A 135988-nucleotide genomic window follows, 5' to 3' on the forward strand; every position below is an offset into this window, starting at 1 on the left:
CAAAGAGCTTCCAAGCACATACAGATTTATCTAAACTCCAAAGTTCTTTGGGCTTTTCCACTGCTTTCATCTTCTCTCAGCTGTTAAATCAGTAAGAGTCCCAATGTTTTAAAAATACCTTCACAATTTTGACATTTAGGAAGGCTCAATGCCTTAGCTGGCTCTCAGATTTGCCCAGCTTGATATGATCTCATTTTTTTTCAGAGGAAGCAGCCTCTGTTCAGCTTTTAGTCACAGCTGGCCTTCTGGAACATCCTTTCTAGCATCTGAACACTTCCAAGTGGTGGGAGGGGATGTTTTCGAGACTGGAACATGTTGAGTAATCTAGCTCACGCAGACACTCTTCTTCAAGAAGGACTGAGCTACCTAACTTTTTACCAGAAACAGATGATTGTGCGTCAGAATTACTTTTTTAAAAAGCTGATCTACCACGTATCAAAAGAAATATTAGTGCATAGGAAAACCGCTGTGGACCGAGAACCAGGAGACCTAGGAGCTCTGAGAACGTTACTTCACCTCTTCAATCTCGTTTTTTCACTTAAAACACGAGTGGCTGGATTAAAGGTCTTCAGCTCATTCCTGCTATAAAATTCTAAACGTTAGATATGAAACAAACATGCAGCTCTCATCACACCGGCATCCTCCCAATTCACCCTAAAACTACAGATTAAATTCGGACCTTCGCAGAGTTACCCAGCTACCACTCATCTCAGATATTCCTTAGCAACGCGGAGACGTAGCCCCCGGGAGGGGCCGGGATTACAGGGCACAGCCATGACCAGGCTGCAGGGATTTAGAGCCAGCAGCCACAATTCTGTCATGAGGCCTCCCCAGTTAACCAAAACAGATTCTTCTGACTTGGCCCTCACGCTCTCCCAGTGTCTTATGGAGCCCTGCCCCATGACGTACAAAGGTCCTTGCTTTCCTATAGTTATTAGTTTTAGGATCTTTTGAAAACTATGAACCCGTTCTTCTCCCCCAAGTGTATTTGCATATATGTGTATACATTTTTTCCCACATACAATTTTGTGGAGTTCACGAACCCTTTCAAAGCCCAAGTGTAGATACTGTCACCTACCCCCAGGTCAAGGACCCTGGATGTCTGCTGGACTATTAGGGAGCAAAGAGGATGGTGTGTTCAGTGACCAACTTCATTCTCCTCTTATAAAAACAGAGCTCAGCTCAAAACAGATAGCAAACTATTCTAACTATTAGAAGCGTGGCTATTTCTTTGTCAAGCAATTTATGAAATTTTAAAAAATATTTTGGTTTTCAAACTATTGTACTTGTGTTTTATTTTTATTTATTTATTTATTTGGCCAAGTGGCCTGCAGGATCTTAGTTCCGCGACCAGGGATCAAACCCAGGCCTCGGCAGTGAAAGCACCGAATCCTAACCACTGGACTGCCCAGGAACTCCTTGTACTTGTGTTTTAAAAGGTGTTTTACAAATGAAACTTCACTTAACAAGAATACTGATTGTGGCTATTTAGCTCAGGGTATGAATAATTCCTGCAGCTCTTGGTAGATTATGGTTAGAAATCTTGTACCTACCCCTGCACTGCAATAAATATTTTTGCTTTCTTCAACAGTAGGTGTCAAAGCAGCTAATTTTGTTGCTCTATCATTGTGTAAGTTCATACTTATGAGGAGGAAATCACTGAAAAAGGCTTGAAACTAACGATCATTTTGCATGAATCATGCATAGTTTATTGAATAAATGAAATTAAAAAAAGGGTGTTTTATACTTTTGAATAATGTCTATAGAACAATGAATGTGTGAATACATGTGTAAAAACAATGAATGCTTTAATGAAAAACATTTACATTTAAAAATATACTTTGCATCATGTTTTGTTTAATTACTATCTTAAAGTAAATGTGACCTATGTCACCTCCTCCTATTTCCCCAGGTAATCAGAAATTGATGGTGCCTTCTCACTATACTACACAGGTTTCAAGGGAATAATTAAATTATTTAAGTGAGCTGACAACTTCCAAGCATCTTTTTTCATACTGATTTATCTACAAATAGTCACTACTTTAGTAAAGAACATTCCTATTACAAAATGACCCTCAAGGGTTTTTATTAATTAATACTAACCCAGGTCTATTTACAGTACTTGAAAGTGATAAAACTACACACTTTAAAAAAAAAGAAAAAAACTCACAACTTTCAGTGAAAGACCTGCCATAATACTCTCCTCATACACTAATTAGTTTGACTTCATGTGTGAAATTAAAGTGTAGCAACCAGGAAAATAAAGCAATGTAAGTGAGAAATCGGAATAATAATCTAGAATATTCAATAAATTGGATTATTTTTAATATCATGCTAGTATTGTTTAGGGGAGTGTGAAATAATAGAAAATAAATGTATCGGTCTCTGCCCCCTATTCCTGGCACAGAGCTCCTAAAACCCTTGTAATTTCTTAATGAAAGCACTAGGAGCGTAGGAGCATCTTTTGTTCTGATGTTTGGTGCTGGACCCTGGTTCCTGACACAGGGTTCCTAAATCCCTTGGAATTTCCTGAGTGATAGGAGCGTCTTTTTTTCTAATAGGATGACTCTTGGTGGGTTCCTGAAGGAGAGGCTTGTTACCAGAAAGACCAAGACATGATGAGAAGCCTAGAATTTTCAGCCCCACCCTCATTCTCCAGAGAGGGGAGATGGGCTGGAAGTGGAGTTAATGACCCATCATGCCTACATGAGGGTGCCTCGCTAAAAATCCCAAATGTTTGGGGTTCACAGAGCTTCTGGGTTAATGCACAAGTCCATGTGCCAGGAGGGTGGTGCACCCCCAACTCAAAGGGAACAGAAACTCCTGAGCTCAGGACCCCTCCAGACCTCAACTTACGTATCTTCTCATCTGGCTGTATTCTTTATTATATAATAAACTGGTAAACGTGTTTGCCTGTGTTCTGTGAGCTGTTCTAGCAGAGTCGAATCCAAGGAGGGATGCTCATGGGAACCTTCAGTTTGTAGCCAAGTCAGACAGGAGTTACAGGTAAACTGGGGAACTATCACTTGAGCCTGGCATCTAAAGTTGGGGGGGCCAGTCTTGTGGGACTGAGCCTGTCACCTGCAGGGTCTGTGCTAACTCTAGCATCAGAACTGAATTGAATGGTAGGACACCCAGCTGGTGTCACAGAGAATTGCTCGGTGTGGGAAACCCCACACATCTGGTGTCATAAGTGCTGCAATTGTGGTTGTAGCATGAGAGTAAAAGAGAGACCCAACAGGAAGAGTGAGTTTTACACAGGCGGTGAGCCTGGGACTGAGATTATAGAAGAAATAGATGACATAAGATATGAGGAAGTTATACCCTAGGTCTTCAGCAGGCGGAGAGGGATTCAAAAGTTTAGTGAAAAAAAAAAAAAAAAGTTTAGTGAAAATATTATTTCTCAACTACCCTAATGAAATCATTATCATTTTAAAACAAATTCCATGCTAACCAGATAGGTCCTCTGATAATTGACCTGATTTCTTTGAAAACAAAAGCCCTATGTCCAGACTGGGGCTTCCTATCTTTAGAGAGATGCAGCCCTTTTATTTTCCCTATAGCCGTGTAAGCTCGGTGGCACGTTGTTGGTCAAGATCAAGAGAATAGAGATAAGGGTTTAATGATTTAAATGTATAAAACGTTTTCACTCCTATAATGTGCCAATTTGTTACACTCCCTGCTGTTCAGATAATCCTGGCAAACTATACAGAAAAAGGCAGTTCAGCAGTTGTGAGCCTGGAAATAGACAAAGTAAAGCCTTCAGATGACCATAAAGGGTCCTACTGATGAGAATATGTGTACAGTGTATCTTTCTTTTTATATATGACTGACTTATTTCACTTAGCATGCCTTCAATGTCCATCTATGTTGCCGAAAATGGCAGGATTTCATTCTTTTTTTACAGCTGGTAGTATTCCATTGTGTATGTATCACATCTTCTTTATCCATTCCCCCATATCTTGGCTATTGTAAATACTGCTGCAATGAACACAGAGGTGCAGATAGCATTTTGAATTAGTGTTTTTGTGTTCTTCAGATAAATACCCAGAAGTGGAGATAGAAGGGTCACATGGTACTTCTATTCCTAATTTTTTGAGGAATCTCCATACCATTGAATAAAAGTGGCCAAAGTGGCCTTGTCTTATTCCTGATCTTAGAAAACAAGCTTTCAGGGACTTCCCTGGTGGCACAGTGGTTAAGACTCTGTGCTCCCAAAGCAGGGGGCCTGAGTTCGATCCCTGGTCAGGGAACTAGATCCCACTGCCACAATTAAGAGTTTGCATGCCAAAACTAAGGAGCCCGTGAGCTGCAACTAAGACCTGGCACAACCAAATAAATAAATTAAATTAATATATTTTTAAAAATAATAAAAACCATTCACTTTAAAAAAAGAAAAAGAAAACAAGCTTTCAGCTTTTCACCTTTGAGTATGATTTTAGCTGTGGGTTTTTCATATATACAGGCTTTCTTATGTTGAGGTATGTTCCCTCAATACTCACTCTGTTAGTTTTATGATAAATGGGTGTTGAACTTTGTCAAATGCTTTCTATGCATCTATTGAGATGATGATATGATTTTTATCCTTCATTTTGTTAAAGTGATGTATCTTGTTGATTGATTTCCGGATGTTGAACCGTCTTTGCATCCCTGGAATAAATCCCTCTTGATCATGGTCTATGATCCTTTTAATGTATTGCTGGCTTCAGTTTACTAATATTTTGTTGAGGATTTTAGAATCTATGTTCATCAAGGATATTGGCCTGTAGTTTTCTTTTTTTGTGGTGTCCTTGGCTGGTTTTGGTATCAGGGTAATGCTGATAAAATGTGCTGATGAAATGTAAAATGTGTTGGGAAGGTTTCCCTTCGACTAGATATTCTACTTCTTCTTCTGGCAGCTGGAATTCATTGCTGAATAAAAACTCACTGATCCAGAAATTTCTCTTGCCTCTTTCTGATTTTTGCCTCCTTCCCTTTTCCAAATCCTAAGACCAAAGTGGTAAACAGCAAAGGCAATGTCATTCCCAGAACAGACAAGTAGGAAAATCACACCTAAATAGTTTAAGGTACATCTGTTGTTTGCGGGGGGCGGGGGGAAACTTTGTCTGTTATTGCCATCTGAAACTCACTCATTTGGAAGAGGCACTCCAAATAAATTAAATGAAATTATTCATTGTCTAAATGAATGGCTTTATGGATAATCACTATGGCTGAGAGGTAACATTGCTGTGGTAACTACCACTGCAGCCCTGTCTTTTCCACTTTAGTGGCCTGAAAGAGTAAAGTCATTTCTCCATATGCTTACCACACCTCCCCCCATTCCTCATTTCTTTTAAAGTCTTTTTCTGCCCCTGTCACACTAGTGAAATTATTCTAAGCTCTCTAGGCTCTGATAACTATTATAAAATGTTTATTATGTGTGCCAAGTGCTTTACAATCATTATCTTATGTTCCCTCCTCATAACAGATTCACTAGGAAGGCATTCGTATTTTCATCCTGATTTTTCAGCTGATGAAACTAGTTAAGCAACTAGATAAGGCAAATTGATCACAGTCATAAGTCTATAGAGAAATGAGGCTCAATTTGACTTTTCCGCTGTCCAGTGGTTCTCAAACTCCAGCGTGCATCAGAACCACCTACAGCATTTGTAAAAATACCGACTGCTGGGCTCCATCCCCAGATATCCTAATTCCGCAGGTGTGGAGCCGGGCTCGATAATTCACATTTCTAAACAATTCTCAGGTGATGCCCATGCTGCTAATCTGGGGGACCGAATTTAAGAACCACTGTTTCGGGACTTCTCTGGTGGCACAGAGGTTAAGAATGTGCCTGCCAATTCAGGGGACATGGGTTCGATCCCTGGTCGGGGAGAATCCCACGTGCCAAGGAGCAACTAAGCCCGTGAGCCACAATTACTGAGCCTGCGCTCTAAAGCCCGTGAGCCACAACTACTGAGCTCCCGCGCCACAACTACTGAAGCCCATGCACCTAGAGCCCCGTGTTCTGCAACGAGAAGCCACCGCAATGAGAAGCCCACGCACCGCAAGGAAGAGTAGCCCCCGCTCGCAGCAACTAGAGAAAGCCCGCGCGCAGCAACGAAGACCCAATGCAGCCAAAAAAAACCAAAAAAACAAAAAAACCCACTGTTTCACACCCTTGCTCCTCAAAGTGTGTTGGAGAATCCACAGCAACGTCCTCCGGGAGCTTATTAGAAACCCAACATCTTGGGCCTTACCCTAAACCTCCTGAATCTGACTCTGCACTTTTAACAAGATCCCAGGTGATTCATGGGCACGTTGTGTGCACTCATCACATACTTTCGAGCCAAGACAGCCTCTAAAGAAGGCAACAGGTAAATTTTAATTTACAGTGGGCCTCGCTGGGGCATGGGTTAGAAAGTAGGACTTCATTCAGCCCAGGGCACAAGGGAGAGTTATGAGGTTCGAGGCTCCCAGGCCTCGGCACCGCCGCCTCCACCTCTCAGTCGCGCCGCGCCCCGCCCCTCCCGCGCCCCGCCCCTCCCGCGCCCCGCCCCTCCCGCGCCCCGCCCCTCCCGCGCCCCGCCCCTCCCGCGCCCCGCCCCTCCCGCGCCCCGCCCCTCCCGCGCCCCGCCCCTCCCGCGCCCCGCCCCTCCCGCGCCCCGCCCCTCCCGCGCCCCGCCCCTCCCGCGCCCCGCCCCAGGCTTCTCTCGGCTCCGCCTCCCTACGGAGGGCGACTACTGCGCAGAGGCAGACGCCGCGCTCTTCCCCCTCGGGGCTCCCCGGATCCTCCGGATCACCGAGCACTTCTCCTAGAGCAGCCCCTGAGGAGGTGCCTGTACCCACTTCTCCCATCTTCGGGTGCCGACCGAACCGCCACCCGGAAGTGCAAACGTCTCCGAGGTTCTTAGCGTCTTTTTTAGAACGCCTGCCGTTACTCTTTCATTCACCCCACGAACGATTCTTGGGTGTCTGCCCTTTGGCAGAGAGATGAACAAGACACGGCCCCTGTCCACATAAAGGATTGTAGGACTAGGTGATAAATGCTGTACCTCCTAGGGGCTGGAGGCGCGGGGGCCGGATAGAAGAAAGATGTCCCGGAGGGTAACGGCCCTGAGCCCGGCTGCTGGTTGCGGGCCACGTAGGGGCTCAGGTGTTTGGTGGATGGAGATCTCCGGTTGGAGAACATTCCGGGTGGAAGAAAGGTGGCCGTCCCACGAAAACTCTCCGTGTGCAGGGTGCGTGGGTGCCTGGAGATGAAGCTGGAGAGGTAAGCAGAGGCGATCCTGAAGGGCTTCGTATGCATAAGAAATTTAAACAATGTCCTGAGTAGTCTAGACGGTATTTTAATCAGGAGACGATAAGTCTGATTTGCACTTTAAAATGCAGCTGGCAGCCAGGCTGGGTTGGAGGAGGAAAACACGTTTAGGCTGTTAGAGAATGGCGACAGAACGGAGGCAGAGATCACCTCTGCCTATGTATTTATTCGTTAGCTGTCTTTTCTCTTCCACTAAGATGTAACTTACATGGGGGAAGGACTATGTCTGTTTAGTTCATTTCTCTTACCCGGCACTTAGAAGGGTGCCTGGTACACAGTAGACCCTTAACAAATGTTGGTTGGATGGATGAATAAATCAATTTGCGGTTGATAGGACTTCCTAACTAATTAAATAGTAGATGAAAGTGGGAAGTAGAAGAGACAGATCACTGAAGATTGGAAGAACACAAGTAGTGGAACCCTGTTTAGTGGGTGTTTGCTGAGAACTTCTCCTGGGCTGACCACTGACAAGATGCTGTAAGGCCAGCATCTTGTCCAGAACAAGCTCCAATTTCTGGTGTAGTCAAGGGAGGGAATCTGCCACCAAGTACCACTTCTAGGTTTTAGTTCCACCAACAAAAAATGTCCGTTTCTTTTCTGCCCACTCACAGGACTGAATTTGAGAAGTACATACTTTGTTTTGTATTGAGTATTATCGGCCACAGACCTAGAATCCAGATGACTATGACTTGAAGGCTGTTTATTATTATATTGATGTAACGTGATATTGGTGCGCCATCATTTAATAAAACCATTCCTTGGTGCTTTTTTTGTTTGTTTACCTTCGCAGATATGCAGGAATGAATATCTTTTTTTTCAATAAATTTTCTTTATTCAGCATTACATTTTTTTAGATTTACCATGTTGATAAATGTGTCTGTACTTCATTCATTTTCAATGTTCTATATTCATTTCTATGTGTATATACCATAAAGTATTCATTCTTAAATTCATATAAAAGGTATTTGGGTTGTTTCCAGTTTGAGGGTTTTTTACCCCTGTGCAAGTTTCTCACTAATGAATAGCTGGCAGTGGAATTCCTAGATCAGAGGTATTCATATCTTTTTTTTTTTTGAATTTTACTTTTTTATACAGCAGGCTTTTTTTTTTTTTTTTTTTGCAGTACTCGGGCCTCTCACTGCTGTGGCCTCTCCCATTGCGGAGCACAGGCTCCGGACGCGCAGGCTCAGCGGCCATGGCTCACGGGCCCAGCCGCTCCACGGCATGTGGGATCTTCCCGGACCGGGGCACGAACCCGTGTCCCCTGCATCGGCAGGCGGATTCTCAACCACTGCGCCACCAGGGAAGCCCAGCAGGTTCTTATTAGTTACCTATTTTACACATATTAGTGTATACATGTCAATCCCAATCTCCCAATTCATCACACCACCACCCCCATGCCCCCGCCGCTTTCCCCCCTTGGTGTCCATACATTTGTTCTCTACATCTGTGTCTCTATTTCTGCCTTGCAAACCAGTTCATCTGTACCATTTTTCTAGATTCCACAGATATGCGTTAATATACGATATTTTTCTCTTTCTGACTTTTTGTACCATTTTTCTAGATTCCACAGATATGCGTTAATATACGATATTTTTCTCTTTCTGACTTACTTCACTCTATATGACAGTCTCCAGGTCCATCCACGTCACTACAAATGACCCAATTTCGTTCCTTTTTATGGCTGAGTAATATTCCATTGTATATATGTACCACATCTTCTTTAAGGAATGAATATCTTCATGTCTTTTCTTTCTTTCTTCTTTTTTTTTGGCTTTTGTTGAATATTTTTTCCTCACAGGAGTAGATTACTAGTTAAATAATATTTTATCTTATAGCTCTTACTATATATTGCCTGATTCTCTTCCAAAAAGTTAATCATGGCAACAACAATATCCATTTATGCAACAGTTACAAATTGAGTATCTACTGGCGCTAGGCATTGAGCTCCAGGAGCATAAGATGAGCAAGATAGACAGACCCTGCCCTCCTGTCGCTTCCAGTCTAGTACAGAAGGGTGGCATTTATCAGCTCATCACACAATAATTAGAAACTAACACATAGTGTGAACTAAAAATACAGGCCGCTTGCCAAGAGGCAGAAACCAGTTTTACAACAATCTCAGCAGCACTGGTGGTGGTTTGGGGGGTTTTGTTGTCAATTTTACTACCGTATTTTACTAAAAAAATGGTTTGTCAGGATTGTTTTGCCTGTTTTGAATTAATCTGAATTTTTCCTTCCTCATTCATCTACTGCTTAAGGGAAGTCCTCTACCATGCAAAACCAAAAAATTACAAATTTACACCTACATTTTTTAAAGATGAAAAACTAGAGAGTACTTACAAACTTGTCATATCCTTTCTTTCTATTTATTCTTTAACTGACTCTTCATCACTGAAGCTGAAGCAGGACTCGGGTTTGAATCCCAGCTCCTCCACTTCTAGCTCTGTGACCTTGGGCAGATGACTTAAGCTTTTTGAGCCTCTGTTTCCTTATGGATCAAATGGAGCTCATACCTTCCTGGTATGGTTTTGGACCACAGGTCATGTGTGAGCATTCCTTTATGGGGGAAAAGAAGAGACAAGAGCAGAATAAAGTCTCTGGCTCCTGGCAGATGTTATTACCATACCCAAACCAATACTTGTGTGGCTCACAAAAACACAGGGCAAACTAAGAAAGGAATGAGCGGGTTATCGTTTTATATTCTGAAAATGTAGGACTGGTAATGCTCTGCCTCTCTACAGGAGACCTCACCTAGTCTGGATGCCAGGGAAGGCCTTCCCTAAGGAAGAGCCTTAGCGCTTAGAACTGAGGGTCAGTAGGAGCTCACCAGGTCACTCAGGGCACAAACCTATCTGTCACCCTACCTCCCTCTCACACATCCGATCCATCAGCAGAGCCTGCTGACTCTCCCTTCTGACCATATACCCTGAACCCCTTCTCCCCCACTGCTGCGGCGGTAGACCAAGTCACCACTGCCTCTTGCCTGGGCCACCACAGCAGCCACCAGAGGGATTCCTTTATGACGGATCATTTCACTGTGTTGCCCAAAACCCTCCAGTGTTTTCCCATCACTCATCAAATTAAATCCAGATTCCTTCCCAGAGTCTACAAGGCCTTACATGATCTGCCCCTGGCTACCTCTCTGCCCTCATTTTCTCAACAACTCGTGTGCGTTCCTTCCTTAAGGCTTTTGCACTTGCCCATTCGTCTGCTTGGAATGCTCTTCCGCCATTTACCTGCATGGCTCATTCACTCCCTTCAGTTCTCTGCCCAGGTGTCACCTCTCCAGGGTGGGCTTCTTTGAGCTCTCCTCCAATAGTATCCTCTTCTTTCACAATCCCTTTCCTCTGCTTTATTTGTTTTCAGAGCATTTTCAACTCCTGCCATTATTATGTTTTTAGTTATTTACTTGTTCAAGTATTTTTTCTGTTTTCCCCACTAAAATGCAAGTTCCATGAGAACAAGAACTTTATTCAGCACTGATCCCTAGCACTTAAACAGTGCCCGGCACATAGCAGGTGCTCAATGAGTATTTGTTGAATTAATTAAATCTTGAATGAATGGATGAATGAATGAGCCATATAAACAAAGGGAGAGGGGAAAGATATTCCAGATAGAGGGGACTGCATGTGCAGAGGGCCTGTGGCCACTGGGGGTTTCAGAACTGAAAGAAGGCCTAACAGGGAGAGGCAGTGATGGAGAGATGAGGCAGAGAGGTAAGCACAGAGCAGACTTGAGAGGACCTTCGAGGCTTCGCTACAAGATTTTGGCCTTTATTCTAAGAACAATGAGAAGGCATTAAAGGGTTCCAGATAAATTGAGAATTGTGTTTTTATAAGGTCCCTCTGACTGCTGGGTGGTAAACTGACAGTAACGGGGCAAGAATGAATGCAGGGGACCAGTGAGCTGACTGTCAGTGTCTCCCAAGGCAGAGATGACAATGGTTTGCATTTGGATGCTGCTTGAAGAAGATGGAGAAACATAATTTGGATGTAAAATTAACAGGCACTACTTCTTATCCCTGTGATCCAGGGTGGATGGCTATGCTAACTAGACCAGAGAAACACAAACTCAGACTTAGGATCTCTTCGCTGGCACAGAATTGAGCCATGTGAGTAAGGCATTCCTTTTCCCCCACAAATATACATTTAACAAACCCTGATGGAGCTCTTGCCACGTGCCAGGCCTGTGCCAAGAACTGCAACAGATACAAACACGGATAAGGGGCAGCAGGCCACCCGAAGGAAGTAACATCCTGATAGAAATAATGCCCTTTTGGCTTTCTTATATTCCCTGCCTTGCTAGTAGCTGCCCTTTGTGCTCAGTCCTCTTTTCACCCATCTGCTTCGTATTCTGTACATCTTTTTACCCTCTCTGCTTACCTCAAAGCCCAGCCAAAAGTAGCAGCTCAATACATCTTGGAATGAATGTGAGTTCTTCTCTTTGACTCTTATGGAGTCAGTTCCCTAAACTGAGGTTTCTCTCAAAGTTTACTGAGCTCATATCACAATAATTTCAACTGTCCAAGCCAAATAGAGAAGAATAACTTGCCAACTTAACTCACAAGGCTATTATGAGGAAAGAAAGAAAAAAAAATCAAGGGGCCTTGCAAATGTGAAAGGTATTTGGATGACAATCCCCTGCACTTGCCCTGCCGTCATTACTATTGTCGGCTTTATCTCCTGTTTATTCAACGAATATTTCTGGAACATTTACCTTGTGCTCGGAGCTGGAGATGCACAGATAAACAAGATACAGTCTCTGCTCTCATGGAACTTACATTCACATGTGTACTGGAGCACTGTGGGTCAAGGTAAAAAGAAATTTGAAAATCACTACCTACCCAGTCCCATCACTGTACAGAACACAGATGCCAGAGTGGCGTGCAGCATTTCCCCTTTCCATGCTTTGTTGCTTCTCACTGCCAAGCTCCTTACCGTCCATGACCCCACATGGCAGGCCTTTCCCCCTTGGGTACACCCAGAGGATGCTATATTAAATAATATTTAGAAGACTGGACCCTCTCTGCAAGCAGTGGCAACTGCTTTTCTTTAAATTCCCATTGATAGCACCCCCCATTATTATGTATTCCAGTCCTGGGTGTATAGTTAACATATCAGTTTTCTTTCCTCTTGCATTATAAGAGTCAGCCGGGGCCCTGAAAACCCTGGTACTAGTTATGATTTTCTTGCAGGCACTGAAAAATCACGTAGCCTCTAGGGTCCTAGATATCTGGGAGGGGAGAACTGGGGCGGGGGGGGGGAGCGAGGGAGGGTTATACTGGTCCCTAAAATTATGTGATTCATGGCCAGTTCCCCACCTTCTCTTTTCGCTGTTTTCAGTCTGGGGGCTAACCACCAAGACATAGTCTCAGAGTTTAGTGAGGCAGCCTCCGTACACGGAGGCACACGCAGGGTACCCGGGAAGACGGGCTTGAAGACAGGTCCGGCACCGCGTGCGGCCTGCGAACCGCGGGCGAACGAAAAGGACCTGTTGGAGCATGCGCATCAGTGATCCCCGCTGCTCCGCGGCGGCGGCGCGGGGGACGGGGTAGGGGCGGGCTCGCGGCGGCTACGTGAAGCGATTGGCTCTGCGCAGCGGAGGGCGATCCCGCTTCCGCCGGGCGCCGGAAGTGACTCTCCGCCCCGGTCAGTGGGCCATGGAGAAGGTGGCACAGTAGCGTCTGAGTTGTGAGCATTGCGGGGCCGGCGGCCATGGAGGCCGTGCTGAACGAGTTGGTGTCTGTGGAGGACCTACTGGTGAGGCCCGGCCCTGAGGGAGGGAAAAGGAAGATTCGGAAGGGCGGGCCCTGAGGAGAGCCCGGGTAGGGGCCAAACCCTCTTCCCAGCATCAGCTTTGCCTAGGGAAGTCGAACTACGGCTCCCGGCAGCCCCTGCAGCGTCCGGCTCCTGCCCAGAGGTTCCACTTTGCCCCAAAGGCTAATGGGAGATGTAGTTTCCTGCGCCACCACGCCTCAGCCTGGGGGCCTGGAGTTTGACGGGTGCTGAGTGCATGCAGGAGCTAGGAGGTCGGGGTGCGGGCACCCGATTTTGAGTGCTCCTAAAGTGGCAGGGGGAACACAGTGACCACCTTAAACTTTCATATATTAGTCACAGTCCGGCACGGTGCTAATGACCTTTCAGGGGAGATCTCAATCTTTGTAGCTCTAGTAGGAGGTAGGCACTATTTTTATTCCCGTTTTTCAGATAAGAAAGGGTCCAGACCGGCAGGGTGGGGATGGGAGAAGCAGTCTCCGACGAGGGACCGCGTGGGCTGTTGTTGAGCAGTTCTGACAGCGTGTTTACTGTTCAGCCTTTCGGGGTCAGCTGCTCCGGGAGCGGTGCCTGGAGCCGCCAGCAGGTGGCATCTCCAGTCGGTACCACTAGGGGGAGGGAAGCAGAAGGGGGCCAAGACAGCCCGCCACTAAGAAGCAGAATGCCTGGGTCCCAGCGATGGAGATGGCAGAACCTGGGGTACCAGACCCCAAGACCCGCAAGGGAAATGTGGCAGAGGGGAAGATGCAGAGTAACGGGGAAAGGGACACCCAGGTCCTGCTACAGTGTGGCTTGCTCCCTTCACCTCTAAATGACTCCTCTCCTCTCCTATGGCAGAAGTTTGAAAAGAAATTTCAGTCTGAGAAGGCAGCAGGCTCAGTGTCCAAGAGCACGCAGTTTGAATATGCCTGGTGCCTGGTGCGAAGCAAATACAACGATGACATCCGTAAAGGCCTTGCTCTGCTGGAGGGTGAGGTGCTAGGCTGGCTCCCCAGCTCTCCCCTTCCCAACTGCCATCGTCCTCAACCACTGTTGGCCTGGCTCACTCCCTCCATCTCAAGTTCGGGGATCCTTTTTCAGCATGGGACCTCACAGTGCAGTCACCTCACAGTTATTTACCAGTAAACGCACTGTAAAATAAGGGCTATACTTAGCCTGACTTCCACTGTACTTTTGGCTTGCCAGCTCATCGATGATGGTTTTGCCAGACAGAGTCATAGCATGTCAGTCCCCACTGGACTTTGGTGATCTGGTAGTCTAGACGTAAGGAAAGTGACTTGTCTCGGGTCACACAGCTGGTTGATTTATGGCTGAATTGGGACTAGAAGCTCCTGCTTGTGTGTCCCAGTCCCATGCTCTTTGCCCCCCACCCCCACCGTGTTGCTTATTTAGCAGCTTTTGTTGAAAACCTTTTGTGGGGGGGGTGGGTGTGGAAGAAGTACAGAAGACGGTTCCCAAAACCTGTGAGCACATGGTGCTTTTATGATCAGAATCCTATTTGCTGCTGGTTTTGGATGGGTCACCATTTTTCAGAGGCCACAATACTTGACCTTTAAATTTCTCTGTACCCCCTTTCTCTTGGTCAAGTAATGGTGTATAAGCAAGCACTGTACTAGCCAAGGATGCCTGTTGCAAATCCATAAAAGTAAGACTCTTCCTTAATGCAAATCATCTCCGCCTCCATTTGTCTATTTCTCAGGTTTCCTCTAGAGCAGGGCACAGCTGTAGAATTGGTCTCTAAACATTGCCAGTCTAGTTGAGGAGACAGTACAGACACTTGGGAAGATGTGTAAACACCTGCAAAACCACTTAGCAGCAAATTCTAATGCAGAGTACAACTGAACACATGAGCCTCTGGGAAGTCACTGAACTAAGAGTCAGGTGGGGTCTTTCAGGGAGGGGTGACTGAAGGTGAGTTTGGAGCTGTTTTTTTAAAGGGGGAAGGAGCGCAAACTGACTTTGAACACAATTCTGGTCAGCAAGCTGCTGCAGTTAAAATACACAGCAGATGCCACAGCTGAGTAGAGATGCCTTTTGGCTTCTCTGGTGCCTTGATTTCCTTTCAGTTCACTTGGATGAACCAAAGTTGACTGTAGTGTTGATACCGGGGTGTGGATACTGGGGCATTGGGGCAGCTGGGGTTCATGCTGCCCCAGAGCTCTGGCTGGGAAGCCCGGAGTGACCGGAGCCGAAATGGAGGCTCAGGACAGTGACTTTCTCCCAGGATCTTATAGGTATTCAGGGAGTGGAGGGGGTCTCTGGGACACAGGCACTAGGAAGGGAGAGAAGGGGTTTTTACCCTCTTCCCTCCCCCCCTCCCTAGAGCTGCTGCCCAAAGGGAGCAAAGAGGAGCAGCGGGATTATGTCTTCTACCTGGCTGTGGGCAACTACCGGCTCAAGGTAAGGCGGAGAGCTCCTTCAGCCCCTCCACCCCGCCTGGGTGGCCGAGCTCCCTCTCGTCTCTCTCTCCCACGTCACAGAGGTGCAGGGTGATAGCAGGATGCTGAGGGAAGGTGAGAGACAGAGGATCCGGTGCCGAGGGTGTGGGGAGCAGTGTGACGTCAGCAGTGGGGTGCAGCCCCAAGCCTTGGGCTGTTATCTCCCTTGGCTTATCAACCCCACACAGTTGGGGTGGTTTGTGGACTCTACTCCACTGGGTGGGGCTGGAGGGAGGGAGGGGGTGGAGGTAGAGGGAAGAGCCCTGGGGCCAGCGGAGGGAAGGCCCTTCTGATGGGTAGGAGGAGGGATAGAATTCTGAGGGGGGTGTGTCATTCTCCCTGAGTGTAGGAATATGAAAAAGCCCTAAAGTATGTGCGAGGGCTGCTGCAGACAGAGCCGCAGAACAACCAGGCCAAGGAACTGGAACAGCTCATCGACAAGGCCATGAAGAAAGGTGAAGGCCGTCCTCTCTGCCCTTCTCCCTCCATCTCTGTCCACTCCCCACCCTCGTGTCTCCCTGGCCCCCAGCATCCCCAGGTGCCTCTCAACTGTTAAGTCCTCCTCCTTCCCTCGTGCCTGGGCCCTCTGGTCTCTATTCAGATGGTGCTTTCCAAGCAGTTCCTCTCCAAACCCCCTTCTTTCTCCATCCCTCAGGGGTCCCTCACCCCATGACTCCAGATACAGAGGCACATCCTCTGTTGAGGAGCGGCGGGCAGCAAGATGGTGGCCGAGGTCCCTGCGGGGACTAGGTTTTTGGACTCGTGACGGTCTCCCTTTTCCTCTCCCCAGATGGTCTAGTGGGCATGGCCATTGTTGGAGGCATGGCTCTGGGCGTGGCGGGACTGGCTGGACTCATCGGACTTGCTGTATCCAAGTCCAAATCCTGAACGAGACGGCGTCTCTGCCTCTGCCTGGGGACAGACACGTGGAGCCCATGGAGGACACTGGAAGAGAGGCCCACCCATCCTCACCGTCCCTTTCTTCTTCTGCACCTGTCACTGTCCTCTGTGACCTTCAACCTCCTCTCCCCTGGGACCTGTCCCCTAGCCCCAAATCATGTGTTTTGGGATGAGTGTAAATAAAATTGGGCTTTGGCTTGGGAACCTCTGTGTCTGTGTTGAGGAAGGGGCAGGTTCTGTTGGGCCCAGGGGTGGGGGTCATGCATGGGCCTTCCCTGCTCTGTGCCCTCCTACTCCTGCCCCCCAGGCTGGTGTGGGGTTCTCCTTTGTCCACTGAGCTGCCCAGACCCTACACGCTTCCTCTCCGCCCCCCCCACCCCGCCCAGCCCAGCCCAGCCACGTCCTTGAGCAGTGGCAGGCAGCATAGGGGCGTGCCCTGTGCCCGGATGTAGAATCCTGAGAAAAAGCAGTGACCAGAGGCGGAAAGGGCAGAGCTGAAGGGACACCATCTCCTCTGACCCACTCAGCTGCCTCTCAGCGTGTGGAGTTTTCCACACCAGGGGGGCCCCCACTCAGTTTCCTCCAAAACCTCCACCCTTCCCTCCCTTTGTCTTCCTGCGCCCTCCCCTTCCTCCCCCCCATCCCACTCCTTAGAGGAGAGGGGCCACTGGTTGGGGGAAGGAAATGGGCATTTGGCGTGGAGTCGGCAGAGGTCTTGGGAGAGGACAGGAACCCAGGACATCCCAGTTGCAGAAGGAAGGTCGGGACCCAGTCCCCACACAGCCTGCTTTGCCCAACACCTGGCCAGTGCCAGGCTCAGCACGGGCCTGCCTTGCTTCACTGCATTGCTTCACTGCATACTTCTCGTTCCTCAGCCCAGCTTGGGGGGGATTGGGGCGGAGGCGCCCGGGGGAGCACAGAGGAGCCTGACACGGGGAGGAGGGGATGGGGGACTACACCTCAGCGCAGTGATGCCCATGTGACCGCCTGGGTGTAGGACGGGCCCCAGCCTCACCTGCCAGAAGAGAACCAGAGCTGCCCCAGCCGTGGCCTTGGGGCGGGAACTGAGACCGTCTGTGCCGGGACAGGTGCTCAGCCTCGGTTTGGGGTGGGGACCCAGAGGTTTCTAATCTCTCATAATTAATAGAGCTGGTGACAGTTCTGATAACTCTTTGCTTTCTAGTTTATCAGAGGATCACGTCCTGGGCTTGTGATTTATCCCCCTTGAGGCCCCTTAGCAGCAAGATCAAGCTTCTTGCCGAGAGTCAAAGATCATCCCGACAAGGGGGGACCTTCAAGTTCAGGAAGTTGAAGTTTGGGGGAAAGCAACCTCCTTTGGCCTCACCCTGGCCCTTGGGCACCCAGACCCAGGGCATTCACCAAGTGTCGAGTATCGAGCGATTCATACTTGCGGGGAGCTTTGATCTGTAGTCACGATTCTTATGAAGTGAGAAGTAGTAGTTCTAGTTCACAGAATCGGAAACAAGCTCAAGGGGCTCAAACTTCATGCCCACATTCCTTTGGTAAATGATGGGACCTGGTTTGAATCCAGGTTGGTTGGATTCCAGAGCCATGGGTTTCTCCCAGATTCCCCATTCCCTTTTTCAACCTTCATCTTCCTTGGAGACTCAACGCCTCAAGCCCTAGCTCTTTGAGTTTCCTGAATTGTTCTCACCAACATTCAGAGAAGGTGGCTCCGCTCCCTTGGCCCTTCCCCACTGAAAGGTGCAGGGGACCTGCCTGTGGTCAGTCTCCGTCTCTGTCTCTTGTCCCTCTTACTCCATTCTCTGGCCCCCGATTAAAGCTGAGTCAGAGGCGGATGCTTCCCCTCAGCTCCCAGTGCCTCCCGTGGGAACCCTGCCTTGGCGGCATCCGTTAGTCCCTCCCCGGTAAGTCCTCTCCCCACACCCTCGTGGGGCGGGGAGCCCAGGGCAGCCCAGAGACGGGGGGGAGGGGTGGACTTTTGGCCCGTTTCGTTTATTCCGTCCATCTCCTCTTCAACAGCTGCCGTGCACTCTTGTCTCACTCCTCTGACCGACCTGCAGGGAAGCGGAGAGACCCAGAGAGAGGGAAGAGACCAACCAGAGACAGACCTGGGCCAAGGAAGAGGCAGAGGCTGCAGGCTGCCTCCCTCTCTCTCCCCAGCCTGCCTTAACCGCCGTCCTTAGCCAAAGCCCCTTCAAGTTCCCCTGGGGCTCAGCCCCTCCCCTTCTCTGGGGCCCCAGGCTCCCCCCGGGGCCTGTGTCCCACCATGTCGGTGGCTGTGGAGATCTTCGGCTTCTTCATCGCAGCCCTGGGGCTGCTGATGCTAGGGGTGACCCTGACACACAGCAGCTGGCGAGTGTCCACCGTGCACGGGAACGTCATCACCACCAGCACCATCTTCGAGAACCTCTGGTACAGCTGTGCCACCGACTCCCTTGGAGTCTACAACTGCTGGGAGTTTCCGTCCATGCTGGCCCTCTCTGGTACGGGGTGGGGAGAGCTGAGGGGAGCAGAGGGAGGCGGGAGGTTGGAGAGACCCCGGCAAGGGTGGGTGCTGCCTGCAGTCTGACCTTGGGCGCCATACAGATACGGGAGGCCCAATCCAGCTGGGAGACCTGGGTTCCTGAAGCCGGGAGTGCCGGGGGCAGCCCTCTGGAACTGCGGTGGAGGCCTCACCACACGTGGCCCCCTGCTCTGACTTGACCCTCTGTCTTTGTGGCTACAAGTGCAGGCACTGGGGCCAGAGTGCCGGCTTCAGCACCTGCCTTTGACTAGCTCTGTGCCCCGGGCAGGTGACAAAATGAGCTGCATTTGACCCATCTGTAAGATTACGGTCATAATGGCACTGGTTCACCGGGTGGTCGTGAGGATTATATGCGATAAAATGCGCAAAATGTTAATGTGATGTGAGCATCTATATTCGCTCAATCAAATTCAGCATTTCAGTTTCAGGGTGGGAGTGCTGGGGCTCGTGGGGTGAAGAGGAAACCTCATCTTGGATTCTTGGGGGGTGAGATACTTAAAAGTCTCAGTAGCTTCGCCAGGCTTCCACTGGAGCATTGGTCTCACCTCCATGGTGAGTTCTAAAGGACTGTTTTAAAGGGAGTCCTCTTGCACATCTCAGTGTCCACTGTAAGCAGGGGTGTGTGTGTGTATGTGCTTGGGGTTCTTGGGTCAACGTACTTTTTTGAGCTTCTTGGCGGGCTGGAGCCTACAGCTCTTTTGGCCCAGAAAGTTCCTCCGTGGTGGCTGAAGCATCGTCCTGCTCCCTGCTCACCTATGAGTAGCACCCGCATTGTCCCCCAGGAGTCCTTCAGTCGGCCCCTCGCCAGGCCAAGAGGGGATGACAAGAAGCCCTGTGCAGTGCAGCTCCCGTGCCCTCACTGGGTGCTCACAAGGCGTCATGCTTTTCCAGGCCCCCTGCTGCAGGGGCCAGGTGGTAGGGGAAAGAGCCGAGGTCAGCATGCCACGAAATCGCCCCCGTGTATGTCAAAGGTGCTCTGAGCCGTTAGGGAGTCCAGGTGGGTCTCTCGTGCCCCCACTATTACCAGAATCTCCTGAGGCAGCTACAGGGGCTTCATGCTCTCATCCCAACCAGGATGCCCGCCCCCCCCCCAAAAAAAAGCCCTCTGTAAAAGTTGAGTACAGTCTGGGCCAGACACCCAGAACGCTGGGTGGCCAGAACAGACATTGGCGGCAGCCACTCAGCAGCCCTGGCCACCCCCTGACTTACCCCTCAACCACACCATGGTGTAAGGAGGGGCCCCAACTTGGGCTGCTGCTTGAAACCTCTCGTGAGTGTGCACGAAAGACAATGAAAGACAGGGGTGCGAGGGTGTGCTGAGCGGGAGGGCAGAGAGCGCAGCTGCCCAGGCTGAGGTTCCAGGCATTGTGCCGCACGCTTCACATGCGCCATTTCAGTGCTGATAACAGCCCCGCTGTTGGCAGTGTTAGTAACCTCATCTTCCAGAAGCTGGAAGACTGCAAGGTGTCCTGCCCAGAGCCACACAGGTGGTAGGGGGGCTGGAATCCAGACTCGTGTGTATCACGAGCCCGCTGATACTTCCTTCCCAGGCTGGTTCTGGTCCTGGGAAGGATCCTATCAATTATTCACCTCGCAGCCACCCAGCCCATGCTCTTATGGGCCCTTCAATAATCTCTCTTTGTCTACGAGAGCTACCTGAGGATCCGGAGCTGGTCTGCCCCAGGTGGGGATGGCTGGCTGGATGGATGGGGAGAAGGTGGGAACTCCGGAAGGAGCGGCTGGGAATAAGAAAATGCTCCCAGAGAACTCTGTCGCTCTTCCCTGCTCCCCAACTCTGGGCCGCTTCACATCCTCCTGGCAGGGACCCAGCCTTTCCCCTTCAACACAGGTGGCACTGCCCCACCCGGTAAAGGGGTGCAAGGTCCTTGGGAGTGCTTGGCAACTATCAAAGACAGAGAAGGAGGAAGGGGGGGCCAGAAAGGGAGCAGCCTTTTTCTTGGAGTTTGAGAAAGGGGAAACAGGCACTGAAAGCATGTGCGCTAGACTGACCTGGATTGGTCCTAGGCCCAGGTATCCCACGTTCCAGATAAGAAACTGCCCTTTACCCAGTGACCCATAGGTCACTGCTGCCCCCTATCGGTCACTCCAGGAAGAGGCTCAGTTCAGGATGTCGGGCACTGCGCTGGGCACTAAATGGGACCTAGTAGATGTGGGGAGAGGGAGGGGGTGCTTGGGTGCAGTGTCTGTAATACCCAGCAGAGCACGGCGGTTCTCAACCAGGGGTGATTTTTTGACGATGTCTAAACATTTTGATTGTCCTGTTTGGGGGGATTGCTACTGGTGCCTAGTGGGCAGAGGCCAAGGATGCTGCTAAACGTCCTACAATGCAGAGAATGCCCCCAGAACAAAGCATTATCCGGCCAAAGTGTCAGTGGCGCCAAGGAGAAGCCCTGTAATGGAGGTAGAGGCGAAGTGCGCCTGCGCAGGCGGGAGGGTAAGGCGGCGCTGAGCCTCGTTGGCACTGAGGTGAGCTCCTGGGATGGAGGGGCGTGTGACCCCTCGGCCTGACCCCTTAGTCTGGATGGGGCCTGAAGGACAGGGAGAGGACTTGAGGGCTTTTAGGGACTGAGGCCTGAGCAGATTGTATAAGGGGCTGCCTGTCGTAGCCGGGAGAGCAGATGGAGGGGAAGGGGCCGGCTCCGGGACCCATGGCTGTGTCCCACCTCCCTAGGGTACATCCAGGCCTGCCGCGCGCTCATGATCACCGCCATCTTCCTGGGCTTCCTGGGCCTCTTCCTAGGCATGGTGGGGCTGCGCTGCACGAACATTGGGGATCTGGAGCCCTCCAGGAAAACCAAGCTGGCAGCCACCGCAGGGGCCCTAAACATACTGGCTGGTAATTGGGGGCAAGTGATGGGGGGACACTGTGCCGTGGTGGGGGTGGGGTGGCCCGTGGCCCAGACTGCAGGGTTGCCTCACCTTCCCCTTTGCATTGACACCTGCCCTCTCTCCCAGCTCACCCCACTCTCACCCATACTCACCAGATCCCTTGGTTACAAATCAGTCCATCAGCAATGTTTCTTGAGCCCGCACTAGGAGCCAGGCAGTGGGAGGGACTCCAAAGGTGAGAGTTTCTGCCCTCCAGAGCTTACAGCCTGGATGGGAAGACCAGAGTTAGGACATGCGTGCGCGCGCGCACGCGCGCACACACACACACACACACACACACACACGCTGTACACAATAACAGTACCATGTGAGTCACCATCCCTTTTCAATTTGCAAAACATTTCTGCACACATCAGCTCACAACAAGCCTGTGAGGCAGGGCAGGTCTTGTCCTGTGCTCCAGATGTGGAAACAGGCTCAGAAAGGCCAGGTGGCTTGCTGGAAGACAAGCCCCAGGGGGCGGCCAGGCTGGACCTATTGTCCGGGGGCCCGGCTGGCTTCAGGCCTTCATGCACCGAGCGGTGAAGACCTGGCACAGCGCTGAGGGCTCTAGGAAGCCAAGGAAAGGGGGGTCAGGGCAGGCAGGGCTGATGGGGAAGACTGCTTGGGCTTTTGAGGATGGGGAGGACTTGGATGAGCAGATTCCCAGCGAGGAAACTGTGGTCCAGGCGCTAGAGGTAGGAATGCCAGGGCAGATCGGGGATAAACAGGGGGAAGAGGGGCTGAGGAGCAGAGTGGAGACCACAGGAGAGGTGGGCTGCGGTAGGGTCCTGGGGGCTGGATCGAGCAGCCTGCAGTTGACGTAGGAAACATAGGAAACGGAAGAGTCATGAGCTGGAGAGGGGAAACGAAAGGGATCCAGTGAAACTTGCTCTTGGACTTGAGGCCCACGTCCTGCTCTCCGGGCCGCCCTTCCTCCACAGGGCCTAGTGCGGTTCTCCTCTCTCTCCCCCAGGTGTCTGTGGGATTGTGACCATCTCCTGGTACGCCTTCCACATCACCCGGGACTTTTTCGACCCCTTGTACCCCGGAACCAAGTGAGTGTGGGAGCCCCACCCACGGGGGTAGTGGGTGGGCCTCTGCCCCACCCTGAGCTAGCACCACCTGCTCATCGTCCTTGTCCCCAGGTACGAGCTGGGCCCCGCCCTCTACCTGGGCTGGAGCGCCTCCCTGCTCGCCATCCTGGGTGGCATCTGCCTCTTCTCCAACTGCTGCGGCTCTCGGAACCAGGACCAAGGCGCCAGGTAAGGGAGGGCGTGCCGCGAGGGGCGGGGCGCGGGGCGAGGGCTGCATCTCCCTCTGACCCGGGTTCTCTCCCCTGCCAGCATCCGGCTTCCGTACAAGGCCCCGGCAATGCCCGCCAAAAGCCTCGCTGCCCGCCTGCCCACCTCGGCCTCGGATGAAGAAGGCGACAGCAGCTTTGGCAAGTACGGGAAAAACGCTTACGTGTAGGTGGCCTGGCCTGTGGACCCCATTCCCTTCCCACTGCCCCCAGTGGAGAGGGGTCCCCGTAAACCCGGGGCTGCAGGCGCAGGACCCTGCTCGCGGTAACAAGCTCAGGGCCAAGCCACGCTTCAGGCCCCGCCCCGTGCCCGGAAGCCGCGCCCAGCTCTGACCTCAGGCTCCGCCTTCCCTGTTGGAGCTCCGCCCTGGTCACGCCTCTTTCGTCTGGCCCCCTGGATCCTCTCAGGCCAAGAACAAGCTTCCTGAGAACTCACCTCTGGCCCCTGAGGCTGGACCCCTCTTAACCTTCTGAGTCTGGGTTCTGGGCCGTTAAGGGGGCGGAGGCGTCCCCGAGTGTTTGTGGTCTGTATAAATACTTGCATAAATAAATTTGTATTGCGAACTGTTCAGGGGTTGAAGGTGTCATGAGGCAGCTGGCCCAGCAAGGGACCCTGGGTGCCGCCTCAGTTCCTGGACCCCAGGCTGTCACCTGTTCTCCTCTCCATCGCCTTTGGACTGTCCCATCCAGCAGAAGAGGCGAGGAGTGGCAGGTGATTTCTAGACTGTGGCACTGTCACAACTACCGATAAGGGCCATCAAGGAGCAGATAAGGAATATCCAGCTCTAGGAACCGGAATAGCAGAGATACCCTCTGGCCAGACCTTTCTCACAGCTGTACAAGGAGACAGTTGGTCTAGAGCAGAGTTTCTTTACCTGGGCCTGAGAGTGGATATCAGAAACTGACAAGCCCTTTGAAACTGTGTCAAATCAACCAGGCCTGGTGCAAGTACAGTTTTCTGAGGACGGTTCAATAACTTCCAGAGGGACTTCCCTGGTGACGCAGTTAAGAATCCGCCTGCTAATGCAGGGGACACGGGTTCAAGCCACGGTCCGGGAAGATCCCACATGCCGCGGAGCAGCTAAGCCTGTGCGCCACAACTACTAAGCCTGCGCTCTACAGCCCACGAGCCACAACTACTGAAGCCCGCGTGCCTAGAGCCCGTGCTCCACAACAAGAGAAGCCACCGCAATGAGAAGCCTGCGCACCACAATGAAGAGTAGCCCCCACTCGCCGCAACTAGAGAAAGCCCGTGCGCAGCAACAAAGACCCAACTCAGCCAAAAATAAATAAATAAATAAATTTATTTTAAAAAATAATAACTTCCAGGGCTTCCCTGGTGGAGCAGTGGTTGAGAGTCTGCCTGCCGATGCAGGGGACATGGGTTCGTGCCCTGGTCCGGGAAGATCCCACATGCCGCGGAGCGGCTGGGCCCGTGAGCCATGGCCACTGAGCCTGCATGTCCGGAGCCTGTGCTCCGCAGCGGGAGAGGCCCCAGCAGTGAGAGGCCCGCGTACCGAAAAAAACCACAAAAAACAAACAAAAAAAAACAATAAAATAAGGCACAAATGAACTATCTACAAAACAGAAACAGACTCATAGACACATGTACCGTTTTCAACACTATTTTCTTCTTTGCTAGAAGCTACAGCAGCAAGACCGGGGCCCTGCCCTCAGAGAACTCACAGGCTGGGAGCAAACAGAAATGCAGACAGCTAGTTACCATGTAATAGGCAAGGTGCTAAGGCTACTCCAGGAATCTTCCAGTTTTTGAGGAACTAGCTATGAGAAACTCAGCAACAAACTGCTTTAGGTCTTGGGCAATGATGTCAACAGCTGAGTACTTACCAGACGCCAGGCACTGGGCTTGGTACAGTCTCATTTAATCCTCACAATTTCTGGGAGGTGGCTGTAACAGAGTCAAAGAGGCAAAGTGACCTGTCCAAGCTAGTAATAATTGGTAGTACAGTAATTAGTAAGTAGTGGGCCCAAGGGCTGAGACTGAAGACCCAAATGCCTGTTTCCCAGAATCCCTGGCTCTCCAAACTAATCCATGTCAATTATTATTATTATTAATATTTTAGTTAGTTAGTTAGTTGTGCCAGGTCTTAGTTGCGGCAAGTGGGCTCCTTAGTTGCAGCTCATGGGCTCCTTAGTTGCAGCACATGGGCTCCTTAGTTGTGGCATGCAAACTCCTAGTTGTGGCATGCATGTGGGATCTAGTTCCCTAACCAGGGACTGAACCCAGGCCCCCTGCGTTGGGAGTGCAGAGTCTTAACCACCGCACCACCAGGGAAGTCCCTAATCCTTGTCAATTAAATTTAAAGCTCATTGAGGTCTTTAGGTGGGAGCGCCCCAGTCTTCAGCCTTCCAGATCCTAGCATTAACCTCTTCTGCCCCTGCGGGCCCAGGAAGGGTCTGTGCTGCCCTACCACATGACACTGGATCTAGAAGCTTCTAGCCTCTAGAAGCTTTGGCATAGTGTAGATTCCCCAAAGACCAAGGTGTTTCCCAAGGTGGGGACCAAGTCTCCACTAGTACACAGGAGGTGGCAAAAATTGCTCAAGGTTTCCCTTGAGGAGTTAAGGTTTCAAATGGGGTTCTGGAGATCTTTCCTAGAGAAGTTCAATGAATGACTTGGGGACCCAATCAGCATCAGAGCATCAGGAGCCCCTGGGGTCTGGCTCTGTCCTATCAAGGTCAGTGGGGGAAGACTGAGTGTGTCACTGAGTAGACAAATCTTACAGCAAGCAGAACCTCTGTGATTCTTTTTATAGCAACAAAATAGGAAACAAAGTCAGTAAATTTAGGAAATAAACCAAAGAGATTGTGCTGACTCAGTGGAAATCTGACAGGAATTCCGACGCAGGTGATCACAGTGCAGCACAGAAGGTGTTTCTCAGCCCAGAAATGGCCTTTTTTTTTTTTGGCCATGCCTGTGGCTTGTGGGATCTTAGTTCCCCAACCAGGGATCGAACCCAGGGCCCCGGCAGCAAAAGCACCGAGTCCTAACCATGGGACCACCAGGGAATTCTATTTACTTTCTTGACGATACTTCTCGGTGGAGAGAAAAATAGAAAGGTTAGGATCTAGGAAAGTTTCCCTTCCTGAGAGCAAGATAATTAATCTAGGCCAAGAGTTCGCAGCCAGCAGACTGAATTCCTGATGTCCCAGTTACTATTGCTGTATAACCAACCATCCCAAGGCTCAAAGGCATAAACCATTTTATTATACACAGAGATTCTGCAAGTCAGGAATTTAGACAGGACACAGCAGAGACAGCCAGTGTCTGCTCCACGATGTTGAGGACATGGCTAGGAAGACTCAAATGGTTGAGGGTAACTTGATGTCTGGGGGTTGGAATCATCAGGAAGCATCTTCACTCCTATGATGGAAGCCTGGGCTGGGATGGCTTGAAGGCTTGGCTCAGCCGGACCCGTCAATGGGAGGACCTGCACGTGGCCTCTGGGTGTAGCCTGGGCTTCCTCACAGCATGGCAGCTTCAGGATGGTTGTATTTCTTACATGGTAGCCGCAGGCTCCCAAAGCAAGTGTCCTGGGGACAAGGCAGAAGCTGCACTGCCTTCTACCACCTTGCCTTGAGTGTCATGTGATCGCTCTTCTACCATTTTCTACTGGTCCAAGCACTCATAAGCCTGCCCAGATCCCAGGGGAAGGGGACCAAGCACCACCTTTTGATGAAAGGATAGTAAAAAATTTTACAGCCATTTTTCAAAACCACCACACTGAGGACTGTCTCTAAACCCTGTCCTCACCACCACTGAACACGAAGATGTCACCAACACCACTTGCCCAACCAAGTCTCCAGAGGAAGGGCAGGAAGCTCCTCAGGAAGACACTGGGAATATTTGGGCCAACCCCAAGGAAGTCCCCAGTAGTGGGGAGAAGAGCCTAAGACGTTCCTTAACGCCAACTTGGCTGGATCTCATTAATATCTTACTGAAGTAATTTGTGCAACAAATATTTCCTAAGCACCTGGTTGGCTATGTTGCAACAGGGTACGGGGCCTTAAGACAGCAACTCCAAGGCACTTAAGAGCTCACAGCTTGCAATCCACTTAGAGAAGGTGTGGGTGTAAGAAGCTCTAATAGCACAGAAGTTACAGCACCTAGGGCCACCGAGAACAGGGGCCTCTATACCATGAACTTCCTGACACTTCCCAGAAACTTCTGGGTTCTCTCTGCTGCTAATAATTTCACACACCACAGCCCCTGGTAAGAGGGGCTTCCTAAGGACAAGTGCTGCCTCAGACAGGCAGCACCAAGAATGAGGTCCCAGTCTCTCCCATCTGGTTAAGAACCAGAGGACAAAGACAGTGCTGGTGCCTTCTGTGGCGCCTTCTATACCCCCATCCCCACCCCTCCCCTCACTCCACTTCCCCATAACCAGTCCTGGGAGCCAGCAGTACTCAAAAGATACCCGGAGGAACTATAGAAACAAAATTTAAAAAAAAAACAAAAACAACTAAATCAATAACCCAAATAGTGACATAAAGCAGCCAAGGGGCTTCCCTGGTGGCGCAGTGGTTGAGAGTCCGCCTGCCAATGCAGGGGACACAGGTTCAATCCCTGGTCCGGGAAGATCCCACATGCTGCAGAGCAACTAAGCCCGTGCGCCACAACTACTGAGCCTGCGCTCTAGAGCCCGTGCTCTGCAATAAGAGAAGCCACCGCAACGAAGAATAACCCCTGCTCACTGCAACTAGAGAAAGCCGGTGCACAGCAATGAAGACCCAACGCGGCCATAAATAAATAAATAAATAAATTTATACATATAAAGAAAAGAAAGAAGCAGCCAAGAAATGCAAAGACCTGGGGGTGGCAGGAGAATGGGACAAAATCTTTCACGGTCAGGGACCATGAGGGGCAGACAGCGGGAGTAGGAAAAGACACAGAGCAGTGAGTTCGAGAGACAGGAGACCCATCAGCCTCACCCCCAAAACCCCACAGGACCACACAGGCAGGCTGCTCCTCGCACAAGACCTTTTATTACAACAGCGCTCTGAGGGCTCGGCCCACTGCCCTGCCACAGTCCCTGGGAGCAAGACTGGTCTTCCCTAGAGGACAGGACACGAGCTTCGTTGGGCTCCTCTCTTGGTCCAGGGGGAGCGCCTTTCCTTTCGGTGATGCCCTCTCCGAGGCCAGGTGATGCAAGGCCTTCCTCTCTGTGGACGCCTAGGGTCATACAGTCCACTTCAGGCACCTGCAAGGCAGAGGAGGCCCAGGATGAGCAGAGGGTCCAGGAGGCTGTGGGGGGAGGAGGGGGAGGGTGTGGACCCGGGGGAGGCCCCTCTCACCTGGTCTCCTGGTGGGTGCCCAGGCAGCGCACAGTACAGTACCGGGCGCCGCAGCTGACACAGGTGTAGGGGGAGGGGAAGCCACAGACAGCACAGAAGGGGCGCTGGGGCCGGGATGGGGGTCCTGCACAGGCCGTCAGGTAGTTGGGGCCCTCAGCCACACTCAGGTTCTGCAGAGACAAGGGGGCTGGCCCTGTGACCCCTCTGTCCCCTTGCAGGAACACCTGCTGGGGCCAAGATGTCTGCAGGTGCATCCCTGCCCTGTGGGGTCCTCCCCAGCCAGCTCCTCTCACCTGCTCCTCCAGCAAGGCCTGAAAGTTTTTTCGGAAGCGAAGTTTAAAATGATCACCTCGAGTTTTCTTCTTTTTCTTTCCTAGAGGTCAAGAGCAATGAGTTACTTGGCACGTGCCAAGGAAGACACTGGTTCTTTGCTTCACCGTTCCGATCCCCCATGTCCATTCATTGCCCAGGTGCCCACCTGGGTTCTAAGCCGGCCTCTCTCTACCACCCTTCCCTGCCCCCCACTTCTCCAAGCCAAGCCTTCCTCCATCTCCACCCTCCCTATATCTAGAGCTCATTTGTGTCCGAGCTCAAGGGATCTCAGAGCTCATCGGCTCCCGCTTCTTCATTCTATTGATACATACAGGAAAGGAAACTGAAGCACAGAAAGGGAGAGCAGCTGGCTCAAAGGAGCCAGAGGAGCTCCTGGATCACCCATCCCCCAGCCTGATGTCCTTACAAACCCTGACCGGGGCAGGCTCTTCCCTCCTCCTGCAGCCTTGTCTCCTGGCACCTGGCCCCTGCTTCCTCCTCCACCCGACTCACCAGTGTCTGCATCATCATCAAACTGAGGCAGCCGCTTGCCGAGCTGGGGGAGCCCTGCGTGGGGGTCGTCCTGGAAGTTGTCATTCTCCAAGGCCTCGAGCTGCCTGTTGATGCGGCGTTGCCGGGCCGCCCGGTCCAGCACCCGCCGCTGTCCAGGGTCCTGGGAGCGAACTAGATGGGATGGGGCCAGAAGAGTTATGGGGTCAGAGAAGAGAGAAGCTGGGGCGGCCTTGGCTCTGGGCCCTGTGTGGAAGACTTCCAGGGGTTGGGGAGGCACAGCTCTCTGATCTCATCCTAGTCCCCCAGCCCTTGGCCCCTGTATCTTCTCCCAATATATCACCCACTCTGGCTGCTTCCTTCCCAGCTACCTAAGGCTGCCGTTTCAGTCACTCATGCCTGTTTTCTTTTTAAAAAAATATTTATTTATTTACTTATTTATTTATTCGCCTGCGCTGGGTCTTAGTTGCGGCACGCAGGATCTTCATTGTTGCATGTGGGACCTTTAGTTGTGGCATGCGGGATTCTTAGTTGCGGCATGTGAACTCTTAGTTAAGGCATGCAGCATCCAGTTCCTTGACCAGGGAACGAACCTGGGCGCCCTGAACTGGGAGCATGGACTCTTAGCCACTGGACCACCAGGTAAGTCCCCATTCATGCCTGTTTTCTATCCTTTTGGCCCCAGCCTTTCCTCCCAATCCCAGACCCAGCCAATGAAATGCCTCCTGGAGACCTCTCACTGCTGGCCGAAATCACACAACCATGGTGACGGAGACCACAGTACACTCGGGGCTTCCAGGCTCCACTGGGACCTTGATGCACTCAGACTTCACACTCAGCAATCTCATTTCCCACCTAAAAGGAACTGAGCCACCATGGAGAGATGCTCAACCATCAGCCTACCCTCAATCATAACTGCATGGGTACCCCCGTCCCTCCATTCCAAGTGGATGCACCCCCAAGTCCCACTGCTGAACCCAAACCCTCTACCTCTAGCTCGAGTCCTCCCTGACTCTCGCATCTTCAACCCCTCCCACTCAACTGGTACTTTCCCCTCCATAGAAAAACCTGATCAACTCTCACGTGTCTATCCAACTTCATACCTACTCTGCTTTGAGAGCACAGTCCATGGTAAGTCTTATTTCCTTACCTCCCATCCACTCCTAACCAACCCCTGGCAAACCAACTTCCATTCAATGGGAACCACTCACACTCAGGACACCAGTGACCATCTAGGGCCAAATCCAGTGTGTTTGCTTGAGCTCTCCATAGCCTGAGACTGTGTCTATATGTCACATTTTAGTAATTCTTGCAATATTTCACACGTTTTCATTATTATTATCTTCGTTATGGTGATCCGTGACCAGTGATCTTTGATGTTACTATTGTAATTGTTTTCGGGCATCACAAATTGCGCCCATACAAGACGGCAAACTTGACTGATAAATGTGTGTGTGTTCTGACTGCTCTGGCAGTCGGCTGACCCAAGTCTCTCTCCCTGTCCTCGGGCTTCCCGATTCCCTGAGACCCAACAATATTGAAATCAGGCCAATTAATAACCTTACAGTGGCCTCTAAGTGTTCAAGTGAAAGGAAGAGCTACATGTCTCTCACTTTAAATCAAAAGCTAGAAATGATTATGCTTAGTGAGGAAGGCATGTCAGAAGCTGAGACAGGCCAAAAGCTAGGCCTCTTGCACCAAACAGCTAAGTTGTGAATGCAAAGGAAAAGTTCTTGAAGAAAATTAAAAGTGCTAGTTCAGTCAACACCTGAATGACAAGGAAGCAAAACAGCCTTACTGCTCATATGGAGAAAGATTTAGTGGTCTGGATAGAAGATCAAACCAGCCACAACATTCCCTTAATCCAAAGCCTAATACAGAGCAAGGCCCTAACTCTCTTCAATTCTACAAGGGCTGAGAGAGGTGAGAAAGCAGCAGAAACAAAGTGTGAAGCGAGCAGAGGTTGGTTCATGAGGTTTGAGGAAAGAAGCCAGGGACTTCCCGGGTGGCGGAGTGGTTAAGAATCCACCTGCCAATGCAGGGGACATGGGTTCGATCCCTGGTCCGGGAAGATCCCACATGCCGCGGAGCAACTAAGCTCGTGCGCCGCAACTACTGAGCTTGCGCTCTAGAGCCCACGAGCCACAACTACTGAGCCTGCGCGCTACAACTACTGAAGCCCGTGTGCCTAGAGCCCGTGCTCCGCAATAAGAGAAGCCACCTCAATGAGAAGCCCACGCACCGCGATGAAGAGTAGCCCCCACTCGCTGTAACCAGAGAAAGCCCGTGCGCAGCAACAAAGACCCAACGCAGCTAAAAATAAATAAATAAATAAGTAAATTTATTTAAAAAAAAAAATTTTTTTTTAAATAGGAAAGAAGCCGTCTCCATAACATAAAAGTGCAAGTTGAAGCAGCAAGTGCTGAGGTAGAGGGACTTCCCTGGCGTCCTGTGGCTAAGACTCCACACTCCCAATGCAGGGAGCCTGGGTTCGATCCCTGGGCAGGGAACTAGATCCCACATGCTGCAACTAAGAGTTCGCATGCCGCAATTAAAGACCCAGCACAGCCAAATAAATAAATAAATATATTTTTTGAAAGTGCTGTTGTAGAAGCTACAGTAAGTTATTCAGAAGCTCTAACTAAGGGAATTCCCTGGTGGTCCAGTGGTTAGGACTGTGCGCTTTCACTGCTGTGGGCCCGGGTTCGATCCCTGACTGAGGAACTAAGATCCCGCAAGCTGCGCAGCACAGCCAAAAAAAAAAAAAAAAAAATCAGAAGATCTACCTAAGATAATTAATGAAGGTGGCAACACTAAACAACAGACTTCCAATGTAGACAAAACTGCCTTCTATTAGAAGAAGCCATCCAGGACTTTCATAGCTAGAGAGGAGAAGTCAATGCCTGGCTTCAAAGCTTCAAAGGATAGGATGACTCTCTTGTTAGGGGCTAAAGCAGCTAGCTGGTAACTTTAAGTTGAAGCCAATGCTCACTTACCCTTCTGAACATCCTAGGGCCCTTAAGAATTAGGCTAGATCTATTCTGCCTGTGCTCTATAAATGGAAAAACAAAGCCTGGATGGCAGCACATTTGTTTACAACATAGTTTACCGAATATTTGAAGTCCATTGTTGATACCTACTTCTCAGAAAAAAAAGATACTTTTCAAAATATTACTGCTCATTGACAATGCACTTGCTCACCCAAGAGCTCTAATGGAGATGTACAACAAGATCAATGTTGTTTTCACGCCTGCTAACACAATATCCATTCTGCAGCCCATGGGTTAAGGAGTAATTTCGACTTTCAAGTCTTATTATCTAAGAAATATAGTTCATAAGGCTATAGCTGTCATAGATAATGATTCCTCTGATGGAGCTGGGCAGAGTCAATTGAAAACCTTCTGGAAAGGATTCACCATTCCAGATGACATGAAGAACATTTGTGATTCATGGGAAGAGGTCAAAATGTCAACATTAACAGGAGTTTGGAAGAAGTTGATTCCGACCCTCATGGATGACTTTGAGGGATTCAAGACTTCAGTGGAAGTAACTGCAGATGTGGTGGAAACAGCAAGAGAACTATAATTAGAACGGGAGCCTGAAGATGTGACTGAATTGCTGAAATCTCATGATAAAACTCATGGATGAGGAGTTGCTTCTTCTGGATGAGCCAAGAAAGTGGTTTCTTTTCTTTTTTTTTTTTTGCGGTACGCGGGCCTCTCACCGCTGCGGCCTCTCCCACTGCAGAGCACAGGCTCCAGACGCGCAGGCTCAACGGCCATGACTCACGGGCCTAGCCGCTCCGCGGACTAGGGGCACGAACCCATGTCCCCTGCATCGGCAGGCGGACTCTCAACCACTGCACCACCAGGGAAGCCCAAGAAAGATAAGATTAGATTTTATCTTGAGATAAAATCTACTCGTGGTGAAGATGTGTGAGGATTGTTGAAACAACAACAAATGATTCACAGTATCACATAACAGGGAATTCCCTGGCAGTCCAGGGGTTAGGACTATGAGCTCCCATTGCAGTGGGCCAGGGTTCAATCCCTAGCTGAGGAACTAAGATTCTGCAAGCTGTGTGGGGACAGACGGAAGGAAGGGAGGGAGGGAGGGAGGAGAAAGAAAGGGAAAGGAAAGGAAAGGAAAAAACAAAGACTTTTAAAAAATAGAATATTATATAACTTAGTTGATAAAGCAGTGACAGGCTGAGAGGATTGATTCCAATTTTGAAAGAAGTTCTACTCTGGGTAAAACGCTATCAAACAGCATTGCAGGCTACAGAGAAAACCTTCACGACAGGAAGAGTCAATCAATGTGGCAAACGTCACTGCTGTCTTACTTTAAGCGACTGCCACAGCCACCCCAGCCTTCAGTAACCATCACCCTGATCAGTCAGCAGCCATCCACACTGAGGCAAGACCCTCCACCAGCAAAAGAAGTTACAACGCGCTGAAGTCTCACACAATGGCTAGCATTTCTTAGCAATAAAGTACTTTTAAATTAAGGCATGTACATTTTTAAAAGACATAATGTTATTGCACACTTAACTGACTATAACGTAAAAATAAAAAAGATTTCTTTTGGCCGCGCCGAGCAGCATGTGGAATCTTAGTTCCCCGACCAGGGATTGAACCCATGCCCCCTGCAGTGGAAGCGTGGAGTCTTAACCGCCGGATAGCCAGGGAAGTCCCTAAACATAATTTTTATATGCACTGGGAAATAAAAAAATTTGTGACTCACTTTATTGCGATATTTGCTTTATTGCAGTGGTTTAGAACCAAACCTGCATATCTCTGAGATCTGCCTGTACTAAGCTCTTTGCATAAATGGAATTCTTTAATCTTTACGTCAACCTTATGAAATAGGTATCATTATCATCCCCAGTTTACTGGAGTTCAGAGGTTAAGAAACCTGTCCAAAGTTTACACAGCTATTAATAAGCACCTGGGTCAGAATTCAAACCCAGAACTGCCCAGCATCAAAAAAGATCCTCTTCAGCGCTGTACTATACTGCCTCCCTTCCAAGTACCAGGCGGTTCTGGGAATACAACCAGAGCTTACAGTCAGGTGGGGAATATAAATGATCAAATAAACAAGCACAGTACAGGATAGTACATGCTAGGACAGGGAAGTACAAAGTACTACAAAGCACATGACAGAAACACATAACCGGGGCTTGGGGTAGTCAGTCAGGAAGATTTTCCAGAGGAAAGAATAGAAGTTAGCCTGATTGGGATGGGGGTGGGGTGTCTTAGGCCTTGGTACCAGCATGAGGGAAGGCCTGGATGAAAGACTGCAGTGCCTTCAATAAATTTTTTAAAGTTCTGTATGGCTGGTACATAAAGTATGTGTGTGTGGGGGGGGATGGGGATATGAAGTTAGGCAGACCATTAAGAATCTTACCTTTAAGTATCTAAAGGAATTTGGCTTTGGGACTTCCCTGGTGGTCCACTGGATAAGACTCCGAGCTCCCAATGCAGGGAGCCCGCGTTCGATCCCTGGTCAGGGAACTAGATCCCACATGCATGCTGCAACTAAGAGTTCACATGCCACAACTAAGGGGCCCGCCTGCTGCAACTAAGACCCAGCGCAACCAAATAAATTAAAACATTAAAAAAATAATAAAATAAAGGAATTTGGATTTGGGGATTTTATGGTGAGGGTGATGGAGATCCAGTGAGGGGTTTAAAGATGACATGACTGTATTTATTACAAGTCAATCTGGCAGAGTGTTCTGACCCTCATCTCTTTTTATCTGGATTCCTCAACAGCTTCCTAACTGGCCTTCCAATCTCTGAACCTGCACTACACAATAGAGCAGCCACTAGTCACATGAGGCTACTGAAATTTACATGTAGATTAATTAAGATGTAATTAATTGGGCTTCCCTGGTGGCGCAGCGGTTGAGAGTCCGCCTGCCAATGCAGGGGATACGGGTTCGTGCCCGGACCCGTGAGCCATGGTAGCTGGGCCTGCGCGTCCGGAGCCTGTGCTCCACAATGGGAGAGGCCACAGCAGTACCACCAAAAAAAAAAAAAAAAAAGATGTAATTAATTAAGATACATAAAATTTTAAATTCAGTTTCTCAATCTTGCCACATTTCAAGCGCTCAATAGCCACATGTGGCTACTGGCTGCCATACTGAATAGTGCTGATTAAGAACATTCCCATCATCCCAGAAATTTCTATTGGACGGCGCAGCTCTAGTCGCTCCAATCCATCCTCCGCATTGAAGCTGAACTCCCTTTCTAAGAGATAAATTTGTCTGGGTCACTCCCCTGCCTTAAAAGACCTTGATGGCTCTCCACCGCCCTCTCCAGAGAGTTCAAACTCTTCAGCAGTGTATACAGTGCCTTTCAAGGGTACCTTTTCCTAGCCTTCCAGCCTCTCTCCTCTGCAAGCCCCAGAACTGTGAACTTGGCTTCCTAAGCGATTTGCTTTTTCTTGCTCTCCTACCTTGGCAGGTGCGGTTCCCGCTGCAGGGAAGGAGTCCCCACGCACCTGCACTGAGCGAAACTGTGACTTTCAGGACTCAATCCAAGCGTTTTCCTTCCCTCCAGTCCCCTCCTTCCCAGAAGCTGGGTTGGATGCCACTCCTCCCCAAGCCCAGGCACGCTGCATCCCTCTACCATAGCACGTATCACTCTGAAATGCCGTGGTAAGTCTGCGCGTCTGCCCAGCTCCCGGAAAGCCAGTTCTTGGATGCTAAGGATATTTTTTTCTTTCTCCATCCCCAGGGCCCGGCTTGCAGCAGGCATGAATAAAACGTGAACGGATGGTTTGGGGGTCTGCCCCGACGTCAGGACCCGAGGTCCTGGGTAGGAATTTAAGACTAATAACTGGTTGAGGGAATCCTAGGCCAGATTCGATTTTAGAGGAGGATAGGGGGCCAAGAGCCAGGGGCTCACATACCCGAAGTTTTCTTCTCCACCATTTTCACAACACAGCCGCCAGCTGAGCCTACTGCGCACGCGTTCTAAATCACGCGCTGTGGTTGGGTCATCACGACTTCCTGTGGCGCGTGCCCCTACGCGTGCGCAGTGTAATCCACCGCTTTGACTACGTAATGTTTCCTTAGAGACCAGAAAGCTTTCCGCCATATTTTATACGGGCAAAACTACTGCCGACCTCGGTGTAGTTGTGTATTTTGCGGGACCCTCGAAATGGGTCATTTTAAAGAGATGTTGCCAGTGATCTTTCAAGAAACGTCATTTTCCTTGGGTCTGTCTGAAGATACAGTCATCACAAAGGCATCCCATGGAGCTTCTCCCCTGGGCAGTGAAGATGATGGGCCGGAGTACCAAAGAACTTGGCTTCAGTGGGCAATCCCAGAGGTCCCCGGTGACCCTCTGCCTAAACCTCAACCCCCAGATCCCTTGGGGCCGCAGACTCCTCGGCCTTCTCCCTCCCTGCCGTCAAACCCGCTCCGCGCGTCCCCACCGCTTCTTTCTGGGTCTTCCGCCCGGCTGCTCGAGGCAGGGTTGTGGCAAAGACCCGCCTCCGCATCCCGCCGGACCCGCAAGGGGTCACTTCCCCTCTCCGCGTTTCACTTTCCTGAAGTGTTAGGCGCTGTGGGCCGGGCTGGCTCTAAAAGACCTCGGCTCGGGATCGCCAGCCCTAGTCCCCGCCCCTACCCCGCCTCCGGGCTGGGCGCCTCCTCCCGCTCGTTCAGTTCTGCCCACCGCCCGGGACAATCCTCGCCTTGTCTAAGGCCCGGCATCTCGAGTTTTCTGTAACCTCCGGGTACGCTTTTTTTTCCCCCAGGGCGGAGCCCCAAGCCGGCTCCTCCTAGCTACGGGCCGCACAGCAGCCCCCATCCTTTTTCCCAGAGCCTCTCTCCGGAGTTCGGGTCCAGGCGCACAGCCAGAGCCCGGTGCGGGCCTGTGTGCCCCTCGGCCAGCTCCCCGTCATGGCCTCGGGCCCGGGACTCCGGCTCCTGCTGCTACTGCTGCTACTGCTGTCGCCGCCTCCTGAGGCCTCGGCTTCAAATCGTCCCCGGGGCAGCGACCCTGTCAACCCAGGTGAGAACCCGGGGAGGGGCGAGTGACGCCAGGCTGACCCTGGGGAGAGGGTCGAGGCGGGCCTCTCCCACGCCCAGCGGGCTCTCTAGGGCCGAATCACACGGCCCCTCGCCCACTCCTCGCTCTGAACTGTTTCCACCCTCCCCATGGGAACTGATCCTGAGTTTCTGGGTGTTACTCCCATCCCGCTTTCACTGGGGTCAAGTTTCCCTGGGTGGGAAGAGTTTAAGAGGGAATGTGGAAAAGAGGGGAGGAACCGGAGCAGAGTCAGAGGGAGGGGAAGGGGGCCTGCGGTGAGTGGAGCGCGCCGGGCAGCGAGCTGGGCGAGTGGGTCCTGAGTGTCAATTCCTGGCTGGTGACAGAGAAGCTGCTGGTGATCACCGTGGCCACAGGCGAGACAGAAGGATACCGGCGTTTCCTGCGGTCAGCGGAGTTTTTCAACTACACTGTGCGGGTGAGGAGAGGAACACCCTCATGGCCTCTAGAAGGGGTGCGGGTGGGGTCTAGCCTAGGAGTGGGCTGAGGGCTGGATGCCTGGGACCCCACGGTGAGCCTGGTCAGGGCGGTGGGACCGCCTGGCCGCCTGAGCCCCTCCCTGGCATTCTGGGTCTCCTCCACAGACCCTGGGCCTGGGACAGGAATGGCGAGGGGGCGATGTAGCCCGAACGGTTGGTGGAGGACAGAAGGTCAGGTGGCTGAAGAAGGAAATGGAGAAATACGCAGACAGGGGGGATATGGTCATCATGTTTGTGGACAGGTAAAGGGGCTGGGGCTGGGGAGAAAGAAGAGGGGTGGACAGAAAGAGGGGGTGAGGAGACTGAGGTTCCTAGTGGCTGTCCTGCTCATCCTCCCCTTCCTCCCCCAGCTACGATGTCATTCTGGCTGGCAGCCCCTCGGAGCTGCTGAAGAAGTTTGTCCAGAGTGGCAGCCGCCTGCTCTTCTCTGCAGAGGCCTTCTGCTGGCCCGAGTGGGGGCTGGCGGAGCAGTACCCTGAGGTGGGCACGGGGAAGCGCTTCCTCAACTCTGGTGGTGAGTGGCAGAGTGTCCAAAAGTGGTGGGGCATGGAGTGTTCCAGGTGCCTGAGGGCTGGAGAGGGAGTGGGGACAGGTCCTGGGACCCTGGGAATCTTGGAGTCAGCACCTCCCCTCCCCCCACCCAGGATTCATTGGCTTCGCCCCCGCTATCCACCAAATCGTCCGCCAGTGGAAGTACAAAGATGACGATGACGATCAGCTGTTCTACACTCGGCTCTACCTGGACCCAGGACTGAGGGTAGGGAGGGGCAGAAGAGGGGGCCCGACTTGAAGCTCTGGAGGTGGCAGGCCTCTCAGGCTGAATGGGAGGGAAGGGGTAAAGAGGCTTCCTGAAAGACGTAAAGAGAAAAGAGTGGGAAATGGTGTCCCACCGCCTCTTTAATTACCTGCCCCATCTCATCCCATCCAGGAGAAACTCAGCCTTAATCTGGATCATAAATCGCAGATCTTTCAGAACCTCAACGGGGCTTTAGGTGAGGAAGAGGCAATCCGAAGGGGTGATGGGAGGCTGCTGGGGGTCCTGAATGTGGGAGAGGCTCCTGGTAGAACTGGGGTGATCTTCAACTCACCTCGATGTTAACTTCATCAAACGTCCGAATGGCTGATAGAGTTAGTTGCGCTGTGCTAATAGTAACAGAAGCAGCAGTGGTCGTACCTAATGTCTGTTTGACATACTACGTGGCAGGGCTCTGGGCCAGGGCTTTACTTCTGTAATTTCATTTAACACAACAATTCTACAAAGGGCAGGTCTGTGGTTATCCACCTGTTACAGATGGGGAAACTGCCTCTTTGAGGGGCCAGTGACTTGCCCAGGTCACACAGGTAGTAAGTGGTGGGGTGCCCCAGGGTGACAGCAGCCTGGTCAGTGCCCTCAGAGAGAAGGTGTCCCATCCCCGCCCCACGGGTCACAGTCCTTCATCCTCTAGAGAAGCTGGGCAGCCCCTGCCCCCCATATTTAGAAGCACATGCTGTTTGGCAGCTTTGGGGGAAAGGGAGTCTGAAGCCTGGCCTTTCTTCCCCAGATGAGGTGGTCTTAAAGTTTGGTCGGAATCGCGTGCGTATCCGGAACGTGGCCTATGACACACTTCCTGTTGTGGTCCATGGGAACGGCCCCACTAAGGTGCCCAGGTTGCTTATACCCTCAGCCCCAGCCCCAGTCAGTCCTGCCCGCACAGCCCCTGCCCCAGACCTCGCCCCCGCCCCCAGGTTCCTCCAGCCCTTCCAAGTAGTGAGTCCTCCCCAGCCCCAGAAGCACAGGTGCTGGGAGGGTTTCTCAGCGGCCACCGCTCCCCATCCTGCCCTGTCCCCTCCCTGTCTGCCCACCTCCCTCACCTCTGGCCCCGGACTCGTCAGCCTCAGCCTCTCACCGTCTCTCCCAACAGCTGCAGCTGAATTACCTGGGAAACTACGTCCCCAATGGCTGGACTCCTGAGGGAGGCTGTGGGTTCTGTGACCAGGACCGGAGGCCACTCCCGGGGGGGCAGGTGAGGAGGGGGTGCCAGCGTGGGTGGGAGAGCGCTTGGAAGCAGGAGGTGCAGGGAGGGCATTCCAGGCAGCAGTGGGTGGGGGCAAAGCCCCTGGAGACCCGCAAACCTGCCAGGGTTGTGGAGGACAGGCTGGCGGGCTTTCCTCTGAGCCCCATCACGTTGTATCTTCCAGACTCCCCCCCGGGTGCTTCTGGCAGTGTTTGTGGAACAACCTACCCCATTCCTGCCCCGCTTCCTCCAGCGGCTGCTGCTCCTGGACTATCCATCCGACAGGGTCACCCTCTTCCTGCACAACAACGTGAGACACCCCAACTGACAGCCTCTCCCTCCCAAGGGACCCCGCCCCTGCCCTCATCAGAACTCGCACTCCTTATATCCCAGACTCCTTCCTGCACCCTTTCTGCTCACCTCCTTCCCCGCTCCTGTCCCTCAGGCACCATCGTTTCTGCCCTCTCAGTCTCCGCATCTCCCCCTTCTCCCCCCGCCATCTCCAGGAGGTGTACCACGAGCCCCACATTGCTGACTCCTGGCCCCAGCTGCAGGACCACTTCTCAGCTGTGAAGCTGGTGGGGCCCGAGGAGGGCCTGACGCCAGGCGAGGCCAGGGACATGGCCATGTGAGTGAGCCGCGGGGCGGGTGTGGGGGGGGCGGTGGTGAAAGCAGGGGGGGAGGGGCTGCCACCCGCTGCAAGCCCCCTTCCCTCTCCGTTCCCCATCCAGCCTCTCCTCGGCCTCCACAGTGGCGCACTTCCAGCCACTATGTGTGCTGTCCCTCCCTTGCCCCGCACAGATGGAAGAATCTGGAGGTCCTGGGGGAGGAGGCACAGAGGCCTCGGCCCCCCCTTTCCCGCCCTCCCCCTCCCCCCCAGTCTTTCTCTCCCTCCTGTCCTCTTGCTGATGCTTCTACCCACTTTCCTCCTCTTCTCCTCAGCGGGTAGGGGGAGTTCCACCCTCTCTACAGTTCCCTCTCCCCCCGCACCTGCTCCCGTTTCAGCTCATCTGTCTGTTGGTCTGTCACCTCCAGGGACATTTGTCGGCAGGACCCCAAGTGTGAATTCTACTTCAGCCTGGACGCAGACGCGGTCATCAGCAACCCGCAGACCCTGCGCATCCTCATTGAAGAGAACAGGTCACTCACCTGGTTCAGCCAGAGGGCCCCCAGATAGTCCCCAGGGAACCCCCCACTCCTCCCCTGGGCGTGGGGCACAACTCCGCCCGGCCCTCACCTCTGCTCGTCCACAGGAAGGTGATAGCGCCCATGCTGTCCCGCCACGGGAAGCTGTGGTCCAATTTCTGGGGAGCCCTGAGCCCCGATGAGTACTACGCGCGCTCCGAGGATTACGTAGAGCTGGTGCAGCGGAAGCGAGTGTGAGTCCTGAAGCCCCTCCCCTGCCCTGGCCTGGGCCCTCGGAGACCCCTGCATCCTGCCGCACAGCCCCAGTCTCGGGGGTCCGGGGGGGCTGTGGGCAGGGACTGACCGTGCAGGGGGCATGAGAGACTTGACAGGGGAAGCCAGCGGGACCTAGCAGCTCACAGCCCTCGAGGGAAGGGGCCCCTGGGAGGAACAGGGCAGGACTGTGGGGCTCGCCCACCTAGCTGACCGGTGTGGGTGCCTCCAGGGGCGTGTGGAACGTGCCCTACATATCCCAGGCCTATGTGATCCGCGGGGAGACCCTGAGGACGGAGCTGCCCCAGAGGGAGGTGTTCTCGGGCAGCGACACGGACCCAGACATGGCCTTCTGCAAGAGCCTGCGGGATAAGGTGAGTGGGCCTGGGGCTCGAGGCGGGGCAAGGCCCTTGCTCCCTGTCACCCTTCTCACACCCTCCCCCCACGCCAGGGCATCTTTCTCCACCTCAGCAATCAGCACGAGTTTGGGCGCCTCCTGGCCACTTCCCGGTATGACACGGACCACCTGCACCCTGACCTCTGGCAGATCTTCGACAACCCCCTGGTGAGTAGGCAGCCCCGCGCTCAGGAGGCAGTTTCCCTTCCTTCACTAAAGGAGGATGCCCCAGGCCTACCGCACGCCCATGCGCGCTGTGCAGGCTCTCCTGTTGCCTGGGGAGGGGGCTTCCTGGGCGGGAGCAGATGGAATGAAGAGGGCCCGGGTCAAGGTGCACCTCCCCCCATCCCCCAGGACTGGAAGGAGCAGTACATTCACGAGAACTACAGCCGGGCCCTGGAAGGGGAGGGACTCGTGGAACAGGTGAGCCCCACTCAGGACCCCGAGCCATCGCATGGCCACCACCCCCTGGGTCCACCCCCTGGTCCACCGCCTGGATTAGTGGTGCCTCAGGGTTTTCTGCTCAGGCATTGAGGGCAAAGGCGGAGCAGATAGGCCTGCAGCCCCCATCCTGGCATTAATCAGGTGGTCCTCTCTTGTCTGTTGGGTATATTGGTGTATGGGTGAAATGATACTTTTTAAGATGAATTTGAAAACCACTATCTTAGAACCCGGGGCTCCAGGACCCCCGTGACATTTGCGCCATGTTTTCAGCACTGCTCCCACCTTCTCTGGCCCAGCGCCTCCTGGCCCATCCCCACACTCAGATCCCCATTCCTGCAGATTCTCTCATCTCCTGGCTTCCCTTTCTGCTCCCTGCTTTCTCTCCCTTCCTTTGGCTGCCTGTCCGCTCCCCGAGCATGACGCAGCCCTGCTGTTCTCGCCCTGTCCTGCCCGTCCGCAGCCCTGCCCGGACGTGTACTGGTTCCCTCTGCTGTCTGAGCAAATGTGCGATGAGCTGGTGGAAGAAACGGAGCATTACGGCCAGTGGTCAGGAGGCCGGCATGAGGTGAGGGGCTGGGGCAGGGGGGAGGGGGGCCCCAGGAGGAGGGAGGTGAAACTTCCCTGATTGAGGGAAAATGGAATCCAGAGAGTGGGAGCAAAGAGGGGTCCCCAAGGGGGAGGGGCCCACAGGAGGCACAGCTGTATTCATTCACTCATCCATTCGTTCAAGTAATATTTACGGGGTGGGTCCTAGACGCCAGCCCCTGACCTGGGTGGTGCAGGTCGAGCTCTGCCCTCCTGGGTCTCACCTGCTGTCAGCAGCAGCAGCAACCCAGCTTCTAAAGGCTGTGATGGGCAGCCCGGGTGCTGCAGGGGTCTCAGGAGGGACCCTTGACCCAGACGTGGGGGGACCAAGGGGCTTCACAGAAGAGGTGACATCTTAGCTGACACTTAGAGGACAGGAGGAGTGAGTCAAGCTAAGAAGTGGTCGAGACTTCCAGACGGAGGGAATACAGGCTGTAAGGCCTGGGAGCAGGAGGAGGGGGGGCTGGCACTGCCCTGCCGGCTCAGTGCCCGCTGCCCACAGGACTCAAGGCTGGCTGGAGGCTACGAGAACGTGCCCACCGTGGACATCCACATGAAGCAGGTGGGCTATGAGGACCAGTGGCTGCAGCTGCTGAGGACGTACGTGGGGCCCATGACCGAGAGCCTGTTCCCCGGCTACCACACCAAGGTGGGCCGCTGCACTCGCCACCCCTGCACCTCCACCTTCCCACACCCCGTCCCGGTTGGACGTCTCCACATGATGCCTTTTTGGCCCCCGTGGTGTTTGGGGCCCCATAAAACGAGATCCTACAGGAGGGCAGCCCTGGGGGAGGCAGCCCGCAGGTACCAGTGAGAACGCCTCCCCTCCCCCGGACCTGATGGCCATCCCTCCAGCCTCTCCCCCGTGTCCCTGTCACAGACCCGGGCGGTGATGAACTTCGTGGTCCGCTACCGGCCAGATGAGCAGCCGTCTCTGCGGCCACATCACGACTCATCCACCTTCACCCTCAACGTCGCCCTCAACCACAAGGGCCTGGATTACGAGGTAAGTCCCTACCGCCCTCCACTTCGGGGCGCCCCCAGGGCCCCTCCCCACACGCAGGACCCTGTGTCCCGCCCCCTCACCATCCCTGCACACACCCCTCGGTCACCTCCCGCCCCCTTGTCTGCCTTCTCTATATTTCTCAGTGACTTCGTGGGTATCCTCTGGACCCTTCCGGGCTGGCAGCCTCACCCTTTCTCCTGGGTCTCCCATCTGCTGATGCCCAAACCTCCTGTGTCCTCCCTCCCTGATTCCCCCGGTCGGGCTCTCCCCGCTCTGTCAGCCCGCCGCCCAGTCCCCACTTCGCTCACTCTGCACTCCTGCCCCTTCTCGTCTTCCCAGGGAGGTGGCTGCCGCTTCCTGCGCTACGACTGCGTGGTGTCGTCCCCCCGGAAGGGCTGGGGGCTCCTGCACCCTGGCCGCCTCACCCACTACCACGAGGGGCTGCCCACCACTCGGGGCACTCGCTACATCATGGTGTCCTTTGTGGACCCCTGACGCTCCACCACTCTGCCCAAGCTTCCCTGCCATTGTGCCTTCCTGTGCCCCCCTCCTCCTCGGAGGGGGTCTGTCTGGCTTCTCGCCTCCTGGGTGTATGTTCCGTGTGCCTGGGACTGAATGTGTCACCTCGCTCCCCACCACGCGGCCCTCAGGAAGCTCAGGGAGCCCCCTTGCTCCACCCCTCAGCCCCCAAGAGTTCCCAGGGAGAGGGCTTCTGGGTGTTCACCACGTGATAAATTATTGTTTTTCAGTCTTCCTCTCAATAAAAGAGGATTTGTAATTCTTGTCCATTTATTCTTTCACCTACCTGTGGACCCCGTATCCCTCCCGCCACCCAGTGTAGAGGGGAGACCCGGGGTCTTCCAGAGGAAATGAACAGAGAAGAAGAAAAGGCAGAAACATGATTTTAGAGCAGAGCGGGAGCCTGGAAGCTTCCCTGGCTCCCATGTCTAACTCCCTGTCATTGCCAGAGCTGGGGGAGGACGTGAGGAGGGCCAGACCGAAAGAAGGACTTCCCTTGTTGGGCGGAGGTGAGAACCCCCCATCCCCACCCCTGCAAAGCCCCCAAGCTCTCCTCCCTGATTCTCTCCTCACCTGATGGCATCTTCTCCAGTGCATGACGTGTGGGGTGGCACAGCCCTAAGCTAAGCTCCAGGGACATTGCTGGGGAAGTAAGTCCCCCTGGGGGCGTGTGTTCTTTGAGGGAAGACAGGCTGGAACCTTACTGTGGCTTCTTGCATCTAAGCTGTTAGGTGGAATCAGGAGAGGGGAATCCTAAGGGTCAGCCCAGGAAAGCTTCCTGGAAGAGGGGGGATGGGATGCAGCCTTGCAAAAGACAAGACTGGGACTTTTTTTTTTTTTTACAGGAACTTCTAGTGGTCCAGTGGTTAGGACTCCTGGCTTGCACTGCAGGGACCATGGGTTCCATCCCTGGTGAGGGAACTAAGATCCCACAAGGCAAGGTGCAGCCAAAAAAACCCCAAAACAAGTGACGTTCCCTGACCTGGAAAAAGTGCTGGCTCTGCAGGCCTCTGGTCAATGTTAAACAGGGCCACGGTCACAGTGATGACTGGCCCCAGCCCACTGGAGGGTGTGCCCACAGACCAGTGGGCTCTCTTTTGGAGGGGTTCCCCAATCCGTAGCCTCTCCCATAAAACCCTTCCCTCTGGAGGTCTCCCCACAGAGGCCTAAGCTACTCCTTAGGGAATGTATCCTCCTGCAGGTCACCTACCGTTTAGGCGCCAGGTCCGGGTGACAAATGGGGAGCTCTGCTCTTCAGGGTACACACACATGGCAACCCCTGCTGGCCCAGACCTCTCCCAACCTTGCTCCTCACAGGGAGCCGGTCCTGACTTCCACACAGTTAAACACCTTCCTCACCCCCAGGCTCCAAGCCACAGCCCTGGTCTTTCCTTTTGGTCCTACTGGTCACAGCCCTGTGAGCCCAAATAGTGGTTAACCCTTCCATGCCGGGGTTCACAGTGCTCCAATGTGCAGGTCAGCAGCGGGGGCGGAAGCGAGGGCAGAATCCAGGCCAGGGGTCAGGACCAGTGGGTTGGGTCAAAGAAGGTACGCTTCACGGCCGTGGTGGCTCCTGGGTGACTCCCCTCTGCATCCTCCTCCAGCCACCTCTTCTGGGGCCTCCAAGTGTTTGCCGTCCTGCAATGGGTCTTCCCCTTTTAGGGGGCTCACTGAGTCCCTGAAGACCTGAGGAACCCTGCGCCTGGCACTCTGCTTCCCCATTCCAGTACGGGAGGGAGGGAGGCAGGGCAGGGGTCTGTGGGGTGGAGAGAGGGAGAAAGACGTAGATTGGACAGATGCACCTGAAACCATGGAACAGGGAAGGGGGAAAACGGGGGACCTGGGACTCGAACCTCTGGATCCTGAGTCCCCACAACCCCCCACGCACCGCCACCACCTCCCGCCCAGGTGTGCCTGGGACTCGAACCTCTGGATCCTGAGTCCCCACAACCCCCCACGCACCGCCACCACCTCCCGCCCAGGTGTGCCTGGGACTCGAACCTCTGGATCCTGAGTCCCCACAACCCCCCACGCACCGCCACCACCTCCCGCCCAGGTGTGCCTGGCTGCCTTGCTCCTGTATTCCTGGGCCGGGCCTGGATCCTAGCGGTCCTCGACCTGGTCTGACTCCATGGAGATAGAAACACACCTGGGGCAGGGGGCCGCTGCTCTGCCTGGGTCCACAACTGGGCCATCCGGAGACATATCCGTGACCACCTCCCCATCTCGGCAAGGCGCTCGGGAACGGTGCGCTGGCTGGGAGCAGGGCTTCAGAATGGACTCTCGGGACCTTCACCCCCGAAGTCCAGTGTCAGCTCCCCAGTGGGGTGTCCCCCAGCTGGTTAAAACCGCAGATCCAGGTCCCTCCTGGAACTACCTCTTTGGCTTCCACCCTCACGGGGTCCTGGTCAGCGGGGCCTGCAGCAACTTCTGCACAGAGGCCACTGGCTTCTCCCACCTCTTCCCTCACCTCCAGCCCCACCTGCTCACGCTGCCCTGTTGGTTCCAGCTCCCTGTCTTCCGGGACTACGTCATGTGTGCTGGTGAGGAGAGCGCTGCGTTTCAGGAGCCCCAGTCCCTGCTGTCACCTCCTAACTGCCCTCCTCCTCCCGCATGCGGGCACTTGGTCCCACCTCTACTTACCTTCCCAGAGCCCTGCGCCCTCTTTTCTGGAAGAATCAGGCGTCAGGTCCCCCAGCCTCCGCCCTCTCTCGCAGGATCAGTGCCCTCGGACAAGGCCAGCGCCTCCTATCTCTTGTCCCTGCCCGGGGGCCTCCTGGCCGTGGGAGGGCCCCTGGGGGCGTGGGAGGCAAAGCCCGGAGCGCTGAGCTTGCGAATCCGGAATCAGAAGAGAGTTGTCAAGTTGGCACTGGAAGAGGACAGCGCTGCCCGGGAGGGAGCGCAGCGCGCGCCGGGCGGGGTCCGGAGTCAGTTGCTCCCCCAGGGCCTCCCTGGTGCCAGTCTTCTCTTTCGGAGAGAACTAGCTCATCCAGCAGTTTCCGAACCCGCCGGGCTCATGGGTGCGAAGGACACAGGAAGCGCTGCAGCCACTGCTGAGAGTGGCCCTGCCGCTGTTCCACGGCCCCCGGGCCCTCCTCCTGCCCTTCCGTACGCCCATCCACACCGTCGGCGAGCCCCGGCCTCTACCCGCTCCGCTATCCGGCCCGCCCACCTGCTTCTCCCGGGCTGAAGGCCCCTGCACCCTCCCCGCGCCGGAGGTGAAGGTCCCCCCGGTTGGGGCGTGAAATCCTGGATTCCGGCCACGCCTCCAGGCTGCCTTTGGCAACCGCGCCAGCCCTGAACTCTGTCCCAGTTAATCGCGGCGAGCGAGAAGGTGACCCGCGGGCGGCTGCTAGCGACCATCCCTCTGGCCTCCTGTTCCGCCCACAGTGGGGGCCCCGATCCCGGCGCAGTGAACCCCGCGGCCCAGCCGGGCGCAGGTAGACGCGCAGCACGAGGTCTACTTGGAGCGGCTCAAGCAGCTGTTGAAAGAGCACATGGCGCGCTCTGGCGTCCCCGCCGACAGGCACCTCCCCCCATCTAGACGCGCCGCCGGCCCCCACCGGTGCCCTCGGTGACTGCGGGTGAGGACTGAAATTAAAGGCGGGTACAGACCTGCGGTGTGTGTGTGTGTGTTTGTACTTGGCGGGGCAAGTTCGCGCGCCTGGCCGGGCCTCGGAGGGGACCAGACACTCCCGGAGACCCGCAAACACACCCGGGGCGCACGTCCAGGATCTGCCGGCCGCACTCGAGATCAAAGAGTCTCGGCTGGGACCCAGTCGGTGGGCTCTCCGGCTTCTTCTGCGACCGCTCCCCACAACGATTCCTAATGCACGCGGGGGTGGACCTCCAGCGCACGGCCCCTACCCCGGCTCCCAGCCCCGCCCAGCGGCCAGCCCAGACCTACCGTATGGAGTTCAAAGGTCAGTGTGTGAAGACCTGTGGCGCTCCGGATCCCAAGGTCTCCCCATCCACACAGCCCTCTACAAGCAACTCCGGGAGGCCCCAGGGGCGTGGCCACTCGGACGAGAAAGGCTTCCCCGGCTCGTACCGAAATCTTCATCGTTTGTCCTCCGGGTCCTGGAGCCCTGCTGGCAGAAGGGGAGCGAATGGGAGTCTCCACAGCCCCGCCGCCCTCCCGCAGTATGAAAACCCTGAAGAAGCGGCGGCTAGAAGTACTGAGCTCCTGCTATACTGAGGGCCTGCTATACTGAGCGCCTGCTATACTGAGCGCCTGCTATACTGCGCGCCTACTATACTGAGCGCCTACTGCCACGTGCGCACTTGCCTCTTCACGGGTGAGTGGTGCCCGGGGTCCACTGGGGAAGGAGGCAAGTGGGAGGGTGGGGGGAGAAAGGCTGGAGCCCCACCTGCCAGGATGTCCGAGGGTCAAGGGAAGGGGGAGGGGCCAGAGGTCCAGCTGGGAGATGGCCAGTGATCTCATTGGTGAGGGTGGAGGGGAGGAGCCACTGGAGTTTCAAAAGCTATAGTTCATTTTTCTTTCCCATGTTTCCCCCAGGCTCCTTCTGTTCCCTTCTTCTCTTCCTCCTCTTCACGTCGCTCTGGTATTTCTCTGTTCTCTGCTTGGTGTGGTTCTTCCTGGACCGGGACACACACCCCGGCCCCCAGGTGAGCACTAAACAAGGAGCCAAGTAGTGAGAGGTGATAAATGGTGACTCCAGGAACTCTCCCACCCTCATCTGTCTGCCCAAGGAGGAAGGCGTTCTGAGTGGATGAGGAACTGGACTGTTTGGAAGCACCTAAGGGATTATTTTCCCATTAAGGCAACAGGCCACCCTCCAAGGAGATGCTCTGGTTCCTCCCTTTCCCCTATGTACCCCCCCTACTCACCCCTCCCTATGCTGGAGTCTGAGCCCCCCAGCTGCCTAAGTTCAGGCAATGGGGGAGGGGTGGGATGGTGTACCAGAGGGGGCCCCTTGTGCCCTTGACCCCATCGGAGGACCTTGAACTCTAACCCTAAGTTAAGTCTGTTAGTGTGGAGGGAATTCTGTTCAGCAGGTAGCCTGCTGTCTATGCTTTCTTCCCCTCCTCCTGCCCACTGCCCCCAAAACTGGTGAAAACGGTAGAGCTGCCCCCTGACCGGAACTACCTGCTGGTCGCTCACCCACATGGGATCATGGCCATGGGAATCCTCTGTAACTTCTCCACTGAGAGCTCCAGCTTCTCCCAGCAGTTCCCCAGGCTTCTGCCCTTGACGGCCATGCTGAATGGCCTCCTCTATTTCCCAGTCTACCGAGGCTACCTTCTAGCCTTTGCTGAGTCTTGAGCTAAGGGGAGGAGGCAGCCACCCCCCCCACAGTGACCCCCACCCACCATTCCGCCCAGGGACCTGGCTTGAACATTGGCCAGGCTCACAGTGGGCGTCGGTGAATGGCTTTGGAGCAAGCGTCCTGCATCCTTGCTGGGAGAGGTGCTGCAGGGCACACTGACATGGGCACAGGGGTAGGGGAGCTTGGAAGGAAAGGGATGGGGGGCTCACCCTTCCTAGGCTAAGGGGTGGAGCCAAGGACGGGGTGGTGACTGTTCCCACACCTCCTCGTACCTGCGGGAGGATGTTCCGTGAACAGCCAGAGCCTGGATTTTATTCTGTCGCAGCTTCACGTCGGGCAGGCTGTGGTCGTCCTGGTTAGGGGGCCCACGAGTCCCTGTATGCCATCCCAGGGGAGCACTGCCTCCTGTCCAGAATCGGAAAGGCTTTGTCCACCTGGCACTGAGGCACGGGTGAGTGGGTGCCCAGGGGTGCTGCCCTGAATGCTCAGAAGCCACAGTGCGTCTGGGGATCCACACTGTCTGTCCCTACACACCCGCACCCCTGTAGGTGGGCCTGTGTGTCCCCAGAGCTTACACTGTGACCACACCTAGAGGGCGCTCTTGCCCCTTGAGTGTTTCCTCTGTGCCAAGCACCGGTGCCAGTTCCCCAGGCTTCCTCCCAGGCGGAGAGAGACAGGATCACAGTGCAAGTCACAGGACCCCGGGGCTCAGACGCCCTTGGTTCAGATTCTTTTATGACACCCTCTCAAAGGCAAATGCTTGCACGCTTCCTTACTTGTGAAATAGGGTTAATACCTACCTGGCCACCATGTTGCACAGTCTTTCCTCAAGAAATGTAAATCCCTCTTTCAGATCTCTTTTGTAGCCACTGTCATTTGCTTCAAATGGCCTTGGGAAGTGGAATCATGCGAGGGAGGTTATGGGGCACTCCTTGAGACACTGATCTGACCACCCGTCTTCTCTCTTGCCGCCCCTTTCCAGCACTTCTCTGGTGCCCGTGTACTCCTTTGGGGAGAATGATATCTTCAGAGTTAAGGCTTTTGCCCCAGACTTGTGGCAGCATCTGTGCTAGAAGATGCTGGGCTTCAAGAAGCTCCTGGGCTTTTCTCCTTGCGTCTTCTGGGGCTGTGGTCTCTTCTCAGCCAACTCCTGGGGCCTGGTGCCCTTCTCCAGGCCCATGACCACTGTGGGTGAGTGTGCCCGTCTCCAGGGGAGAAGGCTGCCATCAGCTTCATAAGCAGCACGTCACCTGTGTCTCCCCTCTCCCCTCAGTGGGCTGCCCCATCCCGGTGCCCCAGTGTCTCGGGCCCACCGAGGAACAGGTTGACCACTCTCACATGCTCTACGTGAAGGCTCTGGAGCAGCTGTTTGATGAGCACAAGGAAAGCTGCGGTGTCCCAGCTTCCACTCGCCCCACCTTCATCTGGCCCCGGCCTTACCCCTCCCCCCACACTCACCAGCCCCACCAGCCCCCGATCCCAGTGCCCTGAGACCCCCCCACCTACTGCCATACTACTGTACCGATAAAAGGTAGTTCTCTCACACCACTACTTCATAGAATCGGATGCCCACCATCGGATTCTCGGCTCCACCAGCAACTGACCGTAGCCTTATCCAAGTCACGTAAGCTTTTCAAACCTCAGTTTCCTCCTTATAACACGGGGCTACCTACTTCAGAGTTGCAGGGTTTCTAATTTTTATTGAAATACAACACAGAGAAGTGCACAGATCACAAGGGCACGGCTTGATTTTTCATCCACTGAACATACACGGGGTTGTCCTGGGAAGTGAATGAGATGTACTCAGGCTCATGGGACGGCTGCACTGGTATCCTTGTGTATGGATTGAGAAGAACTGTCAGCCATCGTCCTCCCACCCATCTCTACCCTTGGATTTCTCTGCTGGGTGGGTGCCCACTCACCCAGGATGGGGCCAGGAGGAAACATCTGGAAGCATTTTCAGAGAAAGAAGAGAGCGGTCAGCACTTGGATGGGCTGGGCTGGGGATGAGCCTTTTGAATGGGTAGAGGAGTCGACCCAGCAGGCTGGAGGAGGTTAGGGTCCATTAGAGCATCATTACAGCTGTTTCGGAAGCTCCAGCCCCAGACAGTGAGAATCCCACTGGGTCAGACTTCAGCCCTGCGCCCGGGGCTATCCCCACTCACCTGCCACCCATGCAGACCCTAATGTGGGCTCTTCTACAGACCTATTTCTGGTCATTCTTCCAGAGCTCCAGCCCCAGTGGGTCCTCCCCTACTGCTAGTCCTTGCAGCCCTGAAAAGCCAACCCATCTGTAGACAAAACATAGCATCTGCGTATCCGAGGAGCTTAATATCCTGCACTGCCCGCTGCCACCAGACGTTATCATTCCCCGGTAACATGCTAGGGATGCCAGAATCACCCTCACCGCCTTCCTCTCTCCCCACTTTCCAGAACCCCAGTCACACTTCCTGGCCTCCTGTCTTCTTCTTCCTGTCTTCTTAGCTTCTTCTCTTACTCCAGGCCCCCATCCCTCCCGTGGACTTCCTCTGGGACCGTTCCTCAGAGAGGAGGGGTCTTGCCTCTCATCTCCCATCTAACACCTTCTCACGCTGGCAAGATGCTCTCCCTAAAACACTGTTTTCATCATGCCATTCCTCCTGTTCACTGGGACCGGATCCTCATTGTCAGAAGGTGTGAACTCCTCAGCACAGCATTGGAGGCACCCCGCAAACAGAGCCCTACCCTGTAGACACACAGGGTACCAGACACAGAAAAGTGCTGTCTGCTTTTGCCTGGGTGCTGTATCCACCGAGACGTGGTCTTTGTGCAAATTAGACAAAGAATGTTCCAGGTTGGGCGGTGACAAACATGTGCTCTGGGATCTTCTCTTTGGGGGCCGGTGCCACGTGCACAGAGAGAAGATGGGTCACTAAACTGCCTAAAGGATCTATTGTAGTTTCAAGAGCTCTGGACTCCACAGTACAGAGCCGTCAAGGTTACCTGTCCCATTTCTCCTGCCGTGTATCTGGATAATAACCCCCAACACTGTGTGGTTTCTCCTCCTATCTGGAAGAGTCTAACTTACAAATATATGAATATATGCCTTAGGGGCACAGCTCACTGCCTCCTGGCAGGCCTTCTTCCTTCCCTGCCATTGTTCATGTGGCCACCAGAGGGCAACCTCTACTCACAAGGCCAATCTGTCACTCTCCTGTTTAAAGCCCTCCCCTGGCTGGCCAGCCCCTACCTACAGGATGGGTGCAACCCAGAATTGCTTGTTCTTGCCAAGCAGGCTGTTTCTCAGCTTTGGGCTTTGCTCAGGCTTCCCCTTGCGCAGGAGGGACCCTGCCCTTCTTTGTCATCTGGAGGGGATTTTTTTTTTCTTGCCTCACCCCGTGGCATGTGGGATCTTAATTCCCAGACCAGGGATCGAAGCAGCTGCCCGGCCCCGGCATTGGAAACGCGGAGTTTTAACCACTGGAGCGCCAGGAAAGTCCCCAGAGGGGAATTTCTAAGACGCACTTCCCTTGACCAGACAACGTGTCAGGCTGGTCCAGGGCATCCTCTGCTCCGCATCCGCGTAGTGCTTCCTGAAGATCTAGCGCGATCCTCTGTGTCGCTTTAAAACATCAATTTATCAAAAAAGTTGGCTAGCTTCAACATTCATAAGGGCCATAACAGCATTGGATTGCAGCACATTAAGCCTGTTTAAAATCAATGGGTTCATGACGGTCTGAAAGTAATAATTGATCACCACTGAAAGATGCTGAGGAAACACGACATTATTTGAACAGTTAACAAATAAAGGGGAAAATGTAAGCATTTATCCGGTCTTTCCTTCAACAAACTACCTCTAAGGGTAATCATAGTAGAAGAGAACAAGTTTCCTTTTATAGGCATATTCCAGCTAGGGGGGGGAAAACCCCAGAATGACAGATTAAGAATATCGCCGTTTTGTAACCTCTAATAAATGATTGGATTTAGGTCAAACATCAATATTCGATAAAATGTCAGTAAGACAACCATATTTGAGCCTTTGGGGGAAGAATGCAACACCACCTATAGCTTGGACATGAAAAAACTGGAACTTTGGGAAACTTTCAATTCTGATTGGTTGAGGAAACTAGAGGTGGGTGAATGTTGGACCAATCCAAGCGTTTCTGGTGGCAGAGGGGAGTCTTCTGGTGAAAGAGAAGGAATTAGGGTGTGATCGCATCTCCTTTCGGCCACTAGTGACTTTTTCCTCCAGCACCTTTAACTTTCGGAGGTCCTTTCCCATAGGAATGTATTCCACCTTGACTGCAGCTTTGTGAGATGCACAGTGTGTTAGCAGTTTCAAAAAATCAGAAACGGGGGGAAGTCTTATTTTTAAAAAAAGGTTGAGTGACTTATTTATTGGCCTATTGGCCTTGAAGTCAAGAGATGACTGATCCCTTTAACTCTCAGGGTGGCTTTGTGTGTGGAAGTCCAGGAACACGATCCTCCATCTTTTCACATTAGCACAGCCAGTGGGATTACCAGGTTATGGAGTGATTACCTTGGAAAGTGTAAAACTGGGATGAGGTAGGTTAGAGGTCAACTTCTGTGGGAAGCGGGGTGTATGGGAGCTGGGCAGGAAGGAGAGTGGAGACAAGGGGGTGGTGTCCCATCCTCCGCAGCACTTTACAGGTTTTAAAGGACGTTCACATCCATCCCTTTCCTGGTTCCTTGCAGGTAGAACTGCAGGTGTTTTTGTCTCACTTTATGGGGTGGGGAGCTCCCAGAAGTTAAGAGCCTGGGTCACCAGCTTGTCCAGAGTCAACAGCAGAGCTGCAGCCACTCCGGTTCCGTGTCTGCACTGCGCTCTCCCTCCCCCCCTTCGTCCACCCACCGGGTTAGCACGGGGTGCCCAGCCGTGTGCACAGAGGTCTGTGTTCTTGTACTCGGGTGTCCCCAGGTGTACATTGAAGTCTTTCTCTCTGCGTGCGGCCCCGCGGGGGCCTTGCTGCCTGATGGCAGGTGAGATGCCCGCGGCTGAGATGTTCGTGGCTGAGTGGAGCTGAGCCTGCCAGTGCGGAGGGCTGGGAGGGGGGCGTGAGGCTGCTCGGCGACCCCGGGGGAGTGGTGGCCCGGCTGACCCGTCTTGGCCTTGCTCTGCTCCTTTCAGCTCTTGGCTTCTGCCACTTGGTGTCTCTACCCTTCCTGATCTTCATGGGTTTCCAATTTCCTCTATCAGTTTCTCCGACCAGGTCCCCAGGGTGTTGGGGTCCGCGTCCCTTTTCCAGCCGCTGTTACTTGTCTAGCAGCCGGAGGTCAGAGAATGGGGCTGACGTTGCGGGAGGTAGGGGCGTGGCTCCCGGAGAAGGGGGACTGGGCGTGGGGGGTATTCCCGGACTCAACATAGAGATGCTGCGGGCATGGGGCCATAACTAAGCCAGCAATCAGGCCCCTCCACCGACGCTCAAGACGCCTCCCCACCCTCAGTCCCGCCCCCCACTGGGACAAGGGGCGGATTCTCGTCTGCAAGGCTAGAGGCCACCCAGCAGCGCCCACCTCGCCGCCCAGGGGCCACTCCGCTTTCCCAGGCGCCCCGCCACCCCACCGCCTGCCCCCAGCGCCCGCCAGCCCCCGGTGGCAACCTAGTCCGCTCCAGATCCGCGCCACGTTTCCTCTGCATCACTGGGGTTTCCTCCCCTCGGCCGAGCCCGAGCAGAGCAGCGACCGCGCGTACCGCCCGAATCCCGAAGCTCTGGGCGCCCGAGCCCGCGTGCAGGACTGAGCAGACCCGGCCTTCGCATCGGAACTCCGAGTCGGGACCGGACGGCGGCGGCCGGGTCCCCGCGCGTCATCGGAATTTGACCCTCGGAGCTCCGAGGTGACCCCGCTCTAGGTACCGTTCGCTGTCTGCGCGGCCGGCCCCGATCGGCTTCCCAGCAGCCAGTCCCTGGCCCTGGCTTGAGAGAGGTAGGGGGGCAGCCAGGCCTGGGGGCGGGGGGCTGGCATGCTCCTCCCCCGCGGAATGGGGGCAGCAGAAAGCCACGCCCCTCAGGGGAAGAGAGCCTCTGCGCCCTCTACCGCCCAACCCATCCCAGCCCCGCGTCCCAGATAACTTGAGACCCGACTTCGCCCAGGTGTTCAGAGGAGCTTTCCCTCCGCCTCCCGCCATCATTTGGCTCCCAACTGTCCCAGTCTGGTGGGACTGGTGCCCAGGGGGCCCCCTGCCTAGTACACAGCTTCCTTCGGGATCTCCCTCCCGCCTGCTTCCCCAAAAGACCGGGGACCACCCTCCAATACAGCCGCCCCTTCTCCATGATGGTGGCCCTCTGAGGCACCCCCTCTCCCCAGTTCGTTGGTCCATCTTCCTCATCCCCTGCCCCTGCCTCACTTCATCTTGTCTCCCCTGCCTCTGCTCTCAAGTCTCTGTTCTCTTCCAGCCTCTGCTGATTTTCTCCTCCCCGTGACCCCTTTCCCCACCACACATCACGGGGAGAAGGGGGTGTGTCAAGCTGCTTTCTATTTCTGGTCTCCTTGGGGAGGGGGCGCGTGCTAGGACTTGTTTGGCATCTGCTGTGCCCTGTGTCACGAGGTGTCATGTCTGTGACTTGGTATCAGTGCCTCTCCCCCACCCCCCATCGTCTCCAGGTTGCCTTGGTCTCCTTTCTGCCTCGGTTCCAGTCCTTTTCGCTCTCTTCTTTGGGCGCTTTGTGTAGCTGCGGTCTCTTTGACTCCGCCTCTCCTCTCTCTGCTTCCTCTGCTCCGTGTTCCAGCTCAGAGAAGCTGCGACCTCAGGGCCATCAATATTTCAGGTGTGTTTGGTGGGACAGAGATGGGGTGGGGGATGGGCTCCCGGCATGCCCAGCGACGACTCCAATCATCCTCTCGCCAGAGTGGATCATTCATATTTATGAGATTGAGAGAAAGGATACAAGGATGATAAGGAAATGCTGCCCCCTTTCCTGGAGCTTGGTCCAGGAGGTGCTTGGACTACATTTCCCATAGTGCCCAGGGGCACAGGGCTGCCTCTGTCTCTGCCTAGACACCTAATGGGAGTTAGAATTCAAGGAGCCACACTGGAGGGTGGGAAGGGATCAGAGTGTGGAGCAAGGGCTGTGGGGCCAGCTGGCTGCTTTCACTTGGCCTGTTTCCCTTGACCTGCTTTGTTCCCAGCTCCCACCTCCTCCAGGGTTGAAGGACCTTAGAACTTTTGCATCTCCCCCAAAGGGAATAGGAGTAGAGCGCCGGGGAAGAAAAGATGCAGGGTGAATTAGCAAGTTCCCCGTTCTTTCCTGTGACCCTGGGAATCCCCTCCCCTTACACACATTTTATCTGAGATGCAGACACTCTTTGGCAATAGTCTCCCCATCTTGAAAGTAAGAGGGAAAATGGAGCCTAATGTCTGCACCTAGTAGGATGTGTTCCGGTCTACAAGTTGCTCACATTCTGTCCCCTTATGGGGGCAGTGGGGAATTGCTGGAATATCCCTGAAGTACCAGCTTGTATGTTCCAGGGACCCATGAACAGCTGATGAGATTGTCTGGAGATCCAGATGGGAGCCACAAGCTAACCTGCTCCTCTCTGGGACTCATCATCCCCAGAACCTGGCGCAAGTAATCTGACTGAGCTCATTTTTGGCATAGAAATTATTGACGGCGGGGAGAGGGCAGTGTGCGTTCCTCCCGCAATCTCATCTCTGCTTCTGAGTCAGCTTAACCCTTAGCACTTGGAAACTTTGACTCCTGCCAAGGACCCAGTCATGCCTATCCTTGCTCTTCAGGCTGGGGTCGGAGATCTCCCCACTGGCCTGAGATCCAGGAAGATTTAACTTTTAGTCCAGCTTTGTCCAAGCTGACTCACCTTAGGCAAGATCTTAACCATCTCGGGCCTTGATTGATTTCCTCTCTGTGAAAGGAATGGGTTGAACCTGACGGTCCCTAGTGGCCATAGCAGGGGCTCTAAGATCCTCTAAGAGCCTGTGCTTCTCCCTGCCCTCTGATGATACTGGCCTGAGCTGTCTTAACGTCACCCCAGCTTACCTGGGAGAGCCTTAAGCCTAAGAATTAGACGGAAAAGAAAGCGGGAGATGGAGCCCTGGTTTGGAAGCTTGTTTGTACTGGAACCACACTGTGCTTACATAAGCCATGTTTGTGATATGGAAGCTGAAATGATCCCTAACCCACCCCTTGGTGCCCCTGCTGGTCCCATCTCCTAAACCTAGGTCATGTTCTTGTAAAAAAAAAAAAGTCTAATCACCCTCCTCAAAGTAGCTGGTATGTGTGTCCCCTGGGATGTTGGTTACTGAGGCTTATGTAGGTTATGTGAGTGGACAATTCTAATTGGCTGAAAGAGAGAAGAGGGGATTTGATTGGTTGATTTGGTTGGTCTGGAGGAGAGAGAGCTGGAAATGAGGAATCATCCGGACTTGGGGACGGGCCTTTCTCTTTCGTCCTGTCTCTGGGCAGGGGAAAAAGAAGAGCTGGATGCCAAAGGGGTACCAGATCCACAGGCCATTGACCCAAAAAGGAAACTCTGAGGAATGGGAAGAGCAGGGGTAGCCTGAGTGGGAGATGAAGCAAGGATTACAGGAAGAAATTTCCCAAAAAGAAGAAAAGAAGAGAGAGAGAAGGGCGTGTGGCTCCAGGGGCCCAGCCAGTGAGGGTGCGTGGCGGATGTGTAGAACTCGGAATAGCGGAGGAACCTGGCAGCCTCTGTAATTTAGAATTCCGAGCACAGAAAGAGGGGAGCAGACAAGAGGGGGTAGTCTGGGGTTGGGAGCAGCTAGAATGGGGTCTGGACCCCTGAGTAGACTGAACTCTCGCACAAGAGGGCCTGAATGCAGGAGCAGCTAAGAGATGGGCTCCGGGGCGGAGCTAAGAGGAAGCTGGGAGTAGCAGGCTCCTGGGAGTGGAGCCAAAGAAAGGGGGCGTGGCGAGTGGGCAAGGACCTGATGCTCAGGGGTCTGGAGCATCTCAGGAGGTGGAAGAGACGCCCGCGAATGATCTTTCCGCGGGCTCTTGAATCCAAGACCCAAGTGCTGAGGAGAGCTCCCTGGGCAGGCCCCGGGTCTGGCCCAGCGCCCGGGGTGGTGACGACGGAGTGCTCAGCGTGTGGGAAGAGGCGAGCCCTTTGAACGGAGAGCCCTGGCAGGGGCGAAGGCGGGGCGGGGGCCCCCTAACGGCCTCGGCCCGCAGATCGCCCTGGGGTCGATGCACGTGATCGACGCTGGGGAGACGGCTCTGGTGGAAGGGCTGCTCGCGGCGCCCTGGGAGTGCGGCAAGGGCGTGGCTGGGTTGCTGCAGCGCTTCTGCGCGCAGCTGGTCAAGCGAAGGCACCCGGGGATCAAGGTGGCACGACTCACCCGGGACGACCAGCTGGGGTCCCGGGAGCTGAAGCAATAGCACCTAATCACCAAGCAGGTGAGAAGGACAAGGGAGCTCGGATGGGCGGGCCTGTCCCCGAGGGGCCTCCGGGCGTTGTCACCCTATATGCAGCCAGTTGCCGGCTTTCCTTCGCTCCCGGCTCTGCCGAGTGGGGGCGCCCATGAGCCCTGCCCTGGGACTCCCAGTCCTTACCCAGGCCCTTTTGCCCAGGGTAAGTCAAACAGCTCCCGACTTCCCGTCTTTAAATCCTCCATCCTTACTCCAGGAGGCTGGAGCCCAGGCGTCCCGACTTAGTGTCCCCGCCTCTCTTCAGGGACCCAAACATCCTAATCTGAGCCTTTGTCCTTCCCCTCCGTCTCCCGCATCCTACTGACTGATCAGCTTCCCTCGCTTCCACTCTTGGGGTCCACATCCCCACGACCCTGACTACTCCACATTGATCTCCACTCTCATTGGGGATCCAGGCTTTCGGAGGCCTTGTCCCTGGTTCCTGCATGCTCTCACATACCCCACTTCACCCGGCCCCGCACGGTCGGCCCTCGAGGGGCCCAGGTGGGAGCCCGTGGGTGTGAATGTGGGAGTGACGGTGCCAAGAGGAGCCGGGCTCGCAGCCCTCCCGCCGCCCGCCCCGCGATCACTCGTGCCCCCCCCCAGGGCATCCTTTTGGTCCAGCTCAACGTGTCGGCCCTGCTGGAGGGGCTGGGCGCGCGGCTGGGGGCTCTGCGGGCCTCCGGCACCTTCTCGCCGCTGCCCACGGAGGCCGTGTCGGAGGCTGGCGGCGTCGTGGCACGCCTCCCCTGCTGTCGCCCTCTGTGCAGCGCGACGTGCTTCCGGGCGGGACCATCATCCAGGACTGGCAGCCCTACCGGCCGAGCGAGAGTAACTTGAGCCTGCTGGCGGCCAAGGGCCTGGAGTGGCGCGTGAACAGCCGCGCGCGCCCGCGCGTGCTCACGCTGTGCACGCGCCCCTTCCCCATCCCACCTGGCGGCAACGGCACGTGGCGCTACGTCAACATCTACACCGTCGTCAGCGAAGGTGCGCAGGTTCAGAGCCAGCTTCTGTGGCATCTGCAGCGCCAGGCCCCGCGTCTCGTCCACCTCAACGTCATGTGCCAGCCCTTCCTGGCGCCCCAGCTGTGGTTACAGCTGGCTGATTTCTGCCAGGCTGGCTTGGGGCTCGAGCTGGTCAAGGGTTATACGGAACAATACCTGCTGGAGGCCGACATCTAAGGCCTCTCCAGTCGGAGGGGAGAGAAGATGCACTTTAGACCCACCTCCTTCCTCGTATCCCCCCAAAGCCCCGCCCCTGCTGTTTTCAAGCTCCGCCCCTCCCCCTGCCCTCGGCCGTCGGCTCTGCCGCCTACACTTACCCGCAGTCCATCTTTCCCTTCCCTTTTCCCCTTACATCTCTGCCTGCCATCTTGACTCTAGCGCCCCCAAACGCAGTTGCCCACACCCTGATCTGAACCGCCGGGTTTGGGGAAGCCACTCGCGCTTCTGTTGTCCACCCGTTCCCTTTCCCTGCCAAAGAATGGGTTCCTTCACAGCTTCGGAGCCTTTCCCTGTCCGTGCCCCAGCCTGGAAGTGTACTCTGCCCTTTGTGGCGTCTCCCTTCTGCCCCGTCGTGGATGGAAGCTGGCAGAGTGTGTGCAATGAGCAGTACCCGGCCAGGAGTACAGTTGCCCAATACGTATTACTTTTCTTGCTCCCGATCTTTCTCAGGCCCCCAGAGCTTGCCCTCTGCTCCTCTCCTCACCGTCCTCTCAGTCTCCCGTGCCTGGACCTCTCTTAGTTCTCCGTTGTCCATTTGTCTGCCCCTCCATTCCCCTTCTCCATGGTCTCTTCATCACCCGCCCTGTGTGTAATATGGAGAAGGACCTGTAAAGGAAATAGATTTATAATGCCCCACCCCGATTTGGCCCCAGCTTACGCTCTGGTGATGCACTTTTCTGAGGCTGCCTCCTCTGATTGGGGTTTCCTCCAACTTTGCACAGTGGTGCTATTTTGCGGACTCCCTTCCCTATGCCCCCAACCAGGGACCCGAAGCAGGCCCGTGAACCAGAGGGTTCTGGGTGGAGAGCCTGGTGTAGTGGAGGGCAGGTCGCTCAGCCTGGTGCGAGTCTGTCTCCTGCTTCTACCCAGGCTGCCTCCTAGCGTGACTGGAACCCCCTCCTCCAGATATTTCTGGACACCCCTCCCATCCTCTTGTTCCTTTATGCTTTTTGTGGACTTTGACAGTCTTCTATTTAAATGCAAGTAGTAACAGCTGCATTTGCACAGCGATGTCTCCTACACGGGATCCTCACGTCTCCCGCAGAGGGAGGAGAGAGAGGCTCAGACTCAAGTGCCTTCCAAGTGGCTCACAATAGCTGGTAGCCTGGCAGAGACTAGAAACCAGGTGTCCCCAGCCCAGAGCATACCTCAGAACCTCACTGTAGCTGGAACTTCTTGTTGGACAATGGACAGCGAGCACAGGGTTCGCGGGGGATGGAATCAAAGACATGGACAGAGGAGGGCGCCAGGAGGTGGAAGAAGGTGGACAAAGCAGACAGCCGCTGCTCCCTTCTTTCCCCCCCGTTCCGGCTGCGCTGCTGTGCCTTGCTTGGCTGCCTCCTGCACCTAACCAAGCTGCCCTCCTCCCTGTCACTTCAACCATGGCTGTACTGCAATAAAACGGGCCCTTGGCCCACCTTCTGTGTCTGTTTCACTTCTTCTCGGTGGGGAGGGATGAGCTGCATTGTCCTCTCCCCCTTCCCCAGCAGCCTGTATCAGAGAGGATCTCTAAGCCCTGTGGCACTGGGGCTAATGACTTCCTGGAGGGGAGCTGGGGAGGGCTGCTGGCCGTTGCGCGCCCCTACCCCCCACACCAGCCAAGCGGCAGAAAGAATTGATTGCTCAGAACCGAGGCGGGCAGCGGCACGGCGCTTGGACTAGCCCCCGGCCTCGCTTTCCCCTGGACCTGGGAGTCTGCCGCTGCTCCAAATTCTTGCTCTCTCGCAAGTTCCCCTTGGCATCCAGAACCAGCCTGCCTCATTCCCACGATCCAGGCATCTAACTCCCAGCTCTCGGCTCTCTCGCGGCCAGCGCCCTTGCTTTCTCCCCATTCCTGGGTGGGCACCGCACGGAGGGGGAAGAGGTGGAGGGAGCCTGGGCGCCGCCCCGCGGGAGCAGAGCTCCGAAGCGGCGGAGACTGCGATCCCGAAAAGTACCACGCGGGGGCGCCAGGACGTGTGCGGACGCGGGCAAGGCAGCGCAAGGTGGTTTCCGTCCGTGTGAGTGTGTCCATGGGCGTCTTTGTGTGTCTGTGTTTCTGTACATGTGTGTACGAATCAGGGGGTGTCTGGGTGGGATATATTCGGGGCTACTGGCCTGGCGTACCCCAGAATCAGGTACACCAAGTGGCTTCTTGACGAGGAGGCGCTTGATAGGTTACTATGTACGTGTGGATGGGGAAGCAGGGGACTGTGTGTATCGTCGCGTATGCAAGGCATAGCCTGTGAGTCTTGGATTTTTGAAGTTATATTCCTTTAGGGCTTTTATGCCCTCCCACCATCCTGTGTAAAAGGAATCGAGGGCTCTCAACCTGAACCTCCATTACACTGGTCACATCTTCAGCATGTGCCTGGACAGGTGACTCTGCTGGACTAGGTGTGACATTGTGTTTGTGTAAGTGGGTGTGTCTCAGGATATCAGTGTAACTCTGAATGATACTGTTGTTTGTGTGTTTGTGTGACAGGTGGATGCTGGAGGAGGCTGGTTCAGGATTATGGAAGTACAAAATTTCCTTTCTCCTGTTAGCTTGTGGATACCACCTTCAGGGGTGTGTGTGTGTGTGTGTGTGTGTGTTCCTTTCTCCGTCTTTCCAGTGGCTGTCTCTGTGTCTCTCCTCATCTCTGTCTCTTTCCCTCTTTCTCTTTTCCTTTCTTGGTGACTCATCTCTGCGGCTTTGCCCTCCCCCAGCTTGCTGGGTCTCCCCTCCCCCACCCAGGAGTGGGTGGGGGTATGAAGGAATGGGACCCTGGGACTAAAAATCAGGGTGAGCACCCCTTTATTACTCATCATTCCCAGACCCACCAGTGGCCCGTAGCTCTCTCCCAGTCCCCTTCCCAGGACTCCCCACCCTCCTGAACTGGGGTGGGCAGGGGATAGGCAATGATGTGTTCTAATGGGGTCATTTCCACGGGGTTCTTCAGCACTTTCTTTCAATTCAAGGTGGAGACCCCTGCCTTTCTCATAAAGTGCCCCTCCCTGCCTGTCCCCCCCATAGCTGACGCATTGAAAGGCTGCAGAGGTGAGTCACCGGTTGCGGGGAAGGGAGGAAGAGAGGGGAGGTGAGCTGCGGGGACCCCCAAGCCCCTGCCCTCTTTTCCTTCCCCAAACCTTCTTAGGGAAAAGACCCAGTGCTCTACCCCCTCCCTGGGTTTTCCAAATCTTCAGCTTGGATCATTACTTGGTTGGAGCCCATCTTCTCTTACCACCCTCCTGGAGAGTATGAGAGATTCAGAAACAAAGATAAAGAGACGGATTTACACAAACATCTCAGAGCAAACACCAGGCATCCCCTCCTGGTCCCCTTCTCAGCTTTGCCTTTCCCAGCTCTGTCTCTCATTCCTCTTTCTTTCCTGCCATCTCCCTCCTCTCCCAAACTCCAGGAACCTGTCCCCAGTCCAGCTCTTTTCCAGAAGCCCCTAGAGGCAGCCAGGTGTGAAGGGCATAGCACATTTTTGAGAGGTGGGGTACGTGTGAACGAGCTGACCCAGGCAGGGAACTGGGATAGAGAGAGGCAGAAACAGACCCAGAGATTCAGAGTCCATGCAGACACAATCCAGATTGTGGAATCACCAAATCTGTTGCCCCGGCTTCCATCTCACTGCCCTCTCCCCCCTGTCATAATGACTGAGACTCTTGGGATGTCGATTTCTGAGAAGCTCCCCTGGACTTCTGGGCGGAGTGGAGGAGGAAAGCATTGGGGAAGAATGCAGGAATGAGGGAACACTCTAAAAAACGCGGGGCAAGACTTGAACTTGGGGGCTGCAGATGAGTGGCTAGGATACTGACGCTTTTCTGCACAGAAATCTAGAGGTGAAGGTAAGTGGGGGAGGGGCAGGAAAGATCAAAAGCACATAGCAGTCCACATAACCTGTAACATATATCAAGTGACATGGAAGGACCCAGATAAGTGCACAAAGACACACGTATTATTGACACACCAAGCCAGGCACAATTTTCAGACACCAGCAGATACCCAGACTGGATGCACTCAAACTCCCAACCGCACAGGTATACAGGCACTCAGAGGGATCAGGACCCACACACACTCACACTTACAGAGACACCTGGAAACAGGCAAAAACACAGCTCCGCAGATTAGAAGAGAAAATTACATATTTAAATTGGAACACTACCATGCCCATCCACTCTCTAGCTGATTAAATACACAACTGGTCCCCCCATTTCCATTTCTTTTTCTTTCCCCCTATGTTTCACTAATCTCAGGACACACACAAACGCAATGCACACGTATGTACATGCATGTGCACATATACAAGCCCACAGGAACACAAACAATTTCTCTAGATGCCCATCTCCGTCATCTCATACTTGGTCTCTTAGCCCCATCAGCCTCTCAGGCTGCCCCCCCCACCTCGCCTCCCTCCCTCCCTCTTTCCTTCTCTCTTGGATGGCTTCCCCTCCCCCCAACAGATGTCTGAGCCATCTCTCTCTGATTCATCCTCCTCAGGAAGGTAACGTGACCCCCCCCATTCCACTGCTCTCGGTAACCAGGCAGGGAGGATAAAGGGGAGTGGGTTGAGGAGGAAGACGAATGAGGGGAACCCATAGGGGCAGAGGGATGTCCTAGATAGTCCGGGGAGGGGATGCGGCACAGTCTCAGGTCTGTTGCCCCCTCCTCTCCTTCTTTGGCATCTTCACAGTCACCTTGGTTCTCCTATTTTTTTTCTCTTTAGCCTGATGCTTTACCTGTTCCAGATGCCTGCCTGCCTGCCTCCCTCTCCTGCCCCCATCTCTTCTCTCTTTCCTCTCTCTCTACTTCTCCCCACCTCTTTCCCCGCAGAGCTGATGGGTTTTCTTCTGGGAAAGTGGAGCCACTGATGGAACCGAGAAGCCACTGCTGGCTATAGAGGGAAAGCACGTGAGCGTGTGTTTGTGTGTTTGTGTGTGTGTGTGTGAGAGAGAGAGAGTTTGAGAGAGAGAGAGAGAGAGGAGAGGATGAGGGTCAGTGCTAGGAAGAGATGAGGAAGGGGTTGAGGACTGGTTCTGAAAGAGTCTCTGAGCTCCTGACATACAGCTCTGATCCCGGTTTCCAGAGTCTTAGGGCGCGGGTGCCCTGTGTGTGCCCACAGGCACCCGTGTCCGCAGTCCTTGTGTGTCTGGCATGTGTCATTCCACTCCCCCCTTTCCCTGCCCACGCCCCCGCACAGCTCTCTGCCTGCACCGCAGCCCCCCTCCAGCCTCCCTCCCTCCCGTTCATTTCTGCAGTGGCTGCTCCCCTTGCCTCCCTCCCCTCTCCCCTGCCCCCCTCCTCATTTCCGTCCTCCCCCACCCCCGCCCACGGCTGGTCTCCCTTCACTGGACCCGGCTCGCTGATGGATTCTCTTTGCGCAATCTGTGCGTCATCGCCCCCCATCCCCCCGGAACCTCTAACTGTCCAAGCCCCCAATCCCAACCCCTCTGGCAGGAGATGCGGACGAGGGGTCTGGTGGCAGAGAGCGGCAATCTCTGACGTTGCACTCCCACCCTCCACGCCCCCCTCCATCGCGTTTAAATCTTCCCTTTAAGCAATGGAGAGAGATGGAGTTGAGTCACCCCCCACCTGCGCACCCCCCTCCCCACCTGGTCTGCTCTCGTCCTCCAAACGTCCTTTGGGGGGTAGCAGCGAGAGGGGAAGAAGCAGGAGGGTGGTGGGGAGAGGTGGTCTGAAAAGGGGCCAACAGAGTCAGCTGGACAGAAGGACAGACACACATTTTTTTCTCGAGACACGCACAGACCATGAACAGACACGACACAGAGGCACACACATCCTCAATCTTTTCCCTATCTCTTCCAACTCGGATCCTTTCCGACAGCATCACCCAAGCCTCAAGATCCACCCATGTGCCCCTGCCCATGGCCCGCATCCCGCACCGCAGATCCGCGGACAGCGCCCGCAGGCGCGCAGAACCATCCCTCCTCTCTCAGGTTCACGCCGTCCTTGGGCGTGTTCCCCACGCACCGTGCAGTCGGGGAATGGGGAGTCTGGCCCCCTCCTCAGTTTTGGAATCCTTCTCTTCCCCCTTCCCAGTGTGGATCTCCTATGGGTCCCAGTCAGACGCTGGGAGAGCCCCCACCCTATTCCGCTCGTCGGGCTCCCGCCGCTGCAAGTTGCTCTGTAACCCACCCTCCCGCCTTGCAGCGTCTCTGAATCCACCCTTCCATTCATTCTGCCATTCATTCATTCATCCTTTTCTCCTCGTCCCTCCTTCATTCATTCATAGCCCCCCTGCCCCGCCCGCCTCAGCATTTCATTCATTCATTCCTTCATTCATTCATTTCCCTGGTGCCAGGATAGCGCACACCCCTCCAAAGAGGCCTGCAGCGCGCAGGCGCGGGCCGGGAGAGGCACGCATCCTCCAATCGCTGGGCGGCCTCCCGCCTCTAGGCGCCCGCCCGCTTCCCCATGAATGAACATTGACGTCAATGGGGCGGGGCGATTCCCACGTGACCCCGCGCGCTCCTCTTTATAAGGCGGTAGCGGCGCGGGCGCTGTCCAGCGTGCTGAAGCCTGAGCGAGCGAGTCTCCCGGAGCCGCGCGGATCCAGCTGAGCCCAGCCCACTGGACGCCAGACCTCGACCATCGCTCGTATCCTAGCCACCGCTCGGAGCCGAGGCGGACGAGTCCCGATCTTCCCCTGTCCCCACCCCGCCCCGACCCTCCTCTCCACCTCCCGCGTCGTGGCACCAGCTGGTAAATACTCTGCTGTCCGTCCCTCAAACCCTCAGCAGCCGTGGGCGTGAGGGAGGGTTCTCTCTCCCCCAGTTGGGAGTGTTGAAAACACAGCGGGGAGCCCCCGGGAAGGGTCCCTGGTAAATGGGGGAGTCGCCGCTCTTCTCTTGCTGCTGAAGTCGCCCACGCACCATCCGGGGAGTCCTGTGGGAAGGGAGCAGAGATTTTTTTTTCCCCGTATCCTTGCTGCTTAGTACGTGGGCGCTGCCAGTGAGCTGGCTCAGGGAAGGGGGGCGAGGAGGCACCGGGGGAGCAAGGGTTGCAGGCGTTTTCCCATTTACACGACTCCAGAGATCGGCACATCTTCCTCCTTTGCTCCTAAACGTCCCTTTTCAGGGTAAGGTTAGGGGGATAAGGGAAGCCCCGGCTTTCCTGATTAAAGGTGGGGGAAGGGAATATAAAATCAGAGAGCGGAAAATTCTTACAGAAACCCTCTCTTTCTTTGGTCACTTCTATTTTTTCACAGTCTCCGGCAGCACTTCGGTCATGAAATCGCTCAGGTTGCCGGCTCCTGTCCTCCTCTGCTTCCTTCTACTGACCAAGGGGTTGGGAGCAGCGCCCCCGGGGCACCCTGAGGCTCAGCCACCTCCCCCCAGCTCTGAGCATAAAGAGCCGGTAGCCGGGGACGCAGTGCTCGGGCCGAAGGATGTTAGCGCCCCAGAGGTCCGAGCCGCTAGGAATTCAGAGCCGCAGGACGAGGGAGAGCTTTTCCAGGGCGTGGATCCCCGGGCGCTGGCCGCGGTGCTGCTGCAGGCACTCGACCGCCCGGCCTCGCCCCCAGCGCCTGGCGGCTCCCAGCAGCGGCCAGAGGAAGAAGCAGCAGAAGCTCTGCTGACCGAGACCGTGCGCAGCCAGACCCACAGTCTCCCAGCGCCAGAGACCCAGGCGCCCGCGGCCCCGCCTCGCCCTCAGACTCAGGAGAATGGTCCCGAGGCGGCCGACCCCTCCGAGGAGCTCGAGGCGCTAGCTTCCCTGCTTCAGGAACTGCGAGATTTCAGTCCGAGCAGTGCCAAGCGCCAGCAAGAGACGGCGGCAGCAGAGACGGAAACCCGCACGCACACGCTGACCCGAGTCAACCTGGAGAGCCCCGGGCCGGAGCGCGTGTGGCGGGCTTCCTGGGGAGAGTTCCAGGCGCGCGTCCCGGAGCGCGCGGCCCTGCCGCCGCCTGCTCCCCCGCAATTCCAGGCGCGTATGCCCGAGAGCGGGCCCCTTCCCGAAGCCCACCAGTTCGGGGAAGGAGTGTCCTCCCCCAAAACACACCTAGGTGAGGCACTGGCACCCTTGTCCAAGGCGTACCAAGGCCTGGGCGCTCCCTTTACCAAGGCGCGCCGGCCGGAGACCTCACTCCTGGGCGGCTCTGAGGCGGGAGAGCGCCTTCTACAGCAAGGGCTGGCGCAGGTGGAAGCCGGGCGGCGGCAGGCGGAGGCCACACGGCAGGCCGCGGCCCAGGAAGAGCGGCTGGCCGACCTCGCCTCCGACCTGCTGCTCCAGTATTTGCTGCAGGGCGGGGCTCGGCAGCGCGGCCTGGGGGGTCGGGGGCTGCAGCAGGAGGAGGAGCGAGAGACCGAGAGGGGGCAGGAGGCGGCGGAGCAGGAGAGACGCGGCGGGGAGGAGAGGGCGGGGGAAGAGGATGAGGAGGCGGCGGAGGCGGAGGCGGAGGCGGAGGAGGCGGAGAGGGCGCGACAGAACGCTCTACTGTTCGCCGAGGAGGAGGACGGAGAAGCCGGAGCCGAAGACAAGCGCTCCCAGGAGGAGACGCCCGGCCACCGACGAAAGGAGGCCGAGGGGGCAGAGGAGGGCGGGGAGGAGGACGACGACGACGAAGAGATGGACCCGCAGACAATCGATAGCCTCATTGAGCTGTCCACCAAACTCCACCTGCCAGCGGACGACGTGGTCAGCATCATCGAGGAGGTGGAAGAGAAGCGGAAGCGGAAGAAGAACGCCCCTCCCGAGCCTGTGCCGCCCCCCCGGGCCGCCCCCGTCCCCACTCACGCCCGCTCCCCGCAGCCCCAGCCCCTCTCCCCAGCCCCGGCTCGGGACGAGCTGCCCGACTGGAACGAGGTGCTCCCGCCCTGGGATCGGGAGGAGGACGAGGTGTTTCCCCCGGGGCCCTACCACCCTTTTCCCAACTACATCCGGCCGCGAACACTGCAGCCACCCGCTGCCTCGCGCCGCCGCCACTACCACCACGCCCTGCCGCCTTCGAGCCACTATCCCGACAGGGAGGCCCAGGCGCGGCGCGCTCAGGAGCAGGCGGAGGCAGAGGAGCGCCGGCTGCAGGAGCAGGAAGAGCTGGAGAATTACATCGAGCACGTGCTGCTCAGGCGCCCGTGACCGGCCCCGCCCCCACGCGCCACCGCGCGCGTCGCCACCCCCCTCCGTGTCGCTCCTTTTCCCCTCTCAGTGTTTGCATGCGCCCGGCCCCGCCCTCGGCCACCGCCCAGCCCCGCCCCGTCCACCCCTCCGCCCGCGGGCCGCCCCGCCCCCGGGCTACGCCGGGACCTGTCAGACCTCTTCGTGCGTCGGAAGCCCGAAATCCCAAACTCACTCACGGGTGTCTCGGGGCCAGCAGGGGGGGGCGGGTAGTTTGTGCGAGTTCCCTGCCCCCGCGGGGCCCCGTCCCCACCTAGTCCCTCTCGGGATGTCCCGGTCTGAAACCGGAAAAAGGATTTCCAGTTAACTGTGTGAAGAAGTGTCTGTCTCCCGCCCTTTGGGCCTCCCAAGAGCCTCTCCACCCTCTCCGGATCGCTGTGAATTTACCCCTTCTTTCCCTACTCTGTTGTAAATACCCCTCACGGAGGAAATAGTTTTGCTAAGAAATAAAAGTGACTATTTTATTAGGACTTTGTTCTCGGTTATTCACCCGTCCCCTTGGGCCTGCGTGGTCCTTCCCAAGGGGCGGTGAGGGAAGCGCCATCCACAACACCCATCTCCTGCTCAACAGCGAAGGTTGAGTGACAGAACCTCTTTCAACCGTATTCGGCGTGGGGGAGGGGGCGTAGAATAGGCTCACATCCTTTAGGAAACCCTAAATTCCACTTCCAGCTTGGGGGTTAAAGTCACAGGTCCCCAGGCCCTGGCAGAGAGATGCAGAGCGGACACGGTGCCACAGCTCTGAGTCACCTAGTAAATCCTTCTTTGCACGATCTCAGGGCCACCTAGGCAGTGCTGGTGGCTCCCACCACCCCTGCTCCACCTTACCCACCCACCTCCCTTAACTGCTCCCTCAATTCCCTGGTCCTATGTACCTCACAAGACATGTGGGGAGGAGGGGTTGGCGGCCACGGAAACATCCTTTTAACTGCTTCTCAAGCCTTTTCTAAGCATAGAGGATGGGATACATCCTTGAACTCTGGAGTCTCCTCCCCAAATGAAACTAAACCAGGTGAATGACCACAAAGAAACCTCAGAGGAGTGAAACCATGTCCCCAGGAGTTGCTCCTCCCTGTCTGAAGGCAGCTCAGGGAGCTGGAGGCACCTTGGTCAGTGGTCACTGAGGTCAGAGAGACACTGAGCTCACAAATCTGTTCGGGGGGAGGGCGCTGCCAGGTAAAATACAGGACACTCAGTCAAATTTGCATTTCAGATAAACAATGAATACATTTGCACAGGACACACTTATCCTAAAAACATTATTCATTATCATAACAAATTGAACTGGGTATCTTCATTTTTTTTGGGGGGGGCTTAAATCTGGCAACCCTAGTTCCAGGGATGAGTGGAACGGGCAGTGTTGCTTTCCCGTCCTGACTGATCGCAGCAGCCCTCCTTCACAGAGCCTAAGCCAGGCAAAGTCCAGAAATGCTTTTCCTTTTATTTTAGAGGAAAAGAAAACAAAATCAGACACTTTCCCCACCCCACCCACTTAGCTCCTGCCTCACCGGGAACTCGGAGTGAAGGAGGGACAGGGCCCAGTCTTCTGTAAAGCCTACCCTTCCCCCAGCCCTCCCTTTCCTCAAAGTAGCAAGGTTAGAAAAAAATTAACTATGTTGCTCCTCCCCTGGAACTGAACGGAGGCCCCACTGCAGCCAAGAAGGAAGGGGAGGAGACAGATGAGGGAAAAGGACTTCCCTCTGGAGACACGGAGGTCCCCCTCCCAGGCAGAGAAGCTGCCCTGGCTGGCTGCGGGGAGGGCTGGAGGTAGGTTATGGGGCAGGGAGAAGAGAAGAGCCCTGAAAACCTTTTCCCTTTAACCTGACATATTTATATATTTACAGTTATAAGGGGGGGGGGAGTTTGGGGTGACATTAGTTCTTCAAAGGCAGGGGATGAAAGCCCAATAGCACCCCCGACTTGGTCACATTTTCCTGCCTCCTAGCTCCTAAAACCTTCAGTGGGAAAAGGGGAAACAGGAGGTAGGGGGTGGAGGGAGGGAATGTTTGAGGGTCCTGAGCCCACAGCTCACTGCAAAAGAAGGTGAGGCAGCAGAGGAGGGGCAGCTGGGTCCCACCAAGAAAAGGGCCACCGATGCCCTGCCTCTCCACCAGCTCCCCACATCTCCACGTGGCCCCGGGCGGAGGCTAGGCCAGACCCATCTCCTCCAGCACACTGCGTGGCGACTCATCCTCCTAAGGCAGAGACAGAAAGAGGGTGATGTGGAGACGCCAGGAGAGGCAGACAGGGTGAGGGAGTGGAGGGTGGGCAAGACAGCAATCGTCAGGACAGACAGAGGAGGGGGAAGCACAGAGAGACACGGGGAGGGAAGAGAGAAGCCAACGTGAGCCCAAGGCTGGAACAGCTGGGCACCCTTCAGGGGAGCTCTCCAGCCTCCCAGGAGCGCCTCCCAGGAGCGCCCCCCAGAGCCAACCATGGCAAGGAGTGGGGTCCAGGTTGAGTCCCCCACCACGCAGAGAACCCAAAGCCAGGAGCTTGGCGAGCAAGGGGCTCGGCCTCAGTATCCGAAGGGGAGGGAGGAAAACTGGGACTGGGGGCTGGGAAACTGGCTTTCCCAGGGCTGGGGGTGGCAGATGGTTGGGTGCGGGGAGGGAGTAAGAAGTTGGCATCAGGTCCCCGAGGAAAGGTGGACCAGACTGCAGAGAGATGAGTCATTAGGGTCTGAGCAGAGCAGTAGCAACAGGGTGGGTGTGTGAGTGCCAGGGCACGTGCGTATGAGTGTGCATGTGTGTGTGCGTGTGTGTGTGTGATGGGGGAGCTGGACCAGTGAGATGGCAAGTTGGATTCTGCCCTTTCTCCTTCTGCAGGGATGAGCCCCCCCCCCGCCCCCCATCTCTCCCCCTCCTCAGAGCCAGCTCAGGCCGGCTTGCTCATCATTGCAGGTTCCGGTGACTCATCTCCCTGCACCAAGGCTCAGCAGTGGCACAGCAGAGAGGGGGCAGGCAGTAATGGCGTGAGGGCGGGGGTGCTGGATAGAAGGGAGAATCAACAACCAGGCGCCCTCGACCCCAACCCCCAAATCCCCATGGCAAAATTTTGCTTCTGAGAAGCAGAGGCTTTGAGTATGTGTGTGTTTAAAAAAAAGAAAGAAAGAATGACCTATCATGTGCCCCTTCTCCATTTCTCTGAGCAACCCTAACTGCCGAGAGTAGCGTGGGACAAAGGCGATTTGGCTGGGATGAGACACCCTGGGTCTTGGGAGAAGGAGGGGGGAACTCGCACAGGCGGCCGTCCGCCACCCCACTACCTCCCACCCCGAGCAGTTAGGGCTTGAGGGCCAGCTGGCCAACCAGGCGCCTTGGGGGCCAGACGCCACAGGGAGGGTGGGAAGGGGCAGCTGGGGCCCGCAGGCAAGGTGTCCAGAGCAGGGAGGGTGCCCTTGGCCTTGGTCCTCTTCCTCCTACCCCTCACCGTCCCGGCCCGTACCTCTTGCAGCAGGTCTGCCTGCTCGATAGCCTTCAGCACACTCTTCTTGGAGGTGTCCTGGACGTCACCCCCCATCAGAAACTCATCCAAGATGAAGTAGGCCTTCTCAAAGTTGAAGATGATGTCCAGCTCGCAAACCTGGGAGGAGGGGGGGAGGCAGAGCTGAGTGTCAAGGTGCATCTCCACCCCACTTTTTTCTCATCACGGTTCCATGGCCTTCGTGACCACTCCTGCCCACCTTGGGTTCTTGCCCCAGGTCTATGTCCTCCCAACCCCTAGGCCTTAGTCCTTGGTTTGGCTTTTCCTTCTCCTTCTCTTGCCTCTTTCTCTGTGATCATGAGACATTAGTTGCTCTAGTCTACCCTTGACTCCTGTTGCCTTCCCCCCAGATCTGCGACACAGTTCCTACCAGAGGCTGGGCTAGCTTCCCTCCCTAGGCACAGTGACAGGGCAGGGAAGGAGGTTCTGGATCATGGGGTAAATGACTTCGGTTCCAAGCAGCACTGTGACACTAACCAGCTAACTCTACATGGCATTTAATTTCTCTGAGTCTCAGTTTTCTCATCTGAAAATGGAGACACCAACACCTACTCATAGGACGGAATGAGGAGCAATCAGGAGAACCTGAAAGCACTGTGTAAATTATTAAGTGGAATACAAATTATGGAGTTATTACTATTCCCCACCTAAGATCTGAGCTCACTGCCAGTGCCCAGACTATAGCCCAGATCAGTTAATTCAGAATCTCCAGGGGTGAGACATAGGCATCGCTATTTTTTAAAAAAACCTCTCTAGAAGATTCCAAAGCAAAGTCAAGGTCAGGAACCACTGATAAAAATCTGAACATGGCCTCTGTCCTTGTGTGAGAAGTTTGAGCTGAGCTCTAGATGGATTGACTAAGTGGCAGACTCTGGTCCCCACCCTCCTCCCCCGGGCTGATTAAGGGGCATGGCTAATAGGCTTAAGGCTTAAAGAGGGAGATTAACTACTGTTCTCACTGTTCCAACTTCCCCTCTCCTGAGTCTTCCAGGGCAGAGACCGGAAGGACCCCAGAGTCTGGTAAAAAGAGGGGATTGCTGCGTATAGCAATGGGTGGATGGGGAGACTTACGCTGCCGAAGTATTTGTCCAGGAGCTCCACGTACCGGTGGATCAGCTCCAGCGTGATAAGCTCGTTGTCTTGGCCCTCGATGGCGCAGCAGAAGTAGAGGCTGGCATATCTGAGGACAGGGGCACGGGAGGGATGGCTGGGACGGCTCCTGGGGCTGCTTTGGGACCCAGGCATTTTGTGCCCAAACCTCTCATTTCCTCCCATTCCCAGTCTGTGTCCCTACTGGACACAGGCGGGGTGGCCCCAGGGTGTGCAAACAGTAACTCACTCTGCCTCTTAGTGCCTCTCACAGACGCAAGCTCTTTCCCTCTCGACCTCTGACCTGTTCAGTTTGACTCAGCAAAAACCTGAGCCACGAATTCACCTGCTCAGAGGAGGAACTGGTGCACGTGTGTGTGTGTGTGTGTGTGTGTGTGTGTTAGGAAAGTGGTGCAGGATCTATGACTGTTGAATGAGGCTGCCAGGGACGTGTGCAATAGACAAGATGGGGCCTTCGGGACAGAGGTAGGTGCATGAAGTAGGTGTCAGGCTTGAGCAAAGCCAAAAGGGAACAAGAATTTCTTCAAGGTGAATTTGGAAAGTAAAGGCGGCTGGAGTTCATCGCTGCCCTCCGGATGTCCTTAGCTCTAAGCTCTTCCTGACCTAAGGGACTGCCTATTTCTTGGCCAGGTGAACCCATCCCAGACCCCAATCAAGCAGGATCCAGGCAGGTCTGAAAGTAGGTGGGGAGTCACCTCTTATAGACAACTTTGAGGTCCCTCCACTCCAGGAAGCTGCACATCTTGGGCTTGCGAGCCAGAACGACCTGCATGAGCTCCCGAACCATCTTCTTTCGCTCCTTGTCCGAGGTGGCCAGGTACCATTTTTGTAGCCGCAGCTTCCCCTGCCGGCTGAACAGCAGCATAAATCGCATCTGGGGGTGGGGGGGAGTCAGAGCCAAGGGTCAGAGATTTGGTTCTCTGAGCTGGTTTCCTCCAGAAATACACAGCCCCAAACCCATCCCATCTACCTCTTCTCTACTCGCGGCTCCTACTTTCTTCAAAACATCAGCCCTTGCCTTCAACACTGGCTACTCCCACCAGCAGGTGCCTTTCCTTGTAGGGGGTGTCAGAGCTTCTGAGTCTGTCATTTGGGTTCAAATCCTGCCTCTAGTAGTTGAGTAATTTGCCTTGGGCAATTACTTTATGTCTCCGGGCTTCAGTTTTTTGGTGTGTAAGATGGAAATAATAAAAGTACCTACTTTCCCGAGTTGTTAGGTGGGATTGAAGGAGTTGATACGTGAAAGAGTGCCTGACACGTAGGAAGCACTATAACACATTAGGTATCATTATTATTATTTCCTGATCTCCTGTTTCCTAATCCTGTTTTCCAAAGGTGTGTAAAATGCTATCACGGTGACAAGAAGCCCATAGCTGATGTCAGAGACGTCTGCTTTCTTTCCTGCTCTTTCTATCCACCACCACGCTGAAATCAGGTATTTTGTTCTCAAGAAGCTACCTCAATCCTCCACCCCATCCTAGCCATACACCCTTGCTGATGTCCCCAGCACACTGCCCTCCAGTGCCAGTCCTGTGCTCAGGGGTATTCTTCACATTAGCACATGGTATTGGGAGCCTCGGATTCCACCCTCTGCTCTCCTCGGCCCTCCAGGCATTTGGCCAGACATATTCCTCTTTTCCTCCTTTTAGGGTGCCTCCTGCTGAATGCCTACACTTCCCCAGATACCAGGTGACCAATTTCCCTTTCAGTCCCTCAGTTTGGACACAGCCATTCAGGGTGGCTCGCCTAGGGAATGTTTATGGAACAAGCCCAGGGGGGTGGACTGGGGAGTGCAGAGCCCTCACTACCCCGTGCAACCACAGCTTCCCAGTTCGGGGGGTGGGCGGGTCCGGGTCACATCCTGGAGTCATCTCCCTCTCCCTGGAGCTTTTCTCTCCGTGTACATTACCAGGGCCGGAGTCCTGGGTGTGCGGAACAGCACTAGTTTAGACGGCTAAGGATCAGAATTCGAGAGAACTAGGGTTTTTTTGGTGGCGGGGAAGGGGAAGCGCTGCTAGCGTGGCGGGTGGTCAACAGAGGGGCACAAGGGAGCCGTGTGCGGCTACGATGGGGGGTGGGCCGGGAGCAGGAAGACGGAAGGCCCGAGTTCCGGAAAGAGGATGGGGTGGGGGCCGGAGAGCCAAGAGCACCGGAACCGGGAAGCCAAAGCCTGGGTCCCCGAGAGCAAAACCTCGAGCTCACTTGGCTTCCCCACCTCACCCCCGCCTCTAGGTGAGGCAGGACGTCCACTCCTCGGACCCGGAAACTATCCCCTCGCACACACCGCCCTTCCCGCCGGCCGCCGCTGCTCTGGGCTGCACGTGGACAGAGGGTCTCGGTGACTTGCGACCCCCGCTGCCTCCCTCCGCCAACAGGCCCCGGAGCCCCCATTCCTCGGGCGACTTCCCTGCGGCAGTGGTTGGGACTCCTTGGATCGCGACCCGCGCGCTCCCCGTGGCTCCGGACGGTCCCACCGCCCCCTAGTCACCTCCCTCTCTCCCCACAAATGCGCCCCCTCTCCGCGCCTTCTCCCTAAAGCCATTTCCAGCTGGTCTTCCTTCCGAGGCCGGCTAGCCCACCCGCCCAGGTAAGTGAGGGCCTCTGAGGACCGGAGGGAGAAAGAGCGGCTCACACCGAGGGCGGCCCCAAGGACCCCTGCAGGTGCAGCCCACGCCCCTCGGTTCCCCCTCCCCTCCCTCTTTGCACAGCCTACCATCCTGCAGCCTCCGGCTCTGCGCGTCCCTCTTCGGCCACCGTAGGCGCCAGCTCCACTCCCGTTCTTATCCTTTCGCCTCCTTCCCTCCCTCTCTCTTGAAGCCCCGCCCCGTCCGCCGCGGTTCAGAGAACCAAGGCTTTGCGTACTGCGCAGGCGCCAATGCTGCGGAGCGCGCGGGCGGGGCTGGAGGTGGAGAAGCGGAAGCCATGGCAACCAGGTCCTTGACTTCAGCTTTGAGTAGCCCTGTCGTCATGGTAACAAGGCTGTCTTGTGGGCTGGTTGGAGGATGGGGGAGGAGGACAATGAGGTCCTCGCGCTTTGGAACCTTGGGGGAGAAAGGCGGGTAAAGGGGTGAGAGGTGGATGAGGTGACCGCTGGAGTTTGTGAGGAAGTAGGGTGGTTTAATGGAAGGGGCGTGGGCGATTGAGAGGGAGCAGGGTGGGAATTGTCTGTAGGGAAGGAGGAATGACGAGGAAGGCAAAGACAAAGGGTGGTGGTAGGGCAGGCATGAGAGAAGTATGGAGCTCAGAATAGACATCTACTGGGAACATGCTAGATGCAGCAACAAAGTAAGAGAAAGGTGTAGGTAATGAGGCAGACGAGAAATAAAAAGAGAAAAGGAGGGGCTGAAAGAAAAGTGATGTAAGGAAGAGGGGGAGAAGCATGATTAAGGCGAAAGAGAAAGAAATAAAGAGAATCTTAAAAAGTTGGCATGGGTTAAAGCTAAAAAGGGACAATCGTAACCCAGACACAAGTGTAAAGATAAGAAGGATGTAAATTGTAATACAAGCTTTTTGACTGAGGATGTGCATGTGTGAGTGTGTTTATTTGTGTGTGTGTGTCCACGTAGTAAAGGAGTTTGCATATAAATGGATAAGAGGAAAATCTTAAATTTTGTCATGCGGAAAACTTAATGGCATATTTCTAGATAATTATTGGTAACTAATGATGCTATTGTTTTTGAGTAGCACTTGAAGCAAATGTTGGTAAGGCTCTACCTGTCTCCACTTTGCATTCTTTTCTTCTTACTCTTTGTTATGGAGGTCATATGCTTTAGTTGCAAGGGGGTGGGCCTAATCACCTGGGATTAGGTCCTTTAACCCTCCGTTTACTCATTTAAAAAATGAAGATACCGGGCTTCCCTGGTGGCGCAGTGGTTGAGACTCCACCTGCCGATGCAGGGGACACGGGTTCGTGCCCCAGTCCGGGAAGATCCCACATGCCGCGTAGTGGCTGGGCCCGTGAGCCATGGCCGCTGAGCCTGCGCATCCGGAGCCTGTGCTCCGCAACGGGAGAGGCCAAAACAGTGAGAGGCCCGTGTACCGCAAAAAAAAAAAAAAAAAAATGAAGATACCTACCTTGCAAGTCCGATTTGAGGCTGTATAGAAAGTATCTGACACACTGTAAACACTTGATATTGGTAGCGATTACTACTATTTGCCTTTCCCAACTTCTTTGGTCTACTACTTTTTCTTCTTCCTTTTTTTTTGGCGGTACGCGGGCCTCTCACTGTTGTGGCCTCTCCCGTTGCGGAGCACAGGCTCTGGACGCGCAGGCTCAGTGGCCATGGCTCACGGGCCCAGCCGCTCCGCGGCATGTGGGATCTTCAGGGACCGGGGCATGAACCCGTGTCCCCTGCATCGGCAGGCGGACTCTCAACCACTGCACCACCAGGGAAGCCCTTCCTCCTTTCTTTTTCATCTCCCTTTTTCCTCTGCCTATATCATAGGCTTGCCAATGGCATAGACATTGGCTGAACTATCTTGGTGTTATTTTTTAGGTCAAGAATCATATCAATAAAGCAAGTTGTCATCATGGAGTGAAAAGGAGTGGGAGTGTGTGAGAAGGGCAGAAGGCAAAATAATAAAATGTGCTCATAGGGGAGAGGAGAAGGTTGTGTATAAAGAAGTAATGAGCAGTGAGGTAAAGATGTAAAGCAGAGGGCTTCCCTGGTGGTGCAGTGGTTGAGAGTCCGCCTGCCGATGCAGGGGACACGGGTTCGTGCCCCGGTCCGGGAGGATCCCACATGCCGCGGAGCAGCTGGGCCCGTGAGCCATGGCCGCTGAGCCTGCGCGTCCGGAGCCTGTGCTCCGCAACGGGAGAGGCCACAGCAGTGAGAGGCCCGCGTACCGCAAAAAAAAAAAAAAAAAAAAAAAAAAAGATGTAAAGCAGAGATCTAGGCAACAGCCCGAGGAAGTGTAGAAGATCTAGAGATGTAAACTCCTACACGCCTTGGAAAGATGACACTTTCTAGAATTCCTTGTCTCAACATGCCATGCCTAGCTGCAGAGAAGATAAGATTCATGAGAGAATTGTGAGAAATAGGGGTTTTGCTCACGTAGAATCATAGACTCAAGTGGTTTAAACTAACTAGAAGATGATGGACCTCATTTATCTCTTTGTGGTTAGTGAATGATACACGTAGAGAATCTATGAGTTAGTGGGTCCAATGAGCTTGTGTCTGCACATGAGTTCGGATTTGACGCAGTGGGCAGTTGGGAGTCATTGTAGTTGTCTGAGCTGCTGAATAACTTGGTGAAAACAGCTTTGAAAAAGTTAATCTTACAGTAATATGGGGGATGATTTGAAAGGACAAATGGAAGGCTGGAAGATCATCTAGGAGGCAGTTTTGGGAATCTAGGCACAAAAATGAAATGGAGAGGGACAAATCGGAGAGATACCTGTAATGGGCCAATCACCTGAATTTAGAACTCATCTAAGTAGAGAAGGAAGAAGAATCAAAGATGAGTCTGGAGAATTAGTGGTGCCATTTGTATAAATGGAAAAATAGAATAGGTGAGAATCTCCCTCATTAGTATGGATGGTGTTTTTATTGTTATCCTGCGAAGCCCATGCTGACATCTCCCCAAGCCTTCCCTCTTCCCTCATCTGGTTGGAGCGGTGGTTCCTGCGGTGGGTGGAAGGGTGATCCACGTGGCCTCAAAGCCTTTCATTTCTGAGTCTATGATCTGTGTTTCTCTCTCTTGTGATGATGCTCCCTGCCACCTTTTTTTTAAAATTTATTATTTACTTATTTATTTTTGGCTGCATTGGGTCTTCGTTGCTGCGCGCGGGCCCTCTCTAGCGCAGCGAGCCGGCGCTACCCCTCGCGGCGGTGGGCGGGCTTCTCATTTGGTGGCCTCTCCCGTTGTCAAGCACGGGCTCCAGCAGCCGCAGCACGCAGGCTCAGTAGTTGTGGCTCGCGGGCTCCAGAGTGCAGGCTCAGCAGCTGTGGCGCACGGGCCCAGCTGCTCCGCAGCATGCGGGATCCGCCCGGACCAGTGCTTGAACCCGTGTCCTCTGCATCGGCAGGCGGATTCCCAACCACTGCGCCACCGGGGAAGCCCCCGCCACCATTTTTGGTGTATTCTTTAAGTACTCATTGTTCCCTGATGATGTCATTTGCACTCATCTCTGGGTTTTTTTTTTTAACTTCTTGTTTTTAACTAAGCAGTTGGTACCTTATCATATGCTATTCCTAAGGGTCCTGAATACTTTCTGTGGTAGATGTTTGCCATTTTTTTTCACTTCCCTGGCTCTAAACCCCCTTCCTAGGGTTTCAGAATCCCCACCTTACGAGTCTAAGGGGAGGTAGAGCAGCCTCCCAGTGTAGCATTTGAATTTCCCAGATATTCCCTTTGGCAGCCCTCTTTGTGCCCACAGCATGGGCATGTCTGCTGGATTCGGCCAGTCTTTACTCTCACCTGGACTTTGGTCCAGGAAGGAATGAGGGGGGATGGGGTGACGAGGATAGGTAAGACTCTGGCAGAGGGTCAGAGGACAAAACCTAGGGCGCAGGTGGAGTGGCGCCAATGGCAGTGTCCCGTACCAGTAATAGGTAGGGTGGGGGTACCTGGTGATTTGTAATTTGGGGCTCTGTCTCTAGTGTGAGACCTCCTGCTGGTTCTCTGGCCCTCCTGGCAATTCCCTGAGCTCCCCAGTTTCCTTTTCTGCTTCATTTAGCCAGAGTTGGTTTCAGTTCCTGGTAACAAAGGACTCTGACTGGTAAACTAGGTAATCATGCCACACTGTCTGTTGATGAAACATGTGAGTTGTAAGCTCCTCTTGGGACAGTGTCTTACTCATGTTTTATTTCTTTACAGCACCTAGCACAGTGCTTGTTGATTGGCTTCAATTATGATTGGTATACGTGGTTACCTAATCGAGATATTTAAATCTTACCTCTCACCCCAAATATGCTAAATTCTAATTTTCTATATAATAGTACATATTTAATATCTATTATTCCTGCTAGAGGATAGACTGCCTTCCTTTGTTGTTTCTCCTGTGCCTAGCACAGTGCCCAGCACACAGCAGGTACCCAAGTGTTGTTGAAGAAAGGTACACCGGATCCTCCACTTGAAAATTTCATTGTCATCTCAAACTTCACTTGCCCCAAATGAGTAACTTCCTTCCGCCTTCCCCTGAAACCATCCCATTTCTTGGTTTCCCATTGTGGTCAACATCGCCACCTTTTCCTAAGTTTGCAGACTATCAGCCTGGGACATGAAGGATCACAAAAAGCATGGCTTATTCAAGGGACGTAGGTCAGACCTGCCTGATAGACCAGGAGAGCGTATGGAAAAAGGGGAGACGGGCTGGGTTATCAGAGGAGGGAGGCAGCAGTCTGAAAACCAACTTGATGACTTGGGAGTTCATTCTCAGGCACGTCCCTGGAACCTGCCTTGCTATTATTTTTCCTTTGTGATTTTGTTCATATTGTTTTCTGGAATGCGCTGCCATTCGCTCCCCACAGACCCAAATCCACCTTATTCATCCTTTAAGATGGAACAAAGCAGCCGGTCCTGATGACCCTTTACACTCCAGTGGTCATTTCTAGAATATTTCTTTCAACCATTTTTGCAGTGATTCCCGTAACATTTCAGCTTTTTGGTGAGTATTCTCCGCAGATGCTGGCAGACCTCATTTAACTGCGCTCTGCTTTACTGTGCTTCTCAGATACTGAGTATTTTACAAATTGAAGGTTTGTACTGTAGCAACCCTGCACTGAGCAAGTCTTCTGGCGCCATTTTTCCAACAGCATTTGTTCACTTCATGCCTCTGTGTCACATTTTGGTAATGCTTGCAATATTTCAAACTTTTTCATGATTATTATCTTTGTTATGGTGACCTGTGATCAGTGATCTTTGTTACCACTGTGGTAACTGCAGATGTGGTAGAAATGGCAAGAAAACTAGAATTAGAAGTGGAGCCTGAAGATGTGACTGAACTGCTGCCATCTTGCAATAAAACTTTCATGGTGAGGAGTTGTTTCTTCTGGATGAGCAAAGAAAGCGGTTTCTTGAGATGGGATCTACTCCTGGTGAAGATGCTGTGAAGACCATTGAAATGACAGGAAAGGAATGAGAGTATGACATAAACTTAGTTGATAAAGCAGCGGCAGGATTTGAGGGAATTGACTCCGATTTTGAAAGAAGTTCTACTCTGGGTAAAATGCTATCACACAGCATTGCAGGCTACAGAGAAATTGTTTGTGAAAGGAAGAATCAATCAATGCAGTCAATCACTGTTGTCTTATTTTAAGAAATTGACACAGCCGTCGCAACCTTCAGCAACCATGACCCTTATCAGTCAGCAGCCATGCATCAAGACAGGACCCTCAAAAAAAAAAAAAAAAAAAGACAGGACCCTCCACCAGCAGAAGATTACAATTACTGGCTCAGATGATGGTCAGCATTTTTTAGCAATAAAGTATTTATAAAGTAAGTGTATCTCCGAGGTATGCCTGTACTTGAGAGTAAGAAACATCGATCACTTACATGATTGTTGTTTTTTTGGCCTGCGCTGAGCATGAGGGATCTTAGTTCCCTGACCAGAGATGGAACCCGCTCCCTCTGCAGAGTCTTAATAACCACTGGACCGCCAGGGAAGTCACTCACTTACTCTGTTTTAAAAGTGCTTCACCGCCCCCAGTATACAGTTACACGCTTAAAGAAAAACTTGTTAAATTGGAGTTCAGACTTGGCAAGGTTTCGGTTGAAGCCATAGCTGCTTTGCTTCAGAAGCTCTCCACTGGCGCCAAAGCGACCTCTGGTGGCCAGGGGAGAAAAGGCTACATTCAGGACGCTGGTGTTCCAGCTGGTAAGGCACAGGTGTGCACACAGGATGCCCTGGTGACGGGCCCGTGAGGGCAGCACCTTTGCTCCTGAATGAGTCTGAGCCCTCCTCTGTGTTCAGGGAGATCTGTGTTCCCAAATGCCACAGAGAGGGCGGTACAGTGCAGTGGCCAGGAGCACAGGCATGGCTGGGGCAAATGATTCAACCTTCCTGTGTCTTACCTTCCTCATCTCTACAGAAGTGCACGCCATGATTACTACAATGAAACTTACTTGAGGGACCGCCTGGGAAAAAAAAATGATTTGGAAAACAGATGGTGTGTCCTTGACAAGCTTCATTCTGATAGAATCTTTTTACCCTTGAGGGATTTACAAAATCCATACTCATTGCCCACACCTGGGCAGATAAATAATTCCAGTGGGTGAGGTGAACAAGAAATCTGCCATTATGATAGATGCAGGCAGATCTTGTGGAATTTTCATCCCTAGAAATAGACAGAGGAAGAGTGGCCAAGGAGGACTGGGTGGGCTTCACACTGTGAGGCTGCCTCACCGTCTTTGTCCTCAAAATATCTGAGAAGAACAGAAGGTACTGTTAAATGGGGCACTTCCTGGGGCAAACTCCCTTGGTGGCGAAGAGACCTTCTGAAGAACTCTTTTCTTCTGAGCCTTCTCAGCATGTATGGACAGTGTTTGAATTACATCCTGCAGAATTAAGGCTCTAATGTGTTCTGCTTTTGGAAGCATCTTGTGCAAAAAGGAGGCTCTTTTGGTCTCTAAGCAAATCTGTCACAGATGGGTAGCTCCTCAACAACTAGCCCAGTGCCTGGCATTGGTCATCTTTTCAGGGTATAAGGAGGACAAAAGATAAATCTGGATCCTGGTGTCCTAAATTCTTGGCCTTCATGAGCCTTTATGAGCCTGAAGCGGGATCTGTATGAGAGGAAGGAAGTATTCCTGCAGGAAGAGGAATCCTTTAGCCCCAGCTGAAGTTTTGGCCATAAACCTCAGCATAGAAGTGTCTTGTGAACTGGCTCAGGCTACATCTAGTTTTTGTGTACGGGCTGGGGTGTACGAGCTGGGCTGTAAGACTAGGAAGAGGCAAAGTGGACTCGCTGGCCTTTTTCCCTGTAGTTCTACAACCATATCTTAGTCCTTCAAGGCTTGCCAGTTGCACAGTGAGAATAGGAAAGGAAAGACGGAGAAGTCATTGAGGTTAAAGGAGAGCATCTCTCTCTAAAGCTGAGAGTAGCTTTGGGGAGCTACTCATTCTAGGCCTCGTTCCTCTGGGTCTTGCCCTTGCTCCCACTGGCTTCCTAAGGGGAGAGGAAGGTCTTCCTTCCAGGCTTGATGGCACTCGGGGGCCTCTTACTACATCAGCCTCGTGGGAGACAAGAAATCCTGAATGTAAAGAGAGGAAACCATGAGGAGGAGGTGTAACAACCACATCTCCTTGGAACATCCTAGTGCATTGTGTTGGAGGCCCCAGGAATGCCCCTGGACTGACCCTTGAGAGGGATACAGGAGCGGAAGGGCAGTGAGAAGGCCTTAGTACGTGTTGAATGACTGAGGAGGGAGTCAGTGAATGGAGACCGTTTCTAGATTTACTCTCCAAAACATTATAATCAAAATTTGCTCCAAAGAAGTCTAACATAATATTAGGGAAAATTATAATTGAGGCTTCTTTCAGTTCAAGGTCTAAAAATCTATCTTTATTCATGGCAGTGGGGTTATTCAGGAAAGTTGTGAAGGCTTTTTTAAGCTTCAGAAAACGTAGGATTCTTACCAGGCAAGAGGATCACCTTTGATTGTTTTGTACCATTTGAAAATGTTGGTGTCACCAACATAATCACATTCTTGCGAGATTAGGAGATTCTTAAAAGATACTTAGTCCCATTGCTAAGAAGTTATCTTATGCATATACGAGCATGTGCGCACTGGGATAAATGTGCAAGGATGTCCGTCTCAGCATTGTTGGTAACAACAATGACATTTTTTTTAAAAGCCATGAAACAACCAAAATGTCAGTCAGTGATCCACTTTTACCCTTTCAAACAGTTTGAATGTCTTAGTATGAGCAGGTGTTCCTTGTCGTTTAAAAAAATCACCTCTACCCTGACTGCTGACTCATCCCCACCAAGTGGTCATCCTGGCTGTGCTTGAACACTTCCAGTGATGGAGAACTCACTACCACTTAACTATCAGACAATGTTTTGATCAAGAGCCTCTGGACAATAATTAGTTCCTATTAAGACATGATCTAGGTTTACGGGGGGGGACTGGGTCTATCAATCCCATCTTCAGGGCTCTGGAGCTGGATAGCATGCAATTTTGACAACTAGTTCTTGGCATTTTTTCCATTTAAAAATTATTTTTGAATATACGAATGGAAAATAATTGGGGGAAGTATGTCCTCTGGCAAAAGCCTTCAAGATACTGGAAAAAGACAATAAAGGACTGTTCAGGATAACATTTTAAGGAGGGTATTAAGAATCTATGTAGGGGCTTCCCTCGTGGCACAGTGGTTAAGAATCTGTCTGCCAATGCAGGGGACACAGGTTCGAGCCCTGGTCTGGGAAGATCCCACATGCCGCGGAGCGACTAAGCCCATGTGCCACAACTACTGAGCCTGCGCTCTAGAGCCCACGAGCCACAATTACTGAGCCTGTGCACCTAGAACCTGTGCTCCGCAACAAGAGAAGCCACTGCAATGAGAAGCCTGCGCACTGCAACAAAGAGCAGACCCCGCTCGCCACAACTAGAGAAAGCCTGTGTGCAGCAACAAAGACCCAACGCAACCGAAAAAAAAAAAGAATCTATGTAACCTAGGGGCAGGACAGGAATAAAGATGCAGACATAGAAAATGGACTTGAGGACACGGGGAGGGGGGAAGGGTAAGCTGGGACGAAGTGAGAGAGTGGCATGGACATATATATACTACCAAATGTAAAATAGATAGCTAGTGGGAAGCAGCCGCATAACACAGGGAGATCAGCTTGGTGCTTTGTGACCACCTAGAGGGGTGGGATAGGGAGGGTGGGAGGGAGACGCAAGACGGAGGGGATATGGGGATGATATATGTATAGGTATAGCTGATTCACTTTGTTATACAGCAGAAACTAACACACCATGTAAAGCAATTGTACTCCAATAAAGATGTTAAAAAAAAGAATCTGTGTAACAAAAGAGCCTTGTTCTCAAGGAACCTGCTGTGTCAATGGGGGTGGGGAGGATAACATGCAACTCAAAGAGCATACACACATGCACGCGCTGTTACACACCAGGAGAAAGAAAGACGGGTCCATGCCAAGCAGAGACCGATGATGTCGACTGGATCCATGGCTATCCATGGTGGGGGAAATGGATCTGGTCTGGGTTTTGAGAAATGGGGAGTGGGGTAGGCATGGGGGAGGGTGGGGACATTTGGTGGGGAAGGAAATGGCATGAACAGAGATGGGAAGTGACAGGGGCAGTGAGCAGGTGTGTCTGGGCAGGTGGCAGGTGTTCGGGGAACCCTCTTTCCTTTTTGAGGATGATGCCCAAAGGGAGAATCATGTCCTGCACAGTGTATCCCAGGGGGTCTTCTTGCAGAGCCCGGTGACCAGCCCTGTGGATTCACCCATGACGGGACAGTGAGCCTTGAGCTTGTGGGCGTGTGTTTCATAAAGATCCCTTTCACCCGAGAGGTCTGTGAACTGACAGGGTTTGGATTTTGTACCGTGTGAAACATGGAAAGTCAAGGCCAGGGACGATTTTGGAGTATTTTTATTATTTAAAAAAAACATTTTTTAGCTGCTTCTATATCAAAAGTGAAAAAGCATAGAATTCACCACACTTTCAGGAACGTTGGACCCCACGTTTGGGTATCCTTGAGGGTACTGTGTGTGGCTCTCATTGTCCAGTGCATCATGAAAAAAGAACAAAAACACACAAAGAACGAAGATTTTTCACTGAGGGGCGCAGTGGGATGATTAGGGTTCTGTTAGGTTACATTCATTCGACGCCTACGTGCAATTCTTCAATACATTGGTCTTCTTGCCTTACCCACCAGCTAGTTGGCTTTCAGAAAGATTATCTAACGGGGGTAATTGAGCCCGAGCTTCTTGCTGTCTCTCTCATTCTCTCTCTCTGTCTCTCTCTCTCTCTCTCTCACGTGTCCACAGCTCACACACAGCAGCCGGAAATGACACACTGAAGTGAGTCACCAATGCGGCTGTGAGTCACCATGTAATTGGGGAAAGTTCTGTCCTGCTAGGTCGTGTAGCCCCTTGCACTCCTGCTCCTAAGTATATTGGAAAATTTTGAAACAACAGCTCTGTCTGCCTTCACCCACCACATCCTTTTGGTCCCTAACGTGGGCTGAAGTTGGACAGTCCTGGCAGGGGTCCTGCTCCACGGAGTGGAAAGGCCAGGAGAGGAGCGATGGGATTCGGGCAGCCACCAGGTGGCAGTGTGGGCCCTATCGCTCCCGCTGCCAGGAGGGGAATGACAGGAAAGTGGCCACTCCTGAGGTGCAATGACACAGACCACAAAGGAACACTATGAACAAGTTTAAATAATAGGTTTTCTCCATAGTCCTTTCTCTCTCACAAGCACACAAGGACAAGGATGTGATAAATGCTCAAGGACACCCCTGGCATCCCACCCTCCCCACCAGGATATTGGCGCCAAGAACGAGGCATAAATCTCATCTCTCTCCCTCTATTTCTGCAACATAAAGTTTGTGGGAAGCAGGAAGCTGCTTCTCTGAGTAAACAAGTCACCTACACTCCAAAATAATATATGCACGCTGTTTCTGGGGAGGGAGCAGCCAGGCCTGGGTGGGTCTCGTGCCTCTGAGCTGGGGGAGGACGGACCTTGACATGAAAGGGTGTTTCTCCCATTGGCCTTCTTTGGCCTGCAGCCAGCTTTCTCAGCAGCGGCAGACAGTGCAAGAGTGACGGCAACGTGACCGGAACACAAATTATTTCTAGCAAACACACAAAAGCTCCTTCCTGTAAGCCTTGCGGCGCCTCCTGCCAGGGCCTCAGGGGGATCCAGGTCCGAAGACCCGAACGGGCAGAGCGATGGGCTGAAGCAGCCGCGCAAATGATCCTGGGAGTTCTGCAGTCTTGTTGGGAGACCTTCGGGGCATTGCGCTTCTGAAGTCTCTCCCAGGGTCTCCGCTGGGGAGTTTAACTCAAAGGTCCTCTTTCCCCCTCCTGGGAGAGCCGGAGGTCTAAGAGACAGATTCGAAAGATTTACCATTAAAAAAAAAAAAAAAAGATAAATATCTTCTCTTTCTCCAGAAAAATGAATTAAAATAAAAATTCTTTGCTCCGGAGTTTCTTCTTCTTGGACATCTCCAGTTCCGTCCCAGATGAGGGCTGCATTTCCCATGGTCAGGGTTCCATCACTTGGCCCATGAAAAGGACAGTTCCTGAGGACGGAAGAATCATGGGAGATGAGAAGGGGGGGGAAAGGGGAACAGCACAGCTCACCCAGCTGGGTGTTTACGGATGAACTGAGATACAGGGAGATGAGTGAGTGCCTGGAGGCACAGCTGCTCTAGTGACTAAGCTGGGACTGGGGGACAGACTGAGCACCCCGTCTGGAGAGAGCACTGCCTCCGAGGAGGGGAAGGGGAACAGAGCTATGATTCCTTGCCTGGAGTCCTCTTGGGGGGAGTGGGGGTGTCTACACCTGCCCGGACTAGTGCCTGAGTCCAGGACAGCAGGGGGGGGTGGGGGGTCTCCCAGGCCCCCGGCTCACCTGTGGGGTTGTGCCGCACCACGAAGAGGAAGGGTCTGTCCATGATGATCTCCTCGGGGGCCATTCGGGCTGAGACTGTAAGGGCTGGAAAAGAAGGGACCACGTCTTAGAGCGGAGGGACGTGGGCACGGAAGCCTGGATTGGTCACAGGTGATCCAGTGACAGTGGCCCTGGGATGGGAGGGTTTTAGGAGACTCAGTTATTCCTGGATGTGGACCCTAAAAGTGTTGGGATGTCCTCTGAGGCCTGGTTTCCTCCAGGAATTGGGTAGAGATCTCTCAGGTAGTCACTCGCAGGCACGTTTATCTAAACCCTTTTAGGGCGTATTGGAAGCAAGTGCCTCTAAGGTGACTGACCACTGAGAGCAAAGCCAGGACCTCACAGTCAGAGGACCTCAGAGCCAGTGGGGAGGGAGCAGGGTGCCGGGGAAAGCAGGCCTGTATTCTAGTGGGATCGGGGTGATGCGCTCCACACAGGAAGCGAAGCTCTACCAGGAGAGACCGGGTTGACGTGGGCAGTGGGGTCTTCCTGGTTCACCCAGGGTCTGGATGCCAGACTGCGGGCCCTCCTGGAAGCCTGGGGCTGAGACTTGCCAGACCTCACCTGAGGCTGACTCACCTGTGGAGGAGGACGCCACCGTGCCGCTCTCATTCACCTCAATCTTCACTTTCTGCAGCGCCTGCGACACGTACAGAAGCTCTTGATCTGAAACAGAGGTGGATACCAAAACACATCAGCTTTGGTTCTCAGTGAGAAGCTCCTTAGTCCTCTTAGGGACCCCACTGTCCACCAGGGGAAGAAAGTGAAAGGAAAACCTCTTACCTGAAAGTCTTGAGAAGTCTGCCTGGTTTGGCCTAAACATGTCGGTCATTCCCAAGTTCTCCAGGGGCCTCCTGAGGTCAATTTCACTCTCCAGGGAGAACCTGCAGACAGGAGCAGGACACAGCTCAAGCTCAGGCCACCTCTAACCCCACCAAGTATCTCCGTCCCCACAGACCAACAGAATGGGGACTGATGTGAAAGTAGAAGTGGGGGCTTCCCTGGTGGTGCAGTGGTTAAGCATCCGCCTGCCAATGCAGGGGACATGGGTTCGAGCCCTGATCCGGGAAGATCCCACATACCACAGAGCAACTAAGCCCATGTGCCACAACTACTGAGCCTGAGCTCTAGGGCCTGCGAGCCACAACTACTGAGCCCACGCGCCTAGAGCCCGTGCTCCGCAGCAAGAGAAGCCACCACAATGAGAAGCCCGTGCACCGCAACGAAGAGTAGCCCCCACTGGCCGCAACTAGAGAAAGCCCGCGTGCAGCAACGAAGACCCAACACAGCCAAATAAAATAAATAAATAAATAAATTGATTAAAAAAAAAAAAGAAAGTAGAAGTGGGAAGCTTGTTTTTTCAAATCCGTTGGCAAGGTCTCCTCCTTGCTGGGAGATTCTAGTACTAATGAACATTTTCCTGCAATCTCCCCACCCCCTTGAACCTATGACTAATTACTTTCCTCAAATAAGGCAGTAGTTTGAGCACAATTATATTCAGTCTGACTGGGGAGGGAGGGGGCAGGGCAAATTCTTCTGCAAGGATATTTGAACAAAAAGCCGGTCTGTAGATTGTGTTCTGAGAGCTGAGCCTGAGGAGGACTCCAGCAGCGAGGCTTTGGGGCTCTCGCTCTGCTTCCCATCAGGGCACAACTAATTACCTCTATTTTTTTTTTTTTTTGAGAGAGAGAGAGAGAGAGAGAGAGTGCGTGCTAACCAACTAAATGATCCTCTTTCCCTAAGCCTGGCATTATGGCATCTGGAAATTTGGGGTAAGCATGGTGGGAAGCTTCCCCACAATTCTGGAATTATCCAGCCTCACCCTCCGGCACCCTCTTTGCTTCTGCAGAAGGATTTTTAAAACTCTGCTTCATTGGAAGCCAGCTAGAAGCTATGGTTCTGGCTGTTTAATCTGCGGAAGTGATTCCTTTTGTCTCCATTGTTTAGATGCTAACTTGAAGAGAAGGGGGTGGGAGTGAGGGGCATTCCTAAAAGAGTGTAGATCAATGTATTCCCCTCCACCCCAACCCTGCATCATCTATCTCTCTGGCTCTTCCTTTGGCTAGCTTTTGCTGGGTATTCAGAGGGTGGTAAATGTGGGGCATGGTCTAGAAACTGCCCTCCAGCAGAAGAGGGATGATGAGAGGAATCTTAATCAAACCCAGGCCGGAGTGTTTCCCATCAGCCACCCACACATGTCCCTGTCCCTACCCTGCAGATGTCACGTTTGGGAAACTCCACATGGGGGTGGCACTTCCAGGGAACCAGGGGAGAGGGGAGGGGGTAGGCAGAGGGGACTAGAGCATTGGCAAGTGTGGCAAGAGCAAAGGGTGGCTTACTTGGGCAGAACCAGGAGGCGGGTCAGTGTGGTCATGTTCCCTCTCCACTGGCTGATGAGCTGGGCATCCAGAATGCTGGTGAGGGCAGAGAGAGGCACCTCTTTTTCATAGGGGGCAGCAATGAACATGCTGAGAGTGTTCCCATGGTAGGGCAATTCCAGGATGTCGTAGTAATGGCCGTCGGGGGTGGTGAACTCAGCTGTGAAGACACCAAGATGGCGCATTGGCAATGGCTCCAGTTCTTGTTGGTTCTAACCCAGCAGTGGCTTTTCAACTAGTCCTCCTGTCCCCTCCACTCTTTGGAAGCCAGCTCTCCATCCTAGCTTTTGCAGCTCCCCCACCCCACCACTCCCCTGTTCAATGTCTTTATTCCCATTTCCCTTCTCTTCTGCTAAATCACAGTGTCTTCTGGGTTCTCTGTCTCCTGTTGGCCTTCTTCACCTTCACAGCCTTCTCCCCAGTACCCAGCTACTAATTCATTCCAATCCCCACCTCCTTAATCTCAACTTTCACATCACTCTTCCCCAGAAGGATTTGTGAACCCCAGGTTATCACACTAGAACCACATGAAGATGAGAGATGGGGTCAAAGTGGTCAACTATGGGCCTGAGGGAATTTCTGGATTTCAGCTTCATCTTGCACAAGGTAAAAGCTACTTCCTGCTGCTCTGATAATCCCAGTGTCTCCTACCTGGGGAGTCTTTGTCACAGCTGGGGTGTATTCTAGGGTTTCTCCTCCCTTAGAGGGGATGCCCCCCAGGGATGAGGTGCAGTCACTGTGGGACTTGGGGAAGGGAGGGTCCTGCACTTACTGTAGTTGAACTTGTTGGTCTGAGCCATCATGGGCACAGAGACAGTGCTGCCATCGGACTTGTGGAAGAGGCGGTGGTGGGTGCTCGACTCTAGAAAAGGCATCTTCCACTGGCCGTTGAAGTAGAGGGCGTTTACCAGTACCAGGCGTGTCAGCTGGTCCACAGCCCCTTCGCCAAGTAGGTCGCTGATCATGCCTGTGGGAAATCGAGGCGATCAGGAGGCTAGGCATTTTTAAATCCTTTTAGATGGTCCTCTTTGGCGCCCAGTCCTCCAATGGATGTGTGTCAGAAGGGATTCCGTCAGAAGACAGACTGGGTAAGGTTTAGTGACCCTATCTAGTTGCTTTCAACCCCTTTCATCTTCCTAAGAGTCTCAGAAAGCCTTCCAGCTCACCACACTTTCGTGGTCTTGGGATCCTGTCCAGGATCAGACCTGGAAATATGTCTTCCCTTACTTTGCTCCCTAAGCTGCAGTCTTGACGGGTTGTGTGTGCCCCTTGTCATGGTTATAACTGTTCTTATAACACCTCGCAATACTTTTTAGGGATGACTTTAGAGTTGGTTCACGGGGAAAGCCTAATTATGGAAAAACATGATGCTTTGATTCTTAAAGCACTTGACCTGTCTACAGAGCAGAAGATGCTGGAAGGGAGAGGTTAGGACACTTAGGATTTGAATCCCTTTTCTCTGCAGGCCCTGGGGACTGGCCTCCTTTCCCTGCCTGCTCACCTTTTGTGTGTCTTTTCACCCAGTCGTTGACGATGAACCTGGCTCTCTCTGTCTCTGAGAAGTCCACCTGCTTGACTGTGGTCTGGAACAGCCTGAAGAAGTGGGGCATGAAACCCTGGACCAGCTTCAGATCCCGCTGCACAAAGATGGCATCAGCCGTGCTGATCTCATCCTTATTCCATGGCCCCATGAGCTCCTTGTACAGTTGATGGAGGGCAGGGGCCATGCCCTTCTCTGGGCCAAAGCGGGGAGGAAAGGACACATTAAGGTCATCTCAAACCCAGGGCTCCCAGTGGAGCTAACTTCCCCTAACCCTGCCCACATGCACAGGACTCTTCTGCTCCCCCAGAGGTCTCTGGATGGAGATTTCATTCCAAACCTTAATCTTTCCTGCATCTCCCTCTTTTCTTCAAAAATCTTAGGTCCTAACCCTTATCTTTGGCTTGGAATATTTTTGTCTGTTTTTAAGTTATAAACCCTAATTTTTTCTTTTAATAATAACAATAGCTATCAGGCGCTTCACATGCATCATTCTAGTTGACCCTCACAACAGCCCCATGTGGTCGATACTTTTATTGTCCCCATTTTGCAGATGAGGACACTGAGGTTCGGAGGGGTTAAGGTCACACAGTGTATGAGTGGTGAGGCAGGGCTGTTTTATACCAGATCCACTGGCCTGTACACCTTGTGACTGTCCAAGAACCAAGTGACATTGGGTGTGGTGAGAAGAAGATGCAGTGGTCCATCCCTGTGGCATGGGAGGACAGGAGTTGGCTCAGCTAAGCTGGGGTCAGCCCTTCCTCTGCCTCTGGTCGGTTACACCCCTGTCCTGGGAAGACCACGTGAATGCCCGCCTCCCACTCTGCCCCATCTCTCACCATCAATCTTGAATTGCATCGCCTCTTGGATCTGCTGCTGCGTTTCTCCTCCTGTGGTCAGCTGTAACATGGCCATGACTGAGGCTACCCCATAGGGTGAGAAAACCACGTTGAGGTCCTTGGAGGCCTGCACCACCTGCTGAAACACTTTCACTCCAAAGTCTGCGGCGAGGTGGGCCGCCGGAGACTGGTGATGGTAGGAGGCAGACCCTTCACCAAAGATGAGGGCCACGCCCAGCGCGAGGCAGGCGAAGACAGGAGACATCGGCATCCTAGAGCCAGTGGAAAAAGATCCGATGAGGGAAGAGTTCCGGAAGGATGGTGAGTGGGGAGGGGTGATGGGACCCCAGCCGCGGCCAGGCTCCCCACGTTTGCCGCTAGCAGATGATACGTGAACAGGAGGGCAAGACAGAAACCGTGATGGGTTCAGATCCTGAGTCTTTTCCCCTCTGTCTCAGCCCCAGGGAGTCTTAAGTGTGTTTTCACCTGCGGGAATCTTGGGACCCGCTGGCTCCACCCTCCAAGAGATCTCCTTTCCCTTCCAGGAGGCTGCAAGGTGAAATTATAATAACATCTGTGATTTACACGATGCTTTTTAATTCTCTTGAGATGCTTTCACAACCATGGCTTCATTCATTAGCAGGCATGAAAAACCCCTTTCCTGCGCTGGGAAGGGGGAATGTCTCCATGCAGAGGGTCCAAGAGGAGTGAGGCCCTTGCTTCTGGGTGGTGGGATTGTTGGGGGGTCCTGCCCATCTTCCCCGCTCTCCTGTGATCACTGATATGACAGGGTCAACTCAGGGCTGCAGGTCTCCGGGGAAAGAAAGAGGAGCACTGGGGCTCGTCTGCAGAGGGGTGCTCCCTGCCTTAGCCCGAGGTCCGGAGATGGAGAGAGTTTGCTTTTACTCTTACCTGAAATTCTCAAGGTGCCTTGTGACTGGCAGTTTGTCCTGCTGCTGCTGGGGCTTCGGGTGTTGACGGCGGTGGCTACTCCTCTGCTGGGGAGGGGGTGTGGCTCTTTGGACAGCGCTCTTGGTCTTTCAGCCAGATGCGGCTGTGCTCCTCTGGAGGCTGCTGCTTCCCTTTATACCAGATGTGGGCCGGAAGTAGATTAACTCATGGCCCGGCCCCGCCCACTTTCTGGCTCTGGAAGTCTGTCTGAACAGCAGCCGGGCCCCCTCAGCACCTCCCTCTGTGGGACTTGCTGAGGCATCTGTGTGTGTGTGCGTGCTGCCCTGTGTGTGTACATGTCAGAGAGGGCTTGGAACAATTGAGCAAATCCTGGCTGCCTTGACCCCAGGGCCTCCCTTGATTCTGCTGCCCTCTGCCTCGGGATGTTATGCCAGCTTGACCCCTGGCACCCAGGGCTTACTTTCCCCAGTGCTCAGTGTAGGGAAATGATTTACACTTCCTCCTTTTCCTTTGGAGAAACAGATCGCTGCAGAGTTATCAAAGAAACTAAAGATCCTGCAGACTTTTGTCCACCAGCTCCATGCACTGGCCAAACTGGGAAGATCACCCCTCCCTCTTCCTGAGTACATCCCAGCAGCCAGAGGGCCCGGAGCGTGCCATGTGATTGTCTGGGTTTTGACTGTCTAGGACATGAGCCTGGTGGAGAACTCCCTCCCCTCTTTCCGTCTTCCCTGCCAAGCGCCTGCCAGCCCGTCCACTGGGTGATGTGTGGCTGACTCCCCCACGTGTCCAGACTCTGGTGGTGTCCCCAGGGCTCTCTTTGTGTCAACAGTCCTGTATGGCTGGGGTTTGAGGTGTGCTGGGTGGGGCGGTGGGTAACCGGGGTAAAGGGGTAAAGCCTTGGTGGGAAATTAGGAGCCCAGTGTGTAGGTTTCATTTTTCTGAGCTGCCTGCTGTGACTGGGGAGGATTACGTCTTATCCTTTTCCTCCAGATGCAAACATTTGGAGGGCTGGAGTGGCGGCAGTAGGGATGGAAGTAAGGGCGTCAATTCACGGTGGGTTTACGGGGTGTGCTTCTAGGGCACTGGGATTAGGGGTGGCAAAGTGACCAAAGAATTCTATCGATGGTGGACGTCGGCGAGAGGCCAGTTTGTAGGACTGGGCTGGTGCATTTAGGGGTCTGGTGGCACCCTCGGCTGTGTGCCTGATGTTGTGGACGGGGTAGTGCCAGAGGGGTCCTGGGGGGGATGGAGCCCTTGACTTGGGTGGCGGAGTCCACACACTGTCATGTTTTGTGTAGGTGGTGGGGTTCGACTGGGAGTATCCATGGAGACAGCCGGTAGCAGGATCACAGGAAGTTTAAGTGGGTGGATGTGTCAGGATGTTTGTTTTAGCTTTTTTAAGTAAACAGATACCAAGGGCAACTGCAGCTGGAGGACTTTCCCATTTTCCCTCTGCCTCCACCTTTGTTTTCCCTGTTGCCCCTGGGAACCAGGTGGGGATGTGGAGTGGCACGGAGAGAAGGGGAAGCCTCCAAGCCATCTCCTAACCCCAGAAAGGCCCCAATGCCTTGCCCTTCACCCTTGGGGGCCACAGGGGGACAGGGACCTGGGAGTCTGTGTTGGGAGTGCCAAGCCCCAAGTTGGAAGAGCAGTGGGACAAGAGGCGGCTGGGGGCTTCCCTGGTGGCGCAGTGGTTGGGAGTCCGCCTGCCGATGCAGGGGACGTGGGTTCATGCCCCGGTCCGGGAAGATCCCACATGCCGTGTGGGGCGGCTGGGCCCGTGAGCCATGGTCGCTGAGCCTGTGCATCCGGAGACTGTGCTCCGCAACGGGAGAGGCCACAACAGTGAGAGGCCCGCGTACCGCTAAAAAAAAAAAGAGGCGGCTGGACCTGCCCTCCAGGTGCCCCGCTGTCCGGCCTCTCCAGCCACTTCAGCTGAGCCTCATGCCTTCCTCCGTGGGCTATTCCAGAAGCTGTTGTCTCTCTCCTCGCCCAGCCTCAGCCATAAAAGCCCTGCTGTTTTCTGGGACCGCCTGGGTCCTGCCAGGGCAGTGACCATTTCTGCCCCCACCCCTGGACCTGAATGATCCTGTTGCCGTTCCAGAAAAGCCCCTCTGTTCCTGGGCACAGGAGCACCTGGGAGCAGCTCTATGTCCTGTTGGAGAAAGAAGGGGTACGCTTTACCTTGGAAACCGAAAGGGCTGACTTACTAAGGGGTCTTTTCCCAAACTGGAGGAGACTTGTAGGTGTCTGGTGGGTGTGGATTAGAAACTGAGGCAAAGCCTAGTGTAACTGTACCATGCTGGGTTTTCTGACCCTCCCTTTGATTTTCTGATCACTTGGGGCCACCAGAGGATCTAAACCCAGACTTGATCGTGGTCCCTGCCTCTCCTCTCTGTGAAACGACCTTGCCTCCCCCTGGTCTGCCCTCAGGAGATCTTCTCCACACTAGGGTGCAGTCCAATCACCCGCTGCCCCAAAGCAGACCTCCTGCAACGCCCTTCTCAGAATCCAGCCTGACTCAAGGAGCTGTCACTTTCCCTGAACACCAAAGAGCCTTGACCCCGTCACCTCTTTCAAGCATTGGCTCTTTCTTAAGGGGTCAAAAGTCCCTACTGTTGAAATAACTGGATCTCAGACTCCTGGAGGGTCAGAGATAAGAGAATGAGTTATAGGGCTGTGGATTTTCGGGGGAAGTTCCGGTTCTAGCCAACTGGGAAAGATGTTTTCATCTGCTCTGAGCAGGTGTTTCGTGACGAGATCAGACTCACACTTTCCGTGACTGTCCCCCTACCCTGTCCCCATCCCACCCCCCAGTAGCCCTGCTTCCACTGGGGCCTCCGCCATGCTGGTCTTCCCTCCAATGCTTTACCTCCTGCCCCGCAGTTGCCCTCTAGCTCTCTGCTCTTCCGCTTTGCTTCCCCTTTGCTCTCCAAGCCCCAGGTACCCACCCTCTTTTTCTCTTTCCTTTTCTCCCTCTGAGACTCCCTCTTCCTATCGCTTCTACTCATCCCTCCATCCACTGGGAATCTCCAGCCCCTCCCGCCCGTCTCCTCTAGTCTCAGCCATGTGAGCTCTCTCCCCGTTTTCCCCCTCTCTCTTTTCTGCTCTCCGTGACTCAATCCCTCTTTCCCTCTCCTCTCCTCGTGCAGAATCCCTTTTACAGTCAAATGCTCTGCTCCAGGCCTTCCTGTGGGAAGAAGAGGCTGCCTCCTATCAGTTACACAGGCTCCCTGGAATGTTAAGAGCTGGCCTCCTGACTCTTGGTAATTTCACTGGGAGAGCCGGGGGTGGCAGAAGGCCGGGGTCCTACTAACTCACAGCTCTATTTCTGGCCTGGTGGTTTTCCAAAGAATACAACACCCAAAATAGCTTGTGTTTGGGCTGGGCTCTCGGCCCCGTCTTGTAGGAGTGAGCCGAGGCCTGGGCTATGTGTCAACTTTTTCTCATTGAAGATCACGGCCCTGGGACAGCCCGACAGACATGGGCCACCTCGGCCTGTCCAAGGTCCCTCCTCACACTGCCGCCGAGCCTGACTCTCCCCTAATCTGCTACCATAAGCCCCTCTCCTTTACGCTTTCTCCAGCCGCCACCTCCAGCCATCTCGTCTTAAATTCCCGTAACAGTAGAACCTGCATCCCCCAACGTGGGATGCTTTTTTCTCCAATCATGTCATAGAGTTTCAGAGCGGAGGGCTCTAAGAACCATCTGGTCCGGTCCTTTGAATTTTCAGGTAAGAGACCTGAGGCCCAGAGAGGCCGTGGGATGTGTTTGAGAACACACAGCGACATACCATAAATGGGAGAACAGTGCCCATCGAGCCGGCCTGGTCAGGGCTCTGACACTTAGCTACTTATGTGTCTTTGGGCAAAACCAAACTTTGTGGGTCTCCGTTTTTGTATGTGAGGTAGGTATGTAGATGGACACTCATTCCCACCCTTCAGGGTTTTTGTGAGGATTAAATGAAATATTGTAAGCGTCCGACATATTCCAGGCTCTCACTAAGCGGCAGCCACTCTCGGTTGGGGCAGAACCAGGACAGGAACCCAGACAGCTTGAGCTGTTAACTTTGACATAAGGCAAGCGCCTTGTTATATATTTTGATGTCTCTCGGTGATTAGCAGAGTGGATGAAATGCCTTGGGAAGCGGACTGGCTGGTCACCCACGAGAACGGCTGCCGCCCCTCTGTCCATCTCAGGCCAGGTCCTCTTGATGTCACCCTGAGCCTGACATACTCCCACTGGCCGACTTCACAGACTTTAGATCCTGGGACGATTTTCCTCTCTGAGCTGTGGGGTCACATGTGGACGCCACTGACATTTGGCGCGTGTCTTGAACCCTCCAGCATACCAGGAAGGACGGAGGCTTGTTTTCTCAGCAGGTGAAAGTGGAGTAGACTTTGACCTACTCTTCTGGTCTTGGCCCTTTTGTCCCCTTCTCTGCCACCCACATCCCCTACGTCCTGTTGATTCCCCTATAACACCCACTAACAGTTGAACCACTTTTACAGACATCCCCTTCTCTTACAGTCACTTCTGTGCTTATCCTTCACTCTACTGTGTCCGTCGCCATGTCTTGTGTACCCTTATTTCTTGGAGGGGCGTTGGGGGGCAGTATTCCCTTGGGGCTGGCCTCTAATAATGTCAGTGTTCAGTGAGCACCAGAGACCCCCCACAGACCCCAGGCAAGAAAGAGCCTGTTCTCTTGGAAGAAAGAGGCAGAGGGAGAGAAGGGGGCCCAGTGTGGCCACAGGGGGATGTATGGGGCAGATGGCATGTGTGATTCCTGGGGTTGGTGTGACCGCAGAGCCTGCCGGTGGCAGCCAGAATGAGGTAGTGCAGGCCTGGGAGCCTCCCGCTCCCACTGGGTCTACCCCAGTCAGATCCTAACCCTGCTTCCACTTCTCTCTCCACGTACATAGATTGTCTAACTCTGATTCACTTCTTTCCTGTTTACCAGAACTTGTTCCTCATTCCCAGCGTTCCTGAATCTCCTTTTATCACTTTCTCTGGATACATCTTTCATTTTACCCTGGCTGTTGTGTGAATCTTCCCCCAAATGGCCAAATGGTTATTGACAATCAATGCCCGATGGTGTGATTCACAGAAACATAAGCTTCTCCCTTCTCCGAAGGCACAGACACACGTCCTGGGACAGAAGATTAACATCATGCAATGATTAGATTAAAACCATCTGTCAAACTCTGTATACAAAGTTGTAAGGCTCAGGCTATCAGGGTGTAGGCCCAAATGTGGACGGAAGTCTTCCCGGAGGAAGAGGTACTGATGCTGGGTTGCAAGGGAGAAGCAGAGGGCAGCTTGGATGAGGCGGGGGAGCAGGGGGCGGGTCACAGATCCCAGGACAGGGAGGGGAGACAATGCTCTCATCCTCTCTCCACCTGTCTCCATCTCTGGGCAGCAACCCTTTCTAGCTGAGGCATCCCATCTCCGTCTTGCTCTCTTCATGGGCTTTCGTGTTCTAGGTCTGCTCTCACTGCAGCGTCTTCCCAGGTGCTGGAAGTAGAGGCTCCTGCTCTAGTCTGCGTCCTGGCTCTGGACGCAACCAGTTTACTGAGCTGGGCAGACGGCCAGATAACCAACCACGGGTTCTAACTCGCAGATATGGAGGGCTGACAAGAAGGGAAGTGGAACCTTCTGATGGTGGTGGTGACCCTGGGTCAGTGGGGAACCTGTGGGTGGCACAGGTCCCAGGAACGAAGCAGCCTGGTGATGCAGCACAGATGGAATTTGCCAGTGGGAATCCAGGGACGTCCCGAGTCACTGACTATTCCTTCTCTCTTACTTCGTCGCCATATGGAAGCAGGCCTTCTCTGCATGTCTGTCTATCTGAGTCACCCCGGGCTGCCTCAGCTGGCTTGGTGAGCAGGAAGGCAGACGGCGCCTGTCTTGCTTGGATCCGTGGGGGACCCAGAACCCTTCCTGTGCCCCTCCACGTCGTGCGGCAGCTGAAAGGGCTGGGGAGAGCAGTGCAGCGTTTGAAGGAAAGGCAACAGGATGACCTCAGCTTGATCAGGGGAGTCACAGGACGGCTGCCTTCCCCTCATCCTCCAGCTCAGGTGTTCAGAAAGGAGCTTCTCTGAATCTCTTCTGGGATGGGTTTGATGTGACATTCAGAGATGCCTTCAGAGACTGCCCCGCAGTCGCTGTCCTAAGCAGCACCCTCTACTCGCTGCAGGCTGGAGGCCACATAGAAACACTGTCCCGACTCCGTCCACACCCGCCTCCCAGTTCCTGGCTTCCTGGGCCCACTCCCTTCTCCAGAGCACCCAGCTCTTCCTTGCAACTGCTCCTGTCCCTTACGTTATCCTCGGAGACCTGCTTTTTCTCTCCTGGATCCCCGTGGCTGCCTCCTCCTGACCTCAGAGACCCCACCCTGATTAGGAAAGGCATCCCAAGGAGACCTACAACCAGAAGGTTCCCCTTCCCTTCTAGTCAGCCCTCCATATCTGCGGGTTCGAACCCGTGGATGCAACCAACCGATCATATCCGCAGTCGGTTGAATCCCCTGATGCAGGATTTGTGGATACGGAGGACAGAGTACACTATACCATTTTATATAAGGGTCTAGAGTATTTGTGCATTTTGGTACCTGCGGGGGTCCTGGAACCAATCTGCAGATACCGAGGGAAGACTGTATTCAATCAGACCTGCTTACTGAGCCACGTGTGTTTGCTCTCAACACGTCAGGATTCTCCAGTGGTCATCACTGTGACCAGACATTCTGGCTCCAGTTATCCACATGGTCGTGAGCAAACCATTTTCCCTTCCTAATGCTTCAGTCTCTCTAGACAGACACCATGGGCGTGAACAAGATGTCTTCTGTAGAAAGAGGCAGATGTGGCCTGAGGACTAGCAGGAGACTCTGGGTAACTTTTTTACTCCCCACAGCCTTACTTTTCTCTTCTGCAAAATGGGGAGAATGATGCCACTTCCATAACTATCTTGTTAGGGTTTCAAAAGATGGCTTGAATGAAATGACCAAGTATATCTACCCATAGGAAGAAAGCAATCAGTAGCCTTCAGCTGACTTTAAAAAGTGTGTGTGTGTGTGTGTGTGTGTGTGTGTGTGTGTGTGTGTGTCCTCTCTTGAGCCCATTGGTTTCCTGAGGGTAGAGGGTAGAGACCAGGACTCCTGTGATAGAAGGGATTAGAGAATCAGGTCCTCAGGTAAGGAACCCCAGAAATTCAGCAGGTGGGGCTGGGGCACTGGGGCAAGGAAGGCCCATGTCTGGCACTGGCAGGGCAGGACCAGGCTTCCAGCAGATGCTTGAAAAAGACATCATTACCAAGTTAAGAAATTCGATCTAAAGCAGATGCTCGGAGCTGGAAATGCCTGCTGTCCCTCCTATTCCCAGGACCCAGAATTATAACATGACTTTGTCCTGAGTCCCTTGCCTGGTGGTGCCTCGCTGTGACCCCCACTCCCATCAGTGTCAGGAACTAACAGGGCTGTGTGATTAAAGGGTGATGCAGGCAAACGCGTAACTGTCATTCCCATCGCAGCTCTGCCTGGGGGGACGGGGTGGAGGAGGGGCTGGGCTGCTGGAGTGAGGGGAGCTGAGGTGGCAGACGTGAGGCGGCCCAGACCTGACGAAGTCTGGGGCCCCTTCTGCTTCATGGCTGGAAGGGCAGGTTGACCTGGGCTGCATTTAACACCCAGGAATCAGACCTGGGCCCTTTCCTGGAACTGGCCTGTGGGCTGGGGTCCAGGTCAGGAGAGGGGAAGCATGAACCACCCCGTCTCAAGCACCTTCCACAACCCCACAGGGAGCACAAGTTGGGCAGTACTGCCTGCCACCCCTAACCCCTGTCCTGAGACCACACTGGAGATTGACCTCAATCTTGGCCTGACCGTCTGGGCTCCCTGCCTGCCTTAGTGCCAGATGGGTCTCGTACCCAATCCAGGGAGGAACTAATTTGGGAGTGGGAAGTCCAAGGTCTGTTCCCGTCCGTGCAGAACCTCCCCATGTGTCCACCCCAGGCCTGTTCTCTGGGCCTCTCTGCCCACTGCAGGGGGTAGGGCTTGCCTGTGCATGGTGGACGCACCACCCACTGTGCACACACCGCCCATGGTGGACACACCGCCCACGGTGGACATGCCCCCCCACAGTGGGCACGCCACCCGCAGTGGACATGCCACCCACAGTGGGCACGCCACCCACAGTGGACATGCCACCCACAGTGGACACACCGCCCATAGTGGACATACCACCCATAGTGGACACACCGCCCACTGTGCACACGCTGCCCATGGTGGACACACCGCCCATGGTGGACATGCCCCCCCACAGTGGGCACGCCACCCACAGTGGACACACCACCCACTGTGGACACGCCACCCATAGTGGACATACCACCCACAGTGGACACACCGCCCATTGTGGACACGCCACCCATAGTGGACACGCCACCCACTGTTGACACACTGCCCATGGAGGACCACCACAGGCCCTGCAGAAGAGGCCTGAGGCTCCAATGAAGGAGGAATGATCAGCTTCCCACTTCCCGCCTCCACCCTTTGCTGTCCTCAGCCCTTGTCCTCTCCACGAATGGCCGAGGTCCTGGCCGATGGCCAGCGCTGTCTGGACAAGAGGAAACCGGGATGTGAGGAATGGCAGCGGTGGGAGGAACGCAGAACGCTGAGTCTTCAAGAGCAGAAATTCCACCGGAAAGAAAACAATGCACGAGGGACAGAGTCACCTTCCAGGGAACAAGGGGGAAAGGAAAGAGACTGGGCCTTCCTGCTCCAGTCAGGTAAACAGCCCTGGGGATGCCCCAGCGTGAACTGGCTTCCAGGTATGGGCGCTGCAGTGGAAGGCTGGAGGTCTGAGTCCTGCGGTGTAGTGACTGGGAGAAATGGTCCCCGCCCCCTTTGCTGGCCTTCTTAGGCAGATGAGCTCCTAGGGGGGAAAACAGGGTCCCGTGCCAAGGTCAGGCGGATCCCGGGAGAACCGAAGGAGCATCTGGTAAAGAAGCCCATCTATGCTGGGACCATCACAGCCCCCAGATGGCCAGTTGGCTGTTGGAAACCAAGTAAGACAATTCTAGGTTCTAGGGCAGGATTTGCAGAAGCTGGAACCTGCAGGAACTTCATTAGAGATGAATGAGGTCATGGCCGGGACAGGGTGGAGGCCTGCCCGGGGTCCCCCACTGTGTGCAATACCAGAGGGGAGAGTTCCATCCTCTTTCAGGGCCTTTAGAAAGAGTGTGGCAAATCCCAGAGCTAGAGGAGAGGCCTCCATCTGAAAGGGACAGGGAGAAGCAACCCCCTTGTCAGGGCTGCAGGGCCCCTAGCCTCCCGGACTCCCATGCTGGTAAGCCCGGAGGAAGGATGGACCCTGAGCCTCTGAAAACTCGTGCCAGACAGCCTGGATCTGTGACTGCCCCTGTTAGTGTGTTGAGGCAGCTTCTGATCTGCAAATCCATTCTTTTCTAAGGTGTTGGGGTCTGCATGCCTTTTCTTTAGGGTTTCAGGAGTTGCTCTCTTCCCCAAACTACAGCAGTAATGATGGCTAAGGTATGCTGAGTGGTTGCCATCTACCAGGCCCTCTTTGGTACTCATCACCTTAGTTCGTTCTCCTGTGGCTCAGAGTCGGGGAGTGGCGATGTCCCCATTCTACAGATGAGGAAACCGACACACAAAGGAGTCGGATTTCTTGCTCAAGCTCACTCAGCTAATGAGAGGAGCTGGCTGCAGAGCCCCCAGCTCTCAACCCCATTCTGTTTTTCAGTGCCTCACCTGTCCACACAGCTGTCCCCTGCACAGCTGTCCCCCCTAACCTCCCAACCCAGGATGGGTTCATGCCCCTCCCTCACTGCATGTCCCACTGCCCCCTTCCCACCACCCTTGACTCTTTCCTTCAGAACTCTTCTGACCCTGGTCTCATCCCCTCTCCCCTCCCCGCACCCCCCGAGATCTGCTGCCCAGCAAGGAACTGATTCCAACTCAGGTCTTAAGGATTCACTGTTTTAAACCCTCCCAAGTCACACTCACTTTGGAATTACGACATTCTGTGCCTTGATCCAGTGGTTCTCAGCCCCCCACTGCACCTGAGGCTCACCCAGGAGCATTTGTTTTGTTTAAATTTTTAAAAAATTTTTGATTGAAGTATAGTTGATTTACAATGTTGTGCTAATTTCAGGTGTACAGCAAAGTGAATCAGTTATATGCATATATCCACTTTTTTTTTTTTAAGCTTCTGTTCCCATATAGGTCATTACAGAGAATTGAGTAGAGTTCCCTGTGCTGTACGGCAGGTTCTTATTCGTTATCTATTGTATATATAAGTAGTGTGTATGTTTCAATCCCAATCTCCAAATTCATCCCCCACCCCCGCCAAGAACTTTTGAAAAGTCCTGAGACCCAGACTCACCCCTGATGATTGGAATCTTGAACTGGAACCCAGGGATACTGGGGTTTGTTTTGTTTTTACTAGCTCTTCGGGTGCTTCTAGGATTGAGACTATGACCTTAGACCCCATGAGCCAGTGATGTGAAATGTCAAGCACTTGCTGCCCTGGGGAGGCTGTTGGAGGCAGAGCCCCCTTATCACACTTGAAGGCGTCTACCTGACAGCTGGTCGGTGTTGCCCTAGGCCTGGAGGCTGGGTCACCTGGCGACAGGGAGCTGCAGCCTCTGGCGGTGAGCTGGGGAGGAGGATGGGTGTGCTGAACTTTGACCCAGTTGCTCCGGGAGCACTTTTCCTGCCCTGTTCACGTCTGTGAGCTGGTTTTCTGCTGACCTTGGACTTCAGGCTCAACTCTGAGATGGGTGGAGAGGGAGAGAGGAGATGAGAAGCTGGTTCAGGGCTGGAGGAGCCAGAACATGCCTCGAATGCCTTGAAAGAGCCATGCTGTGAACTGCCCGCTGTGAACTGCTCGCTGTGAACTGCCCGCTGTGAACTGCCCGCTGTGAACTGCCCGGGAAGGCTCCCTGTGGGGCACGGCCTGTGAAGAATGAAGGTCGCTATCCTAATTGCCATCTGCTGGCATTCCTGCAGAGCTGCTTTCATTGTGTTTTCTGCCCGCTGGGCATATAAAAGTGCTGGGGCTGGAGATATGGCTCCAGCCCTGGAGGGACTCAGGGCTCTGTTCTGGAGAAAGACAGGCGTTTCTAAAGATAAGCAGTTCCAAGGAAGCCTGGGCCAAGTGCCTCCTGAATGACACATGAAGTCAGGCATACAGCCAAGGCCTGGGGCAGGTGCGGAGGAGTTCAGGGCCCCAACCTTCGGGATAGGGCAAAGGGGCCTTCAGGGAGGATGAGTCAGCCTGGAGAAGCAAAGAGTCGTGTGAGTAGAAGGGTCTGGAAATGAAGGACCCCAAAGAGCAGGCCGGGAGATTTGCTCGTGTGTGTGTGTGTGTGTGTGTGTGTGTGTGTGTGTGTGTGTGTGTGTGAGTGTGTGTGTGTCTGTGTGTGTGTGTGTCTGTGTGTGTGTGTAGCCTGACAGAGCCTCCCGACTCCCCTGTCATCGTCCACCCGCCCGGACCTGCTCTTAGTCAGTCCCTGTGCTGGGTGCTTCTGCCCCGTGGCTCTGGGGTGCTGATGAGGCCTCTGTTATTCACAGCCTAGACCACCTGGCTCTCTGGGGCCCACTCCCTCTTCCCCAGGGTGTAGCCCAGCCTGCCAGCTCACCATTCTGTGAGGCTGGTCCCAGACGCAGACAGCCTCAGTCATGCCAGGGTTGGCAGGAGCTGCGGGCCTCGCAGGCAGAGACCTCGCCCTCCTGAGTCCTCAGCTCCACACTGGCCAGCTCTGTCTAAGGACCAGGCTGTCTGGGGAAGCAGAGGGGCCATTGTCTGGTTTCCAGGGTCTAGCTCCTTCAGAGGGGACACCAGGAAATTGGGGGTCACCCCTTCTCATTCTGAGCTCCTGCTTTAGACCAGCACTAATGGAAACCATTCTGCTCTGGGTGTCTCAAGGGTCTGGTCCTGAACCTAAGCCACCAGAATGGGGCTCTGAGGGGGTTTCTCCTCCAGTCCTCCCTCTTTCTGGAAATGGCATGCCAAACTCCATCTTGCCCGTATCTGCCTGTGCTGGTAGCTTACTCAGGGAAATGGGGGTGGAGGTGGGAGCCAGCAGCAGAGCCCGGATGGAAAGCCCCTGACTTGGGAACTCCCTGTTATCACTTCTGAGAAGCCCAGGGAGCTGGTAGGAAAGGGGAAGAGGTCATGTTGTGTCTAGTACCTGGGGCTGGTTTTCAGGCTGAATCAGGTGGTGATCAGTGCAGCAGGTGGAAAGCCCAGGGCTGTCCCTCCTGGCCTGGGGTGGAGGTTCCCTGCACTCCGACAGGGCTTTCCTGTCCAGCAGACCGTTAGTTCTGCTGCGTCTGGACACGCGTGTGTTTGTGTATGTTGGGGAGGGTGGGGAAGATGGGCGTCCCTGACTTTCTCCACAAGCCCAGCTCATGCACGGGGAAGAGGAACAGAAGTAGTGGGGGTGAAATAGGGAACCGGGAAGCCATTCATCACAGGGGCGGGATGTGAGTTGGTCACATCTGCCCCCTTCCATCTAGACCATCTGATTTCCATTTTTCCCACCCATTTTTTGCCTTTGGAATGTTCCCCCTCCCCTGCTTTTCTTAGGTAAGTCAGCTGTCCACAGAGCCTCCCAAGATGCCTTAGCTCTGCCTCTTCCCCAAAGCCTTCCCAGCCTCCTCCAGGCCATCCTGAGCTGTCTGTCCTTTGAACTTGATCCCTCTTATGATCAGACCAACACAATCACACGTTCAGCACTGGATTATTCGTAGACTGCATTGCATGTGTTTGTTTTGTTTTCCCTCCTGGGTTGTACATCGTTTAGAGGCAGGAACTGTTTGGGTGTAAACTTTCTTCCTGTGTCCCTTAATACTGCCCCACGTGGGCGGGACTTGGGTCTGACAGCCAAGTACCTTGAAGTTAACATCGCCTTCTGAGAATTCAATTAAGAAGAAACTCAGTTTAGGAGAGGATATTAGCCCTCTGTAGAAATTACCTAGGAGACTGTCTGTCTGTGAATATCCCAAATCCAATTAAGGAGACATAGAGGAGCAGATAAGATTGTGATTGCATTTCAGCAAAGTAACTGCATTGTCTTCTGCCCGAGGGAAAATGCCAAGAGGAGGGGAAAGTTCCTCTTCATCATAAAGGGGGATCCAAGGAGACCCAACTTGGTGCTGGGGCTCCAGGCTGTGCCGGACAATTGGTGTCCCGTCCCGCAAATTTCAGTGGCTAGGACCAAGGATGGGTGTGTCTGGAGGTGCAGAGGACGCCTCAGACTATCATCCTGCCATTAAGATCATCCAATGTCCACACTAAAGCCACATTCTGAGGCCCCCAGGAGAGATGTGTCCAGGTGCCTGGGGATGTGACTCTGTTTGTAAATTAATAAGCCAGAATTGGGGGTCTGTAAGCTATTCTTTCCGCATCCGGTTCATGTTAATTGGACCTGAGATTGCTTTGTCCAAGGTGTGCACATGTAGCCGAGAAGGAGGTGCTGGGCTGTGGTGAAGCACCATGATAAAGCTGCCTTGTCTGGGAGACCGGCCACCTTCCGCCCCGGCCATGTCGTCCCTGGACACTTTTTAAAAAAATTAATTTATTTTGTTTTTGGCTGTGTTGTGTCTTCATTGTTGCGTACGGGCCTTCTCTAGTTGCATCGAGCGCGGGCTTCTCATGGCGGTGGCTTCTCTTGTTGCAGAGCATGGGCTCTAGGTGCACGGGCTTCAGTGGTTGTGGTGTGTGGGCTCAGTAGTCATGGCTCGTAGGCTCTAGAACGCAGGCTCAGTAGTTGTGGCGTGCAGGCTTAGTTGCTCCGAGGCATGTGGGATCTTCCTGGACCAGGGCTCGAACCCGTGTCCCCTGCATTGGCAGGCGGATTCTTAACCACTGCGCCACCAGGGAAGCTCCCCCTGGACATTTTTGTGCTTGCTGTTTGCATTGGTTATTTAGAGGCAGGGTCCAATAAATACCTGCTGCGTGGTGGAGTGAGTGATGGGTGCATGGGGTGTTTTGCCTCTAAAAGGATGGAGAGAAGGCCCGTGGTCCCAAGGGCTGGGTGAGGGGAGGAGTGAATGGGTGGCCATGGACCGAACATCTCCATGTGCCAGGCACTGAGTGTGTTTGTGTTCTCCCTCTTGTTTATTCATCTGGGAACCACTGTGCTGTCTTACTGCATCTTTTGTACAGATGAGGAACGGAGGTTCAGAGAGGTGAAGGAACCTCTGCACAGGGAGTGGTGAAGCTGGGACTAAATGTGGATCTCTTCCCTGTGACTCCCTTTCTTGAAGGAGAGGGAGGAAGAATCCAAGAGGGGAGGCACATGTGCTCCTGTGTTAGGAGACAGGCCTCTGGGTGGAGAGGTGAACAGGGCATGGAGGCACTCCTGGAGGGCTCTGCTCCTCGCCCACACCCAGCATCTGCCCTCGGAGGACAGATGTGGCAGCTCTGGTCCTCCGCTAAGTAGTAAGTGGTAGGAAATGAGCTTCAGGGAAATTCCAGTCTCGATTCTTTAATGAGGCAAAAGTTGGCATGGTGCCCTGCCTGAGAGCACCCTGACAGCAAGTCCCCCAGCCCTGTGCGCTTTGCAGAGCATAGAGATACACCTCATCTAAACACCAGCAAAGATGTCTGGCCCTGGCCACAACCACAAACCCATACATAGGGTGTGGCACTGCTTCTCAACATCTGGACACAGATTCTCGATGACAAACCCCAATCCAGCTTCCGCCTCCCCTGATGGACCACTTCCAGATGGTGCTCAGACACCCCAGCATCCTTCCCTTCCTCTCCTGCTGCCTCCCCGAGGCCTCGGATGGAGATATATGGCGTCGTGTCTCCCTGAGCTTGGATGTGTGTGTCCTCAAGTCCCTGCAGCCTTCTCCCTGCTTCCTGGTGTTCTTGGATCTCTATTCTTTTCTCCAGGGATCACACAGGAGCAAGTGGTTAGGCAGAGGCCAACGCCAGCCGCGGCCGGCCTGGAGCTAACTCTCCAGCGCTCCCTGGGGAGGTGATTCGCACAAGGCCTTCCCGAGAGCCACAGCCCAGTTCAGCTTTCCTGGGTGATGTTTACTCTATAGCTCCCTTCCCGCCAACTTCCCACACCACCCCATTCCAACCCCAAGAGATATCTCTGCCCCAAAGTGTAGCTTCTCTTCGGCTGGAAAGACTCTTCCTGGCGAGAGAACCACGGAGGCACTGGAGCCAAGAAGGGAACTGGGGAGAAAGGCAGAAGGTGAGGGGGCCTGGCTCTCCCCGCCTGGGCCCCTCAGGGCTGGCCTGGAGAGGAGACAGCGTCTGGAGTCTCGCGCCTTGAGGTGGGCAGGGACCTCCTTAGGTTCTAGCTCAGCTCCCAGCAGCACGAAACGCACAGAAGAGTGATGTAGGGAGTTCCTCCGGCCCTCAACTTGGGCCTGGGAGCCTCCCACGCAGTCTGTGGGGGGGGGGAGGAAGGTGGCGGGGAGTAGGGGCCGGGCAGGGAGAGCCAGGCCCAGGCTCCCCAGCCCGCGCTCTGCTCCCATGTCTCCGTGGTTCTCCTGCCAGGAAAAGTCTTTCCAACTGAGAAGAAGCTGTACTTTGGGGCAGAGCTAACTTTTGGGGGTTAGAGTGGGGTCGTGTAGGAAGTTGGTGGGAAGGGAGAGAAAGAAAAAAAGCCTTGGAGACTTCCCTGGTCGTGCAGTGGTTAAGACTTCGCCTTCCAATGCAGGGGGTGTGGGTTCCATCCCTGGTCTGGTAGCTAAGATCCCACAGGCCTTGTGGCCAAAAAACCAAAACATGAAACAGAAGCAATATTGTAACAAATTCAATACAGACTTTTAAAATGGTCCACACCAAAAACAAACAAAAAAATCTTTAAAAAAAGAAAGAAAGTCTCACCCAGGAAAGCTAGACTGGGGTGGGGCTGCTGGGAAGCCTTCGTGCGCATCACCTCGCCAGGGAGCGCTGCAGAGTTAGCTCCAGGCCGGCCGCGGCTGGCGTTGGCCTCTGCCCAGCTCGTGGTGAGCCTGTTCATGTCACATAACCTTCTAACCTCACTGTCCCCATAATTAAACCAGACGTGATAATACTATGCACCTACCTGGACTTTAATACACATAAATGCATAACCGGTAGAGAGGGGCCTGCCTCCAAGTAAACGTTTCATAGATACCATTCATTCATTCCAAATCTACCGTATCCCAGGCACCATTCTGTGGGCATAGGAGGTATTAGTGCACAAAACAGGCAAAATGCCCCATCCTGGGGTTTGCGTTCTACCTGGGGTAGAATTTGGAGGAAGAGACAAATTATAACAATTAGTAGGACAAATAATTCAATGGAATAGTATGTTAGAAGGTTAAAGTGCTGTGGAACATGGGAGAAGTACAGCGGAGTGAGATTACTATCTTTTCTTCCAGATAACTTCACTCTTACTCATGTTCCCTTCTAAGGAAAAGGGATAAACCCTTTTTGCCTCCGGGCCTGGCCCAGCAATGTTTCCAGCTCCTCTCTGTGTTCTATCTGACGTAAGTGACAGGGACTAGATTTTAGCCCAAATTCACTCATTTGTTCTTTTCACTCACCAGTATTTATAGAACACCTGGTTATGGAAAATTCAGTGTGAATCAGAAGTTCTTGTCCTGAAGGGTTTTGCAGGTGAGGAAAGAGCTGCGTGTGAATAATCGAGGTGAGAAAGTAGTCAGGGCCGTCAGAGATGGGAGGGAAGCAGGCGCTGGAGGGAAGAAGCGGGTCTGTGCACACCCGCCCTGCACGTGGACCCCTGGCCTCGGTGCCCTGGCCCCTTGCTGGATTCGGGGGCTGTTCCATGTCTCCTTGCTCTGGCTCTTTTCTTCTGGTGAGACTGTCCCTAAATTAGTGTTCAGGGGAGAGGAAACAGACGCTGCCCTTTCCGATGGGGAAGAGACATTTTCTGAGTTGACCCTGGAGCAAAATCAAGACCCCAGAGCCCCCTTCCCCTGACCCCAGTGACGAGGAGGGATACAGTGAACATCTGTCGAGCTGTGTGCCCAGCCTGTGACATAGCCCGGCTTCCCCACCCCTACAGTGTGTCCTCTGCTGCCCTTATTCGAAGGTGGCCTGACCCCAGCAGGGCAGCGAAGAGGAGAGAGGCCTGCAGAGTCTTTGGCCTGGCAACTTGCTGCAGACCCCATGGCTGTGAGCAGAGGCAGCGGGTCTGCCGCCTCCAGGGCTGCGACTTCTCCAATGCAGAGGAGAGAGAGACCCAGGTTTGAGGGAGGAGGCTGGGCCGCATGGCTGGGAACCGAGGACACACGTGCCTGACCACAGGGCCAGACGCTTCGCCTTGGGGTCTGGAGCTAGAACAGGCCGTTCTCCCCACAGCCGCCGCTCACATGGACCCACAGGCTCTCCCGCCCGGCCCCCTCAGCTGCTGAGTCACACTCCCCAGGGCTCACAGAGGCTCTGGTCCAAAGCCAGGCTGAGTCATTAGATGATGAATTGCGGAATTCTTATTCAGGCTGTCACCGCAGCAGTGGTGGGCCCTCCACACCCTCTGCTTCCCCACGAGCCACTTAGAGCATTCTCTTGTGGCATGTCATTCCTGCTCCGTGGGGAGGCGGGGCCTCTCTGGCACTGAGAAGATGGTGGTGGGGGTATGTGGGGCATCACTGAGCTTCCCTTCCTGGGTCTGGATTCCGGACCTGCTTAGGGATAGGTCCTGGCCTGTTAGCTCGGGGAAGAACCTCAGATCTCATTTCGTTCAGCTCTCTCATCGATGAACGAGGCTCCGGACTCAGAGCTGGTCGGAAGGGCAGCGTTTGGAGTCAGAAACGAAATCTACTTAAAATGAGCAAAGCTCGCAGGCCTAGGTCTCCGTGTCTGTAAAATAACGATGGTGCCTACTTCCACCCCGGAAGGGGATGGATGTGAAGCACAGGTAGGTGGCACTCCATAACTGTTGCTTGACTCCTGTATTTGATGCGGAGGCCGCAGGCTGAGTGAATTCGAAATAAAGACCTAAGATCTTTTCTCTTCCTGCTCAGGACTCAGAAGGGAGGGTCAGGAGCTCCTGGAGGGGCTTTGGAGAGGAGGTCAGAGGGGGTGGGTTGGGCCAGTAGGCAGATATTCCTAGAGCCTGGGTACCTCCCAGCCCTGCAGGGGCCACCGTGGGATCACAAATGCAGCACGTTAGATGGAGCCCACAAGCCAGAAAACGAGCAGAGACCAGTGATGGGCACAGCCATCCTGACCTGGGCCCCTGGCCCACCTCCTTCATATACACCTCCACGGGGTCCTGCGGGGCCGGATCACCTGAGGGCTGCCTCCCACCAAACGTGAGCCTGGAAGATGCACATTTCTGCCCTACAGGTGGGAGTGGCCCGGGACGAGGGCTGGGACCACAGACGATGACTGTGCTGATCACCCTGCTTCTGAAATGTCCCCAAGGATCCTGTGTAGCATCTCTGGAGCTATATCAAGGAATGGCCATGATATCTGATTCCCTTCACTACCCGGGTATTTTTATTTTTTTTGGCCGTGTCGCGAGGCATGTGGGATCTTAGTTCCCCAACCAGGGATCGAACCTGCGCCCCCTACAGTGGAAGTGCGGAGTCTTAACCACTGGACCGCCAGGGAGGTCCGCTACCTGGGTGTTGATCGTTTCCCAGACCCATGAACCATCTGAGAGAAGGTCCACATGTTTCAAAAGAATTTATTAAGAAACAGAAAAAAATGATACAAAGTATAAAGGAATGAACGAGTTTACAACACAGATTCTTCAGCCTGGTGGCAACGAAGAAATACTTGCTGGGCTCACACCACTGGTACAGAGGCCCCAATTCCACCATTTTCAAGCCCATTTCTCTTAGCTGCTAATGCAACCAGTTCAAACTTTCTCTGAAGACAAGTCAGATAGCGTTCCAAAACCTCCCCAAACTACTTCCTAATTGCCTCTTTACATGCGGTCCCCTCTCCACCCGGTCCCAAAGATTCCTCACCCAGGCTTCAGGTGAGGGTGAGGTCAGCCAGACCCTGTTGAGCCTTCTCCACACCTCCAATCACTCTGTCGTTCCTAGACCTATTTTTGTTCCCATCCAGACTCATTTAATTAAACTACATTCATGAATCAGTTGGGTAGGCTGGTTTTGTTACCTTCTGTCAAGTTACCTGTTTTCCTAAGCCTGCATCTGAACTTCATCTTTCTCCTAATGGGAACGTCTTCTTGAGCACTCTCTCTGGCAGCTCCCTGCCCCAGCTAGTCCAAGACTATTTTCTCCCCCAAACAGAACTCTGCATCCCCATCCAATCTCCCACCTAACTTACGAGATAACTCTAGTTCTCAGCTGACCTGCCCAGGAGAAATGGTCAAATACCTTGATCTTGGCACCCACTTATCACATCTTGCCCAGCTCAGGTCACCAACCTCATCAATTTCCTCAGAAGACTTCTGACTTCTCTCTTGAATGTCTGCCCCTCTGGAATATTATCTCTGTAGATTATTCGATGACATGGCATTATAGATACAGTAATAATAAGACTACAGCGAAAGAAGAGTTATTTTCTCCCAAATTATATTTTCTCTAAATTACCAAAAAATTGGGCTACTCTTGCCATTTTGAATTTCTTCTAAATGTCTACGGCTATTGGGCCTTCATTAGTACAGCCTGATTCTCAGCTGGCCTTCGTCTTAGCAAGCTGGCCATTGGTCCCTTCTGCTCCTATAGTCACTGCTGTGTCTTAGCAAATGGCTTCTCCAAATAACTGCTGGAAAGCGAAACAGAACAGTCTCCTCCAAAGGAGAAGACGGTCACAACTCTACCCAGACGTCCTCGAGTTTTCCCCTCACAATGCATGCGCACAATATCCCCATTCAAGCTTACCCTGATGGAAAATAAGTCAGTGCTAAAGTCGGTTAAAATTTTTCCCAACCAAGACTGCAGATTTGAGCTTTATGGGGTACAAAATCCTTCTCTATGCCTCTCAGCCAGTCCTTACCACCACCCCGTGAGGTGGGCATGGTGAATACTATTATCGCTATTTTACTAATGTAGAAACTGAGGTTCAGAGAGGTTAGGGAGCTAGACCAACATCACACAGCTATTTAGTTGGAAGAGCCAGCATTCAACCCAGGTCTCCACTGCCTCATTCACCTTCCTTTTTTTTTTTTTTAAAGATATGATTTATCATTTAAATTTATTTATTTATTTATTTATTTATGGCAGTGTTGGGTCTTCGTTTCTGTGCGAGGGCTTTCTCTAGTTGTGGCAAGCGGGTGCCACTCTTCATCATGGTGCGCGGGCCTCTCACTATCGCGGCCTCTCTTGTTGCGGAGCACAGGCTCCAGACGTGCAGGCTCAGCGGCCATGGCTCACGGGCCTAGTTGCTCCGCGGCATGTGGGATCCTCCCAGACCAGGGCTCGAACCCGTGTCCCCTGCATCGGCAGGCAGACTCTCAACCACTGCGCCACCAGGGAAGCCCTCACCTTCCTTTTTTAAGCACAGAGAATATGAACAAGGTTCTCTACTCCCTTTCTCTCTACCCGAACGGCATTCTCCTTTCCTACACGATCTGGAGAGTTCCAAACAGCACAAGGAATGAGCGATCCTTGTCATAGTCCAATGCAGGGTGCGGATGTCAGATCTTTCACAATGTTCCTATTACTTAACATCTATAGTTGAGCCGAGAACTCTCTCTCCGCACCGAGCAGTGCTTTCTGTGCTGGGATTTAGGATTCCCAGGTGACAGTTGGGGCACTGAGGATTTTACCTCCAAATTATGCTCCATGCTATACTTCTCATCCGTTTCACATTTTGCCATGTTCTGTGCCTTCCCACCCCTACCCCTTCACGAGGAAAATTCAGTAAGTCTGTCAATCGTCCAGTGCCTGACTCCCCAAGCTTCTTACAGCATCATGGAAAGCCCTGTGCCTCCTTCATCTTTAGAGCATCTGTGGGATTCTCTTCCTGAATCCAGGTGATATTTCCCTCTGGAAGTTCTCTATTCCTGCCTCAGGGGTGAGCCACTTGACTGCAGCCATTCCACCAGCCGGGCCCTCTGCACGTGGCTCCCATGCGGCTCTGCAAACCTGAAAGTATTTATCCCCTAGAGGCCAGGACCCCCCACCCCCACCCCCTGCCCAGGACATATAAGAAGGACACGCGAATTTCACCTCTTTTGTGACTTAGAGCTGAGCCAGTCTCCTGGAGGCTTATGGTAGGCTGTGTCCACAGTGCCCCCTACTGGAGATTTCCCACAAGCCAAAGTTTTGGACAACCTGGCATTTTCTAGACATCAATTCACTCCACAGGCGTTTACAGAGCACCTACTAGGAGCCGTCACTGTGCTGACTCTGTAGAGAGAGCTGCAAAGAAGACAGACACGGCACCCCACTCGTGCATCTCATCTTAAACCAGCTGGTTCTGCAGAACCGCCACTTGGTTTCCAGTTGGTCTGAATTAGTTGGTGAACTCAGTAAGAACTTCCCCTGTCTCTGGACACTCCACAATGACCGATCACCCACGGGGACCACCCACGGGGACCACCTGACCTCTGCAAACTTCCCAGGGCAGATTCCTTGGTCAGTCACCGACAGGACCCTGCTCTGACGAACCTTCCTCCCTGCTGGGTCCTGACTGGCTGGGATTCTCCTCCTGACTCCTGCCTAGCCCCCCACCCCTACCCCTGACAGAACAGTCTCACTTATTCTGACACATTCATTCACAAATCCAGTAGTTATTCTTGAGTGTATTTTTCTGAAGTAGTCAAGCATATATGTTATTTAACGGACAGTAATAACTGAAGTAGAAATGTGCATATATGAATAACAGCATGAAATAAAAAGAACCCAATCTCCCCAATCACTGACTATTTACACATTTTGAACCTATTTCCACTTGGTAACTATTCAGACATGCTTTTATCTTGTTGCTATCATTACGTGAACAGAAAGCCAAAATCTTTTTTTTTTGGCTTACGATTGCATCATATAACATCATATTCTCCTAAATAGTTCTCATAATTGTCATCCATGAAGGCAGCAGCTCACTGTCCTGGTAGAACACAGTCTACTTGGCTAGATTCTCGTCTAGCCAGAATTGGCGAGCTAAGCTGAGCTGTTTCCTGTCAAAGACTGTAATAGACAGGGTGGCCACAAATACCTGTGTGCAGATACGTTTTTTCCTTTTGTATCCTTTTCCCAGAATGTACTCCCCAAAGTGTGATAACTTCGTCTTATAATCACTTCTTTGACTTTTGTCAAGAATTGCCAAACTGTTCACCAGGAAGCATCATTTATAGTGCCAAGGGTCTATTTCCCCACGACATATTTTTTAAAATGTATTTTTGACGAATGCAAGTGGTCGATTTTATTTTATGTTTCATTTTATGTGTCCTGGCCTGTGTGCGTTCCCCTTGGGTATACGGCTTATTTGGTCATTTGACCAAGTAGATCTGTTTAGTCGCTCCATATACTGGAGACTCCTTAGATCAATGCTCCGTAATTTCCTCATCTCATTGATTTTCCTTTAATCTTCGTTCTTCTTTCCTGTGCATACATTTCAAAATTTTATATAATTGAATTTGTCCACCTGACATTGATGATTTCCCCTTTCACTTCATTAAACAATCAACGACCTCCCTGGAAACAGATTTTCTTTTCCCTACACCTAATGTCCTGCATTTTCCATCTGGACTTGTCCAAAATCTCTCTGGTTCCCATGAACACTCATTGCCCATGATCCTTACATATTATTCCCTTTGGTCACCTCTCAACAGCCCCTGCCACGGCCTGTGCAAAAGGCCGGTGGTCACGGCTCCCTTCTGATGGGATCCCTCCATGAGATTTTCACCCCTCCGCCCATCCCAGCCCCACTACCGACGTCCCAGGTCTTCCAACCGGTTTGGCCCCTGAGTCCGGCACCTGGCCTCTAGCCTTAGGTTTTTTCCCCACCCATAACGGCAATATGGACAAATGCCTTCAACCCCTTAGTGCAGCCAAAATTTCTCAAAAGGAATTGTGTCAGAAAACTAAGAGGGGGCTAAAAATAAACTCCAGGAAGTGTAAAGACATCAAAAAAGAAAAGGTTTTAAATCCTACATAGGTCTGGCCTCAGGTTGGCTTGGAGGTGAGGGGTGGTGGAAGTCGGGGGGTAAGACCCAGGGTCTCCCCTTGTCTCACACTCAGAACCCTGTGTTTTAGGCTCCAACCCCGCCGGGTTCCATTTTCTAGTAGCACATTCTCTTCACGGACTTAAAGGTAAACGCCTGTTGGCCTCGGCTTGTGTCTACAGTTGGTCCCCCATGAAGTCCAGCCCGCACTTCACTGGGGGACGCCATTATCAGAGGAGGCTCAACCTCCCAGCCGAGGCTGGTGGAAGATGCCATTTATGGCCGGGTTCAAAATCCCAGACCTCTTCTGACTTGGTGCGTCCCGTTCAAGTCAGAGCGGAGGGGGTTCTCAGCTCTCTTCCAGAAAGTACATACCTGACATACCCTTCAAGCCCTGGGCTTAAAGGACTATTTCTACCCACTTCCCCAAGACTCTCCCTGGGCTACCCCATCAGGAATGGTTTTAAAGAACTCAAATCAGGACTAGCTTACACATCTTGGAAACCTAGACTCTACGGCGGCGGCAGTGGCAGTCACCCCCAGCGAAAGCAAGCAGCATTAATGCCCAGCACCCCTCCAACCCTTCCTCCTCCGCTTCCGAGGGTTACGGCCATGCCACCCGCCTTGGTCCCTATTCCTGCGCACCTGAAGAGCGGTTTCGCACTTCACCTTGAAAAGTTGCCAACCCCTGCTCTCTGGGAAAATGCCCTCGGCCACCACATCCCTCGGGCCGCCCTGCTTCCCTTCTCTCTACCCCCCCAGTCCCCCCACCCCAAAGTGTCTCTCCAGTCCCAGCCCTTTAACTGTCAGGAGGGCGGACCCGAAAGACATGGATGGTCCCATTACTGAGGGACACAACCAGGTACCTGCCATCCACCATGGTGGTCACCCGGGGCTTTTCCAGGCCGTGATAGGCCGTCAGGAAGTCACCGAGCAGCGACCCCTTCGGATCGAGGATCACCACCTTGTTGACCTCCCGAAGGGTCAGAAAGATGTAGCCCTTCTTATCCACGGACACAGAGCCTGGCTGGCAGCCGTGCAGGCCCGGCCCCCGGTACTCCCCAATCACCTGGCCCAGCCCGTCACAGACCACCAGGCTACTCTGCTGCCAATCTGACCCCACGAAATTGCCCTGGGGGCTGGTGGTCAGGAACACTAGCGCCCGCAGGCCCCGGCTGGCCTTGCCCCCAGGGATAAACCGGGTGGCCAGGCTGCCTTCCATGTTGTACACCTCCACGTGGCCTGACACACTGACGGCCACCCGGTCCCCACTCGGCATGGCGGCCACGGCGTGGCTGGCCTGGCAGAGGCTCAGCGCCCGGCGCCACTGCACCTCGCCGTTGGGGCGGATGAGATAGAGGCGAGCGCCAGCCGAGAAGGCCACGGCGTCCTGCAGGGCGGCCACGCTGCACGGGGAGCAGCCCTCGGGGACGGGCACCGCGCCCTTGTAGTCGCCATTGAGGGAGAAGCGCTTCAGGGCCCTGTTCTGCTCATCTGCCACCAGGATCTCCCGGGAGCCAAAGGGACACAGCCCGGTGATCCGCGGAGACCGCTTGTCCCCCGGCATCCGTGTGGGGAAGCTGCAGAAAAAGATGGGCCTGGGGAGGAGGCCAGAGCCCTCCAGGTTCGGCCCAGGTGCTGGGCTGGGCTCCCGGGAAACGGACTTGAGCCTGCCTTTGAACTTCCTCTTCTTGTTGGATCGGCCGCCCCTTGGGGACTGGGCTCCTCCATCTTCCTGGGGTGTCTGGGCTCTGCCCTCTTTCGGGGTCTGGGCTCCATCTTCCTGGGGCGTCTCGGCTCTCTCCGCCTTTAGGGTCTGGGCTCCATCTTCCTGGGGCGGCTGCGTGCTGTCCTGCTTTGGGGTCTGGGCTCCGTCCCTGCTCTGGGGCGGGGTTGCAGCGCCTCCCTGGCATCTGGCTCCGTCTTTCCCGCTGTCCTTCTGGGGCTGCTGCTCCTGAAAGGAGAGCCTTAGCAGCTGGCGGTTCTTGTCCAGGAGTCCAGGATGGAGCTCCAGCTGGGGCAGCAGGCAGGGGGCTGGCCCAGGCATCCAGGGACAACGCTGCAGCTGCTGAAGCCTTTGGGCAATCGCCCCCTCCAGTGAGAGTATCTCGGCCTCCCGACCCAGGCTGAGCACGCGACGGGCAAAGGCGGCCGCCTCCCTGGCCACCTGTGCCCGGCTCTCCAGCTCCCCCAGCCTCTCCCGTGCAGCCTCCTCGGCAGCCTCCACGTGGGCCCGTAGCTGCCCCAGCACCTCCTGCTTCTGGGCCAGGAGGGCCCGGAGGACCCCCTCGGCTGCCTCTTCCACCTGCGTGCCCACCTTGGCTGCCTGCTCCCGCAGACAGGCCAAGGCTTCCTCTTCCGCCAGCCGGGTGGCCTCCAGCTCGGCCAGGTTGCTGTCCACGCCCGCCAGTAGCTCCTCGAGGCCTGGCCTCCGGGCACGCACAGCCTCGGCCAGGGGCAGGCAGGGGTGGTCCAGGTGGGGGTCCAGGCGACACTCCCGGCACAGCAGCTGGGAGCAGGGCTGGCAAAGGAAGCGCAGGGACTCCCCCGGGTGCTGGGGACACTGGGCCGCCTGGCGCTCCCGGGCCTCCTCGTCGTACCACCCTGCCCTGTAGCCCACCAGGTCCACCACTCGGTGGCTGTGGGTCTGCCGAGTGCAGCGGTGCCCATCGGCACAGGCCTGGCACAAGTCGTCGGCGCAGTCCAGGCACCGGGCTGTGGCTGGCCCCCCCGCGCTGGCGCCCCCCATCAGCGGGCACAGTGCACAGGCCGGCTTCCCTGCGCGCAGGTCTCCACCGGCTCGGGCCTTCACCAAATCCAGGAGCCCGTTGACAAAGAAGTTGGTCTTGAAGGCAGCCACGCCCGTGGGCGGCACAGGCACAGTCTCGCGGCACTCAGGGCATCGGAGGTGGCTGCCCTCGGCCAACTGGGCCAGGCAGTCCTGGCAGTAGGTATGCAGGCAGGGCAACGTTTTGGGCACCCGCAGCTGCTCCAGGCAGATTTTACAGGCTAGGAAGTCGCTGCTCAGGGCCTCCAGCAGGGAGGGCGAGGAGCCCTGGGAAACCATTCTGCAAGCGAGGGGTCGGGGTCAGAGGACAGAGGGCACCTCCGCGGTGGCCCCCACCTGCCCTCTCACCTCTCCCCCATCCTCAAGCCCCACCAGGTCTGGGGTCTCACCTGAATGGCCAGGAATTTTCTTCTGGTCTCTTGAGATAAAGAGCCGCCTCCTTCCTCCCTGCAGACATTCAGCAACTATGAAAAAGTAAAGGCCGCTTTTGCATGTCAGGCCCTGCGAGATATGACAACACCAAGAAGCACAGCCTTAGAGACCTGCTGGCGTAACGATCGGTGTCCCCCACTGACAGGCCTTGTGGCACATGGGATGCGAGTCTGGTGTGAATAGATCCTGGGGGTCCTGCTGGGGGTGGGATGCCAGGTGAGGGGAGGGCACAGAGGACCCACCGAGGGTCTGGGTGGGCAGATGTGCCTTGACTCCCGGAGGGTGGGGGAGTATGAGGGACCCCAATTCCCACAGCCCCGTACACCTGCCTCCTAGGCCCTGGCAGCGGCATCACGGGTTGTGAGGGCCCCTCTTCCTGCCTCGACTATCCTGAAATGAACAGGCAGAAGGATGCCTGAGAGGAAGGGGCCGCCTCGCTCTTTCCTTCCAGTTCCTCAAACTCAGGGTCACCGCGTAGCCTTTGCCCCATCTCCTCCAGCCCTTTTCTTTCAGCCTTTCCTGCTGCAAGAGGCCTCCTGCTTTCCTAGAAGCCTCTGGAGGGTAGGAGTCACATGAAGATCAGCTGTGAATGCCCCCAGCTCCCTGCACAGTGGCTGTGAAATACTTCATAAAGAAACTTGGGGGATTTCCCCCAAACTTCCAGAAAGCAGGGGCTGGCTGGAGAGCTCAGAGAGTGGGAGGGGGTCTTCCCCAGGAAGTCTCGGATCTCTGGCCCCGCGGGGGAAGCCTCCCCTCTCCTCCCCTCTCCTCCCGCCTTCTGGGTCCCTCTCCCCACTCCCTTCCCCTTCCTCCCGCTCTCCCCCTTCCCCCACCCCCTCCAGTTCAGCTGTCCCTTCAATCGCCCTCCAAGCCCCTCTCCTTACCTAGCCGGGGCTCCAGGACCCGGAGTGGGGGCCCCCGAGGCCCTGACGCTGCTGTTGCTGGGCTCCTGAAAGAGAAACAAAACTGAAACTAATCGTACTTCTGCAACTTCCGTCCCAGGCCCGGGACACCGACTTGTACAGCCGCAGGCCCCGCCTTCCTCCCTACCCTGCCTGGAGCGCTTCCTCGGGGGCCTCCACCACCAGCAGGGCACAGCCCCCGCCAGCAGGCTCTGGGGCTCCGGGGGCCAGGACAGCTTCGGCGGCTGGAGTTGCCGAGGTTGGCTTGTCAGTTTGAGCCTGAGGATTCGCTCAGCCTGCTAAGTGTGTTTGGCGCAAAATTATGCAGGATGTCCTGGGGCGAAAAAGGCAGGGCAGATGCCTGAGGATGCGTCCTCTGAGGGAAGAAATGAGAGATCATAGGTGATTCGGAGGCGTAGGGTAACTAGAGCCCCGTCCTCAGGCCAGGGTTCCATTGCTGCTGCATATCTGAGGCCCTTCGTACTATAAATCTCTGCTGAGATACGGGAGGGGCTGTGGGAACCAGATAAGGGGCCTCGAACTGAGGAGTCAGCAAAGGCTTCCTGGAGGAGGTGTCACTTGAGATGAGTCAGAGGAGTGCATGGGGGTTAGGGATCACCCGAGAAGAACGCAGGGAAAGGCATTCTAGGAATCGGGAACAGCAAGTCCGAGGGCTCAGAGGAATGAAATACCACGACTCTGCTGGGGGATCCAAGTAATTCAGGATGGCTTGTGGGAAAGGGATATGTGAGTGGTAGCAGATGAGGTTACAGAGGGTGAGGCAACGGCCAGATCACAGAGGGCCTTATGTTCTACGCGAAGGGGTCTGAGTTTAATCCCAAAAGCCAAAAGAAACCATTGAAGGGTATTTCCCCCAACATCTTCTGAAAATTTTGAAGCACAAAGGAGTTGAGAGGATTGGAACGCACACTCCTGTACCTACCCCTTAGATTCGACAGTTAACGTCTTGCCGTAGTTGATTCGTCACACCACTGCCCATGTATGCATCGCTTTATCCACAGTGATGGGACTTCGCGAGGAAACAGAACCGGTGAGAGCTCACTCCGGCAGCGGCCAAGAGAATAGACGGGGGGCCTGACCATGGGTCCAGGTGAAAAGTGGAGGGGTCTGAGCTGACACAGCGCCACTAGGGGCAGAGAGGAGGGTGGAGGATGGGAGCCTCACGTGTGAGCAGCTGCTACAGGTGAAAGAAGCCGTGGGTCCTGTGACTGTCCCTTTGGAGGGAGGTGCCGGAAGGAGGGTAGGAAGTCCTTCAGGTTTTGCAGTTCTGGAAGTCAGGATGGAGAGCTTTGCTGCTGCTAACCCGGATTATGACTTTTCTAGACTTTTGCAAATGTATCTTTGGTTCTGATGAAGTCACCCAACAGGTCCAAAGTGAGAAGGGCAGGGCCGAGATGGCGCTATGTGGAACAAAGACATTTAAGGGCAAGTTGGGGAGGAGCTGGGGCGCGAAGGAGGCTGAGAGGTACTTCCAGAGAGGTAGATTGAAATCCAAGCAAGAGTAGGTCCCAGGAGCCAGGGGTGGAGAATGCTGTACTTCCAGAGGAGGAGGTGGTCAGCGCAGTTGAACGCTACAGACCCGACGGTCAGCCAAGATGAGCACAGAAAAATGTATTGGCACATGTGTGTCCCTAAGCGTGTGCACACGTCTGCGCATGTGTAAGGCTCCGTGTATGTTTGTCTGTGTGAATTCAAGGACGATTTTCTGGATGTCTGCTGCAGTCAGACGGCATGCCATGTGCTGTGCAATAGACAAAGATCAACAAGATAGGTTCCCCGCCCACGGGCAGTTTATACTCACATAGGAGAGGTGAGGTCTGTACATGTTGCCATAGGAAACAGACAGATGTCATATTAAGACGTCAAAGTAATCATCACAATGGCTTCCTCTTCCTGGGCATTTACCAGCTTGGCATGGGTGCTGTAAACATAACCTGATTGAATCCTCACAGTAATGTCGTAAGATAGGTACCATTCTTGCCCCATTTTACAGGTGAGGAAACTGAGTTATAGAGGGAATAAGTCACCCAAGGTCACATAAAGTGCTACGGCAACACAGAGGGAAAGTCTGATTTCTCCTGGAATGGTGGTGTTGTGGGAATCAGAAAGGCCACACGAAAGGGGTGGCATTACAATGCCTGCCCTACCCGGCCTCCCCAAACATTGAACAATTGCTTACAGTGCGTACAGTGTGGCAGGCCCCAGGGAGACAGTTTCTCCTCCCTGAGAACAGGCTTCCAAGGCAAGGGATAACTCAGCTACAACCAAGTGGTAAGTGTTACCATGGAGACCTGGGGAGGAGGAGGAGTTCCTGCCAGATGCTGGGGTTCCTCAAGATGCCTGTCCTGCTGGATGTTCTGATACCGCTGGAGTGCAGGCAGGTGGAAGGAAGCGGCAGGAGATGGGGACGGGCAGGCAGAACAAAGTTCAAAATTTCCTGTTGACAATCCTGTAAGGCCTTAAGGTCACGGGGAGCCATTACAGAATTTTTATTAGGCAAGTTTGGACTTTGTTGTGCAGGTACTTGTTTAATCTTAATTTATACAAATAAGCATAATTTAAAATAAAATTTGAAACACTCATCATCATTGTAACAAAATAACTTTTTTCCTGTGTGTATTTCCTTTGGTCTCTGTCCACATGAGTATGTTTTACACAATTCTCTCTCTCTCTCTATATATATATATATTTGTACATATGTGACGTACTGTATTTATAGTATGCACAAACTTCTTGTCTACTTGTCGATGTGCCTTTCAGGACTGGGAGATTCTCCTAAAGTATTTTGTTGATTCTCTCCCCCTCCGTTTTCTCTGTTTCCCTGTCTGGAACTTCCATCATTCAGAAGTTGCATCTCCCGGATGGTCCTCTGATTTTATCTTTTCTCTTATTTTTCATTTCTTTCTCTTTTTGTACTACTTTCTGGGAGATTTCTCACCTTGAACTTTCAATCCTTGTGTTTTTTCCAATCTGCTGTCCCAGTGTTAATTCATGAGTTCCCTTTTTTATGTACCCTATTTGTACCAGTATCTTCTTACCTCTCTGAGGATGTAAGCGATAGTGCTGTTATTGTTGTTGTTGTTATTGGTGGTGGTGGTGGTGTGTGTGTGTGTGTGTGTGAGTTTTCTTCGTCTTGCACAGTATCTGTTACCTCCAAGTTATGGTTTCCTTCCTCCTTCCTTCCCTCCCTGGCTTCCTCTTTAGATGACTGTAGTATTCATTGTTTTATATTTTATTTTGTTTATTTTAAAAATTGTTTTATATTTTAAAATTAGCTTTCTGAGGTATAATTTACATATAATGAAAATCACCAATTTAAATGTAGAGCTGGGCTTCCCTGGTGGCGCAGTGGTTAAGAATCCGCCTGCCAATACAGGGAACACGGGTTCGAGCCCTGGTCCGGGAAGATCCCGCATGCTGCATAGCAACTAAGCCCATGCGCCACAACTACTGAGCCTGCTCTCTAGAGCCCACGAGCCACAACTACTGAGCCCACATGCCACAACTACTGAAGCCCGTATGTCTACAGCCCGTGCTCCGCAACAAGAGAAGCCACCGCATTGAGAAGCCCGCGCACCGCAACGAAGAGTAGCCCCCGCTCGCCACAACTAGAGAAAGCCCGTGCGCAGCAATGAAGACCCAACGCAGCCAAAAATAATAAATAAACAAAATAAATTAATTTATTAAAAAAATAATAAATGTAGAGCTCAATGAGTTTTGACAATGTATATAGTCAAATAATTACCAACATAATCATGCTATACAGTAGTATAATATAAAAATAAGGAAACTGACATTGGCACAATACTGTGAACTCACAGACCTTACTCAGATTTCACCAGTTTTTACGTGCACTCAAGTGTGTGTGTGTGTTGTGTATAGTTCTATGCAATTTTATCACAAGTATGACCACCATGCGACCACCACCATAATCAAGATACAGAACGTCCCGTAAACACAAAGAAACTCTGTTCCTTCTTTATTGCCTTATCTTGTGTTAAAAATATTTGTATTGCATTAATTCCACTGTTTCTATGTTTTTAAACTCATTTCTTAATGATTGCTGTAGGGACTATAATATGCATCTTTAACTTATGAGAAACTATTTCAGGTTAATATTGACTTAAATCCAATAAAATACAGCCACATAGCTCTATTTCCTCCCCTCCTTTATTCTATTTTTGTCAAATCTATTACATCTACATATGTTAAAAACCCAACACTACAGCCTTATAATAATTGTTTAAACAATTTCATTTTTAAAAGACATTAAGGGAGGGAAAGATATAGATCAGTGTTTTGCATTTACCCACAAGTTTACCATTTCCCATATTCTTCCTTCCTGTGACTTAAACCTACCATTTGGGGGTCCTTCCTTTTCAATCTGAAGGACTTCGTTCTGTAAAATAGTTTGGCTAGCAACAATCTCTGTTTGTATTTATCTGGGAATGTATTATATTTTGGCTTTAATTAAAAAAATTTTTTAAATAAGAAATTTATTTAAACAATGTGCTTGACTCAAAGAGAAGACTACCTTTCCTTAAAAGTAACGTATCACTACTTAAAGACATTACCATACATGTAACAGCTACATACTAAAAAAAAAGTTACAAAATTGCCCTTGATTTCATAATGACAAATGAAAAACATTGAAATTCTCCAAACAAGATATGAAGGATTTATTTTGTTGTTGTTCCTGTTTTTTGTTAAACAGCAAGAGCTAATAACTTTTTGGAATAAGAAGATGGGCGTTAAATGAGCCTGCTCCTAACAGAGGAAGGAGGTATTTTCACAGAAACAGTATTTTTCCTGAGTTCACCTCCATTTGATGTTGATGAAAATATATCATTGGCCATTTAGCTAAAAAAAAAAAAAAGCAAGAGGCTTGTGACACGTCCCAGTCATTTCATATACAATGAAGGAATGGGGAGGGAAAACTGAAAGAATAGAAAAAATTATGCAGGATGTCCTGGCGCGAAATGACAGTTTTCCAACTGAGAACACGTTGCTGGCTTGTGGAAACAGACTTCTGGACCAAAGTAGCAGGTTCTCTTTTTAGTGGGTACTTCCCGTCCGCTCTAGGAAGCCGTCAATTTTATCTTTGCCCTCCAGTTTCAACTATGCAGGAGCGTCTGTTTCATTGGTTGGCTGCCCAGCAGATCAGAATCTGACCTGCCTCACTGACCCGCCGTGTCATTCAAATGAAGCTTTCATTAGTCTACTAAGTGGTACATGCCTCAGTCTTCAACCACCTTCACATCAACATCAACATTGCTCTCGAGCTGGACCAAGCTTTCCATCATAGCAAGTAGTAATGAAGTCACCTCAGCTTCTGCTTTTGCAAAGAGATACCAGACCCCACCAAAGCCCACACAGCCAATGGCAGCAGGCTGAAGGAAGAGTCGTTGTTACACACTGTTTCTGGAGTTTACAATGTTGTGTTAGTCTGCAGTACAGCAAGTGATACAAACCCACACGTCCTATCCACTCCTTTTTTAGATTCTATTCCCCATATAGACACCTTACAGAGCACTGAGTAGAGTTCCTGTGCTATACAGTAGGTCCTTATCAGTTATCTATTTATATATAGTAGCATGTATATGTCAATCCCATCCATCCCCCCCAACTGTCCCTCCCCCCCAACCCCCCTGGTAACCATAAGTTTGTTTTCTACATCTGTAACTCTATTTCTGTTTTGTAGATAAGTTCATTCGTACCCCTTTTTAAGATTCCACATATAAGCAATATGACATCATATTTGTCTCTGTCTGCCTTGCTTCACTCAGTACAACAATCTCTAGGTCCATCCACTTTGCTACAGATGGCATTATATCGTAGTTTTTGATGGCTCAGTAGTATTCCATTGTATATATGTGCCACATCTTCTTTATCCATTCCTCTGTTGATGGACATTTAGGTTGCTTCCATATCCTGGTTATTGTTAATAGTGTTGCAATGAACATTGGGGTGCATGTATCTTTTCGAGTTATGGTTTTCTCTGGATATATGCCCAGGAGTGGGATTGCTGGATCATACGGTAGCTCTATTTTTAGTTTTTAAGGAACCTCCATACTGTTCTCCGTAGTGGCTGTACCAATTTACATTCCCACCGACAGTGTAGGAGGGTTCGTGTTCTTTTTTTTTTTTTTTTTTTCGGTACGCGAGCCTCTCACCGCTGCGGCCTCTCCCATTGCGGAGCCCAGGCTCCGGACGCGCAGGCTCAGCGGCCATGGCTCACGGGCCCAGCCGCTCCGCGGCATGTGGGATCTTCCCGGACCGGGGCACGAACCCGTGTGCCCTGCATCCGCAGGCGGACTCCCAACCACTGCGCCACCAGGGAAGCCCTCGTGTTCATTTTTGAAGGATATTTTTTTCCTGCCTCGTTTTCTCTCTCTCCATCTTCCGGGTTCTGCATTACATGTACATTGCTGTGCTTGACATTGTCCCACAGTCTCTGAGGCTCTGTTCATTCTTCTTCACTTCTTTTTCTCTCTATTCCTTGGATTGGATTTTTATTCATCTATCTCTGAGTTCACTGATTCTTTCTTCTGCCATCCCAAATTTGCAGTTGAGCCCTTCCGATGAATTTTTCATTCCAGTTATTTTACTTTTCAACCACAGAATTTCTGTTTGGTTCTCTCTCTCTCTCTCTCTTTTTTTTTTTTCGGTACGCAGGCCTCTCACTGTTGTGGCCTCTCCCCTTGCGGAGCCCAGGCTCCGGACGCGCAGGCTCAGCGGCCATGGCTCACAGGCCCAGCCGCTCCGCGGCATGTGGGATCTTCCCGGACCGGGGCACGAACCCGTGTCCCCTGCATCGGCAGGCAGACTCTCAACCACTGCGCCACCAGGGAAGCCCTCTCTCTCTCTCTTTTAATCTAATAAATTTTGGGGGGGTCATGGTAATCATATTTCCGTTTAATTCTTTGCAAATATTCTTAATAGCTGCTTTGAAGTATCCATCTGCTACACGCCACCTCTGGGCCTGCTCAGAGCCAGTTCCTGTTGACTACTCTTCTCCCGAGTATGGGTCATACTGTCCTGCTTCTCTGGGCATCTTGGAGTATTTGGTGCTGAGGATTGTTGCTAATTGTTGCTAATTGTTGCTAACGCTGCTGTTTAGCAACTAGACTCGACTTAAGCTGTGGACTTCGTTTCTCCATGGTGTGAGGTCACTGATACCTCCACTTGGTTTTTCTCTTCTTATTTTTTAGTCTGACTTTGGGAATCTCCCCATGTCTGATTAGCTTAGTTGTTTGTCAGTCAATGATTTGGGCAGAGGTTGCGCCCAAATACCTGGAGCCCTTAAGGCTTCCACCCTCTGCCAAGTGACATGTGTGTGACCTGTGTGTGGGCTGGGGGACACATCTGGGGTTCAGCTATACTCACATCTCTCCCGGCTTTTACTTTCTGCTAGGTTCCCTCAGTTTTCCAGAGGAAACCAACATGCGAGTCTCACAGGATACCTAGCAATATTTACATCCCAGACAAGTATCATGAAAAAGAACCATTACATTCTGGACGTAGTTATGCTGCAAAATAATTTAAAATGAAATTATTGGATAATAGTCACTTAAAAGTAAAATTAGAGAGCCAGACCCAGCCCAGGGCCCTGGCATTTGTGTTCCTGCCATCCAGTGGAGCCAACAACGTGGGCTGGATGTCTGCTTTATTTAGGTCTGTGTGTATCCTAAACCCATCAGGCTGGAAGTGTCCACTTTCGCTGAGAAGCATGACTGGAACTTATCTCTTGCTCCAGTGGAAGCATACCTCCAGCTGTCCAGGCAAGTCTGGTTGCAGTCTCTAAATTCCTGCTCACCTTCTGTATGTAAAGCTGCCAGCTCAGTCGTGATTTTCTAGTTGGTGTGAGTCTGCGATTCAGTCAGTCTTACAGCAACTGAAGTTGCTCCGAGTCACTCAAAATCCATCTGGTCACTGATCAGCCAGCCCTCATTGCCCAGCGCAAAAGACCCCAGGATGAGATGCCCAGTGACCGCAAAATCTGCCTTGCAACCCAGGTTGATAGTGGGTTCCTTTTACCTTTTACATTCCTTGACTTCGCTGACATTTTTAAAATCTTTTTCTAAGGTCCCCGCCTCACAGTGGTAAGGAAGACCACTCCTTGATAGTAAGAACCTTATAAAGTGTTGGGAATTCTCTGAGACAGAACTTCACTTCCACTTACAGGCACTGCAGGTGACGTGTGTAAAGGGACTTTTTTGGTCTTGATCCTAGACTCAGGAGAAAAGAGCAAATAATAGAGATGTTAAAGGTCCAAACGAAGATTCCTTTAGAAAATTTCCACATAAAAGGTAAATTTCTCATCTTAGTTTGCGTAACACCCTATGCTTGAAGAGGATGGCACACATAAATGTACACTTCTTGCGGCGCCTATGTAAATAACCAGGCCGAAATTAATGGACGCCTCTCTGGCAACTCAAACTGTTGCTCACTCCTTCCTCAAAACTTGCTCCTGGGGCTTCCCTGGTGGCGCAGTGGTTGAGAGTCCGCCTGCCGATGCAGGGCACACGGGTTCGTGCCCCGGTCCGGGAAGATCCCACACGCCGCGGAGCGGCTGGGCCCGTGAGCCATGGCCGCTGAGCCTGCGCGTCCGGAGCCTGTGCTCCGCAATGGGAGAGGCGCAGCAGTGCGAGGCCCGCGTACCGCAAAAAAAAAAAAAAACTTGCTCCTCCCTCGGCTGCTCCTCCTTGTGGGACCACTTCCCTCCAAGTCAGCGGGCTTCCCATCCTCTGCAGCTTTCAGCCCAAGCAAGCCCTAGACTCTCCGCCCCATCCGTTCTGAGCTGTCTTTCCCAGCCAGGCCCACCAGGGGGAGCTCTATCCCTGCTGAAGCGGACTATGTACTGGGACATGGTCCATTGCCAAGCGGTGGGTACAAACAACCTCTCCTTGTTTCTGGGCTTTGGGGGTGCCTGTCAGCCTGTGGGCCACCCTTGCCAATCATCAGAGGCCCTGTGCCCCTTTATTCTTATACACGCCCTAACTACAACCTCCCTCTTATACTAGAATATCTCTCAAAGATTCCCCTCCACAGGGTCTCAGGTGCAGAATCTAAAGGAACACCAAAAATTCCATTAATCAACATAAATAATATTTTAATAATTATTTAATGCAAAAATACATAATGAACAAAATATCAAAATTTTAAGTCAAGACAGAATCAGTATTACTGATGTTTTCCTTTGGCCTCAGGCTTCAATCTGGCTCAGCCTGGCACTGATGGGTTTCACACACACACACACACACACACACACACACACACACACACACACACACACACACACCCCCGCCAATTAGTCAAGGACGTGGCTTTCTGCCTTTGCCTCTCTCCTGCAGCATCACCTGTCTTCTCTCCCCTGGATCCTCCTTTAGCATATTTCCCATCTTAAAACGAAAGACAACCAGGCCCCCCCCCCCCCCCCCCCCCCGCCTGACTTCACACGCCCTATCATTCCTGTCTTGTTTTCCTTTTTCTCTTGAACTGACTATAATTGGGCTTTTGTTCTCAGCACTCCCCGGGAAGCGGCCCTGGTCAAGGTCACCAACGATCTTCACCTCATCTGTGCTCCTCCTACTCTGAGTCTGGCAGAGGAGATCCACCCTCCTTGAAACTCTTTCCTCCTGGTGTTTTGGTCTCCCGGCTCTCCTGGCTTTCTTCCTACCCCCCTGCCCACGCCTTCTCTGGGTTCTCCTATCTTCCTGAGCCTAAACATCAGAGGCACTTACGACTGACCGTTCCCTCACACCGCCCAGGGCAGAAGGGAGAAGAAAAAGAGTCATAAATCCCAATGTTTAAAGCCTTTTCATGGTTGGCACAATCATTCAAGAGATTTACACAAATAACTGTCACTCACCATTCCAAGTGTAGGAAGGAGGTAAGATCCAGGAGAAATACCTGGTGGAAACACGAGCATGGGGGAATGCTTGTTCCCATCAGTGGAATCGATGCGACTTGTGATGTTGTGATTTAGAATAAGAAAAATAGATTGGATCTTCATCCAGAGTTCCTGGCACAGAGCTCCTAAAACCCTTGGAATTTCCTAAGTGAGGAGAGCCTTAAAGGTTTCTTTTGTTAGGTTAATGAGATGACTTTCGGACCCCACCTAAGATTTGGGGCTGGTTGCCTGGAGAACCAACCAGGTGGTTAAAGGGTTGGAACTTTCAGTCGACCCCCCGACCTCCAGGGAGGGGAAAGGGGCTGGAGGTTGAATCAGCTGTCGGTGGCCAGTGATTTAATCAATTATGCCTGTGTAATGGAGCCTCCATAAAAGTCCCGCAGGACTTGGTTGGGGAGCTTCCGGGTCGGTGAACCAGAACTCTTCCACGTGCCACTGTACCAGCATCAAACTTCATGGGGACAGGAGCTCCTTGGTTTGGGAACATGCCCCACATATCTCTTCATTTGTCTATTGATTCATATCGTTTAATATTCTTTGTAATAAACCGGTAATCTATTGAGTAAATAAGTTTTCTGGGTTCCGTGAGCCACTCTAGCAAATTAATTGAACCTAAGGAGGAGGTCATGGGAACCTCTGATTTATAGCCTGTTGACCACGAATATAGATAGCAGCCTGCACTTGGGATTGGCATCTGAAGTGGAGGGCAGTCTTGTAGGACTGACCCCTTTACCTGCGGAATCTGACGCTGTCTTCAGGTAGACAGTGTCAAAATTGAGTTGAATAGTAAGACACCCAGTTGGTGTCAAAGAATTGCTTGTTGATGTGGGGAAAACCCAACACACACACATAGGAGGTTGATGATCAGAACACTTACCCCCTTACAGAGAAAAAGTTTAAACCCCCTTGAGAGACTTTAAAGAAGTCCCGAATAAAAGGTGGAATATACCGTCTTCATGGATATGATGACTTAGCGCTGCAAAGATGACAGTTCTCCCCAAGTTAATCTATTAAACGCAATCCTAAATTTATATGGCAGAATAAAGTCCTTACATAGTTAAGAAAATGTTGAAAAGGAGGACTCACTCTATTAGTTTAAAAAATATTTTATAAAGCCAAGGTAATAAAACAAAACAAAAACAAAAACACCAAAACCACACTGATATTTGTGCTGGTACAGATAAATGAGACAATGGAACAGAAGTGAGAGCTCAGAACCAGATCTGTGTGAATGCAGCTACCTGGCATATGCAAGAGGTACCACCACAAATTGATAGGGGAAAATGACCTGTTGGTAGATGCTGCTGGGAACACTGTCTCACCATATGGAGCAAAAATCAAGTCGGTTTCGATGCTCAGCTGAACAACGGTACCCCAAAGATGTCCACATCCTAATCCGCAGAACCTGTGAGTATGTTACTTTACATAGCAAATGGGATTTTGTAGAGGTGATTAAGTAGAGGTTGCAAAAGGGGGAGATTATCTTGAATTATCCAGGTAGGTCCAATCTAATCACATAAATCCTTCAAAGTGGAAAACCTTATCTGTGGTCAGAGGGAGAGATGCAACACATCAGTTTTTTTTTTCTTTTTAAATCAAGGAAGGGGCCACAGGCCAAGGAATGCAGGTGGCCATTAGAAATTGGAAAATGCAAGGAAATAGATCCTCCCTAGAAGCTCCGGAAGAGAACAGCCCTGCTAACACCTAGGCTTTAGCCCCATGAAACTCATTTTGGACTTCTGACCTCCAGAACTGTAAAGTAATAAATTTGCGTTTTTTTTAAATTGGAGTATAATTGCTTTACAATGTTGTGTTAGTTTCTGCTGTACAACGAAGTGAATCAGCTATATGTATACATATATCCCCTCCCTCTTGGACCTCTCTCCCCCGCCATCCCACCCACCTAGGTCATCACAGAGCACAGAGCTGAGCTCCCTGTGCTGTACTGCAGGTTCCCACTAGCTATCTATTTTACACATGGTAGTATATTTTTGTCAAACCTAATCTCCCAAATCATCCCACCCTCCCCTTCCCCTGCCGTGTCCACACGTCCATTCTCTACGTCTACGTCTCTATTCCTGCCCTGGAACTATGTTCACCTGTACCATTTTTCTAGATTCCGCATACATGTGTTAATATATGATATTTGTTTTTCTCTTTCTGGCTTACTTCACTCTATATGACAGACTCTAGGTCCATCCACATCCCTACAAATGACCCAATTTCATTCCTTTTTGTGGCTGAGTAATATTCCATTGTATATCTGTACCACATCTTCATTATCCATTCATCTGTCAGTGGACACTTAGGTTGTTTCCATGTCCTGGCTATTGTAAATAGTGCTGCAATGAACATTGGGGTACATATGTCTTTTTGAATTATGGTTTTCTCAGGGTATATCCCCAGTAGTGGGATTGCTGGGTCATATGGTAGTTTTATTTTTAGTTTTTTAAGGAACCTCCATACTGTTCTCCATAGTGGCTGTATCAATTTACATTCCTACCAACAGTGTAAGAGGGTTCCCTTTTCTCCACATCCTCTCCAGCATTTATTTTTTGTAGATTTTTTGAAGATGGCTATTCTGACCAATGTGAGGTGATACCTTATTGTAGTTTTGATTTGCATTTCTCTAATAATTAGTGATGTTGAGCATCTTCTCATGTGCCTCTTGACCATCTGTATGTTTTCTTTGGAGAAATGTCTATTTAGGTCTTCTGCCCATTTTTGGATTGGGTTGTCTGTTTTTTTGATATTGAGCTGCATGAGCTGTTTGTATATCTTGGAGATTAATCCTTTGTCCGTTGCTTTGTTTGCAAATATTTTCTCCCATTCTGAGGATTGTCTTTTCGTCTAGTTTATGGCTTCCTTTGCTGTGCAAAAGCTTTTAAGTTTAATTATGTCCCATTTGTTTATTTTTGTTTTTATTCTCATTACTCTAGGAGGTGGGTCAAAAAAGATCTAGCTGTGATTTATGTCAAAGAGTGTTTTTCCTCTAAAAGTTTTATAGTGTCTGGTCTTACATTTAGGTCTTTAACCCATTTTGAGTTTATTTTTGTGTATGGTGTTAGGTGTTGTTCTAATTTCATTCTTTTACATGTAGCCGTCCAGTTTTCCTAGCACCACTTACTGAAGAGACTGTCTTTTCTCCATTGTATGTTCTTGCTTCCTTTCATAGATTAGGTGACCATAGGTGCATGGGTTTATCTCTGGGCTTTCTATCCTGTACTATTGATCTATATTTCTGTTTTTGTGCCGATACCATACTGTCTTGATTACTGTAGCTTTGTAGTATAGTCTGAAGTTAGGGAGCCTGATTCCTTCAGCTCTGTTTTTCTTTCTCAAGATTGCTTTGGCTATTCATGGTCTTTTGTGTTTCCAAACAAATTGTAAAATCTTTTGTTCTAATTCTGTGAAAAATGCCATTGGTAATTTGATAGGGATTGCATTGAATCTGTAGATTGCTTTGGGTAGTATAGTCATTTTCACAATATTCATTTTTCCCATCCAAGAACATGGTATATCTCTCCATCTGTTTGTGTCATCTTTGATTTCTCTCATCAGTGTTTTATAGTTTTCTGGGTACAGGTCTTTTGCCTCCTTAGGCAGGTTCATTCCTAGGTATTCTATTCTTTTTGCTGTGATGGTAAATGGGATTGTTTCCTTAATTTCTCTTTGTGATCTTTTGTTGTTAGTGTATGGGAATGCAAGAGATTTCTGTGCATTAATTTTGTATCCTGCAACCTTACCAAATTTACTGATTAGCTCTAGTAGTTTTCTGGTGGCATCTTTAGGATTTTCTATGTATAATATCATGTCATCTGCAAACAGTGACAGTCTTACTTCTTCTTTTCCAATTTGTATTCCTTTTCTTTATCTTCTTCGATTGCTGTGGCTAGGACCTCCAAAACTATGTTGAATAATAGTGATGAGAGTGGACATCCTTGTCTTGTTCCTGATCTTAGAGGAAATGCTTTCAGTTTTTCACCATTGGGAATGATGTTTGCTGTGGGTTAGTCATAAATGGCCTTTATTATGTTGGGGTAGGTTCCATTTGTGCCCACTTTCTAGAGAGTTTTTTTTTTTTATCGTAAATGGGTGTTGAATTTTGTCAAAAGCTTTTTCTGCATCTATTGAGATGATTGCATGGTTTTTATTCTTTAATTTGTTAATATGCTGTATCACATTGATTGATTTGTGTATATTGAAGAATCCTTGCATCCCTGAGATAAATCCCACTTGATCATGGTGTATGATCCTTTTAATGTGTTGCTGGATTCTGTTTGCTAGTATTTTGTTGAGATTTTTGGGTCTACGTTTATCAATGATATTGGTCTGTAATTTTCTTTTTTTGTAGTATCTTTGTCTGGTTTTGGTATCAGGGTGATGGTGGCCTCATAGAATGAGTTTGGGAGTGTTCCTCCCTCTCAATTTTTTGGAAGAGTTCAAGAAAGATCCGTGTTAGCTCTTCTCTAAATATTTGACAGAATTCACCTGTGAAGCCATCTGGTTCTGGACTTTTGTTTGTTGGAAGATTTTTAACTACAGTTTCAATTTCATTACTTGTGATTGGTCTGTTTATATTTTCTAATTTTTCCTGGTTCAGTCTTGGAAAGTTGTGCCTTTCCAAGGATTTGTCCATTTCTTCCAGGTTGTCCATTTTATTGTCATATAGCCGTTTGTAGTAGTCTCTTATGATCCTTTGTATTTCTGCAGTGTCAGTTGTAATTTCTCCTTTTTCATTTCTAATTTTATTGATGTGAGTCCTCTCCCTTTCTTTCTTCATGAGTCTGGGTAAAGCTTTATCAATTTTGTTTATCTTCTCAAAGAACCAGCTTTTAGTTTTATTAATCTTTGCTATTGTTTTCTTCGTTTCTATTTAATTTA

At 52.9% G+C, this 135988-nt stretch overlaps 11 protein-coding genes and 2 long non-coding RNA genes across 17 annotated transcripts; 8 read left to right on the plus strand and 5 right to left on the minus strand.

Moving 5' to 3' along the window:
* The first annotated feature begins 6694 nt into the window (after positions 1-6694).
* Positions 6695-8061, plus strand: LOC132505626 (uncharacterized). The gene is made up of 2 exons (XR_009535473.1): positions 6695-7249; positions 7909-8061. It is a non-coding gene; the product is annotated as an uncharacterized LOC132505626 (long non-coding RNA).
* Positions 8062-9539: 1478 nt separating this feature from the next.
* Positions 9540-12814, minus strand: LOC132505857 (uncharacterized). Its single transcript, XR_009535564.1, has 3 exons — positions 12621-12814; positions 12017-12101; positions 9540-9856 (listed from the first exon to the last, which is right to left on the minus strand). It is a non-coding gene; the product is annotated as an uncharacterized LOC132505857 (long non-coding RNA).
* Positions 12815-12900: 86 nt separating this feature from the next.
* Positions 12901-16616, plus strand: FIS1 (fission, mitochondrial 1). The gene is made up of 5 exons (XM_060124012.1): positions 12901-13059; positions 13912-14044; positions 15398-15474; positions 15862-15967; positions 16303-16616. The coding sequence occupies exons 1-5, from the start codon at positions 13015-13017 to the stop codon at positions 16398-16400; spliced, it is 459 nt and encodes a 152-aa protein (XP_059979995.1). The 5' UTR covers positions 12901-13014; the 3' UTR covers positions 16401-16616.
* A 1753-nt stretch (positions 16617-18369) lies between these two features.
* On the plus strand, positions 18370-23682 carry CLDN15 (claudin 15). Its single transcript, XM_060122124.1, has 5 exons — positions 18370-18880; positions 21614-21778; positions 22787-22868; positions 22959-23075; positions 23157-23682. Exons 1-5 carry the CDS (start codon positions 18664-18666, stop codon positions 23281-23283), a joined length of 708 nt encoding a protein of 235 aa, XP_059978107.1. The 5' UTR covers positions 18370-18663; the 3' UTR covers positions 23284-23682.
* On the minus strand, positions 18371-36546 carry ZNHIT1 (zinc finger HIT-type containing 1). Of its 2 annotated transcripts, XR_009535006.1 has the most exons (8): positions 36167-36546; positions 29255-29425; positions 28723-28802; positions 28430-28599; positions 28116-28335; positions 24962-25022; positions 21924-22037; positions 18371-18897 (listed from the first exon to the last, which is right to left on the minus strand). XR_009535006.1 is itself a non-coding variant. In XM_060122125.1 (5 exons), exons 1-5 carry the CDS (start codon positions 36186-36188, stop codon positions 28314-28316), a joined length of 465 nt encoding a protein of 154 aa, XP_059978108.1. In that variant the 5' UTR covers positions 36189-36546; the 3' UTR covers positions 28104-28313. The 2 variants fall into 2 exon arrangements, 1 of the variants encoding a protein (XP_059978108.1); XM_060122125.1 differs by lacking the exons at positions 18371-18897; positions 21924-22037; positions 24962-25022 and having other exon boundaries at positions 28104-28335.
* Positions 36547-37007: 461 nt separating this feature from the next.
* On the plus strand, positions 37008-44392 carry PLOD3 (procollagen-lysine,2-oxoglutarate 5-dioxygenase 3). The gene is made up of 19 exons (XM_060122123.1): positions 37008-37275; positions 37638-37729; positions 37896-38032; positions 38141-38304; positions 38435-38547; positions 38719-38782; positions 39332-39429; positions 39692-39793; positions 39969-40094; positions 40291-40412; positions 40820-40924; positions 41038-41163; positions 41415-41556; positions 41634-41747; positions 41934-42002; positions 42484-42588; positions 43111-43257; positions 43489-43614; positions 43954-44392. The coding sequence occupies exons 1-19, from the start codon at positions 37164-37166 to the stop codon at positions 44107-44109; spliced, it is 2220 nt and encodes a 739-aa protein (XP_059978106.1). The 5' UTR covers positions 37008-37163; the 3' UTR covers positions 44110-44392.
* Positions 44393-46408: 2016 nt separating this feature from the next.
* Positions 46409-47712, plus strand: LOC132506296 (putative diacylglycerol O-acyltransferase 2-like protein DGAT2L7P). The gene is given in 4 exon segments (XM_060124817.1): positions 46409-46676; positions 46851-47009; positions 47104-47262; positions 47524-47712. Coding segments are annotated over 4 exon segments (774 nt in total). The 3' UTR covers position 47712.
* A 530-nt stretch (positions 47713-48242) lies between these two features.
* On the plus strand, positions 48243-55164 carry MOGAT3 (monoacylglycerol O-acyltransferase 3). Its single transcript, XM_060124818.1, is given in 11 exon segments — positions 48243-48308; positions 48670-48748; positions 48838-48913; positions 49201-49408; positions 49702-49780; positions 49783-49827; positions 49830-49875; positions 50407-50615; positions 50698-50906; positions 54343-54404; positions 54870-55164. Coding segments are annotated over 11 exon segments (1374 nt in total).
* Positions 55165-58165: 3001 nt separating this feature from the next.
* NAT16 (N-acetyltransferase 16 (putative)) lies at positions 58166-59991 on the plus strand. Its single transcript, XM_060124819.1, is given in 4 exon segments — positions 58166-58170; positions 58498-58798; positions 59417-59557; positions 59560-59991. Coding segments are annotated over 4 exon segments (879 nt in total).
* Positions 59992-66663: 6672 nt separating this feature from the next.
* VGF (VGF nerve growth factor inducible) lies at positions 66664-69604 on the plus strand. Its single transcript, XM_060122662.1, has 2 exons — positions 66664-66724; positions 67230-69604. The coding sequence occupies exon 2, from the start codon at positions 67250-67252 to the stop codon at positions 69098-69100; it is 1851 nt and encodes a 616-aa protein (XP_059978645.1). The 5' UTR covers positions 66664-66724; positions 67230-67249; the 3' UTR covers positions 69101-69604.
* Positions 69587-76553, minus strand: AP1S1 (adaptor related protein complex 1 subunit sigma 1). The gene is made up of 5 exons (XM_060122663.1): positions 76449-76553; positions 74431-74609; positions 73697-73805; positions 72587-72724; positions 69587-71334 (listed from the first exon to the last, which is right to left on the minus strand). Exons 1-5 carry the CDS (start codon positions 76449-76451, stop codon positions 71287-71289), a joined length of 477 nt encoding a protein of 158 aa, XP_059978646.1. The 5' UTR covers positions 76452-76553; the 3' UTR covers positions 69587-71286.
* Positions 76554-86275: 9722 nt separating this feature from the next.
* Positions 86276-94124, minus strand: SERPINE1 (serpin family E member 1). 3 transcript variants are annotated; one of them, XM_060123654.1, is made up of 9 exons: positions 93988-94124; positions 93076-93347; positions 92198-92431; positions 91469-91663; positions 90658-90856; positions 89102-89202; positions 88898-88984; positions 88280-88363; positions 86276-87947 (listed from the first exon to the last, which is right to left on the minus strand). In XM_060123654.1, the coding sequence occupies exons 2-9, from the start codon at positions 93344-93346 to the stop codon at positions 87910-87912; spliced, it is 1209 nt and encodes a 402-aa protein (XP_059979637.1). In that variant the 5' UTR covers position 93347; positions 93988-94124; the 3' UTR covers positions 86276-87909. The 3 variants fall into 3 exon arrangements, with proteins under 3 accessions (XP_059979637.1, XP_059979638.1, XP_059979639.1); XM_060123655.1 differs by having other exon boundaries at positions 93076-93624; positions 93988-94123; XM_060123656.1 differs by lacking the exon at positions 88898-88984 and having other exon boundaries at positions 87921-87947; positions 88280-88314; positions 93076-94118.
* A 23723-nt stretch (positions 94125-117847) lies between these two features.
* Positions 117848-121213, minus strand: TRIM56 (tripartite motif containing 56). Of its 2 annotated transcripts, none has more exons than XM_060123253.1 (3): positions 121153-121213; positions 120226-120337; positions 117848-120116 (listed from the first exon to the last, which is right to left on the minus strand). In XM_060123253.1, the coding sequence occupies exons 2-3, from the start codon at positions 120291-120293 to the stop codon at positions 117848-117850; spliced, it is 2337 nt and encodes a 778-aa protein (XP_059979236.1). In that variant the 5' UTR covers positions 120294-120337; positions 121153-121213. The 2 variants fall into 2 exon arrangements, with proteins under 2 accessions (XP_059979236.1, XP_059979237.1); XM_060123254.1 differs by having other exon boundaries at positions 120226-120300; positions 121153-121177.
* Between the last annotated feature and the right edge of the window lie 14775 nt (positions 121214-135988).

This window comes from Lagenorhynchus albirostris, chromosome 15 (assembly GCF_949774975.1).
Source record: "Lagenorhynchus albirostris chromosome 15, mLagAlb1.1, whole genome shotgun sequence".
Taxonomy (NCBI): domain Eukaryota; kingdom Metazoa; phylum Chordata; class Mammalia; order Artiodactyla; family Delphinidae; genus Lagenorhynchus; species Lagenorhynchus albirostris.

Bases quoted from the DNA above. Each gene is read 5' to 3' on its own strand.
- ZNHIT1 (XM_060122125.1), bottom strand. From the start codon at position 36,188: ATGGTGGAGAAGAAAACTTCGG. The intron at 29,426-36,166 runs GTATGTGAGCCC...CATCCCATCTAG, and splicing joins GGTGGAGAAGAAAACTTCGG to TTCGCTCCCAGGACCCTGGA. The intron at 28,600-28,722 runs GTGAGAGGAGCT...TTGTCTCTGCAG, and splicing joins AGGCCTTGCTGGAGGAGCAG to AACCTGAGTGTGGCTGAGGG.
- VGF (XM_060122662.1), top strand. From the start codon at position 67,250: ATGAAATCGCTCAGGTTGCCGGCTCCTGTCCTCCTCTGCTTCCTTCTA.
- TRIM56 (XM_060123253.1), bottom strand. From the start codon at position 120,293: ATGTCTGCAGGGAGGAAGGAGGCGGCTCTTTATCTCAAGAGACCAGAA. The intron at 120,117-120,225 runs GTGAGACCCCAG...CCTCGCTTGCAG, and splicing joins GAAAATTCCTGGCCATTCAG to AATGGTTTCCCAGGGCTCCT.
- CLDN15 (XM_060122124.1), top strand. From the start codon at position 18,664: ATGTCGGTGGCTGTGGAGATCTTCGGCTTCTTCATCGCAGCCCTGGGG. The intron at 18,881-21,613 runs GTACGGGGTGGG...CCACCTCCCTAG, and splicing joins GTCCATGCTGGCCCTCTCTG to GGTACATCCAGGCCTGCCGC. The intron at 21,779-22,786 runs GTAATTGGGGGC...TCTCTCCCCCAG, and splicing joins GGCCCTAAACATACTGGCTG to GTGTCTGTGGGATTGTGACC.
- FIS1 (XM_060124012.1), top strand. From the start codon at position 13,015: ATGGAGGCCGTGCTGAACGAGTTGGTGTCTGTGGAGGACCTACTG. The intron at 13,060-13,911 runs GTGAGGCCCGGC...CTCCTATGGCAG, and splicing joins TGTCTGTGGAGGACCTACTG to AAGTTTGAAAAGAAATTTCA. The intron at 15,968-16,302 runs GTGAAGGCCGTC...TCCTCTCCCCAG, and splicing joins CGACAAGGCCATGAAGAAAG to ATGGTCTAGTGGGCATGGCC.
- SERPINE1 (XM_060123654.1), bottom strand. From the start codon at position 93,346: ATGCCGATGTCTCCTGTCTTCGCCTGCCTCGCGCTGGGCGTGGCCCTC. The intron at 90,857-91,468 runs GTAAGTGCAGGA...GTGTCTTCACAG, and splicing joins GACCAACAAGTTCAACTACA to CTGAGTTCACCACCCCCGAC. The intron at 87,948-88,279 runs GTGAGCCGGGGG...TTCCGTCCTCAG, and splicing joins GGTGCGGCACAACCCCACAG to GAACTGTCCTTTTCATGGGC.
- AP1S1 (XM_060122663.1), bottom strand. The intron at 73,806-74,430 runs GTGACTCCCCAC...CCCTGTCCTCAG, and splicing joins CTCAAAGTTGTCTATAAGAG to ATATGCCAGCCTCTACTTCT. The intron at 71,335-72,586 runs GTACGGGCCGGG...TCTCTGCCTTAG, and splicing joins AGGCAGACCTGCTGCAAGAG to GAGGATGAGTCGCCACGCAG.
- PLOD3 (XM_060122123.1), top strand. From the start codon at position 37,164: ATGGCCTCGGGCCCGGGACTCCGGCTCCTGCTGCTACTGCTGCTACTG. The intron at 40,413-40,819 runs GTGAGTGAGCCG...TGTCACCTCCAG, and splicing joins GAGGCCAGGGACATGGCCAT to GGACATTTGTCGGCAGGACC. The intron at 41,748-41,933 runs GTGAGTAGGCAG...CCCATCCCCCAG, and splicing joins AGATCTTCGACAACCCCCTG to GACTGGAAGGAGCAGTACAT.